Genomic DNA, 144,179 nt, shown 5'->3' with positions numbered 1-144,179 from the left:
AAACACACAAAGTACAGTCACTATCAAAGTCCTCAGGAAGACAGTCACTTGTCACTTATCTTTCTGATACCAGCATCAAACTGCCCTAAAATCACAGACCTGTAATAACTACACACATACAGAGAGAAATGAGAGACTTCCTACCTTACAGGTGTCATCAGAGATGCAACCATTCACAAGATTAGCGTTTTGAGCTCTATTCAGTTCCTGTGGCAGACTGTAGTTCTCAGCCTGAAAGAACTGCACTTCATGGGTGTTCAGCTGGATGTCTTGCAAACAGCCTTTAAAATAGCCTCCCCACTTATTAGTGCTGTTTGGGTTAGGATGTCCACCAATATACACTTCATAGCCAGCTAAAAGAGGGCTAGCTATGAGCTGTCCTAGCTCCACATATCTATCTGACTGGTGGACATGAACAACTCCGCCTTGGAAGGACAGAGCTACCAAATGTCTTCTCCCATCAATTACATTCTCTGGAAAAGTCACGGCATCTGCAGGCATCATCTCTACCTTCAGCTTGCCATTCTTCAAGTATATGGTGAGGCAAGGGTCAGTTTCATTGATGATTTGCAATAGCAGACCGTTAGGTTTCAGACTACGAATGAAAAAGGAGATGTTGAAATTTTCACCAAGGCTATCAGAAAGGGTAAAAGAGGCAAAGCTGGTGGAATTCTCCAGGCCAAATGTTGCTGCTGGGCGCTCTGGAAGAGAAAAGAAAGGCACATCAGTTCCGTAGCAAAGGGAAGGCAACTGACACAGGGATATTCAAAGATGCAACCCTTTATGAATAGGGTATGACCATTCTTCCCAACATTTTCAACATGTTTCAGAGTAATTATGCTCCCTCCTCACAAAGGTCTGGGAAATTAGGAAGCAGGTGAATGACCTTGCTTTCTTTGGAAGGCAAGAATTCAGAGCACACAAATAGCAGAAGGCAGAAAGCAGGTCTAATAGAACCCTTGCCACCCAACCGATTTATTCAGGGAATTTTAAACTACAAAGTTTCTTTTAAAATTTGTAAATCCCATAACAGAAGAGCAACTCTCTACTTACTATGTTTAGGGCAAAGGAATGAAAAAAAAAAACCAGTAACAATATTAACACAAGCCTTGCAGGAACACAAAAGTGCAAACAGCTACAATTTTATCTCAGAATTGTCAAAAAGCTTCCTTTAACATTTTGTATTTTATCTATAACACATTCCTTTTCACCCTCTAGGCAGAAGCTCAAGTAACAGCTTTTTGTAGTGAAACAGCTTCACTGCCCTCCTGTAATCACTTAGATCAGATACAAAGATGAGGTCAGAGCCTCTGGTTAAACAAGGACTAATGTCTGCACCACAAAAATGACAACCGTTCCTGCAGGAGCTGGTGACAGAAAGGAGATCAAGGAAAATTTTATTTACAGAGGATTCTGCTTTAGTTTTCTCATCCAGTCAAGCAGAAAATATTACTTCCAGAGTTAGCATTAATACTTATCTAATGTCTTTGGAGCATTGATTAGCAGATGTAAATCACTTGGCACTTACCATATGAGCAAGTTGGGCCTCCATATGGCCTAGAACAGTCACACCTGAAGGTTGACCAAAGGTCCATGCACAGCCCTCCATGAGAGCAAGGCTGGGAGAGGCACCACTCTGTCCTGTCACACCCCAGTGTCACCAGGGATGACTCGTTCACAGGGAGATCCAGCGGGAGCACAGCTTCCAAATCTACATGCAGGTCCTCCAGGCAGCCGACAAAGCCCTGCTGGCTGTGTGTGTTGCTGGCCATTGGATCAGGAGCACCTCCAACATATATGTTCTGGAAGGCATGTGGGAGCAAAGCAGTGCCATACCCGATAGGAGAGCTCTGCAGGCAGACACCTGCATCGCAAGAGTCATGCCAGAGCTTTAGCTGCACAGTGTACTGCAGAAGAACTTCAACTTTATGCCAGTGGCCATCGTCAACCCTCAGCCCCTCCAGGAGTAACAGGTACTCAGCATCCTCCCTCTTCAATCCTGCATGCAGAACACCATCAAAGAGCTCCAGGAACAAATATTCAGCTTCATGGCCTCGGTAAAAAAGGATGTTGCTGGGCAAGGTGGTTCGGAACCGGAGGGACACGCTGGCCAGCTGATCCCCTGTTACGTCCCTCCTGCTTTGATTGTTCATGGGCAGCTCAATGAGGAGATACCCTCTGGAAGCAAAGGAAAACGTTGTTGGTGTTGAGCAAGTGGCATCATAGAAACCAGGCTGGCACTGGCACAGGTGGCCATGGCTCTCAGCTAGGTAGGTTGGGATGCACAAGGCCTCATTTTGACAGTCATGCGTCTGGCACCCAGTGAGCTTGACAGAGCAGTTCTTCCCTCCCCATATAATGCCATCCTGGCTAGGGGCACAGTGGCAGGTATAGTCAGCAATGCCATCCTCACAAACAGCTCCATTCTTGCAGGGACCCTCCTCACACTCATTGATGTTAACAGCACATTCCACACCTGCGAAAGAGATTTAGAAATGGGATCTCACTGCAGGGGACTGTGGCTCCCTTCCCCAGAGCAAGCCTGCGAGGCAGACTGCTCTCCCCAGCACTGCCAACTCTCTAAGCCATCGTCTTCAGGGAACCAGCAAAAGTCCAACAGCAGCCAGCGAAAAGCCCATCACTCACCACAGAATGGCCTACCACTAATGCAAGAGCAAAAAAAAGATACTTCTGTGCTGTCCTCCCAGTTGCTGCAAAGAGAATGCTATTTACAAAGCTTTGGCCAGTCCACCTGCATCACTTGAGAGACTCTGCTGTCTCCTCCTAGAATCTCAAACACTTCGGGAAGTCAGCATGCAAGGAGAGCAAGTAGAGGAGTAGAGGATATTACAGAGACAAATCAGCACAGGCAAGGATTTTATATTTCACTTGTTCATAGATTCAGTACATTTAAATTCAGGTTAAGACTGTAGATCTGACTGGAGCATGTTCTGGGCATCATTGTTGCAGACAGCATCAAACTGGAACATTAGGCAGAGAAGATACTGGCAAGCCTCAACTAAGAGAATCCAAACTCTGTAGTCTGGAAAACAACTCAAACAACCTTCCAGTTCTAAAACACTCATGAAGCTCCGTTCATTACCAAACTACAAACACCACATATGCTCCACAGGCACTTTGCCATATTCACACTAAGCTGATTTCAGCTCCGTGCAGTCCTGCAGAAGTGAACTGGGTAAGAAGTATTGCACCACACTTAGTCTGTCTCCCCGGGGCATTTTTATCCCAACAGAGCTCAAGTAAGTTACAAGACATCACACTCCAATCTGGTTAATGAAAATCTGCTGTCATTTTCCTGAGCATTTCCAGACTGACAGAAGAAAGAGCCCTTCTGAATCAGTTCACTGTTCATCTAGCTCATAACACTGGTTTTCACTAATCTTCAGAGACAGTTGCACAGATAAGCCAAGCATGGATTATCCCAATCTAATAGCATTACATACAGAACCTAGCTAGCAAGCACAACTGGGACAGCAGAAAGAAAAAGAAGAAATCCTCACACAAAGGAGGGGAATCAAAATATAAAAGACATTTGTAAAGAAAGGCCACTAAACAGAAAGAGCATGTCAATGAGATTAGAGAATTGCCTGAGGGAAAGAGTTGAGGGGAGATGCTGCATTATCAGTACTGGAGCTGGACTTGATGAAGTGTGATAAGAAACTTAGCAAAGATAGGAGGCTTCTTGAATTTGTATGCTGATCAAGGGACCCCCTTGGGTCCCAGCAAAGCCTCACAGTCAGTCTTGCACAAACATCTAGTGCTCCACTGTCTAACCAAGTTGCTTTACTCTTTTCAGAGCAAGTGCTTACGTGTTGTCACCGGTGTTTCCTCTGCGGAGAGGTGGGGACCCAGCACTAGCTTCCACCCCAAAACATCCTTTTCCGTCAGTGTAGGGACATACCATGTATGCTGCTCTGGGAATCACTAAGGGAGAAATGCGTAGCTCTGGTAATTGTGCTCTTTTAGCTAAGCTAGTGCTGTGCTGTGGGTATTATCTCAGATCCCTCTGGGAGGTAGCTGTAGCTCTCAACTTTCTTAAACCAGAAGAGAAATGTGTAGTTATCTGTGGAAAAGTATTGAATTCAGCCACTAACTTCTGCCTTGAAGAAGAGCTTTGCTGATGGACAGATTCAGTATTGCTAAAACTACCTCAGCACCGCCTTTTTTCTCCAATGACCAGTGCAGGGCTTGTTCAGCATACAGAACCTGGGGTCTGATCTTGTCTGTTGAAGAAACAGAGGCAGTAATGAAAGAAGCAAGGGCAGAATTAAGATATTAGCACAAAGCTATGGCCATATCTGAAGGGAATGTATTGGCATAACTAGAGCATAATGGACATCTCTGGGCCTGGAGAATCCTAGTCTGGGAGAAGATGGGAAGACTTCAGCTGGAATTAAGAAAAATCAGTAGAGCTATGTGGAGGCTCAGGCGCAGGTTTTCTGAGTTATCAGTGGATTAGAGGGTTCTCAAAACTGTCAGAGGCAAGCTGGAGTCATATTTGAGAGGAGAGGCTTTTGAATGGCTTTGGGAATATAGTTAGGTTCAGTATAGTTGCAAATCCTTTAGATGTTGCCCATTTGAAATCAGAGATTACACTATAAAAAGCGCACAAATCATGCCTGTTCACCAGAAATGGCTGTTCATATTTATCAGGGCAATGAGGAGCAGATACCAATGGTTCAGAAAACAAAAGCAGAGATGCAGTGAATTTTTGACTTTCTGGGAAGACAGAGGAGTGCTGAGGAAGCAGGGTCCCAGCTGGCTGGGAGAAAAGAGCCCCATTTTTCCGTATCACACTCCCAACCCGCCCAGCATCCCCTCTGGCCAGCAGGCTCTCGCCGCTGAACGGCAGCAGGACACCTGCCTACGCTGCTTCCCAGGCTCCCAGCTGACACCTGTGGGGTGAGTGCTCCATACCAGGTGGCAAATTAGTCCCTGTGGGGAGTGCACAACCCCAAGCTGGTGCCTAATTAAACACCAAGCTCTCCCCTGGGACACAGCTGGTTTGATTTCTAGATTACTTGTTTGAAAAAGGTGAAAAGAATAAGTTGACACTTCAGATCTTTACACACTGCTGTCTAACCTCACAGTTTACACGGAGGAAAGGGAGATGTTCTGCAGCACAAAGAGGGACAGCTCTTCCTACAGGAACCAGAAACAGAAGCATCATCTTTATCACTGTCACTGCTTCTGCCAGCAAACAGCCAGCCTTCACAGGGGTAAAGCAGGAAAAGGAAAAGGCCTACTAAAATTACATCTGATGTATTCTTGCCCTCCTAGAAGCCAGCACTACATCAGAGTCAAGTTTGGGGCACTTTTGAAAACATACTGGAAGCACAGGAGACAGTGCCAGAGCTCTAAAAATCTGGCTGACAGCAATTTTTTCCTGGAAGCCAATGTCACCTCTTGCTTACCCCAGTGCAACACCACTAACTCATATACCCTATGATGATCACACCATACCCTTCATCAACCAGCTGTCCTTCCTGCTGCCCCCCTATTGCCACCAAGGATTTTTGTTCTTTTCATTTGAAAATCTCCACTTCGTCAAATTCTTCAGTTACACCAAAATAAGACATAGGAAAGAAATTTCTGTTGCATATTGCACCATAGATGCTAATTTCAGATCAGCAGCAGGGTCTGTAATTTTGGGTTTTGACAGAAAATGATGGAATATAAATGAAGAAGGGGATGCCAACAAAATGAAAGAACTTTTCCCTGCTCCAGAAATAACAAGATCTTTGCTTTAGGCCATTACCGCATGAAGAAATGCAGATCATTTCTTGGATTGTTTCCATGATTCCAATCTTTCCCAAAACATGGACAGTTGTATCTTTGCAAACCCATTGGAAATGAAGTATTAAAAAGATGACTAAAACTAATTTGTTTCACTCTTAGGCATCCCTTTTCAGGAATTAACAAAGGAGACTCCATATTATGTAAGAAGTTACTAAGAGTCTTCTCTGCTCCCCCTATATCTTTTAGCTCAAATTTTTATTAATATTTGAACTATCAACAGTAAAAGCAACATTACCAATCTAACTCACTACATCATTAGGTGACTAAAAAGTTTAACGAGTTTCTTATCTAGTTAAAGACTAACAAATGCAAATCAGTGGAAGTTATCTGAAAAACAGACAAATGTTATCGAAAAAGTTGCTATCTGCAGACAATTATTTTCAGATGTTCCAGTTAATTTAGTACTGTTTGAGCTAACAGTCCCAGCAACTGCTAGAGCTGGGTCACAAACAGGCAGTCAAGAACTTGCTGAGCTTTAACAGCCTCCAGTATTCGGAAATTACTAAGGTGACTCTTACAGCCATGTTACATAGATCTACTCACAGAAGTACTTCTGAAGTGTTATCAAAGTGGTAAGAACAGTCTTATTCCATAGATGCAAGTTTTATTAAAATCCATATACTATTCCCTGAATGAAGGTAATGATTTGCTGACAGCTATTAATAAGCAAAGATTAATTATGCATACTATAGGAATCATACTTCAACAGATACGTATGTCAAACAAACAAACAAAACACAACACAAAGAAAGAGATTCTAATTTAGCTGTCCCATGCCAAAAAAGCTTGAAACATGAGGTACATTCCCGGGCTCTTCCCATTAATTCTTGAAACATGTGAGTTCAGTGGGGCTTCCCAACAACCTTTCTCTGGTGCATCCTAATTAGGGTTTCTATTGTTATTACCAAAGAAAAAAAGGGGGAGGGAGAAAAAGAGGGGAAGAGCGAGAAAGACAGAGAATTAGCAGCAACAAACAGACCCGACACAATTATATTTGCACCATTGCTGCCATTCCCATGGCAACCCACTGCTCTGACCTCTCTCCCACCGCGCACTCAAGGAGGCACTGGGGGAGGGAGGTGGAGAAGTGCATAGGCCAGCACAGGGTTTGTCCTCCCAGCTAAAACAAAAACTGCTTTTCAATAAAGGAGTTTTAAATCACTAAAGGAAAATGGAAAAACGCCAAAATGTTCCATAAAAAGCAAAACTAATGTTTCACAGAACTAACCTGAGACATGTCTGTGCTTACAAAGTACACCTGAGTATGAAATAAGGACGCATGCCTTGGAAGAACACCCCAAACGTGACCGCTGCACAGAACAGACCAGAGTTTTCAAGCACGGCAGAATTGCAGCAAAGATGCATATGGGACACGCTGATTGCTCAGCATTCACCTTGCAGCAACAAAGAAATTCCTGGGCCCTAAGGTTTCCAAAACAAAACTTTAGGTCTCCTCAAAATAAAAACATTCTTCCTTTCTGCTGAATTCTTGTTCTTCTCCACATGCCTCTAGCTACCACTAATCGCACCACCAGCTCCCTGCCCTGTGCAGGCACACAAACATTCAGGACACATTGCAATTACTGCATAGATCTCATTACCTGCTAGTAGAAAAATTCCATTCAGGATCACGCCAATCAGCACAGGTTTCATGGCCGACTCCTTGTGGACATTTGTGACAGTAATGGGGAAAAAATGGGGGAGAACGAGGGGGAATAACAAAACGGCTGGACTGAAACAGAGGAATGTGTGCAAGCGTTCCCTGATGCCAGTCAGGCAAAAAGGGATTGGAGATGAAACTAGCCAATATAAAAGAGACCTGCGCTGCAGTGAGATCTAATCCAGCCCTGCTCTAAACCTCCCCAGCTGGCTCCTGTCAGTGCTGACATGAAGAATGTGTATTCGCAGTGTATTCTCACTCAGTGCAAGACAGTAATGCCCTGCAATACCCATAGCATTAGCTCCAACAGTGGAAAGTCAAGGGGCAATCTCTTGCCCTTGCCACCTCCCAGGTGACTCTATCAAGGTCCATGACTGAAGCTAACAAGCAGTAGGGCCAAAACAGGATTTTTCTTATTATAGGTTAAGACAAAAAGCTGCATTTCCACCACTGTGAAGAAGGAGAGTTCCAAATGCAGAGGGCAGCACTGGCCTCGCTGTACACTCGAGGCTGATGTAACAGGGACCAGGACCTCACAGTCTCATTCCTCCCTATTCTGCAAATTGGTGTCCACAAGCATTTCCACAGTGCAACAGTCACAAACAAAAGTCTCAAGTTTCAACTACCATGACCTGTTTCTCTGAAATCTAACTGAACAGAAATTGTCTCTTTGATAAAGAGACAACAAGCATTGAGGAGAACCATAAAGCTGCCAAATGCCAAAAAACAGCAGCTCACCAGTTTTCCCCTCTGAAGGGTAATCATAATCCAAAAGTCCTCAATAAAAATCCCTGTTTGCCAGTATTTTCACATCAGCTTTCAATTAGTGCTCTGTTAACTATCTATCAGAGCAGCAAGGAAATGCCCTGCATTATGCTGACAGCACTAGTTCAAATATGGGACTTCAGAATGAAAGATCTCTCTCCTTAAAAATAGCTTAATTCCTTAAAATTAATTGTTGTAATCTCCCTTTTCTCTGTGAATCTGATTTTGGAAGAAAATATGGCTATACTCATAGTGTACTGGAGAGGGTTCTTTTTTTCTGCAAAGAAGTGTTTTTGCATCCAGCAGCTTTCCTCCAAGCCTCTAGTCCAGTATTAGTATCAATGTCAACAAAAACTCCCACAAGTCAGAGCTGAGAATCTGCATTAGCAGTTTCACTTTAAGATATTAAAAGAAAGCATTCCAGCAACTCTTGTAGCTAGTTTACTTTCTTCACTTCACTCAATCCAAACATACTAGACCATTTCACAGATATCTGACGTGGGAGGGATATGGTGAGCATTCATTTAGAATCAAAACTTCTCAGAGTCACAGATTTTAAATGCTGTATTAATTAATATGACCTTTCTGCTGTTGTGGTGGGTGTGGGTGTGCACGTGTGTTTGCGCAAGTCTGTGTAATTGATCAAGACAAAACAAGTGGGTAGTTTGTGCCCATTCCACTTCCTACTGGAACAATACAATATAACAACATCTGCAAAGACTGGAGAACATTAGATCCCTTTAGAAGGATCTGTATTTTTATTTACATACATACACACACACACACAAAGTCTATTCGCACACAACTGATTGGTGATAATGAACCCAAATCCATCTACCATAAGTCAGCACAGATTCTGATCCCCTAGTTGTCCTTACATCTTTTCAAATTCATTGCATGAAATAGTGTTAATTAGAAACTGCAATTGCTTCTTTTGTTTAAGGATATATATAAAGTAGTGTTTTATTAGAGACACAGAATGAGGTTGGGGAAATGCACTGTCATGAAAGTTATAAATTGAATACACACATGCAAGATGAAATACTTAAGTAAGATTTCTTCCAAGACAGAATGGTTGATTCCCTGTTTCAAACTACACACAAGTGAGGGGTCACCGCTTAGGTTCTTCTTTGAAACTGGATGATTCCAAAGAATTTAGAAGGATCAGATGATTCATCTTCTAGAGGTTTTAATTCCTAGTTCTTACTGGCAAACATACAAGTTATAAAACTGAATCACAGGATTTAAGTTTAGAGAATTATTTTGTTCCTAATCATTTGTAAAATTTCTCGGATGAGCACAAGATAAAGATTACTAAATATCTCAGAGGGTCCTTAGCAGAAAAATGTTAGAAAATGGAGAGTGAACTTTGGATAGAAGTGTCCAAATTTTATACATGTTCCTTACACAGGGATTAGCAATTTCCTCACCGTTGTTGGTAAATGAATCTCAGAAATTTAGAAATTTCTTTCCGTGTTCTAGAGTCACCCATTTTTGTCTCAAAAGCCAGCTTTCCCGTAAAGAAAGGAATGAAATATTTGGTCTGTCTTTAGTGTACAAACAGGTCATATACTGTAAGGACAGGGCTAACTGCTAATTGGCAAGCAAGTCCATTTTAATGGAAAAAAAATGCTGATGAGCGTTTTGGGTGAAATCAATACAATGAATCTAGTCTAACATCTGCCATCTTGATGTCACCTCTTTTGGTAAGACAGAAATCTTGCCATATCCATGCATACTTCTATCATTGTGGGATATTACTCTGCCTATGTATTTGTCTGGCCCGATTCTAAAGAGGACATTAAGCTGGGCTTCACCCATTTTCATTAGTAAAAGAAGTCAAATTTAATTCATCAGAGTTGCTCCACCTTTATTAATCCTCTCAAAAGCCTTTAACCACAGGGAGCGGGTGTATCTCAGGCTGTCTGCTACTCAGAAAATTGATGCAAAGAACTCGTTCAAAACAGACTCAAGTGCAGTTACAAGGATCAGAATCTCAGAGGCCACTTCTGATCAAAACACACCTGAGGGTCTAAACTGAAGCCTATATTCTGGCAGCATTCTGCAGATGACAGCAAGTTTAAAAGGTCTAATTAACTACGGAGCTATGAAGGGAGGTGCAGAGTGGAGGGTATCATACAAAGATCTCATGTCTATCTTAAGACAAAACCTCTTAAACTCTTCTAAAAATGGCTTAGACTTTTTTACTAAATATCTGAGAACCAAACCTTATTGCTGCTACCTACAGTACATACACAGAAGTAATCAATCTCCCAGAAAGACAGGAGGGAGGACAGGGGTCTCATGAAGTATTGCCTAGCTCTCCCCTGAGCTGTATTTACTAAAAGGGATTCTGTTCAAAGGCTAACAGTCTTCTAATCTTTATACTATCTTAACCTTTTAGCTGCCTTTCTGTAGAGACCCCATCTCTAATGCAAATCTGATATCAGGAAATATCTGCACAAAAAAAATTTAAATCTATCCGAAGATGTTTAGAAGCAAGAAGTCTCTCCCACTTGTTTCATGGGATTTTATGCTTAACCATTACCAAGAAATCCAAGCCCATCTGAGCCTGGCCAGAACTCTTGCAGTGCAACCAAGTAACAGAGAAAGTATCATGCTTCTTTCAAGACAACTGACAAAGACATAACAGCTGAACAAAAACTGATAAACACCTTGGTTACTACTGAAAAAAATTCACAATTATAATCCTTCCCAACTTCACTGACGCATCACCTTCTGATTTCTCATGAGGGTAGAAGAGTTCCTAAGCCATCTGTAAAAAAGCTCAGAATTTTACCCAGACCACAAGGTGCTGCTGCCAAGGGATGTTCGTGATTGAAAGGATAGTGCTCTTCCCCTCTCCTTCAGGCTGGCCGATGCCACAGCACTGTGTTAGAGGACACGGCCTTTCTAGAAATAATTTTAGCAGGAGTGGAAATCTAAGTGGGATTTCTCAGGCCATGTAGAGTTTTTTAAAGAAAGAACCAGCCAAATTCCACATTAGTGATTACATTCTTCCAGGTTAAAAGTCACTTCCCATTCCAACTGGAGGTACAAGTCTTTTTTACTTCCTGGCCTAAATCATTGTGTAGTACATACATGATGGATCAAAACCATTCCTATGAATAAATAATTCATTTCCCCCCCGAACAGACTAGCTTTTCTTAATATGTCTTTTCTCTTTACCACAGTAGTCCTCATTTCAAAGACCACCTAAGATTCATTCTCCTCATTTAGCAGCTATACCATATTCTCCTTCATACTTCTTACATCCTCACAGGCCACATCCTCCACTTAAGCGCAGGCTGATGCACGGGCCTGCGATGTAGTTCTCTCAGGAATGAGACACCACATTGTTTTTGTGATAACTGCATTTCAGGAAAAAAGTCATCTCATCTCCCTGCAACGCCGAGACAGCACTGAGACAGTTAATTTGCAAAGAAAGACTTTCTCCTGACTCACACTGTTATAACACTCCCCAAATTCCTCAGACTGAAAGAAATACAGAAAGAACCTCCTGCCGCCCCAAGAAAGCATTCTTCAGAGTAGCAAGTTCACTTTAATCAGCGGAGGCAGCTTAAGCCTAAGTTCATGGCAGATCTAAGTTGCCAGAGAAATGCGTTTTGAACAGAAACATCATGGGAAGCTTCACAAACTTGTTCTGTGATCCTAATATGAAGTAATAAGCTGTTTACCCAGCATGACTATACTGGGATTAATTGACAAAGGAGGGGAGATTAATTGCTATTATTTCCCCGTCAGCTTCACTCCTCCACATGCCCTCACTGATCTCACGGAGACTGCTCCCAGCCTTTCACCGTGTTAATGTGTCAGAACTACCTTGGCCGAGACAAACTCCTTTACCAGAAGCAATATCCAGAAGAGCAACCAGCCTCTAATCCCCTTCAAGTACTAATGAACCCAAAATTGATGCAAGAGAATGAACTCCAGCTCGCCTTTGCCTACCATCCTGTGCGTCTGTCAGCTTTTCTGCCCATGAGCAAACTAAGTCTTAGAAAGGATTAAACAGACCTGCAGTTTGGAAAAACAAAATGAAATCCTAAACTCTGTGAGGGGTGCTGGGGCACCGAAGGAGGAAAAGCAAAATGGCCACAGAGGTGAGAGGGAATTTTGACAAGTAGGATAAACTTCAAACCATCTAATTTGGACAATATTTCACTTCAGGAGTATAGCACTCTAACTACCCAAGAAGCAGTGATCTAGAGCTTAGAAAAAATCCTCACCTACAAAAGCAAGTTTTTCTAGACCTAACCTAAATTAGGTAGTAAGTGAACAAGATATACCACAAACCCCGAAGGAACTCACCCTAGTACTGGAATGTGTCTGAGACTCAGGGCGTGAAAGTACCTCTGTATTGGGTCTTCACAGGAAAGAGCTGCATGGACTGAGACCAGCAGAGCTCGATCAATATGACCACAGAAGGTAAACAGAAAACCTTCCCATTCAATCAAGCCCTAAGACAGTCTAATGAATGCCACTACCTACTGTTCCAAGAAGGTAAAGGATAAAGTTTTCTTCTGGCTTCAAGTTTTTCTTTTTCCCACAAGATGGCAGCCTAGAAACACTGCAGAAATGTTACATCTGCCTCAAAACTACACAAGATTGTGCTGGGGACCACCTTTCTTATAAACTACTTTTTGGTACAAAATTGCTCAAAACAGAGTACGCATGCAATTAGAAGATGTAGAAGACAGAGTACAAGCACTTTAAACTGAGATGAGGTTTAGCATCAGTCAAGCATGGAAAGAGAGGAAAATCTGTCCCAGTGATCACGGCTCTAAAGGAGAAGCGCTCTCACAGGCCAATACCAAAATAACCTCTGCCAGTCAGAGAGAAGGCACACCATGGCGCAAAGGTTATTTGTAAAAGATATTCCTCTCAGTGTTCATGCTGAGCAGATGAACATAGCAATAATAAAAAATAAATCATTTACATATTTGTGAGTAAACATCAGAAACATATAATTAACAAAATTTCCCATAGTACAGACAAAAGAAAAAAACAGCTTGCTCTGCTATTTAGGACCTATCTATTGGAATACATAGTTTCTAACGTACTATAAACACCTTGGGAAGGTGTGAAACAGTCTTATGTTCACCTTACCTTCCGACCACAGGTACAACACTTACACTGTTGAACATTCAAGATGCAACAGCCATCTCCACCTTCCATGCAAACAGCCAGGTACCTTCCCAACAGAGCTGACGTGCAAGACTCACTACTTCCTTGTTTCACAGCTAGGAAACCGAAACCTGTGAGGGTCAGGCAGGGCATTCTGGAAGAATCCAGACTCCCCAGTCCCTTGTAAACAGAGAAGCCTTCATTTGCTCACATCAGAGACCTTTTGACCTCTTACCATAGCAGATTACTGCCTTCAGCCAAAAATCCCTGGCAGTTATCATCCAGGAGTGTTAGGGAATAGAGATGTTTTACAGATGTTTTATGTACTGGTAATCCAATCTGCTATAGTCAGTAGCCGGTGACAGCTAGAAAGTTAAGCACTCCTTTTTCTGCATTTATATACTTTTATTTGAAGGCTGGTTTTGCTCATCTTCATAGCATGTATATAATATACATAGTTCTCCCAGTGAACTTTCACTCCAGGATACAGGTCCTTTAGCTATTCTGGTCTTAGGCTCTTCTACATAGCTGATTCTGTGTCAAAACCTATTTCATTGCCTATCACGTACTTCAGCAAAACCACGTAGCTTTGCCATGCCACTTGAGTCCTGAACTGAAGAACTCCCACTGCAGCACTTCTGAGCTCCACATAGTTCATCTCGATTCTGTTCAGCTGCTCGTGCCAAACAATGCTAAAATCCATTCACGCAGCTGAGCAATCACACAGGCACCCAGTCAGCATTACCCAGACTGACCTGATCCCAGCCACCCTCTTTCGCCAACATTACCTGAATATCCTGGACGGCAATGACAAAGGAAGCCATTAATGAGGTCCACACAGCGCCCTCCATTCTGACACGGCTGGGATTCACACTCATCAATGTTAGTAGAGCAGGTCTCCCCTTTTAAAGTGAAAATACAAATAACTATCTTGAGGGCATCAGTGGAGGAGAGAATCTAAATGACAACTGCATTCATAGTTTTTTGTTCTTATCTGTCATTTAAGCATGCAAAAGGATTCCTTGAACTATCACTTGTCTCTCCAGACTCTCTGGCAAATAGATAGTATCACGGAAAAAAAAAAAAAAAAGGCAAAATGAAATAAGTAAAGGCCAAATGATTTGCCAGTGTCATGAAAGAGAGCAGGGGCAGGATCAGAACCTCTGAACCATTCCAGCTGTACAATAGTGGCCTGAACTCTCACCTCTCTCAAAAAGGAATAAAGTATTATTAACTCCTCCTTCCAGAGAGCTTCTCCTGGTTGTTAAAACCATGCTATTATAAATACTTGATAAACTAGAGGAAAAGCAGTATTTCGGTAGAACATCCACAAAGCTTCGAACTCCAGGAGCAAGATATCAAGAACCCCCTCTTCTCCTACCCACTCAGATTAAACAGCTGCTGTCATGACAGTAGTCTCATCGAAGGAACACCTAGGACAGTTAGTTATCTGGGACTCCAGGGGATTAGCTGCTTCTGATGAGGAATGTTTCACAGTTATCTTGTAGGAATGAATTCTGCCACATGCACGACAGACTGACAAAGAGAATCCACCCTGGCATTTTCATAGCCAGAGGGTATTCAGAGTACTTGGAAAGGGCACAGGCTATTTCCACAGCTAGTGAAAGGGGCTGTTAAGAGAGGCTTGCTGCATGAAGAATGACATTCAGACAGCTGTCTGCAACATACCAATACAGTACATGAACAGAAACATGCTCCTGACATATCAGGCTGTCACCCCCTCACAATACCAGTCATTAAATAGCTTCTGCTGTACAGATAACACTGCTCCACTCTGACCTCCTCAAACTATGCAATCTCCATCAGGTGCAGACAAGATAGAACACTTAATGTATAACTCACCTGCAAAGCCTGGCTGGCATGAACAGAGGAAACCAGCTGCTTGGCTATAGCTGAAATCACTGGGGAAGTCAGGTCGTGTTCCATAATAGGCTTGGTTGGATCGCTCAAAGCATACACCCCCGTTGTGACAGGGATCTGCAGCACACTCATCCACATCCTCCTCACAGCGCTGCCCCAAGTAACCTGCCATGAAATATCAGTGTAAGCATCATACACAACTTCACTGACACTAGTCACCCAAATATTGTGGCTGTCTTAAAGATGAAAATAAAAGCCAGAAACATTGTTTCTTAGCTAGTAGGGAGTCCTAAGGTCCTATTTACTTCAGTATGTCAAAGGCAGGAGCCAGATAACCAATTTCCAGGCTGGAAAAGAGCATGATGGCAAAAGGCAGGGGAGAGGAAAAGGGAAACTTCACGGCTGACAGTCACGATGTATTTCCCAGCAACAAGGTCAGTTGGCTCCTGGGACACCCTCTAAAGTGGAGCAGTGGCAGCCTCACTGTTTGGAATAATGAAAATCATACTGGACCATGCAGCATGATCACTGACTCTTCATTCTCCAATGAGGAGATTTAGTATGTGCTTTCCACCAGTGTGCTTAGATGACAATGTAGCAAAACAGATTTCTAATCTACCTGGCCAGCAGGCACAGCTGTAGTTCTTGATTCCCTCCACACATGTGGCACTGTTCAGACAGGGTTCAGAGGCACACTCCAGAATATCCAGCTCACAGTGGTCCCCTTCGAAGCCTGTGTCACTGCAGTCACAATAGTAGCTGAGGGGAAGCAGAAAAGAGCAATGAAGAAGCTCTTAATTTGATTGTTCAGCCCCTTATGAGGAAAGGGCAAACACAGTTAAGCTGTTGATCCTCACATCCACTTGTGGGGCAGAGGGAAAAGACAGTTCCATTTGTGCAAACAGGGCACACTAGCAATAAGGCAGATCAATCCCAGCAGAGTCTCTGAACTCACACCTTACTTGTTAAAAGGCAGATTCAACCCAGACAGGTATGTTCGCAGCATGGACAGACAGTTGCTTTTGCTGACCATGCTCTTCAATTAGCTCCCCTTTGTACCTTGTATGTCAGCTGGAAGCAATAAAAGGAATCTTGTCCTACCTTTCTTTGAGCACCCTAGGAGTTCTGCTACTGGGAGGGGCATATTGCCATAAATCATTCTCTGAATTATTGCCACTGAGACCACAGGAATATAGAGAACACTAAATCCAGTTTACCCCATGGATTTTTACTCTAATTTTGACAGATTACACTAAGCACACCTGCACGTCATTCCTGGTATCTAACTGTCAAAACACCACTGATCTCTCACCTGTTAACGAGGTCGTGACATGTTCCGTTGTGCTCACAGGGTTGGCTCACACATTCATCGATGTCCACCTCACACTGGATTCCTTGGTAGCCTGGTGCACAGGTACAGGTGTAGAACCCAACATGATCACTGCACAGGGCCCCATTCTGGCAAGGCTCTGAATCACATTCATCTATTTCAGCATCACAGTTTATACCTTGATTACAAAAGAAAGAAATATCTGTGTTATGAATCCAGTAAAATATAACTGCGCTGTCTGGAATTCTGAGCTGGAATCACAAAAGCCATGTTATCAACTTAACTGGCTAGCATAGCTATCTTTTATAAATATTGCCATAAAAGCACTGGAAACTCATGGATAAACAGTGTGCAATGCTTACAAATTAGAGACCTTTAATTTTTATTTGCAAACAAAATTATTTTGGGTAGACTTTTGGATTTTAGTTATGTAACTAAATAGTTTACATTATTTATGAAGCTTTAGTTTCTTTCATACAGGTTTGTTGCAGTAGCCAACACATTAGCATGTCACAAATGTCACAAATGACATCTATTTTCTGAATGAGCCATAAAATTTTGACCTTACTCACACGCATTCCATAAAAATCTGATGACAACTGTTTTGGTTTGAGATTCTTTGAGTGCAGGGGGAGATAGGGATGAGAATATAAAAATCAAACTGCTAGTCACAGAGTTATTTACATTCAATCTATGATACAGCTCTTATAGTTTTAGTTAGATATGATATTCTTCACTTGTCTTATGCTGTTACTAGTCCAGTGTTCTACATCAGAGGCAGCTGCATTTTGGATATGGAAAGTGATCTCTACCTGTCTCTCCAAAATATTGTTGCACTTGTTTAAATAGTATTTATAACTTGGCTTTGAGATCCCTAGAAAAAAAAGCATTAAAGCAGTGCAAAATGCTAAATACTGTGGTACTACGTATTAGTAAGTTATTATATTAGGAAATACTATTAAAAGTTAGGCATTAGCTCCAATATTACTAGCCAAGAGTAACAGAAAGTCATGCATTTTTGGTCCAAAGCCACAACTTTCACTGACCGAATAAGAACTCCTATGCAACTATCCTACTATATTCTACCTCTCTGAGTTGCCCATGGCCTGACATCACCTCCAAACCTTAGTCACTACAGTGGCACCTGTCAATCCATTTAATCCCCCCTTCTTGGCAAAGGCTCACCATGTAGTGGACATGGCCATCCTAATCCTGAAGGAATGTGGGCCCCCTAATCTGCTGGTTCTAACTCGTCAATACCTATGCAAAACTTCCTTCACCCAAATTCCAGCTGCATGCACCAGGAAACAATGCACCCTTGCTAACTGATGGTGCTAGAATCTCTCAGATCAGATGAAGCACTAGATCACAAAGCAAAGCCTTATATTTGACATCAAAATAACTCGGAGCATGGCAACCTCCAGCTGCCTAGGCCATTTTATCCCTTCTTTGGCAGGGGAATTCCACAATCCTGAACTGAGGATTCAGCAGAAAGAGGGAAAAAAAAACCAACCAAATTGATTTGTATAGATAGTATTATGTTTGATACTCAAAATCAGTAGTTATTTTAAGGTCTACACAGAAAGTTTGTGGTTTTCTTCCCTCATCTCTGTTCTATTTTCTTTCTTTCCCTTTTTTTTTTTTTTAAAAAATCAGTGAGTGAGTGATTCAGCATCAGTGACTGCATTCCTGATGTTGTAACTTCTCTTCATTCCACTGGTAATCAGCAGCATTCCTTCACAGCAACCTAACTCTTGAAACACTTCAGTTAGTGACAAGGAGGAAGGCTGAGAAAGTTCATGTGCTAAGTGGTACCAGGCAGACACGAGCACAGCACAACTGCATTCCACTCTGATAAGCAGAAGGGAGAACCTCCTGCTGCCTCCCTCGCAGATAACTCTGAGTCACTATTAGCCCACACGCACAAACCCCAGCTACTTACATCAGATGGGAAAAAAAAAAAAATCTCTGGATCTGAAAGAGTTGGAAAAGAAATGCCTAGCTAAAAGCTACTGTATTCCAGAAAGACTACTTTCTCAGAGAAATCCTGCAGGATGAGAAAAAAGACTGCAAGCCAGATAGAGATTTGTCATATCTGTAAACACCAAGCTTACTCTTCCTGATGATAGATCTCTCTTCTTATACATCTCCCTTAATTTCACCCTGAGAGCTAATCACATCTACATTACATCCAGTATTCCAAGCCTCAGGCAGTTCCCACTTTCACTCTTGGATCTGTATCTCTCAACAGCTACATCATCCATGGGAATCAAAGCTCAACTATTGCCCGGAAGCCACAACAGCAAGCCCCATACCATTAGTCACACAGCACTGAACATTCCAGAAATTTGAGTTATGCAGAGTTATGCAGTCTCATTGCTGTAAGGCAACAGCTCCTCAGGACAGCTACTAGCAATTTTTCTAGACATGTCACCAGCAGGTGCACTGTGAAACTATATGAACGACGAGATGTAACCCAACCACCCGGCTAGTACATGAGCATGAAAGGTACCTGTGTAGCCGGGGACGCACTTGCACAAATAGTGATCCATCTCATTCAGGCAGGTGCCATTGTTTTTACAGGGCCGGGACGCACACTCGTTGATGTCTATTTCACAGTTGTATCCTTGGAACCCAGGCACACAGAAACAGCTATACTCATTCACCCTGTCTCGGCAGATGGCTCCATTCTGGCACGGGCTGGAAGCGCACTCATCAATGTTGTCTTTGCAGTGGGCCCCGGTGAAGCCAGGTTGGCAGATGCAGGTATAGTCCCCAGGACCCTCGACACAGGTCCCGTTATTTAGGCAGGGGTGGCTAGAGCATACAGAGCTTTCTGTTTGGCATCCTTCTCCATTCAGTCCTGTTTGACATTTACAGGTGTATCCATTTACACTATCTACACATTCAAAATGAGGATCTTTACAAGGGTTGCTCTCACACTCATTAATATTAATGTTACAATCAATACCTGTGAAGCCAGGCCTACAGATGCATTCATATTCCAGGAGTCCTGGAGTTCCACGGCAAATCCTATGGGCAGGGCATTCATGGCTAACGCAAGCATCATAGAGGACTTCACAGTTTATGCCTGTGTATGCTACTGGCTGCATGGGGCAGGTGCACTGGTAACCCACTTCTAAATCTGTACAGCTCCCACCATTTTCACATGGGGATGATGAACAGCTGCCACCGTTTTCAGAGCATGAAGTGCCTGTTGAGAAAAGAGACTTTTTGTTAGTCTGAGTTAGCAGCCCTGAACAAGTGAGCTCTTCCACCAATCACTAGGTACATTTCAGACGTCACCCATCTAAATTCCACACCAAAAGGGGCTGATCTAGCCATTAATGCAGAAGGATACAAGGAATCGAACATTTATCATAGACAAGACAATATAACAGGCCTTTTTATGACAGCAGTCAGGAATTTTTTTTACTAAGACAGGTGACTAGATACCAAGTTTTCAGGAGGTGCTTGCATTTCAGAACTGAATGGTTTGCCTCGTTTCCCATCCATACCTGTCCAGGACTTGTGATCTTTTCTCTCAGCCACAGATTTTGCTTCTGCTTATTCATGCCTGCATCACTTATGGGTCACCTTAAATCCATTCACAAGATGGATGAAGTTTGTTAAAATTCTCTGACCCTCTTGCTGGTAGGGCACAACACTTGTGCTTTGAAATCCACAAAGCCAGTCAGTAAGTTTCTAGTTATATTTTAAGGCATTGAGTGTGGCTTTTAATATCCAGTTGCTCCTTCCAGAATTTAGATTTTTTCTGAGCTAGTCCACTAGTGTTCTAAAGATGCTGCCATAAACAGTTCAACCCAAACTCCAAACTGGGATATTTCACACATGATCTCTGATTACATGGGGCAGCCCAAGGTTTGATAATCACTGGCCAGACACCCTCTCCCTAAGGGATAGATATGCAAATTTACATAGCAGTAGATTTTATGCAAGGAATAGCAGAGTCTCAAGAGATTCACAGTGCTGATGGCATTTTAGGTCCAAACTTTTAGTATTTGCAGAGCCAAAACATCAACCTAATATCTACACACCAGTAACCAGTGTAAAGTCCAGATTCCCCTGCATCTGGGAGCACTTATACATCTAGTCACAATACCATTAACAGCAGTATTCAAAAGGCTCTTTCCTAGTCAAGTAATTCCACCCTCCAGAAATGTGATGGGATACGCCCATAGGACTGTGAATTTAATTCATATAAATGAGATTACATAGGATACATGATCTAGGAGAACAAAAAAGTGTTCAGTTCAGAGATGTCAATCACGAAGGGTGGAAGAGTAGGGGGAATCCTCATTTCTTTTCCATCAAATTTACTTTATGAAACAATCTGACTGATCAAAGGAGAGGATAGCCTTGTCTTGATATTAGAAAGATATATACCCTGGATTCAGTGACAAAATTACATGCTTTCAAAAGCAGTAAAATAAAAATAATAAATAGTAAAAAGGCAAAGCAAATACAAAGGCAGCAGACATCAGCTTTTCACCTCATTGCAATTTTCTGATATCATAGTTTTTCACCTGCTGTGTTTCCCATTCCAGGATACACAGGAGAGAAACCACAACATACAGATACCGCAGACTGATTCATGCGTAAGTGCTAACATCCAAACTTGCAGGTAACTGCAAATAATTATACAGCAGATGTTTTGGGAACATCTACAGAAAAAGAAAAAAAAAGCCACAAAGCAGGGGTAAAGCCTAAGAAATAGCAAATAGTATCTGAGAAACAGCCACTATTCCTGATGAGATGATCCTGACTTTGCCTAGCACTGCATACCTAGGAGTCACTAGCATTTAACCTTTCCTTTAGATGCCACTGGGTAATCAGCCCTTTGCCCTATTCACTGCCTCTATATATAACTGTGGGCCAGCTAGTGAAAAGTGTTAGTCTTGGAAAATTCCACAACTCCAGATGGAGAGCAGCCAGTTACTCAAATGGCCAGAGGCCTGCAAAGTTCTGACACTACGCACAGCTCACTCCCCTTGGCCCTCACTGCATTACTGCTGGTTGAGGAAAGTGTTTTAATGTGCCATGCTCCTTGCTAGGGATTTGCCAGGAACACACAGCACAGCATCACTTCTCAGCTGACCTTACACATTCTCTCATTCATGCCATCACTATTCCAGTCCATTTTTGGTCATGTTTGTCTTGCTCTGGTGCATCTTCTAAACATCTACTAGTTAATCTGTGTCAGTGGTTTTCTATCAACTTGCTACCCATCGGCTCCTCCGCCTCTTTGTGCTTCAAGGTGAAGGCATCCGGCTTGAGGGCCTAAAAGGGATTTATAGGAGACTTTGGTTTACAAAAGCCTGCCCCTGCCCTGACCTCCCCCTAATTCCTCTCACCAAAAGACTGCAGTGTTTCTAAGTCTTCTTTTAAGAGGCAGTGTTGATGGGGGGGTGGAGGGTGTTCAGGGATTTAGACAGACCTTTCTCTTTCCAGCATCATCTCCATTGCCCACCCCTCCCTCCCTCTCTCATGTGATGCTGGGCAGAGTTGCTGTGCATTGCACTGTCCAGCAATCTCATTATTCTGCCATCAACCCTTTTATTCTCAGATTCCCAGTCAGGCAGAAAACAAGGATGACGGAATCTGCCTGGAATCTCTTCAGCAATTAGTGAGGGGAGCCCAGGAAACTATTCTGCAAAAGAGTTTTACTAGGCAGGAGATATGAGCCTTTGTATATTTAATGAGTAACCAGCCTCAGCATGCACTTTCCAGGGACCAGGAGCACAGTCTGTGATAAAAGAGAGACCAACTCCACTACATGTTCAGAATGATTGTGCTGATTTGCAGCAAACTCCATCCACAAAGAAACTCGCATTCCACCACAGTCAACAAGCATTGCTAGTGCAGACAGCCTACAGTCATTTCAAAGGCTACATGCATAATTTTCTGTTCCCATTACAAGTAGACACTTTAAATGCTACTTACCAATAGAGCTAAATATCAAATCCCTTCGCTGCTCCTTGTCTTTTCCAAATTATTTCACAAGAGATATACCTTTAATATGTTCTCAGTTTTAGTTCATATGTGACTACAATGCACAGTAATCTCTATTATTCATTAATGCTTGCAGATAACAAAAACATTAAGTGACAAATATATGGCCCCACAGTTGCACACAAAACTTGTAGACACAGAATAGGTTCTAACTAAAGAAAGATAACAAGACAAGAAAACATGAAGCTTCATTAAAAATCCAAAAAACAGCTTAGCTTAGGAAGGTAGTAAAGTAGTAAGTTGACTACGGTTATGAACAACAGCACCACTTGTTAATTATGTTAAGTTATGTCATATTTTGTGTTGAATAATTAGTTATGTATAGGGATATATAGGGAAAAGTTGAGTTCCTGCATTGTTACACTACTAGTTTTAGCTAATAGTCTGCTGCTAACCAACCATTCTGATTCCATCTATCATAAGCTAAACAAAAAGCATTTGTTCTTGCTTACTGGATTTATCTTCTAATTGTGAATGCTAAAACATTCACAGCCTCAGGCAGAAAAGGCAGCTGGGGGCACTGAAGGCTGAGCCAACTTAAAAGAAACAACCTTCTTCACTCCTTGGTCTTCCTAACTAGTCTCAGCTGTTGGTAAACATGGCAGTGGCCATTAAAAGATCTCTAGTATATCTAGGAATTTAAAATCAAATAGATTATTAATAACAGTTCCTTTCCACTCCACTTTCATCTCTGTCAGAACTTTGCCATTGGAGATGGTTCACAACCAGATGTGTTCCGGGCACAAACCCAGAACCTTCCTGCATCACAAGATAAGCCTTACCTGTGGGCATCTATAACCTCTCCACTTAGCACACTGATGCTGCTCAAGGAGACAGGTGATTACTAAAAGGAGCAAATTTCTCAAAACAAAGAAACCACCACTCTATTTCTGTCTCTCTTGAAGCCTTAAAAGGCCAGCCCAGCTAAGCAGTTGGCCTCTGACGGACGCTCAGCCAATGCAAGCAAAGAACCTGAAGTAACACAGCACTGCTCAAGGCATGTATGGAGCAGCTAGCAGAAAATTATCTGTGTGCGTTTGCCTACTCAGTACAGGCTACAAGCATATTAGCAACACTGACTCCAAGATTATCTCCCCTGTATGCAACGTGCCCATACTAATGATGAAATAGTTTCCAAGGACAAAACATGCCCTTGTATGAATAAGGTATAATCCCAATATTCATTCAGTGCCATCGTTAATGTTTTGGCTATACAATTCACCACAGACACACACAGACACACTAACACACCACAGAATTCATTACAAATTGATCTCAAAAGGGGGATTTTCAACAGCACAGAACTGAGTATAGCATTTCTGACCTCACCAGAGTTACGCACAGTCTGCACGAATTCAGTGCAACACAGGGGTACTAAAGACTTACGCTATCACTTAGCTTGAGAAAGACCATGTATGATCTTTTTAGCCCTGCTTTTGATATTTTCATCAATCAGTCCTCGGTCTTAGAGTAATTATTCTCAATTTGGTACAAATTATCACATGAATGATAACAGCACACGAATATGCATCAAATGCTAGCAACTATAATGAATAAATTAGCTTTTTGTGCTGGGCAATGTATCAACTACAAAAACATGTCATTCAAACTACTCTGTTTTATGAGAACGGCAAAGATTATGTCAAAGAAGTCACTGAATGACAGGAGTTTATTATTTTTCACAAAAGTAGTTGTTGCTGGATTAACAACAACATCCTGGATTTTACCTCTACATTTTACAAGTGGAATACTAATCTGTAATGTTCAGTAAGTGAAAAAAACAAAAAATATACTGCAGTCATACAGGCCTGCAACCCTGCTCTGAAATGAAACTGGAGAGGACTACAGTTTCTTTGAAGAATACGTTCCAGGCATTTAGGGGTGGATTAGGGGGGACTTCAAAGGCTAACAGAGTCAGATATAAAGCATTCATTGAGCTCTGTCAGGGCAGGTCTGGTTTTACACTTTAAAGGTAGCTGACAAAGGATTTTCCTAAAAGATGGGGTTTATGACCTTTTGTATCACTTTAAGGCAAACAAAGAGCTATGACAAACTCCACTGCCAGGTTCTGTCTTAATAATTGCCTTTAGTAGATATTTTTTACTCAAATACTAAGAATGTTACAGTAGAATGGATTGGAGAATCTTTGGGGTCTTTATGCACGCACTGGGGACTCCTGCACTCGATTATAGTGAGGTAGGCAAGAGGATGATGTAGTCTTTAACACAAAGTCTTCATTTGTCATTGGAATTAAAAGTTGTAATTAAAAATCTCTTCACTTTTGTTTTTCAACAGTAAATCTTTTGTTGCTAGGGATATTGTGATTTCATTAGTTGAATAGTTCCTACAGCACTTTCCAGGCTAGATCGAACATCAGTTTCTAATATTTAACATTCAGACACTTACTATCCAGGCAAAACAAAGAGAAAAATGAAGATACATCATATTTTTCACCTTCATCCTTTCAAAAGTTTTAATAAAATGCAGCATACCTGATAAGTCTCTTGACTCTTATGAATACGTACGTGTTTAATAGAAAATGCTACCTCTCTTCCTTGGTCTCTCAGACACAAGCCCCACACATTAAATTACGCTACTTATAGTAAATTCCAAGCGAACTAGAGAGCACACAGGAGATTTATGCTTTTATTAAATGATCTTATCACAGAGCAGTTGCAGCAGCCAGTTTTCTATCCATACAATAAGAAATCAGAAATGAATGAGAGATGTTCAGCAATCTGAGATTCCACTGGCAGTAGTTCGCTGTCTCTCTCCCACACAGCACAGAGCAGTATCTTACTTCAGTAAGCCAGGACAAGATGCTGTTGCATTGAGCTGGTGATGAGAGTTGTGGTAACTGGCAAAGACAGGGGAGGAGGAGGAGGAGGAGGTTCTCAAAGAACTGAAGCATGATTTCTGTCTTTTCCTTTAAAAAAGCAACCAAAACCCCTTAACCTTGTTTATTCGCCACTATCTCACATATGTCCTGAAATCTCAATGGTTTGAAAATAAGCAAATCGCTTAAGCTCCATTTAAGCAAACAGTAATTACCCCTTAACATGAACTGCGTAGCAGTAACTTCTTTCACAGGTTCTACTCTCCATTCTGATACTCTGTTAGCACTATTGGCAAGAGAAGGTTTTACTAGAGGCTGCCACGGGGAGTTGCTAAGACAGCACAGGTGACAAGAGGGTTAGGTCATTTTATTATTTCACTGCTTGTGAAGGCCTTATTCACTGGCTTATATTTTTTGCCTTTTGCTTTTCATGAGGTTGGTTTTTCAAAGCCTTGGGAAACTATGACAGATGATGGATGCCCTCAAGCTGAGGATACAGCTGACCTCGTAGAAGATGCTCAGTATAACACCTTCATCAACTCAAGGAACATTTTCATCCTGTCACTCTCTCCTGGGTACAGTCTCTCAGACTATTGCTTATAACCACAGATACAAGTGGAATGGGATGATGCCAGAAAATTATTTCCAAGCCTGGCAAAAACTTAATGTGAGCGTAAAGCAAGCTACTTCAACTTTGTGTATCAGTTTGTCCAACTTACAAAATAGATACAAGTATACATTCTCATAAGTATCTTGTGAGATTAAAATATTCAAAGCCTTAAATACTTTACATTAGTGGTACTATAGAATTTAAGAGTTAGATATTTTTCACTCTGTATGACAAGGAGTGAGATGATTTCTGCACAGAATCTGCACAGAATATTTTAAGTGTCTAGCAAAAGGAGAGAGTATCAAAGAAAAGGGGGTATTTTGTTTGCTTGTTTCGATACTCACACTGACAACAGGTTCCAGGCTCTCTGAAAACTTGTCCAATTCTATACTTAGCACTTTTATTGATACTAAACAAATTGCAGCACACAAGACTTAATCATATTCCGCTCTATTTTTTAATCATATATTTTCAGAAAAGATGCTTACAAGCATCTATTCATATTTCCAAAATTATGACCCATACATCATGCAGTAAATACCTTTTATGCATGGATCAACCCTGTTGAGTTCCTCAACTTCCACACCATTTTAAATCTTGCTCCATATGATCATCATTGTTCATGAAAGGCACTGCCAACTTGTGGAGAAAAGGGTTCCTTCATTTTTACTGCACCTCCCCTGCTCACTACAGCAATTGAAAAAAAGTCAAGCTACAACCAGGAGGTAAGAGTAAGAGCCTTCCCAGCAGCAACCCCCAACTGCATTGCAACAGCAGTTGAGCTAGAGGAACTCTGAAGTGCCTAAACTGTGAACGATCAAAATCCCAGCTTGATGCAATTTTTACAAGCAGGACCACAACCTGACTGATCATCCCAGCAGATTTCCTGCTAGAGAAAGATACTGAGGCTGAGGGTAAAAAGGGAACCCTTCCACCCCAAGTATCAGAGTAACACAACTACTAAAGAAATGCTGAATAAAGGAACGGAAAGAGTTGTTTCCATGACAACAGGAAGGCATGTGCTTATATTAGTAAATCCCTGCTGACCTCTGCTGATCTGTCCCTATCCTGGTCAGTGTAAAGGATTAACAAGAGGGTACACACACCACGGCCTGTTCCCAGGGTCCACACAACAAGGAGGAGGACAGGGCAGGCCTGAGAACAGCTGAAAACACCTTTTATCCTCTCTCTCCCACCCCTGCTAGCTTTAGAAGGATAGCACATCTGCTATGAAAAGCAATGGCAGAATGAAATCAAATCCTTCTGTAGAAAAGTCTCTTCTGTGTGCTTGTCTAGGGAGTGTAACAGGCCTTTGTAGGAACCATTTTATGCATCATAGGGCCCTCTAAGCCCCATGTCCTTCTTGGCATGGATTAAGATACACAGCAGAATGTTGCTGTCTTCAATACAAACTAAATTTTGTGGGGTTCAGCATAGAGTAAAAGAGTCTAAATGCTTTCTCTCCAGATCATGAGCAGGTCTGTAGCACATCACCAACTCCACCAGCAGTCAGGAGAAGCTCTGCTTCTCTTGCTTTCACCTACCACTCTCCTAACCATCACTAAAATCACTTCCCATCAGCTTTGTTTGAATTTCCTCATCTCATGTACATCATTTAAGGTCAAGTATATTCATTTACGCTCCAGACCCTGCTGCCTAGTTAGTCTTCCATAACTTGGACAACTTCCTTATTGGAAGCTTACAGACCTCTCGGCAAACATGGGATATCAGGAACAAGATTTGAGGGAAAAATTACAATGAATGATGTAAAATCTTTCTCTTCATTTTTCCATGACAATTACTTAAACTTTTGTACTCCTGTGCAAATGGAATATAAGGGAGAAATGATACTTCAGTGAAACGGAAAACTCAGACTGAGATACCATCCACTGAATCTAAACGTTATTGTTATCACCCAGGGCTATCAGCTTGTCAGATCTGACAAGCTTTGAGAAGACATGGCACTATGTCAAAAAGAAAAAAATCTCAAAATAATCCAAAAGCAGCACTGGCAACCAGCACCCAGTACCTCTAAGGAAGTACTGAATAAACAGCTCAGCAATATTCTAGGGATCCCAGCAATGTCTCCAGCATCTTTCAGAAGAGTCATTTTTAAAAGAGCCTTGTTATTCTTTGCCTTAATATATCTTGTAAGGTTTTGGTAGATTAAAGATGCAAATCCAGTTTCTTAGTCAACCTCCAGTTTGGAAACTAATTGTAAAACCTCAGTTGAAGTCTCTGCACATAGTTCAGATTGAAGTCTTTCCTGTCTGAAGTTTTAGATGGATATTGGGTTCATCCCCTCAACCTGCTGGCACTGTTTGTGTGCTACTGGAGATCAACAGGTTCTAGGCCACAACATTGGAAAGTTAAGTTACTGCTGTAACAGACCCTTTTCACGACAGAAATAGGTACACAATCTACCAGTGTAAAATATCTGTAAAGGTAAAAGAACACCAGACTTCCATTAAGACAGATCTAAGATGATGTGCCTCGGTTTCCCCTAGTGAAGTAAGCATAATATAACCCCCCCCTCAAAGGAGGAGAATGCTGATTCCTGGCTTCATCTCACCCAGCTTTTCCAGTGAATCATTACAACTGTGCCAAATGGTGGGCAGCAATCTACAGGGCAGAGTGGTGCCAATGTTACAGCCAGAGACATTATCAGCATTAATCAGAAATACCACTTCAGGGAATTAAACTTTCTCTTAACACAGAAAAAATGGCCAGAGAAATTTTTTTCATTATCTGTTCATTGTTTTGACACACATTTGAAGATGTAACTCCTATTATCTTGCTTTTAGGACCTGGAGAAAGACACATGAGCTGTAAATCCATGTTTTATGTTAGTATTGCATATACTGCCACAGTAACTCTTTGATCTTCTGTTCTTATGACAGCCCAGTATTTCCCCTTAATAAACGCTCCTTCAAGGCGACCTTCATGGTTTACACATTCTCTGATCTCTCAGCCATTTCCACAGATCAAACACTGAAACAGGGGGTTTCCTGCGTATTCAGTTAACCATACTGATTCATAACCTTTAATTTCTAATTCTTATGTAAATATACTGACAATCAACAAAAACAATGGTAAGACAGTTGAAAAGATTGTATTTCTTTGCTTCCATGCTTTGAAAAGAGTGTAAGATTTAAATTGTGTGAGTGTCAGAGCTAATCTCAAAAGCTTGCATTAGAGCAGACAGCAAACTGCGAGGACAAAGGTCTGTCTTCACGTGTTCTCTCTCAGAAAGCATCCACAGTATTTTACAAGACAAAGCTATGTGAACTACAGTGCTCACTGCTGGCTAGAGTTGTGGGAACAGAAATGAGTAGATACAATGTTCTGTTCTCCAGAATCTACTTTAGGATTCTGGAGAACAAATAAATTAAGCTGAGAAATATTCTGCCTATTACACAGACAGCAGTAGAACGGCAGTCATATGCAGGTTAAGTACTACTGTCACTGCGAAGTTTATCTTAAACAATTGGAGCTCCTGTACTCAGGCTGCAGGACTGTCCAATGGTCAGAGCTTGCAGCAGGCCATCTGGATAATCAGAATTTTCTCAGCAAATTCTACACAAATAACTTTGTCTCTCTGTGCTTCAATGACACTTCAACTCAGTCAATTAGAAATAACAAAAAAATAGTCATATAACTCACTATGGTAAAAAATGGCATTTCCTTACAGCCTTAAAAATTCTACAGGTGGTACATAAATAACACCATTTCACTGCAGTTAAACTCTGGCAGAATTCTTGCAGCAAAATAGGAGCAGGTGGAAAGACTGTGGAAATTGCAGCTTTTCTTGAACCTTGCTAGCTATACCAAGATCTATCATCTACCCGCACTCTAAAATAAAAAGATGTTCTCAGGAAATTTTTGTTCTAGAAAAGAGCTTTACCGAAGAGTGAAAAGCTATCAGTACAATAGCAAAACAGCCCAAATCCCCAGAAGCATGCCAGCTCCTTCACAGCCACATACTGAGCAATACCCTATATGCAATGGGCCTTCCTTCTGCACAACACAAAGCCACCGTAATTGCTTCACACTTCAAACCAGTAGCTATGGTTACGAGATACAAAAGACAATCCTGCTGCTTCCCTGTGGCCTGAGGAATTCGAGGCACTTGGAGCCAATGAACCAGACAAAGGAGCTAGTACACAGAAAATAATAATAATAAAAAAAAAAAAAAAAAAAAAAAAAAAAAAAAAAAAAAAACAGGCAAAAAGCAAAACACAGTTCAACTTTCACATTCATGGTGATCAGAGCAAAGTAAATTTAGGGAGGCTTCAGAGGGGAAGGAAAAAAATGTTGGGGAATAAAAAGAAAAGTCCAAAAACTTCTCCAACTCTCAAAAAGACAGAAACATTATCACCCACTGACGTGAGAAAATCCTAAAGGATACCAACACAGAAAAGGCATGCTGAATACATTTTATACATGTTCCCTGTATTTGATCTTCACTTCTCATGCTGCCCTACATGAGTGGGAACCAAACAGGACTTATACACTAGCCTGGCAATACTGAGGAGCAGATAAGGAGGCTGGTTCAATCCCAATCATACCTTCCAGTAAAAGGTTGGACATGTTCCTGATATGACCTTATAATCCAAGGATGACTAAAACAGATGTCTAGGCCCAGCAGATCTCCAGACACCCACTCCAGAAGAAACACAGAGATACCTATATTTTAGGGAGCATAAGAAATTGTACATAGGGTGAAATTTTGCAGCCCTAGAGAGATTCGTGTGAACATGCAGAATACTAGCATACTCAAGTATATACTTTGGCTATTAAGTAAGTTTCCAATGTTGTAAAAATGCTGCCCTCCCCCCTCAAACAGTATGATAGACTCTTGTTGCCTCATCATTTCCCGCACTTTCAGGAAGGATCTATTTTCTTCAAAATTTCTAAGTGAGACTATTCAATTACTGCCTCCTTCCTCCACATTTTGTACCAGAGATACCTGACAATTAAACATATTAGTATACTCCCCTTGATACACTCCGCTCTTCCCTAGAGACATTCCTAAACGGATTAGGGTTGAAATAGATCTATGCATTTCTTCTGTACAGGCATAGCTGTGAAATTCAGAATGCTTCACTGGAGAAAACAGTTACTATAATAGCTAAATACTTAATTACATAGAAGTGCGCATACTCCTATCTCTTGTGAATAAACACATGTACACATGTGCACAGGGAGAAAGGGAAAGAAAGAAAGAGAGAAAGATATATCTAGAATGAAATGGCTTTTTATCTTCCAGAGAAGACGTTTTCAAGTTCTAAATGTGACTGTGAGAGTGACCTTTTGTTCATTTACCTTTGCAATGCACGGACAGATCACAGTCTTGATTCAAAGCTACTGCATGTTAGTTGGATAAGAATCAGGCACAGAAGACATAAACTTACCCCGAAGTAAGAGGAAAAGTGGCAGCAGGAGAGCAGCATTGTACACCCTGGATGTAGTTTTCTTTAATTCCATGACAGGTCTAAGAGTGGCTGTTCTAAAAACCTCAAGGGATAAACAGTAGTTGCAAGCTAGTGAATAGCAGCTCTCCCCACATCACGGACTTTGGAGAATTTTCCTTACTGCTGGCCCTCGCTCCATGCTCTGCCGGTTCAGGACTAGCACTAACACAGTGGACAGAGTCGCTGTCCACTTTGAAATGCTTTACTCATGCTCCTGGAACAAAGAGAAAATGCTGCCTGGATCACATGGATTGAACTGCACAGGGCAAAACAAGCTGGAGCCACAGGTACAACAGCTAAAGCACCAGCATTTTGAGGAAAAGTTAAAGATGGCAATACAGTGAAGAAATGCGAGATTCACAGCACAAGGCAGAAAGGATCCTGTGGGGTTTTGTTTGGTTGGTTGTTGCTGTTTTAACTCCCCCTACCACTTTGTTAAGAAGCTGAACCTTGTACTTCCCCCACAGCTCTGATGGCAGCTCAGAACCTGCCTGACTGACATACTCAGGGTTCAATTCTAGGATGCACGTTTCTGTATTACTTACTATTTACAAACAAAGTCCAGATGATTAATCACAATTTTCTGACAGAGGCTGCTTTGTTCAAAGAGAAAACAAGACAACAGACACAAAAAGTCTACTATTATACCCTAAGAGCAGAGATCTACACCAGTCTGCTGTTCTCATATCATTAAAGATACGAACCCACAAAACATACAAAGCCGTAAGATGTACATGAACTACCCTCTTCCCATTAAGAAACAGCTATGGAGATCAGCAGAAGAATCTGTATAACACGAGCACCAAATCACTCTTACAGTGCATGTGTTTAGAATTTTGGAAGTGGAAAAAATTTCCAATGTTCATGGCATGGTTTCACAAGAGTAACTGGAAACAGAGCTTACATTCAACTGCGACCTGCTAAGTACCTGCAAATCCACATCACAATTGGATTAAATCAACCCTAGTAAGAATTAGGTATACTACCTCACCCTTCCACTGACAACTAAAAATAGAAGGCAGCCAAGATGCCATACATATTCCTAATTTAAACGTGAATCATGCAAGGGAGAGCAAGGGCTCAAAGCAGATAGAACTACACTGTACAACTACTCCAATGTGTCACTGGTTTCCTTCCTTTCCAAACTCTTTGCAATAATTACGCCAAACTTCAAGAACAAGCAAATCTGGTAAAAATACAGTTCCCATTTGGGGCAAGATATGAACTAAAACACAGGTATTCTGCCATCTAAATAGAGATTTACAATACTAGAAATAGCTATCAGCTATTAGGTGCTAAGTAGCAAGAGGTAAAGAATTCATCAACTAAAGGAGGAGCTCAGATTCACGCAAATCTTCCAAAGTTTTAACCTGCAAATGCAGGGTAATACACAACAGAATGGAGACATTTCCAAGCTGGAGTCAGCACTCCATAAATTCTAAAATGAAAGGTAAAGCTGAAACAAGATAAAAATAAAAAGCAAGACCAGGAGTGCAATGGTGTACTACAAGTATTAGAGCAGCACAGGTCTCTTATGGTCTTACATGACATGGCCTGTGCACCGAAGGGTATGTGAAATTACAGCAGTGCTTCAAATAAAGCTATGAGACTTCCAAGTTGCTTTTGCCACTACTAGTATATCTGTCAACTGTGAAATATTTTAACAGCAAAGAAAAAAGGCAAAAACTCCTGAGAATCTGATGAAAGTAAAAGCAATCCTGCAATGAGTATTTTATATTGTCTCAGCCTCCTTGCAGAATGGACAGAGGCAGACAGGATCCCTAAAGGGAAAGGGATACGTACAGCATTGTTTTTACCTTAAGTGTAGAAGGCAGATATGTAGTCGCAGCAAGAGTATTTTCACCACTAAAATACCCACAATTCAGGAACAAATGGTTCATCTCACTATACTGCCTTGAAATGCTCCAAAGATGATATATCATGTGTTATTAACCTTATCTAGACCACCCTGCCCCCACCTTCATCTCTGGTGACTTCCGTCTGTTTTCTCAAGATCAGCCTCAGTATTAGTTTCTTGCCAGTTATCACAGCCATCTGGAACTCATTTCTCTCTTTAAAAGAGAGAAACACCATTTTGCTGTCAGGAGACTTAACCAAGCTCCAACATGCACAGAATCTTTTTGCTCAGGCATGTTTTGCCTCACCTGTGTGAATTACTCTGGAAACAACTCACCTTTTCCATATCGAAGCAAACAAACACGAATTCATCTTTCATTTAACACTGCAAGAAACCACCACTCTTTCTCCACTGAAATACAATCAGTTCTGCAACTCAAATGCAGCAATACTTCAAAACACTCAGGAAATAAAACTATCCACATTACTATATCCAGTGATCACTGTGAGGTGAATGTACAGTTGCCTTCATTACTCCATGCAGTAACAGGGTTCTTTACATGAGAAGGCCGGACTTTTGCCTTTCTCTATGCAGTGCAGCTTTATACAATATCCAGCTAGTGGCCTGGCAGGTCAGGACACCAGAAGAACTTTGCTTATACCCATCAGGGGCGTCAAATGATATAGATAAGGGACAGTGTGTCACAGCTCTATTTCCCAAACACACGTAAATCAAAATCTGTTGGATTTCTGGGAATTCAAGTGCTCAGATCATGGACTTGAACGCTAGCATAAGCGGATAATACGCCATCACCGCAAAACATACATACATGCATAACTGCAATTTGTTGGAGATTTTCACATGTCCCAGAAGGTGAAAAAAACCAACAGAGGTCTTATCCAAACATATCCAGTGCTATCTTCCTGTCTTTCTCTATCTGTGTGGCAGAGGCTTCTGAAGGAATCATTAGCCTTCTGCTCTTCGCCAGAGTCTAGAATCCCTGGGGACAGCTGCACTTCCTATACCCTAGCGTGGGCATCTTCTACAGTTGCCTTCCTTTCTGCACGGCTCACACATCCAAGACTTCCTCAGACCCCAATCGGTCTGCCCTACAATGTGGAAGGGCACCGATATGGATGGTCCCAAATGTGCTGACTCCATTTCCACAAAGGCTGAGCAAACATTAAGGTTGAGCCCACTCTTTTGTCCTAAAAAGTCTGAAAAAGCAAAAGGAGAAGGTAGCAAAGAGCCGGCAGATCCTGTTGTGCCATAAGTGGAAAGATATTGCTTAAGAAAGCTGAGAGCTTTATATCTGAAGTTAACCGCAGGATAAATCCTTGCTGGACTATTTCTGCATTAACCTAAGAGAACATGGCCCACACACTTTCCACTCGAGCATAATCGAACACACCAGCAGGCTGCAAACATTTCAGTTCTTTGATAATTCCAAAAGAGAGTGTTACAGGAGCCATCTCAGAAAAGGCTACATGGAAAAGGGAAACATCTCTATAGCAGTTACTTCCAAGCTAGTGGTTTCTCCTAGCTCAAATTCAAAACCTGTTGTGACAAATGCATGAAATGCTACCACTGAAAATGTTGCAGCATTCCTGCATGTATAATATTACTAACAAACTGGCTGTGCAAGCAAGAGTTCAGCTGGCAACCATCAACATTAACCTGACATAAAAATCAAATGAAGGCCCATGTATAAGACTCAGTCACTAGCACAAGATGCTACTGCTTAAGACATTCAGTCCTGAATGTCCTGAGAGACATCAAGAACATTTTTCCCTGCAGCTTTTCAATTGTTCAGCCTCTATAAAACTGTTTTGCTCTTTTCAGTCTAGGTGGTATGTAACTGAGATATTTTATACTTAATTCCTCTGTCAGGGCAGGAGGTGCCGCAAGGCCAGACAGCACAGCAGTAGCAGGACTTGGCTCACCATCCTGACATTTGCAGCATTCAGTTTCTTGCACTGACAAAAAAGCCACAGTGCTCTAACTGCAATTTATCCATCATCAATCATTAGATAATAAAGAAGAAGCCTCCAACATGAAAGTAAGAGAACACCAGCAATGACTTGCCAGTTAGACACCTCTAGTCAGTGTATCCTTCCATATGCAGGGCAAGAGAAGGAATCTTTATGCAGAGAGTTTTGGTGCTGAGATACAATGATGCCTAGACTAAAAAGAATTTTGAGCAAGAGAGTCATTAAATCTTTTGTGGTTTTCATTCAAATGGAGGCTGTAAGTTCTGCAGATGGTGAGGACTTTATTCTAACAGAGATATTAAATAATCAGCTACAGTCACCTGCAGAGTGACTTCCTTGTTCCCACCTGCTAATTTTCTACTGCACTTACTCCATTTCCTTCAGTAAGGGGAATTTATCAGAAAAGTCCCAAATTGCATGAGACCTAAGTGGGAGCATCTCCACTTTCTTACGTGTGAGGATTTGTTACACCTATTCCATTTTATGAAAACTGAACGTGTTCTTCAAGTAGACTCAATAGCCACAAGTTACCATTAAAAGCTTTACCCAGAAAACAGTAGTACACGGCTCTCAGCCAAAAGCTTCCAGAGAGAGAGGTGAAACTCATATGCCTGCCTGTGCTGCTGTCAGGCCACACATGTTGCGATTTCTCAGGTGTGAAGTAGTTTAGGAAAAATGTTCCTCCTGAAAAAGGGTTAATTTGTTCTCTAAGACAGCTCTTAGCACATACAAGAGGTCTGCTGAGACTTAAGGCTCATTTAGTGTCACTCCAAGCCCAAGCTAATGAAGCCGACATAGGTCAAGACATCTGCCTTCATTACAGTAATCAAAATACCTTAGTCTAGTGTCTACCTATGAGGATATTAGAAATTAATTTTCCAATATTCACGGTTGCATTTGTAATGGATTTTGCCAGCATAAACTGCAGACCATTTCTGTACTGGGTCCTTCAGCATACAAAAAACAGTGTGGGTATTAACCAGCTTAGTCCAATTAAAGGACCTTAATGCAAGTCTGCTAACGCCCTGATTTGTTAGGCTTGACTACATTTCCAAAGAAGGAATACAATTGGGTGGATTTGTTAGCTAAAGCATAAGCTCCAAGTCCTTAGTCATCCTTGCTAAAGCCTTCCCCAAACTGGTCATGGTTTGTGCTACCTCCACATCACTGCAGCCCAATGTCAGTATAATCTGCTCTTTAACATAGTATTAAAATTAAAGCCAAAGGACACAGCTGCTTTCGTCTGTGTAACACTCATTACAAGAGACTTAAGGACAGCATAATAGCAAGGCTTCTATTCTCAGCTAGCAAGCAGGAACCTTTGCAAGCCGGAAATGCATGCCATGAAAATGGGGCAGCAGTAGGCAAAATGGATTAGCAGAAAAGAGAAGGAGTAAGTCTGGGGTACTCAACAGAACCTTTCTCTTTTCTTATTCTATACCTTTTTCTACACTACTCATTAAAAGATTCTATGTATTTTTCTATAAACAGTTTGGAATGAACTCCACAGCAATGTACCTAACTAAAACACTCAGCACTTTCAATTCAAAGAATACTGTATGCTTATATAAATTTCACAATCTTTCCTCACACAGGGCTTACCATAATTGTAATACTGCAGACTGAATACTAGAACCTAAAGGGGTGACATCATGGCCAATACCACAGGCAGAAGCTGATTAGAATACAGTGCTCCTACCTCCACTGCTGTGTGCAAATCATGCCTGCTTCAGAGGACAGAATCTCACCTTTCCCCCTCTGAAACCTAACTGCTAAATACAAATATTCTGCTCTTTTAAACTAAACAATGTAAGCTAACAGGACCAAAATCTCCAGATTTTTTTTCCCCAGTTTCATCACCTAGGTGTTACTAGCCACAACCACCCACAAAGGAGTCCATACTAACAGTGACAGAGGACTTGGAACTGGGAAAGAAGAGCTAGTCAGGTAAAAGAACAAACTTGCAGTTTCACTCAAAATTAGTGAGGAAAATTACTGCTCTAGCATGCTTTTCTGCCCTCAGTCACAGCTGAAAAATGCCAGTCACATTTAAAAAGCCCTCAAGTTTTGGTATTCCAAGCCTAGAGACTTCTACAAACTGAAAAGTTCATACATGGTTTGGCGTTGTAATGTTTGAGGGTTCTCCAGGGTCAAATATGACTGGACATTTCTTTTTTCTAAAATGACCAAAGTTATTGCCCTTAAAACACATTGCCACCACTTTTCTATTGGGCCACTAGATGTCCCTTCTGCACTGCACAAATTCAAGCAAAGGACATCGTGTGAAAACAGATTTGGAAAGAAATTCATACATCTGTAGTGCTGCAAAACTAATGCAACTAAACACAGCCTGAAATGTGCCAAGCAGCATACTGAATGCTTCATGAGACCCACTCCAGCATGCACACAGAGTAGCTACTGCGACCAGGCAAATCGCACAAAAATTACAATCTCAAAACTCTAAACATTCCAATTACACTTTCTGGGGACAATAAATTTAGTTTCCCATCACTGCTCATCAGAACCACTAGGAAGTAAATCATGCTGCTCGCTACCCAGACTTGATGAACTACAGAGTATCCAGCACCTGACACCGGTCAATCTTGGATAATGGCAAAGAAACAATCAACAGGAAAGATATAGCAGAAGGGCCGCTATTTCTCACTACACAGAAACTCAGCGGAGAAACGCAATGGATAGTCAGAGTCCTTGACCCAGCTGCACTTCCCTAGAGCAATGACAGATTTCAGATAAAACTGCAGTATTCAGGAAGCAGAGTGATTGGCAGCTCTGTAGCACCACGGCAGAATTAACACCTATTTATGAGAATTTCATAGGAAACAGCTGTCTGGGTTAAGAGTTAACATAGGATAGATACTGCATATAGGTTTGGAGTCTAACTCTTCCATAGATGCAGCACTAAAAGACTGGCTATTAAGCGCCATCCTGTGGCAAGAGACTCCAGCTTCTGCAATGCACCAGGTACAGAGATCAAAAAGCAAAAAAGGTTTCACATCAGTCATACAGCTACCAATGGGGAAAAAAGCCCCTATGAAATTCTGCTTGACCTGAGAAATGGGGGGGGGGACAAGAGGGGAGAGAAAAGGTCCTTTAGAGGAATATCACTTTTACAGAGAAAAGAGATCTTCCGCAAAACTTCTAATCAAATAACAACAGCAAATTCAGAGAAGACTGCTGTATTTGTCTGCAAATTACAGAAGGTTTGGAGTTAGGATCTGAGGGACCACAGATGAACCAGACTTGCCTGAAGTCTGGAAACATCTATCCTGCCTTGCAGTAGCGGCCTCAGCGCAGAGATTTCCATAATGTGCCTCATTCCCAGTAAGAGCAAGTGGTAAGGCTGTAACGAGGATATCCAACGCATGCATGATATCTATAGCTGTTTCTGCAATTTATGAAGCAGTTCACAAGACATGCAGGCCATGCTGTAGTAAAGATGGGGATATGCTTCAGCCAAGTCATCTCCAAGGAAAGTCACAGAAGGCAGGTTCTAACCATGTATGTACCTTTTGATCTATGCAAGACCCCGCTGGAGGACTGTAGGTCAACTCTAAGCCCCTTTGATCCTCTTCCATTGCTTACAGCTATCTCAGTGTAGGCAAATCCCTTCTAAAGGGCCCCCCTTGGCAGATGGGAGGATGAGAATGCTGATCAGCTAACAGGAAGCAGCTAACTGAGCATAAGAAAGGTCTCAAGGAGGATTTTCCATTGCAAAATGTTATAGCAGGAAGAAAGATGTGTCCAATATGTTGCTTGGATCTATGAGGTTTTGAAGCTATTCTGAGTATCGAAGGGGCCTTTTTGGTGCTGTTTATGTCAAAAAGATTCAAAATGCTGATAAATCTCTTTTTACTATAATTGCTTAAAGGGAACACCCCCAAGCCACTGGAGGGCACTGTTGGGCAGTCTTCTGATCTACAAGCTAAACAACAGGTTTGAAAGGCAACCATCAAAATTGGAGTGTTTGTTTCAACAGCCTACATTGCAAAAAACCCTAGAATCATATTGATGCCTAGGGCACTTAGCAGGCTTCAGGGGAAAAGCTAAATGAACAGTCAGTACCAAAGGAACATGCAATCAGAGCCAAAGTATGGGAGCTATGCCGCAGCAGGGCAGGTAAGCAGCCTCTCGCTGAAAGGAACCTTGTAATGCAAGGGTTTGTGCTCTGTAAAGGCTGAAGAAGGGATGGCAGAATGAGAATTTTGGAAAAACCCCATATGGATCTGAAAAACAAACACATCTAGCTGCACTGTGTGAACACTCACAGCTAGTGTGTTCTCAAGCAGAGTGTATCCTCCAAGTCCTGCCACATGCTGTATATGACACCTACCTCTTTGCCAGGAAAATCACACCTTTGAACACTGCATAAATCAGCAAGCATTGCTTCATTTTCTTTTCAGTTGTAATCTCTGTACTCTCTCACAGCCTTAATGCATAGAGTCTGCTCTGTAATGAGACCTCTGGGAAAAATCAGGCATTGTTACTGTAGTTGGGAGCATGAAATAAAATGAATACAGACCAGGGAAGGGTCAAACGTTCAGGAATAAGATTTTCTCCAAAAAAGCAGATGGACTCATTTTTGTGCATTTGCACCTTAATGAACATTCCACTCAAGAAATACTTTATTATCTCCAAATATATTCCAGATAACTAAACAGACACACTTACCTTATTTACACTTAAAGACAGGGGAAAACTGTACAGAAACAGCCCCATGTAAAATTACCCAACTCACAAGCTGGGGAAGCCACACAGCTAGCTTTAGTATCTTAGGCTTACATACTCGTGATTTTCTAGGCCATATTTCACATCAGCATTAGCATAACCACTGACTGAGCCAAAGTGAACCACAGCAGCAACCACCTCCTAACTTAAGTTCTATCTTAAGAATATTTCACAGACTGAAACTCCCATTTCTGAGTCAATTATTTCTTCTTCCTGGATGCCCCAGACTAATGGCCTTACCTGCACTGTGTGTACAGAAGTAGCTGGGTCCAGTATCACTTGGGTAAGAGGGTCCAGAAGTCTTGCAATGCATACTGCGGCACTCACTGGCAGACGGAAACAGACATTTTGTGTTGTTGAGATGCTAAATCCTGGTATGTCTGTTGACATCCATTTGTCATGTTGCTTAACAAACCTTTAAAGACAAATACTGATCTTAACATATTTGCTAACACAAAAGCATTCAGATTTATTCTCATAGTCCTCAAACAGTGCTTCATTCCAGTGTAAGTAACATTGAATTTATTTTGTAATTAGGACTTGAATAAATATCTTGTCACTATAGTGGAAACACAGTTATGTGTCTAGACCTGTTCTCCATTTATAGAGTTCTCTTAAAGAAAATAAAAAATCATCTAAGTCGGCAGATATACAATGAAACAAAATAAGCACATATAAATGCACTCTTAGATGTTACTTTCTGACATAGAATGCTGATGATGACCAACTAAACTACTACACTAGCAGCTAATGCCAGATCTAAACAATCTGAGGTGAAGACAATCCCACTTTTACTTAATGTTCCAATTCTCTATCCGTACTGCTGCATTACTGAAAACTAAAAATGAAGGATTAGAGACCTATGCAATTATTTATGGAAATACACATTCCCTACTGAAGATAACTCAACATCATACGATAAATACAATAGATGATTCGCATAAAAATCCTAAATATGTTCTCAACTCCAAACCAGTGAAGGTTTATGAGTGACTGATCAGTTGCAGCTCTTGAAACATCTGTAATCTCTGCAAAAATACTACAAACTATCTCAAACTTTATTTCAAAGACAGAGTACAAAAAAAAAACAAATCAAGACACATGCCTACCTTAATTCTATGATGCCCGCACACTTAAATCAGGCTTATTCCCTCAAGTCCTTTTCTGAAATGTATCTGGTTTTGCTTCTAATTGCGTAACTACTGGACCAGAGATCAGGATAGGCTGAGATGTCTAGGGCTTCAGCACTTCCCTGTGCCCTGAGGGATGCTCTAGTTTGCACTGCTTCTCTTAGGAAGCATTGTCTGTGGATACGTTATCCTTTGTGTCTTAAAACAATAGGGAAGGCAAGCTTCTGCTGAAAGCTGATATTGATCTACAGCACAAGGGTTTAAATCTTTAGCGCTGCTAACTGGCATGCTGAATGTGCACAGGAGTTCAGTAATATGTCTGAAAATCTGCTTGATGGCTTCTGAAAAAACAAAAACAAGACTCCTGAAAAAAGAAAAATGAAGCTACTACAGCATGCTGAATTAAACCCCAGTCTACAATCTTGATACAAAATTAAGAAGCCCAGTTATGATATACACAAGGTTCATATGCACAGTACAATCCACTGCACACAGTCAGTATGGTTCTCTTGCTAAAACAGGCAAAAAGAGATGTGATACCCAAGTCTGGCTGTGCCTTACACCAACTGCAATAACACACTGCATGAGATGGAATGGTACAGTTCTAGGTGTTTCGCTGTGCATTATGTGCAGCTTTTTTTAAGCTGAGAGCCTCTGCTGCTCGTGGCCCAGCTGAAATTCAAGAGCAACCGGTCCTGTGGCTGCAGGATATCTTTTATCTTTAAATATATTTTCTATGCCAAGGCTAGTTTCTCAGCATCATTTATTATGCTTGAATACTTTATGAGACAGAGGTCACAAACCTGAAAATCATCATTTGCTTTGGCAGCAACTGAATATGCCAATGGGGCTATCCTATTTGAGCAAATGATGAATTTTTCTGTTTCCAACTCAATTTTAGCTCCTTTTCTGTCTACTAAAAGACATCACTTTAGAATTATTTCCTTTCCTGTATCTATGATCAGGAGGCAGTCTGAAGCATGTCTGGCTGAGCTTCCTATTAAAACAAAATAGTCGCTGAAATTTATTTTCCCTCCATGGTATGGATTGATCTCTGAATCTTTAAGCTTGGTTAACTACTATGCTCAGTGAAGGCTAGCAGTGCTTTTCAAATAAAGTCTTCGACTGGAGATTTGAACTCCAATTGATCCTAAAGCCTTTTTAATGCATGACTTTGGACCAGGGACTTCACATATTTCTGCTAGTCTCACTTCCTAGAAAGTCAGCAGGGCAACCACTCTGGAGAAAATGGGATCTGAAAAGCAATGAGAAAGCCTCTTCAGGTGCATGTGTTCTGAGATAGCGACTAAATCACTGTCATTTGGACTACATGAGATTAAATGTAAATTTCTTCAATTCTAGTTCTACCTCTCTCTATAAAGCTTGTTAAAACACAGGTTTCATTGGCTTCTGCATTTCCTTGGTTTCAAGACAGATAATGTAATGTGCAGATTAATCAGACAGCACTAGCATTTCTGAGATTTCACAGTTTCATTTGGTTTAGAAAGGCAAAGAGCCAACCTGCTATACTGCCAGCTGCAAGGATGCTTAGAACATTTCCTCTTGTAACCCAGGGAATCAAAGAGCTGCCTCCCCATAATCCTGAATCAGCTAATCATTACCTTGAATTTTTCTCTGTTAGTCAGGGTTGACCTTAGCCTTCAAGAGTACACGTTTACACAGCTCTTATTACAACAAATAATTTTCAGGAATATAGCAATGAGAAAACAAAAGCAATCTAAACGCACAGGAGAAAGCTAGGAAGGTGAATATCAATACATTGTTTTTGTATCCTGGAACAGATTTCTTCTCACTTACTAAGAGGTTATGTCCTTCAGACATAATTTTAAAATTGTGAATACATTCCTGGCTATCAAATTATATATTCACCTCACATCCCCTTGTTTACTTCCCCTCAGTCACTTAACCCTACTGGCAAGTTCTGTTAAAATCACCAATCTGATACCTTGTATTCCCAGCGTTAAATATGCACTGTAGTCATCATCAAAATCAAAGCCACAGTTCATCATTTTTCACTAACTTTAAAGCTCATAATCCTCCACGAAATTAGCCAAAAGAGACAAAGATTCACTGATTCTACCCAGCAGAGGACTTTGTCTCGTCTTTCGCTATCGCTTCACAGAACTGAGTCTTTAATTATGAGCACATCTGGCAGGCTGATAGAATGTTACTCTTAGGTCAGAACAGGTTCCAACAATTTAGGAACCAAAAGAACTTATTTGGGCATGAAACACATAAGAATTGTCACTAGAGCAAGTGATATAATGCTTCCCTATCCATTCATCCATGTTCAGCTGAAACTGAGCTTCTGAGGGGGACAGGTCAAAACAAACAAAAGAGCAATATGGAATCTGTAGTGTCATCTACAATAAGCCAGGTGTCAGATACTCAATCCACACAGCCTGACCAAGGACAAAATGGCCATTCTATATTGACATGCTGGGAATTTTGAGCAGGTGATAACAGGATGATCGCTGTGCACTGATGACTTGCATAGTCTCACTGCTTGCACAGTCTCAGAATGCTAATGCCTCTGAATTCCAAGAGCACACCAGTTTCCCACGCACAGTTAGATTACCTAGCAGCTCTGGAGAGTAGAGAAACCCCTCATAAGGGGAAAGGAAAAAAAAAAAAGCTTTAAACTAGAGAGTTGCATCTGTCATGTAGGCTTTGCGGCACATTACAATGCCACTGCATTTACAGATTTACAGACACATACTGAGGCGTACCAAGAATGCATACAAAAGCAGACTGGGCTACACTAACAAAACCATCTTTGTCACTGTAGGAGCATGCCATGACTCTGAGAATGCTGGTCCACAGTATTATATACCAACTAAACTCTCTAAGGGCATTAAGTAAGCACAGCAAAGAGATGAGAAAAGATTCCAGTTGTCCTGAGCCTCCTACACTCTGACCACAAAACCACACCCTCTCATCAAACAGGGAATAAAACTCAAGGGACTTTTTAATCCCACACCCCTGCTCTAATTAATAATCCTTCTTCATCTATGTTTGATGCAGCTGTTATTGTCTCCTCTGACCACTACACTTTCATATAACCCTCTTAATTAAACTACTCTGCAACGCTGTATCTCCTTCCAAGGTACACAGATAGAAAACATGGCATCTCCCTACCTAACAAGATGCCTTTTGGGAAGATCTGGCTTCAGAGCTAGCCTATGAGGTTGGCAGCTGTATTATATGGAATTCGGTAACAATTTATGCAAAAAAAATACACTGAGTCTGCCCTAAATTAACCTCCCCTTTTGTGGCCTACTTTGTGGCCCACCACCAACATATGGAATCAAAAAAAAATTCTTATCATGAAAACTGTCCTAGCACATAGATAATGCAAATGCAATAGAGAATAGTCATTGTGTTAACTGGAGAAATCACAATTAACACAGCAGAAAAACAATGAAGAACATAAAAACTTTCAGATTTTGGCAAATTAAATTGTCTGAGGAAAAGGTTGCAGGCTACCTTCTGCTAAACGTAATAGAAATGTCTCTCGTCTCCATCAAACATTCATTCATGTCACACATACTCACATAGGTGCGCGCATGATATTAGCTATACTCTTGTGGCTGCACTTCCACAAGGCTCAGAGGTTACTGTTGCCACTCAGACGCTCATCAGCACAGTTCTACAAGAGAACTTCCCCTTTGTTTTCCATGCACAACTGCAAATGCAATAACTCCCTAAATAGATGTTGTTACAATGATCAGCAATATTAACTCAGCAATTTCAAGTGCTTAAACTAATGTGAATTGCTTAGGCAGAAGGCAGCTCAAGAACAATTACATGCAGCTATACCAAGAATAAAGCATTCCACAATCCAGCTCCCACTGTTTAAAATGCAAGATTGTCTTAGGAAATCAGAATACACATTCAAAATTCTCCATCAATGCAGAATCGTTAAGATTAGTCCTTGCAGCTGAAGGATTGAGACACAGGGAAAAGCAGTACAAACTCATGAATACAGTGAATACAGTACTTTTTCAATACATTCTTCAGCCTCTCAGCTTCTGAGTTTTGCACCTTTCATCTGCAAGACAGCTTTGTTAAAATGAACAAACAGAAGGTGAAACAAACATTTAAGAGAAAAATAACCCATTGATGGAAGAAAAGTACTTACTCTGTATATTTTCTTGGTGCTACTCAGCTTATTCCTCTATCGCACAACTATTCTCAAAGCACATGTAGGACCCGAAGCAATGAGGACCAAAGCCCCTCACTGGGAGGTCTGGCCATTCTTGTCAGGTCACACATTTCCCCATTCTATGCTTTTACCGCATCATGCAATACTGACATCATAACATGCAAATATCAATTTGCAAAGAAATACAGTGAGGAAGCAGAGAGAGAGATTAATTCACCCAGTACAAAGGCTGAGCATTAGTGGCTTTGCTGTCTGAAGAGCACCACCACATTAACAGCTGTTTGTGGAAAAAACAACTTTGGTTCAGTAGAGATTAATCACCAGGCACAGCACCCCTCTTCTCTAGCTGCTTCACACAGTATCACAATAAAGACAAGAATTTTGTTTTCCTGTAAAGAGGAGTAAAGGGTAAGAAAGAAGTAGAGAGGAAGGAAAAAGAAACCAGTAAAAAACTTGGGACTCTTTCTATATGTATAAATACATACATGTTGGGAGGCCAGGTCAGGTCTTCAGTTCAAAACTGATGAACAAAAATTGGTGAACAAACCAGTCAGTTCAGCCCCTAGAAGAAAGCCCCCCCCCCCCAAATCCCAAGCTGAGACAGGATTCCCTGTGCTCATACTCAACACGGAGCCCAAAGGAGGCAGAATTTCTGTGTAGGGCAGGGAAGAGGGGTAGAGTGCACAGAAATCACATCAAAGGGGTTTTTGTAACTTTGTGGGAACATGAAGTACAGGCATTAACCTGGGAGAATTAAAAAGAAAAGTAATGAGTAAATTTTGAGATGTTCATGGGACAGCACGTAAAAGTCAAGGTATCAGCACAAGCCGGAGAGACTGCTAGTTGCTAACAGACTGTCTTCTACAGTCACCATGTGATGCACAGCCCAGTGAAGTAATTACAGATACCCAGTAATTACAGGAGGCTTTGGTTCAGGCCCACAGAGACCAGCTACTGGGAATCTCAATCCTGCCACATTCCAGCAGACTGTGATTATCATGAAATTACCAAGTGAAAAAATTACACAGAAAGGGAATAAGTTTTGAATAAAACCTGACAAATGGCATTATAAAACACTAGATGATGCAAGGTTTGAGGAAACTTGGAATGTAACATCCTGTCTTTAGAGAGAAAAGATGCGGTTGCATTTTATTTTTTCACAGCAATGATACAAGCATAGTGCAGCAGACAGATGGAAATGTCATAAGCAAAGTGTGAAAAAGAAGAAAAAAAGCGACAGTCCCACTGCTAGAGATTATCACGCCGAGAAATCCTGTTTGTAATGTTCTGTCAGAAGAATGTCTCAACTACCACAGGTTGAGATAAGCAATGGGATAAGCACACGCATATAACCTCAGGAACAGAAGATCCCCAAGGATGGGCTGATTAACCACACCTTAAGGCAAGACAGGTCACAGAAGCGAACAGGCCAGGCAAAACAGCTCTGAATATTTGATTGCACTGAAATGCTTGAAGAAATCTGAGGCTTATTTCTGTTCTTCGGTGTCTCTCAGGGCCAGAGTAGGTTGCAATAGCACGGAGATCAGTTCCTCCAAATAGTCTTTATCCAATCACTCCCCTTGATGGTGATTAAATATATAAAATGTTACATGTAGATATTTGAAATACAAAGGCCCTAGACACCAAAAAATGCTCCCCAAGTAGAGCACTGTTTCCAGGCCAGATGACTTAAAGAGTCCTAGTTATAATGTGATCCAGTCACAACCCATTGCTCTAAAGGAAAGAAATCCAGAGCAGAAATGAAAAGTAAAAGAAGTCCAACAGGTATATTCAGGTTTTATTTTCCTTTTTATTTCATGTGCAGTCCAGTCTTTTTTGCAGGCCTACATGAGATTGCAGGTTTATACACACTCAATCAATACAAAGAGGCCATTCTTTAGAAGCACACTAGTCTAGGCAATTTGATACAGAACTGTTTGTCATTACTGTGAGATAATGAATGCTTAAAAAAAAAAGTGGTAGGCCTTTTTTCCATTTAAAAATGCTGTATTTTGAAGTTATGTTGATGTTGCTAACAAACTAGAGGAAACAAATGTCTAGAGAACATTTTGCTATCTTCCAATGAAAAATACAAGTTCAAAATAATTATACTTGTTATATAGATGTACTTTATTCTAGTATAATACTAATCCTGACATGCAGTTATAAACAACCTGCATTTTGGTAGTGGTTCACAATTGCTGCCCAACTAATCAGACTTTTGCTCCCCACATTTTCAACAATCTGTAAGAAAAAGGAAGTAGAAAAACACAGACAAGGCAAACGCTATTTCTGCCTCACCCAGTTAATTTAAATATATGAAAGTAAGTGTGGCTTTATAGTTCTTTAATTATGTATCGCCTCTGAATTATGTACAGAGCAGAGGAATTCAGGTGGGAAAAGACAGCACTGTGCAATAATGTTTCTTGACTCAGGATAAGACATGAATGTGCCCCTACAAAAAGGTTCACTGTAGTTAAACAGAGTGCTACCATTTTTCAGAATCCCAGAAAAAACCTGTGTACCTATTCTCATTGTAAGAAACTGTCTCATGTGCCTAATAAATTCTCTGTAGCCCTGTTAGAAGAATAAGTTCACATTGCTAGTGGGCAAAAACTTCCTCCTATATTATATACTACTGTACCCTTAATGTATTATTACTGTTCAAAAATAATACTATACAGAGGTACTTCAAGTCTATTTTTCTAAGGCCTAACCTGTTCACTGCTCTAAGAACTGCCTTTCCGCTCTAGATATAAAATATTTACATATGGAACATAATTTTAGATTGTCTTCCACATCAATCAGTGGCTTTGTATTGTACGGCAATTCCCAGAATTGTTCAATTTTGGAACCATATCTAGTCAATAATTTTGCTGTTCTGTTGAAAAACATGATTATCTTTGCTACTCTAATTCAATATTTACACCTCATCTATTTTTATAAGGTATAGAAATGAATCAGCTATCATAATGTCATATAATCTAGCTGTAATTTCACTTGTAAACAAAGGGCATCTTTAAGTCTTGTCATGTTAGGATTACACACATCGTGATTACAATATCCACACAAATCATTATATCAAGTTCTGCCATTGCTACTTACAGTAGATCTATCATAAACATAGACATAAACAAGCATTCCATTAATATAAAAGGCTTCTGTGTTCTATCTTTAATTCCATCCCCTTCTTTCCATTTGCTTTTGTCTTTTTATATTCTCCTTCATTTTAAACACATAGTTGTTTATCATACACAAATAAATACAGACTTTTTAGGAATGAAGTAATGGATAAATGATTAAACCTCTGAGTTTTTTTAAGCTGCCTGTCCTTACCCATTTCAATATTCAGATGTAAACACAAAATATTCTCCCTACGCTGCCACTTCAGATTGGGTCTGTACGTTGCACTGGACAAGATATCAAGCAGTGTTCTCCCAAACTGTATCTGAAGTAGAAAAAAAAAAAAAAACAGCTGTCAACTCCAGATATGGAGCCATGCACACAGGCTGGTATTTGCTTTACTCTGGAAAAACTTCTGAAACTCCAATTCTTGTTTTGCAGGAAAAAAGAAACTTTCTGCATTTTTCTCCTCCTTAGCACAATGACTTTTTTCTCTTGAAACGGTGACGGAGTTGGCCTGCTGATCAACAGTGCAGCTTTGCTGCCAGACATCCTCCAGTTGGGGCCAATGATACGCAGTGATATCAAACTGCCACTTGGTGGCAGAGGTTAGATACCATAATGGTATTGCTAGTTCCCAAGAATGCATCATGCATGGTTACTCTCTGCTCAAGGTGACTCCAGATTATTTCTTGCCCCTCATTATTTACTATACATATTTATAGGTAAATTAAAGCTTCAAAATTAAATATTCACTCAATCATTTTGAGTTATAGTAGAATAAGCATTTTCTAATCAATTCCTTAGCTTGGGGGGAGGGGTTATGATGATTTAAAACATTCATTTTCTATTTCCTCTCTGTTGTATCAACTGTTTTATTCAAGAGTTAAAACACTAAACACCAGCACGTATCTTTCTAACAAACAGAGCTTAAGAAGGTCTGAATCAAACTATTTGCTTCAGCTTACAACCAACAGGAATAAACTTCTGCTATAACTAAGTTAGGCTTGCTTCTACACCCCTCCTCTGAAGACACTGGGTCTAATATTTAAGCCTTTAGCAGGTAATTCAATTATTACCTAGCTCATTGAGAGCAACTGTAAATACAGTATACAGTAAGTCACTCATTGTGATTTGTTTCACAATGTGAATAACTAATACTCTACAAAAACTGAAGCTTCTTTATGTCTACTTCCTCAGACCTTGCCTATCATTCCACTTCTCAAGAAGCAGCATATTTCATTCCTTAAAGATGTTACAATAGCTCTGCTTCTGTGGCCACATCCTACCATCCCATGAGAGGGACAACCCCATGATTTCAGCAGCTTTTCCCAGCACAGGAGCAAGATACAAGGTCTAGCCAAAACAAAAAGCTTTTGCTCAAGCCAAGGGAAGCTCTCCAAATATATATAATGTTCCCCTTTCTGCCTCTATCTTCTCCATTTTTAGTTTCAGAGTCTTTCTAAAACCTTCAGAACACTGCAAACATCATAAATGCATACTGCAATAACTATTCATTTGACCTATAAACAAGCGAAGGGGAACTGACAAGTTTCACGTCTGTAAGACTTTAACGGAAGGATTTATTTAAACACTATGAGCTGAGTTTATGCCTAAGGTTGGGCACAGGGGCAGTTTCTCCTTCCTATGGATTTGGTGCCTCCCCCTTTCATTCCTCTCTAGGCATGTCTCCAAAGCTGTAATGCCATTCATAGCAAGTTACTCACGAAGTTGCAGAACATCACTGCTGCAATGTTTCAAGCCAGATTGCTTCCAGTTGGACAATAGTTAGTAAAGCAGAATTAGAATAAAGGCTCTTTAAGGGCAAGCAACTTTTATCAGCTATTTTTTTCTGACAGGAAGCTCTGGACAGTCTGTACAAGTTCAAGTTCAGGGTAGAGTTTATAAACCATAGGCATTTAATCTCAGAAATAAGTATCTCAACCCCTTGAATAAAGACTTCCCCTAGTATTAGCTCTTAGTGTTTGTTTAGTCCACATAAGAAAAATCTAAGCTAGAAACACTGACATAATTAAAGATCATCTTTATATAAACCATTCCATAAAACTTCAATTAACTGAACTTCATCTAGCCAATTTACCAGGTTAGCCAAGCTGGCTCTACGTACACCAGCTGCACTTCATCAAACAGGAGCGCTCTATTTACAAAGTACTCATTTATCCAGATATTCTGGGCCTCTTCTGACACTCTACATTATCATGGAGAGAGAAGCATAAGTACACCGAGATGTTTTCTCAGTGTATTTATTCGCAGGGGTATTTTTTAGTCTCTAGAATATTGCTACTGGAAATTAACTTCCACAAAGAACTAAATATGAGTTAAAAATTGAACCAACAGTAACTGCATATAGGTAAGAGAGAAAGAGAGACCAACTATTTCACATACCTTTACAAATTCGCAACAGCAGAAGTAGTTACTGCAGAGACTGAATACGTAACCTACCAAACTTTCCTTAATTCAGAACTACGACATTAGGCATATTATTTTTTCATTCATTACATGAGTATTTTCCAAATTCAAGACACAGATGTCAAAACACAGAAGCAAAGCAACTATACATTAAGAGAAATCACCTTTGCAGAAATCTCCGTTTGCCCATTATTTAGCATAGGTGGGGAGTTACCATGATTGGTATCCCTATATTACAGCTAGCCCCACTTGTATTTCATTTCCACATTCTATACTTTTACTCCACGACTCTTCTGAAAAGTGTTTAAGTGTAGAATCAATGATTGCAACTTCGGAGTTTGAAAAAAATACAAATGTATGAATCCAATATGAAAAACCTTGGATTTTCAGAATTGCTGCAAATCCTTCTTTTGGAAGAACCCAAGTAAGAACAAAAATTTACATAGAGGATTTCAAAGCAAATAAATGTTTTGCTAACTATTTTGATGGCTCTTAACATCACGATATCCAAGTTCTTCAGTTATTATGACAGTAGCATTGGCTTCAGCAGCCATCCAGAGATCCAGAAAAACTAGTCCTTCTTGCTTCTCCTTCAAAGTAATGTCATCAAAGTCAGTAGTCAACATTCTCCGAAACGTATATTCTTTTAGCAGGAAATCCAGCTGAAGCAGTTTTTGTCTATGTAACTTATTTCCTAACATTTCTGGAGTAAAGTAGCAAAAAATGCCTTTTGTAGTCATGGCATACTGAGCAACATAACTTCTTTCATTACTTCTCTGTTCAAATAGTAGTTTAACAGGATGAATTTACAGGATAGCAATACTGGGAGATGGTAGAAATATATTTCTACCTAGAATGTTAACTGATGACCAAGCATTTCTGATGTGTGGTGCTTGAATTGTTTGATTTTATTGTTGCTTTAATTGTTGCTTGTTTAATAAGAACAATTCCAAGAAACAGAATTGGCAATTAGAAATAGTAACTGATATTCTGGGGACTAATTATTGGTCCAGCATGATGAATTCCAGTACTGGGGTGCTTATCCATCATTTCACTTGCAGGAAGATGCAGAGAATACATTATTTCATAGATATATAAGAAAACTTATCACAGGCAGTAGGCAGTTTGCAAGTAGGCAGGCACAATCACAGGTGACATTCTAGGTGGGGGGTCCAACTGTTATGATCACAGAAAGGTAATATACATGGAAAACTGAAGGAGGAGAGATGCTACTAAAATCAGCAGCGTGTTGCTGCTGATTGAACAGGCGGAATACACGTGATATATTGTCTCAGAGTCCCAGGACACCAGTAGGACCTAGTTAGTGATTAGTTTACAGAAAAATCTACACAGTAGGACCTATTTAGTGATTAGTTTACAGGAAAATCTACATCCATGAAAGAATTACATTATTATCTGGAACATCCTGAAACTCTACTTAGCTGTAAGAGCTGGATTTTTATGAGTTTGGTGCTTTATTTCTTTACAGCAGCTTGCTATAGCTATGTTCTTTGTTGACAAGCAAAGGTTTCCTGAGCTGAGCATCCTGAACTCAATGACTCCCTATTCTGTCCCTCCTTGTGTCTCAGAATACTATTAAGTATATACATTTACAAAAAACAGCAATTGTGAGAAAAGACAGCTATAAGCAAAAGGTTACCGGCTGAAAGTTTCTACTCCTTCAGATATTCTGCAAGCTGTGATGGCTATCCTTAACCAAAAACACACGCAAGAGCTTCATGAACTGTTTTGAGTGTGGACTTTGCTTTGAAACTGAAGAGTTCTCTGTATCAGTTTTCACTCAGAGCAACAGAGCACCAGCACTTTGTTCCAAAATAAGACTAGTCACATCATAAGGAAAAAAACTTACATTACATCCCAGAGAAAATAGCTTAATAAGTAAAGAAATATAATGAGACGAAAAGCAGAATTGCAAAAGCAGTTCCACAAAATACCATCACTAGGTAACAATTCACAAAGTAAGCAGCTAACCACAAGAGAACTGTAGGGAGACAGTGGCAGTTTTATGGGAAAGAGGACTGACATCAGACATCAGTGCTGCAGCATCTTCTATTACTAGCAGTTTTTAGTAGTTAAATTACTTTCACCAAGCTCAATACTGTTGTTGACATCTAGCCTGAATTCCTGGAAACATACAGGAAAAGAAGAGCTCAAGAAATCACACGTACAGGGGCCAAGAGAGAAATTACTGCCATTTTTGAAGAACAGACATGTGTTTCATCGTCCATTTTACATATTCTGGTATGTTTCAGTTAAGGTTCTGAGTTGTCAGTGTTCAAGACATCTACCAGCAAGATCTTCCACAAACTGAGTTTCTATATACTCATTGGACTCCAGAGGCTTGTATCCTGCAAATGTTCTGAGCAAGTTTTATCTAGAGGCTAATACAAACGAGCAGTTAGTGAGTGCTCTTAGCATTCCCAGATTCTGATAGAGTGCACTGAGGCAAGTAAATAAAACTTGCCAGCTCAGCTGATGTGCTGCTCTCATAGATGGGCTGTAAATCTTAATCAGCAACAGGAAAAAACTTTCAGATCCTCAAAGATTTTATGGAAGTAAATAAATACTGTAAGAAATTAATGATGTCCTGATGCCCATAAACTCCTAAGCTTCAAATGACATTTCATTTCATTTGGCTACTCTCTTGGTCTATAAAGATTAAATTACATGCTAATGTAAGCTATTCCTTCAGGTTTAAAGCTTTTCAGAGACAGCACAATACAGAGAACAATGACAAGATTTTTTCTTATTGTACAACTTTGCTGGCACTTTTCTCAAGCCTCTCCTGCAGGCAAATTGACAGTCCAAATATTTCTTCATTCGATGTTCACTCTTTCCAATTGGCAGAGAAATAAGTTCAAAACCCAAGTATATAGAGGTTTCATATAAAAATAATGCAAAAAAAAAAAAAAAAAGAGAGAGAGAGAGAGAGTGTCTGGGGTTACTGTTACAACAAGGAGAATGCTTCTACATTTGTGTTTTCAAATTTCATTTGAAAGGCTAGTCCAAAGTTCTGCTGTTAGCTATGGCTTATATATAGTCCTACCACTGACAACATATTACAGATTTGACTTGTACAGCCAAAACAGCACAGAAAGCACTGGTCTAAAATATAACAGAGAAAATCCTAGCATCATTGCAGTTGGTTCAAGTTTCACAATACCTTTCACCGAATTAAGATTTTTATCTATACTCCTAAGAAGTTCAGTGTCGTATTCTTCTTCATGCCTCCTCTTTCATTCAACAGAATTCAGAGAAATCTGTTATACCAACACCAAAACATCCTGGAATCTTCACTCAGTTCAAAAGTCCAGATTAAATAAACTGGATCATTACACCTAAAACTCAGGACTAAATACAGATCACTTTGCACTTTTCTTTTTGTAGGTACTATTTTTGATAGTTTTCTCAGACTAATAGGTATCTAATAAGTAGTCATTAAAAATAAATGTCAATGTTAACTCACTTTCTCCATTGTAAGCAAGTAAAGAACCATCAGCTGGAGCATCTTTGCCTGTTCTTCTTATTTACTGAAGCAATCCACACATGCATGCTCATTCCCTCTGTACACCTGACACTTCCTGTATATTTCCTCTTGAGACAAAATAGCTACTATGAACACGGTTTGTGAAGAGGCATCCTGCTATTGTCACTGAAATGCCATGACTGCAAATAAATGATGCAGCAAAGCGAAAGACACTAATGTGGTGACCACTTTCCAGCCCAGAGTCTTGACTTTCTTGGTATAATATGTCACAGTAGTGATCAGAATTTTGCTCAATAGACTTTAGACACTCTGGAGGCACTTGCTGTTTTGGCCATCTGTCAAAGACTCTTTATGAGTTGTACCAGCTTCCTCCTATCACAGGTCTACATGTTCACAAGATTTTTCAGATCTCTTTTTATATTTAAGTTCACCAAGTCAACCACAGCCTTTTACTAGTCTCTGCTACATTGTTCATGAAACCTCTTGTAATATAGTACAACTTAATTCTGCCCTCAGCATACCAGTTTTGCATTCAGGCAGTTTGGACCATTTCTTTCATTCAAAGCCTACAGAATCTTCTGCTTTTCAAGTACTTAAACAACTAGCATGCTTTCTTAATGCACCTTGCTCTTTATTTGCAGTTCTTCCTTTTTTTTTTTTTTTTTTTTTTGGCTAGGACTGGACATATGCAGAATGCTACACAGCTTAAAAAAAAAAAGGCAGCATGTAAATATCCTTACAATGGCTCAACCAGAAAAGCATAACAGACGGCATGTGGCTCTGGACCACAAGCTATGCTCATTGTACTGCTGCCTGCTGAGCACAGCCACCAGCATTCAGAGCATTATAAAAAGGGCATTACTGTAACAACGACGAAGAGTGTGAACACTATTTGCATAGTGTTTAATGAGCAATACAGACTATGACATTTGGAGACTGGCAATTTATATATACATTTTTTTCAAACCCAAATTTCCATCAACTTTCAAATAATAAATGCCTGAGTTAGAGAGCCAGTTCTGAGAAGGCAGAATGTATGTTTTCACGCCTTTCACAAAAACACACCCGGGTGCCTTTCAAGGCCAGCATGGTGACAAGTCATCTGCAAAGAAAGAACTTTGAAAAGATCAAATTACACTTGCTTGGAAATCATTCTACCTTTACAGGATCTGAACTATAATTAGAATGCTGATGTCCTGTTAGAATGAAAAAAAAAGTAGCATCACACAAAGAGAACAGAACAGTTTTCAGAATAGGGCATTACTAAAAAACTGAAAAGAACGGGTTAAGATGGATAAACTTCTTACATCAGTTCTTTCCAAGTTTATGCTATTGTACAAATAAAATGAAAGATCCTATAAATAAGCATATTTTTAAATAAAAATAAAATAACAAAATAGCAATAATAACAACATAACCAACGCTGGATACTTCTGCTCTTTCCCTTTAAATTTTACAAAGGACAGTTTTTGTGGCTGCCAATTGTGTGACCTTGCTGGAAGTCACCAAGCCAGAGATCAATTAGTGAGTGTAGAATAGAGAAGTAGCGTTGACTGCATTCTGCCTGTCCCTAGGGAAGAGCAGCTGTGCTTCAGGGTACAAGCAGCATAAGCCTGGAAGATTGTTATCCTGTGGGAGCACCGATATGCAGGTTGGTTAGTAACTGCAAGATGCAAAATGCAGCAGAGCTGAAGGGAAACTGGAAAGTCTTTTTCCTTTGCCTTCCACATTTAAAATTTTTCAGTAATTTAAAAGTTTCATTTTGCATAGGATGAAACCTTACTACACTAAACGATGTACACAGCAAAATACACCATGCTGGTTTCAAACATATCAGTTACGAGACCCCTTGTTAGTGCTCTTGTGATTGACATGCCCCACAGGAAGTTATTCATTAAAAATACTGCTTGTTCTTCACAGATCCCATGTTATCCTTTATCAAACTGTTAGGAAAAGTTTGCCTGTAAATGTTAACTGTGAATATGTGAGAAGAAATTAGATAAAACCTTTGCTGAATCTTAGAGAAGCTTCCTGGGTTTTTATTGGCAAAGGAGCAGAAACACTGGCAGTCATATTTAAGCATGATCGAAACAGCTAGTATTTCCAACTAGGTGTTTTATCTCAGTAAAATATGAAACTTGAAAGGAAAATGCCTCGAAGAGGATGGAATTCCTTAAAAAGTAGTTTGCTCCAGCAGTACTGAAATCCTGAACCAAATAGATCATTAGTCCTCTCTAATGGTTATAGGGACTGGTTTGTAATCTTTTACTAAAAGAGGTACAGCAAGGATCTTTAAGCAAGCTGCATAAAACCTCAGCAGATCACCTATAGCCCCATGTCATAGAAAGGATGAATCAAAATCCAGAAGAATTAGCTGATTTTATTTGTGTGTGACAAAGTAGGAGAACAGTGCTAGTACTCTAACTTCCACTTGCATGCCCAAACTACCATACAAACTACCAGTGTTGGTTGTGTGCTTCCTTCCTGATGCCTTCAGAGAAGCAGCAATCTGTATCCCCCACACTGTCCTCATATATATTAGTTTTCTTTCATTTTAAATAGCATTTCCAATATACTATGTTATCCTGGAAAATTTATTAGGAAACAATTATAGCATAACGATACAACCAACATGACAATCACAATTTAAATCTCAATGCTACAACACCTACATACTAAATTTCGCACTTTGCTTCCTCCTCCTCCTTTGACTATAGTAGCATTCCACAAATAGAAGGCAAAGAACAACGACTCAGACCTCTGAGGTCCCTCACACAGGCCCTATCCACTGAACGGCTTTAGAACATAGTTGTGGGGCATTCCACTAAGATTCAACTGCTGACTGATATACAGCTGTATTCTCAGTCCTACATGAATTCCAGCTGTTTAGTATTTAAATCAGTATATAAATATTTCCCATAGAACTTAAACTAAGTCACCTGCCTGATTACTACAGTGTTACAGCAGTCTCTCTGCTTACCTTAATTTGCAAGCAACTGTAATGTTGTTTGTGTGACATGCTACTCCGTAAGGCCTCCTAGAAGAAACCTGAGAGATCAACAGTCCTTAAATAAGTAATTAGAAAAGCTAAATCTTTTAGGTCATCAAATAGCAAGTGGCATAAATAAAAAGTCACAGCTATCCAAACATCTGCATTTAATACACTTTTTATATGTATCTGTTGAGTTAAATGATAGAAAGTCTGCACACCACAGAAAAGGCCTAAGAGGTAGAAGTACTGAGAACCACCCATACCAGGCAGGAAAAAGTGAGGGGAGGGGGAAAGGCCCCCCCCCCCAACTTACTCCATTATAAAGACTGCTTATGGTCTTCCTTTAAAACTCTTTATCTTCTCAAGGAGGCCTCCAACCTGCAGCTCCCTAGACTCCTACTGATCACTACATCTTACACAATGGCTCTACTGCCACATTTGGAAAGGCTCTTGCTCCCTCAAAATTGGTCATGGGAATAAAGCTTGCTACTACCCTTCCCATATCTGGTTGGAAGATGCTCTAAATTACAGCCAATTACACTCTCCTGAAACTACCTACCTAGCCTGGCTATTTTGAGCTTGTACTTGGGCAGGTAAACCTTGTGAGTTTCTTTCCTGATGTACGGCCACCATGGTGGGAGCTATTCTATCAAACACTTTGGGTTGCCCAGGGGACCACCTTTTCAGATTGGGTTCAATTTTTCCTTAAAGAAGAAATGTATTCTCCCTGCACCTGACACAGTTCAAACTTGGTAGGTGGTTCAGCCTACATACTTCCCATGATACAGCCATCCAAATCTTCCACAATTTTCCAGCAGCACACACTGCTTATTTGCTAATAAAGTCTTACTGGTGCCTCCAGCTGCTGCATATCCCATGTTTAACCTCCTGGTGTATCAATCAAAATCCATGAAATTTTGAGGTACATGTGTAATGGTCGGAATACTACCTGTATCTGTTGCAGATCTGTTCCCCATTTATCACCTTCTATGTCAATATCAGTTAGTTAAGCAGCAACATACTAGCCACAAGGCATAAAGAGTCTCAAATACTGAGAGGTTATTCCTAGTCTATGCAATGCAAGAAACTCAGCACAAGATTGATGAAACATATTCAAAGAATTGTCTTCTGTAATGCTGGATAAAGAGGGATTTGTTAAAATACATTTGTCAGACCTAGGGTTTAAGTGCACTAGACCACATTAGTTTACGCTAGACTTTCACTTACCTGGAGACAAATAAGCATCAGAACAAACACTGCTCCACCCTCGTGTGTTGAGCTACTGGAGTTGGTTTACCATCACATTCAGGAAACACTCACACCAACTTCAACAAGGTCGGGATTTCACGTCTATGTCCAGCTTGTGAACATTTTCCAAATGCCACAGAATTTTGCTTGCAGTACTTTGTCACACAAGATTTTTATTAAAAGCCAGAAAACTACTGCATTGCTACCAAAATTCTCATTATAGCTATATTTTTAGACCAGATTTCTGACCATAGTTTAAACCTCATTATTGTTATCCAACAGTTATTACTATTCCTAGCAGTTTTCCACTTTCTGTTAATGAAAATGAATCTTGGCAAAAGCTTTTTTTTTTTTTTTTTTTTTTTTTTTTTTTTTTTTTTTTTAATTCTGACTGTATTTCCAACTGCCCCCACACAAACTGACTCAAGTTCTAGGCTTCAGGGTCACTGATGGACACTCTGCTACTGCTTTTATCAAAAAAAACACAGACTGCTATAGACAAAATGGGATATGAGAAGGAAAAAAACATGCAATTAAAAAACAAAAGAAAAAACCCATCACTGAAAACAAAAACTTTTTGTACTAGAAACAGATTGAAAACAGAAAGAAAATTAACATTTAAGAATGAAAAAGCCTATTCACTGTTGATGTTAAATACACCACCCGCAGAGATAGAAGCTGGGTTTATTTTTGATAGCAGCATAAACGTTAAAGATGAGCCAAAAGCATTTAGAATAATAAAACTGCAGTACAAAGGCTCATGTGATGAGAGAAATTTTGCTTTTAATCTTGACCTGGAAAACCTTTTCTATGACAAGACTTCTTTTCAGTGGAATCACAGTCCTGTCCAGTTATACTGCCTATTAGTGATAAAAAGGCCACCCAAGCTGTTTCTATTTTAGAATGATGGCAGGTTTCCAACCCTAAACTTCATATAGGGGCAGGGGGAGGGGAAGAATGTATCAACTTAAGGACCTACATTAAACTTGCATCTTCCATTATCTGGCCTAGTCACACACTTCCCTAAAATAATATCCGCTACAACTATATAATTATTCTTCTAGTAAGGACATAAATATTTCTGGAAATATTTGTCTACTTGTCACAGATACACACAAAAATCTTCATCATATATATACACACACCAGATCCTATTCATACGTTGGAATAAACAGCTTATTTCTAGTTTGCTTCATTATGTCTCCAGCCTGAGTAATATTTAGAGTGCTAACCACATTACCTAAATCATTGTGAGGAAAAAGGCATTGCTGGAACAAATCTCAAATGTACATTATAACATACTATGACTGAAAGGCATGGACACCTCTCTGAAAGCTGGTCATACTTTGGATGTCTGTTCATATACTCAAGGCTTCTCTAGATGTAGAGAATGGATTAATATCTCTACAGATATAGAGAGAAGAGAGTTGCAGACCAACAGTCAATCTTTGGACCTTAATGCCATCAAATCCTATACAAGATCCCGCCAACCCTACACATTCAGCTACAGCACTAGTGTAGAATCTTCCCTGTCACGTTCCCTGTACAGATTGTACAGGCAGAGATGCCCTGTAACAGCCAGCAGTCACCTCATATTCCTGTGCGACACATGATATGAACAGCAAGATCGAGGAGTTTCTGTCCACAAAAAAAGAAAAACGTTGAAGCTAAATCCACCTTAGTGGACGTAGTAGAATCTCTAATAATTGCTTTAGTCATAATCTGAAAGTTTCTCCCACTTACCGGGTTCCAGTTGTGCTTGCTTTTCAGGCTGATCCTCATCTCTAGCACTAAATAGATCTCTGGAATGTTACCCCACAGAGCCTGCTCTGGGACCTGAAGAGCACTGTAGTGCATTTCACGGTGTGATTCCTCCTCTTTTAGTGCCTAAGTTTCCCCCAATACCATTTAATTTCCTTTACTTCCAGTCTAAAGACAAACAATCACAACTAATATTAAAGATATTAGTAAGCATCCTGTGAAACGCTTAGTACTGAAAAGGGCATGCAGAGAACTGCCAGACTTGGGCCTGCCATATTTTGTTTTGCTGCACAGATTCTAGATTAAGCACCCTCTACCTTAGAGAATCAGCTGCTTGACACTCACCCCTTTCTGTCTAACCAAGCTGGTTTTTAAAACAATTATAGATCTTAAAAACTTTTTTCCGAATAAAGCTCTTGTTACATCATGCCACAGATAAACTAGCTAGTAGCTGCAGGACAAACAAAAACGAAGGCAAAATGTAATGAAGCTGGGATCAGGTATGTACAAACTAGAAGGTAGATTCTGACACCTAGGAAGAAAGTGGGATGCTCAAGAAAATCTGAGATGGCTTTTGAGAACTACCAAAACATAAGTCCACCTAATCAACTTTTGCAGTATTGTCACCAGAAAATAGATACATCAGAGCCCATGTTAAAGTAAAATCTAGTGATACTCACATCCCTAGCACTGTGGTGAGAACCCACACTTAAGTCACATAAGTCCCAGCACAAACAGTGTGTGAGAAGAGTTGCTTGGATATGCCTTCAGAAGATGAATAGCCATACATGGCCATACATAGTTACACCTACCACAAGCAATGCTTATCAACCCTTGTAAAGACTGTTCTAGGACTGATACAATCTGTATGTTTTTCATTCGTCACCCTGACTCCTCTCTCCACATCCTGCAGAAAAACATCCTGCAGAAAAACTCAATCTAAACTTGGCAAGTTTTCACTGTTGACTTCCCTCCTCCCAGTTCCCAGTACTCCCAACCCACTCCTTGCAAGTGACTACTCAGATATTTGGCCTTTGATTTAAATGCAGTTTTGCAGACATATTTTAGTGCCTCTGGGTTTTAATACTTGCACAATCACCCTGTAAAGTTAAAGGATTTTTCGTATTCATTTACCTTTGCTGAATGCAGCTTCAATCCCCTCTCCATCTATTTTTATGCTACTTATATATAAACTCATTAAATTTCACCTTCTGCATTTACGCTTTTTTCCACAGAAGCCAGATGACATCAGGACTTTCCACTTTTTTTCCTTATATCCTTTGGCATTCTACTCCCTACTTTGCTAGGGAATTTTCTCCAAAGTTAAAAATAACCAAACAAGCAAATGTAGCAAGCCAGAAGAGTGGCTCTAGACACTTTTTTTTTGGGGGGGGGGGGGAGGGGAGGGGAGAGAAGGGGAAGGGGAGGCATGGAATTGTTTCCAGCGTCACCCTTGTCGTTAAAGATGAGTTGGGTTCTCATACTTCAAGATTTTCTTCAAAATATTTTGCATTTGCAAATCATCATCATCTAGAGGGGCTTATCACCCCTCTAAATCCAAGCCTCCATTGTGGAAAGTACTCAAGTGCTTGTCAAACTTCAAAGCAATCAAACAGTCACATTAAATGTGATCTGTCCCACTGAAATTAAAGCACATAACATTATTTTTATAGGGCCTAGATTAAAAAGGTGTAAAGTTATCTTCTAGTATTGTAAAGTCAAATTCCTTTTCAAATTCTCTGAATTTTTGTTATTTTCTAGTTCTCACAAACACTACGAGACTAAATTCACATTTGAATACAGTTCTTTTGGGAAGATTTGTAAAATACATAAATACATGTCTTATTCAGTGTTTTCTTTTTTTTTTTTTTAAGTGCTCCTATTCAAAGTCTGTCCTCAGATAGCTTCGCACAAATCCCATTAACTTTAGTACATATGTCTAAAGGCAGAATTTGAAACCTGTAAGAACTGGGTCACTGTACAATGGTTACTTCTCAAACAGAGATTTCTTTTTTGAGTTATAACAGGAGGAAGATACCTCTTCCCTATAGCACTACATGAACATTCCCATTTGTCTGTAAACAATACTAAACACTTGAAATTTGATACCTTACATTTTATCTCTGCTCACTTAGGACTTCCCCTTTATTATAGCTAATAGCTATTTAGTCCTCACTGTAGTATTTGTGGCCGCTGCTATATCATCCCAGCATGCTGTCCTGTGGGGCTGCCTCACTGCAGATTTCAGTACCTGGTTCATTGCTCCCAGGCATAATACCAGTGATTATCAATAACTTTTTACTGTAAGGAGTTCCTCTGTTTTTCTGGGGTGTTTTTGGGTACACATGCAAACTCCTGTTGTATGTTGGCCATATACACGAGCTCCTGCCTTGTGGCTGTTTTTCACTTAATGTTAGCTGTAAGTTTTTTATTTTATTTTATTAAATCAGATGTACAGGATATGGCATAACCACGTATGAGATCTCCAAGTGGCAGAATCATTTCAGGTACAGACTTATCAGCTGTTCCCCTCCCCCCCAAACAATCTTTGTTATCTCAGTAAAAGTCAGTGAAATAGTTTCAGAAGACTTCAGTCACTTAGCACAAGTTTTCTTAGTACTAATGTCTTACATTACTGTCCTCATAAAATTGGTAAGGTCCCTGTTACGTACATGTCACAGTATAAGACCTACATAGTACTTAAAAATAGATCAGCCTAACTCTGAGAAACTGACCAGTCAGGAGACAGAAAGAGGCAGAAAAAAAAACACTAAGCAGCATTCAGAAGTTAACTATGACTTTCCTTCCCAAACTCGCCTTTCCTAGAAAGTTTAGGTTTACAGAGATATTCATTTAGATAAATTATCAATGTCTTTCCAGAACAAATCCAGATTACATGGTAACAACGTATACTTTACATTTTGAAAGCTACTCCCACCATTCATACTTGCTTGTGCTCCTGACAACATTTATACTTAGAGGACAGCCTTCTGCACTGAGCAAGGGCTTGGAATTCTAATCCAAACTATGCTACTTGTTGAGTGCATTACCTCAGGCAAAGTGTGTCACCTGATTTAGTTTCTGCTTCTTTGAAGTCTCTGCGATTTCCTCAGTTGTCTAGGCCATGCTGAGAAGATTCAAGAATACAGGACAAGGTCATAAACAGTTCTACATAAAAAAAATTGCTGTGAAATGTACATTATTTTCATGATATATTTTATACATTAATCTTTCTATGCTAGTATTTTGTCCTAAAAAAGAGCATAATTGCAGCTAATTACTTTTAGCCTGTATCAAAGCAACTATAATTCCAATTTCACAATTCAAGTCCCCACCACTTATTGAGTATATTTACAGCTATAAATTCAAATTTCCTCCTTTTTATTCCATAAAGTCTAAAGATAGACATTAACTTTTTCAAACCTCAGATGTTCTTGTTAAATTTATATCCTTGTACTGCAGCACCAAAACTTTTCCATTCTCCTATATTCTAAACTAATCCATCAATCCCCTTTCCTCTGTGTTTTTGCCCTTGGCAAATTATTAGCCCAAGGGAAAATTCAACAGAAAAAGGTAAGATTTCATAAAACACATAGCCCAGACCACAGCTGAGAACACCTTTCTTCTGCCTCTGCAAAAGCTTCATTGTCTGAGATGCTGTCTGCTGCAGACTTTTTTTTTCCCTCCCTGCTACATTTCCAGCTCCACTGCATAGCCACTACTCTTTCACAGTTGCCAGTTGCCCCTTCCCATTCCACTATCTCCTCCAGCAGCTCTCCTCTGGGCCACATTTCTATTACATCTTTATTTGCTATAATCAATCCCCCCTTCAAATGTTCTCTCTTCACACTATGCCCTTGGACCAGTCCTTGATTCTCCAGCAAGTATTTTCTTGTCCCGTCTCAAAAAAAGGGGCTATATTTTTAAGGGAACACACGGATATGAGGTAAGCTCTTCACTGTTTTGAAAAATCTTGATTCTGCATTTGACAGAAATAATTTAGATTTCTTAGATTCGTCTCTCCTTTTAATCCATTTTTGACATCCCTCCTTAAACATCATGAGCATAAGTTTGTTATAAAAGTAGAGCTTTATGTGACAGTTCAGAACTACAGTCACATTTTAGCCATAGCCTTGTAAAAAAGCATACAAACTGCAAGCCGTTCAATCTGAACAAGCCGGACCTCTCATTACACAAAGTTAAACATGCATATGTGTTTTTTTGGTTCCACTCTAAACGTTGCAAATTGCTCTTTTGAATGAAAGTTACTGCTTTACTTCAGCACTGCAGATCTCCCGGTCCTATTGCTTTATGCCAAAGTTCCCTCACAGTCCCCCTTAGCCCAACATAACGTGCACTGATTATTTTGGCATGGAGCTCCCCAGTCAATTGTCTCTCATCTTTACAGCTTATATAAAGTTATTTTTTAAAGTGTGAAAAACTATAAGAGATTGCCATCTCTTATGGCATAAGAGATTGCCATGGATTGATACGTTGAGAGTTTGAAAAGGGCCTTAAACTAGAGAATTTGGCAGAAATTTTGAAGCAGTCATGCAACCAGCTCTGCGAGGCTTAATCACTTACATTGATCCTTGCGTATCAAGTCTTAAGGGGGGAGGGGAAATCTTATTTTTACACAAGTTGTAAGTCAAATACCCTCAAACGAGTCACTCAAATCTCAGAATATTGGCCACTGGATGTTGAGGCAAAAATCATAAAGGTTCTATAGAATAGATATATAAATTAAATAAATAAATAGGCAGACTCAACCCTCCCCCCCCATACTTAAAAGGTTTCGGCATGCCTGCACTTCCCAGCAGAGTTTTGAGAACAGCATTACCCCAGGCTCTCCCTCCCGCCTCGCAGCAGTGCCCACGGCAGATGCGGCTCCAGAACAGTCAGATGCCTGGGATTAGGGAGCATTACCGCCGGGCGGCTGAAAGCTAAGCGGAGCCCAAGAACACGAGGCTTTGTCTCGATTTCTGTGCGAGAAAAACGGAGCTCGCTGAGCCCCGCACTGCTGGCGAAGCCCCGACGGCCTAACGACACCGCAGACAAGCCTGGATTTCACCTCGTTTCACACAGCCGCTGAGGAATCCACGTGGAAGAAGCCAACTATCCACCCGGAAATGCTGCTCCTAGGTAACCGCTCGCTGACGCCCTGCTCTGTACCTCGACGCGGGGCTGCAGCAGCGTGCGCGCGCCCCGCGGGCAGCGGCGGCAGAGCCCCGTCCCCAGCCCCGTCCCCCCGCGGCCCTGTGGCGGCCCCCGGGGAGGGCAGGGCCCGGCGGCGACGTGTCTGTCTGTGCTGAGTGCTGAGAGCGGCGGCCCGGGGCCCTTGCGAGTGGGGTCGCACCCCACGCCCGGGCCCCTCAGGGGCGCCTCGGCCGGGGGGGGGGGCGGGGCGGGGCGGGCGGCGGCTGCCGCCTCCGCTGAGGGAAGGCGGCGCGGCAGCGAGCCTACCCCCCCCCCCGCACCACCACCACACTCACACACACACACCTGCCTCTCGCCGCGCCGCCGGGCCCGCACCCTGCCGCGCCGCTCGCGTACTCTGCGCCCGGCACGCTGGCACCTACGCTGGCGGCTACGGCATTTGCGCAAAGCAAGCCCTCTCAGGTGCAGCGCCCGCGTGACGACATTACGGAGAATCCGTAAGGCAGACTAACCTCTGCGAGGGGCTTTACGTAAGTGACGTTCATAGGTAGGGGCTTGGCCTCTTAACCCACGCGGAGGCAGGCGCTCTCTCAACTGCAGGAAGCCCTCTCGCGCGGGTGGGACCGCGCAGTTTACGCGAGGCGTCGTGACCCCAGGTAGGAAATCTGTCAGGCAGAGCCGAGAAGCTTTACGTCAATTCCGTAAGGCTGCGTTGGCCTGCCGCGAGGAGGGAGGAAACGGCCGGTTCCGCGCCGCTCCGGAATTGGCGCAGCGGCCCGGCATCTCCCTACGCAGTTGGCGTAAGGCTCCCTCTCAGGTGCAGGGAGGGGGCGGGCTCACGTTGCCCGGCAGCCCCAGCCTATGGGGGCGCCGGGCGCTGTCACGTGCCGCAGCCCCGCTCGCCGCTGCGGAGCCGGAGGAGCTGGCCGGGGCCACGGAGCCAGGACGGGGCCGGGGACTGCGCCGGGGCCGGCGGCGAGAGGGGTAAGGCGGGCCGGGCGGCGGGGAGCGCTCTCCGCGCGCCCCTTTGGTGGCGGCGGCGGGCGGGGGGCGGGCAGCGGGTTCCGCTCCTCCCACTGCACCGGGCACTGCGGGCAGGAGGCAAGGGCAGGACGCCGGGGGGGGGGGGAAGGGGGATGGGAGGCGGTGCGTGAGGCGGGGGGGGGGGGGCGCCGCCGCGCGCGCTGAGGGGGTCGCCGCGCGGGGACCGTTGGGGGCGGCCGTTACAGCCGTTGGGGCGGCGGCAAGGGCTGCCCGCGCCCTGAGGGCCCGGAGCCCGCGCGGGGGGCGGGGGGGGGGGGCAGAGATGAGGGGCTCGGGGCCGTTGCGGGCAGCGGGTCCCTTCCTCCCTGCCTCCTTGCCTCCCCTTTCCTTCCTTCCCCCCTCGGCCGGCGGGGTCCGGCGCGCAGGCGGCCGCCCTTGCGCAGGAGCCGGCTGCACGGCGCGCGTACCTGTCAGCGGGCGCGCAGGTGCTTGCCGGAGCCGCTGGTCCGGGCCCGACGGTTAGAGCGTCTCGGTCCGGCCGCAGGGCAAACTTCTCCGCTTTGCGGCGAGCGGTCACCTGGCCGGAAGGGTCCCCTGCCGGGAGGAGCGAGAGGTCCCGTCCCTGACAGAAGGAGGGAGCTTCTTTTTCCCCGAGAGGTGCTGTGGGTCGGGGAGGCATTTGCGTGGAGCGGGTGCTTTTTCAGCCAGGTTGGCTAAACACTACCAATCAAAATCGTAGTTGTAATCAAAAGTTTGCTATAAGCTCAGTCATCGCAGTGCACCACAGCGTCCGCTCTTCTGACCTGCTTTTTGAAATAGCCATGTCCGCGATTCTCAGTAACTCGTCAGAGTTCTGCATGGTACCAAGGAGGCCCAGATTCCTCTGATAGCTTTATAGCCTTCCTGATTTTGAAGAAAACATCTTCAGTATTTAGATTTTTTTTTATTTGCTTTGTACTGGATTTTGTTAATCATTAAACCTCTAATTTCTGTGGAAGTGAGATCCTCAAAGAGGCAGTTGAGGAGGCAGGAGAAGGACACTGAGTAGAGCAAAACTTGAGTTTTGAATAAAAATAGAAATATGCATTATGTAGCTAAATGTCTTATTATTTATTTACATGGCCCTGAAAATGGTGCCGTGTGATTTACAGAAAGTAAGAGGAAAATGTCCTGCTCCAAAGAGCCTGCATTCCAAATAATTCAAGCACAGAATACAGCATTAGAAAAATCTGTAAACTGATGAAGTCCTGAACATGTCTGATTTTTTTTCAGTAACTATATACTAAGTTCATTAACACTTCTTAAAAGGTTAAGGATGCTTTTTCTGGAAGTGTTAGAATTTCTACATGTGTTTAAAGTAAAAAGAGACTGAAGTGGACATTGTTTTCAGGCTATTTCAAATCCACAGTCCCCAAAAAGATTTACACAACTTTAAATTAAAATGACTATGCTAACATAACTCTGTGTTCTAGTAAGCTTTTACAGTATAAAGACAGAAAATCAAACTCATTTCCTTCATTCCTGTAGAATAATTTAACATCCTTGAAAAGAAAGGGGAAGGAAGGACTGCTTGCAAATTTTGATTTTATTTTGTTTGGTTTCTTTTAAGATGTGATAACCATTTAAGAAAGACCCAAAGGAAGCAATTGTGGAGACAGGGGGCCTAATGTTTGCTAAGAGGAAAGAAGGAGGATGAAAAGTGCTGTCTATATTTGGGGAGGGAGAGAAGCCTTAAAAACATGAAATATAAAAGCCGTTTGGAAGGCGGAGGGAAAGAGGCCTGTCAGTCTCTATACTGATTATATTGCTCTGTTGGTTTGTTTTCTGTGCAAGGTGGTTGCTTCTAGGCTCTAAAAAGCTTCCAAGCATTTAAATAGTCTAGGTCTTAGATGGACTATCAAAAATTTGTAAGAGATGGTTGTTGTTACTTCACTGCTACAGTGGAAAAGAAAGCATACAGAGGAAAAGAAAAGCCATGTCAGCAGCCTGGGGCTGGCTCTAGATTCTACTGATTTCTTGATCAATTTAAAAAGTTGGACTTGCCTTTGAAAGTTCTTGGCAAGTGTGATTTGTTTCTATCCAAAACTTTCCAGTGTTTTTCCTCTGCTTTGTGTTGGTATTGAATGAAAGGAAAGATAGGAAAAAGAATGGGAAAAGATTGCTAATACTAAGATTGTAATATTTTCAGTTTTCTGTTCCCAATAGTCATATCATTGATAGTGAAGGCCTAGTGCTATTTTGGCATTGTTGGCAGAATCTTTGGTTCTTGCTGATTTCCTTACTCCCCTTTTTCTAAAGGGATTATATTTGCATAGGCTATTTATCCATACAAATCATTATTATTTATTTCAATTGAACTGTTATTGACAATATTGTCATCCCTTCACAAAAAAAGATGCTGATAAAACACTGGTTCTTGCTCCGAGGAGTTGACAGGCTAAATTTGAGATACAAAATCTAGGACCTAATTCATTGGGGGAACTGGAGAAAGATTCTGTCTAGAAATACTTGGGAGGATAAGAAGAGCCTCAAGTGATAACTGGTATGAAGGTTGCTGAAGAAGTGACCTAATGCAGCTGTATGGATTTGGTTAGAAAAAGGAATTCCAGATATGACTGGTGTCATAACACGATTTAGGAACAAATGGGAAGAAAGAGTATGCAAATAAAAAGATAAAATAGGAGAGGTGCAGAGAGGGTCACAGGTGGGCAGATCCTTAAAGCAGAGAGTCTTGACCTAGCTAAGCAAAGGATAGAAAGCCATTGGGGAGAATAGTGTGATGAAAGCAGAGGGCAAAAGGCATGCCTTTCCTAAACAATAGAGAAATGTTTAAACTTTGGATATGCAGATTTCAGGGAGCCTTGGTTCTGGCTCTTGAGCAGAATCTGTTTCTGTGAATTTTCATTCAATAATGTGACACTTAAGGTTGCAAAGCTCTTTTGTTTTGAAGCCCCTCAGTTTATGTTCCTCTAAGGTTTATGGTAGGATGGGACTTCTTTTTCTTTTTCCTTTTCTCTGTACTTTCTCTCATCTGAAAAGCAAATCCAGTTTGGAAATTTGGGGGGAGGTAGGGAAAAAGGAAACTAGTCCAAGCTGCTTCATGTTGTGAAAAAGCTTTACTGTATAATCGTAAAAGCTGCACTTTTTCCACAGAATGGAAGTTCAGCTGGAAGCAGCTGAACTTTGAAACTTGGCATGTAAATAGAGCTCTTTAAAGAGCATGTCCGTGGCTGGAAAGAGGGGAGAGGGAAATAACCCTGGCTGGTTAACAAGCTTATGAGCATGTAAAAAGCCACTATGAGCGTGCTCATTGAAGTATCTGTTAAAACATTCAACAGAGGTTTGCAGAGTCTTGCGCTTGATTGTGGTGATGTACATACACCTGAAAGTGGCAAGGGTGTCTTAAGTGTAAATATGAAACTGAAAGAAGGTGACGCTTTAGAGTATTTCTGTACACTGTGATGGATAAGGAGGAGTAGCCCGGATAATTGAGATGAAGGTATTTTGAAATGTATTGCACATCTGTGGGACATGCAAGAAGGCTGAGGTTTGGTATACGTCTTTACTAGCTACATAACTTGTAGCTTTTGGTGAGACAGGATTTGTGATGAGTGTAGCCGTGCCAACAGAAGCATGCCACTTTAGCATAGTGTTTTGATTTCTTTATTTTATTTTGAGGTGGCAGAGGGAGGGCTTTTTTGTTACAACAATGTGCACATGAGGAACACTTGGCTGATAGTGGCCTGGATTAGCTATAAACTGAGCAATATGTCTGTAATTCAGGGCTGTGTATGAAGCAGTGATGAAATTAAAGGGAAAAGCAATGTGAAAATTGCAGTTACAGATTTAAAATAGCAGTAACATTCAAATCTTAAAAATTCTTCTAGAAATTATAGTTTACATTTTAGTATGTTTGTTGTACTTACAGTGTGCTTTTGACAAATAGAAACTTTATATTTCATATTTAAGGAAACAGAAGCTTAAGCTGCTCTACCTGAAGTATTCACTTATTTCTTTGTTAAAAGCAATGATTAATACTAACTACAAGACTAGAAACATTTTTTTTTCAGTAGTAGTTGTGCATTTTTTGGTTCTTCTGTAGTTTTTCTTTCTTTTGTGCAATTCTTTCAGTGAGTAATGATGACAGAAATTGATGTCCCCTTAAGAAAAAGTAGGCACAGGAATCTTATGAATGAACTGGGCCAGTTAACATAAACTACTTGCACTTTGGATTTTTGGACTATATTTTGTAGCTAAATTACCTTGTGTCTCTATTTGTCTTATTCTAAACATCATGGAATGAAAGAGAACTGGGAGAATTCTTGGACCCCACTTCATCTTGATATGTTGCCTTGTATTCATAGTTTTGCTTTACAACACATATACTGACCTTTCTTTTAATTTCCTATGCAGTATAGGAATGTAGACAAGGTGCTGGTTATAGGAGAAACCTAAGAAAAAATTCCAAGTATGTCATTTGTTCTGCTGTTACTGAGAGGTATGTAAAGCATGGTACTGGGCTGTTCTTTCCCTTATTTTCTGCTAGCTAAAGCCATGAATTCTGAGACTAATCTTGTATGTGGATTTTCCATGCAGCTGAGTGGGGCTGCTGGACCATCTGTACATTTGCTGATTGGTTTCTCAAGTAATAAAGGCCATGGATTATTAAAACTCATGCCCTCATTGTTTTATTCCATCGATTTTTCTATAACTATGCAAAATTTCATTTCTCTTTTGTAGTAAAATGTTTTTATAACTTGCTGAGAAATTGAAGCTGTGAATGAATGTTGGAGAGAATTAGTCTTATGAAATCCAGTTGCTAACTCATTTTGGGAGATCTCTTGGATTATGGAAACTTAAGTGATCCTAGTGAATGGGATGGTTTAAAGCAGTTCTTTTATGTTGTGGTTTGGTATACTATTTAAGAGCCTCAAGATGCTACTTGTGATTGACATAACAAAATGTAAATTATATGCTGTTTTACTAGGCTCTAATTTATCTGTCGTAAGGCTTATGTACCAATAGTACTCAGCTCTTCTTACAGCAGTGTTTCTCTTTCATGTAATATCTACGTAGGGAAATAAAATTACTCTTAATTGTATGCTTAAAAAATAAAATGGAATTGGGGCATGTCTGGCTATTACAGTAAATTAAATTTTGCTTTTTCACATTCTTCTTGTGCATTTACTTTAAATTGACTATTGAAAAATTAAATGCTTGAATATCTGATTGGGAAGAACACTCTCTTGTTATTGAGTAATTATTGGTGGACAACAAATTGAACATGAGCCAGCAATGCACCCTTGTGGTGAAAAAGGCCATCAGAATCCCAGGCTGCATTAGGCACAGTTTTGGTGGCAGGTCAAAGTTGGTGATAGTTCCCCTCTACTCAGTACTGGATACAACACTTGGCCACATCTGGAACACTGTGTCCAGTTTTGGGCTCTCCAGTACAAGAAAGACTTGGATCTACTGGAGTGAGTCCTGTGAAGGGCCATGAAGATAGTAAGGGACTGGAGCATCTTCATATGGGGAGAAGGTGAAAGGGCTGGGAGTGTTTAACTGGGAAAAGAGAAGGCTCTTATCAGTATGTATAAATATGTGATGGGAGGATGTAAAGAAGATGGGGCCAGACTCTTCTCTGCAGTGCCCAGTTATAGGATGGGAGGCAATGGGCACGATTTGAAGCCCAGGAAGTTCTAAACATAATAAACTTCTTCACTGTGAGGGTGATCAGACACTGGAACAGGTTGCCCAGAGAGGTTGTGGAGTCTCTATCCTTTGAGATAGTCAACATCCGACTGGACAAAGCCCTTGACAACCTGCTGTAGCTGACCCTGCTCAAACAGGGTGGGTTGGACCAGATGATCTCCAGAGGTCCCTTCCAACCTCAACTGTTTGATGATGATTCTGTAATCATTGAAGAAATCTTAGAGAACATAGTCCATTAAGATTTTAGACTTTAAACTTCCTGATATCATTAGTGCTGCAAGAAGTGAAATAATGATTCAAGATGAACTTGACATTTGACTTAGCAGTAAATTAACTTAACAGCAAGAAACTGACATTGCCTCTTAGAAACTGTCCTGCAGTAAGAGCAGAAATGAGCAAGTTGATTTGTGAGGGCTTTACTTCTGTTTCCATTGATTCTTGCGGGGCGACACTTTCACTTGTTTTCCTTGTAATACAGCAAATTTGAGTGTTAACTTAATGATGCAAGTATTGGGCCCCGAGGTATCTTTAATACTCTGAGGCACAAGTTTGGTAATATGTGCAGAAATGTTTCTCAAGCTATTGAATTAATTCAATTCATTATACAAGTAAAAAGGATCTTCCCCTAATGGTATGCTCAGCTGACAGTGTCTTCCTTAATGGAAAAACATAAACTGCAGGTGAGAGGGAAGTCCAGACACCTAAGCTCTATGGAGCTGTTTTGGAAACATGCGCTCCACACTTCTAGAAATGAGTTTTGACAGTGCAGTCATAGAGGATAGAGGTTGAGAAGGCAATGGCAGCCTTGAGTCTTGGGAACAAAGATCTTCTTGGAAACATAACACTGCTGATTCCCTCTGGTGAGACTTGACCACAAAACTGTTTATCCCAGTGCCAATGATACTGTGAAATTGATACGCCATTTTTAATTACTTATTTACTTATTTTGGAAGGTGGGGTGTCAGTGATGGTGGGTTGTGATAAATCCCAGAGTTGATCTGGGTAGAGGAGGCATAAAAAAAATTATTACTTGTTGCAGGACTTTTAGTGGCTCTGTTTTTCGTTGTTTTTAGCAGCTAAAACCTTGTTGCCCTTGTACCTTATTTAACCCTTTTCATAATCATAACCTCTCTCTCAAATGCCTTCATCTTTGTTGAGAGTATACAAAAGTCACCAAGGAAACAAAGGCCAATATGCTGCACATCAATGACTTTAGTTGCCATTGTTGAGATGGGTAATGCTCTTAAATTTGCTGACTGATTCATACTTGAAAAAATAGATATTAATTTAAATGGTCCTTTTACTGTCTGCTTAGCATGGCATTGAATAGTTGCACCAAACATACCACCTGGACATTGGATGAAAGCATACAGTTAAAACAGCGCAAATCAGTCAAAAGGAAAGGTTTTGTTCTATTTCAAAAAGAAATTAAAGCTTTTTTTTTTTAAGTAGGAATCAGTTGCATTTATTGTCTTATGAGAGTCAGCTATCAAAGGTAAAGCTGGTGCCATGTTTTTATTATAGTATGCAGTATGACGATAAAGGGTCCAACTCTGTAATTATGCATAGATAAGCTGAATGAAATTGGGTTACAATGTTTTTGTCAATCCTAGAAAAAAATGACATTATCGGTAGATCTCAAAGTGCTGACTAATGTGTGTTAAATTTTAATTACTTTTGGAGTTGTATTTAAATAACAGCTATTTATGTGTTGTTATCTGGTTTTAAGCATGGCAAGGAGCTGGTGAGAAGTGCTACAAAATACAAGTGCTTCTGCAGCTCTGTGCGAGAGGGAAGAGGAAGTAGTCAGCACAACTTGCATAGCTGGTTTTTCCAGCTGTGCTGCAAGGAAGGTAGTGATGTTCTGCTAGGTGTATAATTGATGCTGAATCTGGATGAAGACATCCATTTTACAGTATGAAGATAAGACAAGATGAAAAATGAGTCATTTATTCCTACTCTGATATTTCTGTGCTGTTGAAGTGGCAGTTCTTCGTGAATGAACATCTTACTTTTTCTCTGAAAATGGAGTGCTGTAGTTTGTTCTCTGATGCTCTATAAGTTTAGTACTTTGCTATTTTCCCCGTGTGTAATGTGATCATTTTTACTTAAATGCAAATGACTGTAATAGAGTGGTGTTGGAGTTGTACAGAGTCTGTCTTCAGGGAGTGAAATAGTGGAGAGTACAAGAATATACACAGCTATACTGGTATGGTCAGCAGAATCGGGGGCTGTGGTATGAGAGGAGATAGGTAGGGGAACATGGAGCTCCAAGTAAGAGATTTGGGAGGCAAAGGCAGAGGATGTGGAGGAGTGTAGGGAGCTTGCAGAGAAATTTGAGAGTTGCAAGGTACGCATGAAAAGCTAAGAAGTGCTTAGCCCCATAATATTGTGTGCTGTGGTAGATTTACACCCATGGTCTACCCAGACTAGACTGACTGTAGAGTACATTAGTAAGAGGTAGGATTGTACTTCACTGCGGAGAATTGCAGAAACCTAACTGAGTGGTTTGGTGTTTGTTGGCAGGGGGCGTTGCCTTTCTTTCTATTTATTTTTTTTTTATTTTTTATTTCCATGTGAAAACATGAGAAGCGTGCCCAGGTGGGGTCCTCTGCTGTTACTGTAAATTAAGAATACTCTAGATGAATGTCAACTATGTAACTCCTCACTCTGAAACTCAAAAATGGAGAAAGAAAAATTTCTGTGGCCTTCATTCTTGGCTTCTGTGATCCTGTCCCTGAACAACAGGTACAGTGAGAACTGCAGATCCTTTTCTTTTATATATTTATTTTTAGCTTAAGTTAATGGGACTGAATTTCTGCCTGAGAACCTGTTGGAGTTAGTGGCTGGACTCTGACTAAATTGAAGAAGCTTGGATTCACCATGGTTGCATCACAGAGGCTTCTGACTTGGCTAGACTGATAATGAGATCTCAAATATAATCTGAGATATCTGCTGGAGTTGTTTTATAAACATTTGTTGTGCGATACTTAGAAAACTTGGACTTCTACTCATCCACATTCAGTTCTAATCTCTTTTACTTTACTCTGTTAGCTGGTTTAGCTCAACAGAACATGAAGGGAAAACATAAATGCCCAAGAACTTATTTTTTCCTCCTCTTCCTTCCCACTTTGAAGAACATATTTTCAGTGTCATGGATTCTTGGAATGACTGTAGTCTTTTCAGAGAGCTAAAACTGAGTAAGCAGCCATTCAGTATCTTATTGCTTCATGATCTCTTGACTTGATGTCTAGATAATTAGACTTAAGAAATAGATTAGTTTTTTTTTTTCTTTTTTGATTATACAGTTATGTGTAACCAGGTGTTTGATCATACAGAGACTTAATTTATTTCTTGAGAGAAATCAGCTATGCCACTTGGATAACCTTATAGAAGGGTGAGTGTATCACTTTGCCTCTGTACACTTGAAAGATATGTGAAGTGTATGTGTTTACTTATAATACATATAAAATGTATATTATACACTTGAAATGTATAAGAAAATACATGGCAACCAGCATATTATGTTTTGTGTGTGACACTTAAGCCTGAAATAATTGTGAGCATTCCTTCTAAAACAGAAAACAATGGTAGAAAGCATAGTGCTTGAGCTCTTCCAGACCAGGCACATACCAACATTGTCACCAAGTGAAGATCTGATGATTAAACAGAAAATGTTGATTATGGGGAGCATTTGGCCCTTTTTCAGGTTTTGCCACTGATTTACCATGACTTTATTTCTTTGCGTCTTAAGTTCTTCTGTGAAGACCCTAAATATTTCCCTGTGTCACTAAAGCTATTCGTTTAAAACGAGTAACATATAACAATATGTTGCTAGGGTAAATACAGTGACAAGTGTTCTAGAAAAGCCAGGAAGCAAAGCAAGTATCAGTAGGAGATAATGTTGATAACTTTTTTGCTTCTGGTGGATGAGCTGAAATTGATATCTGCCAAAAATATGAGCTCAGAAAAGTAGCTTGATCTGCTCTGAGCCCACATCTGTACACACCTCCTCATCTCTACAGATGGCCAGAAGGCTGAAGAGAGAACACAGTTGTCTAAATTTGTGTAAGAGAAAAGAATCATGACTCCCACCTTGAAGGCAAGTAAACCTCCTGTAACTGGGATATTTTCATCAAAGAATTTGGTTTAATTTTCAGCCTGAGCAGATTATGTAAAACCTGACACTGTTCTTGGTTGCTAAATACTTTTTTTTTTTTTTTAATATATATATTGCTTTGTATTTAAAAGTGGGTGTTTGGAACAGGACTCTTTATTCCCTTTAAAAATACTCTACGAAGGAATAAAATTGATTTAGAACTTTTCTTTGCATGTTTATCCTGTAGCTACATATCAATACAATACTTTTCCATTTTTGATTTCACAGTACTTTATATTTTAGAAAAGAACTATTACTGTCTAAGCAGTAACAGTGCTATTTGAATCAGTCATGATAAGAGGCACAAAAATAAAATATGTTTTCTTCTTTATGTTTGTTTTCTGCTATTACTACTCTGTGAATAAGATTGTTATATTTTATAGGTTGATTATTTCCCTGCAGTCTGCCTTGCATCTTTTGGGGGAGTTTAGTCATTTTCCTCTGTCCTACCATAAGATATACGATACAGTTAAAACAAGTAGCTGGAAGTCAGAATTACAAAAGCAGTGAAGTCTTGACCAGAACTCTGTTTTTGTGGATGTGGCATCATGTAATAAAACAAAATAGGAACAGTTCACGAAGTGCATCTTTGGCACTTCTCTGATTAACTTTGATTGCAGATAGTGATTAACATTTAAGATTTACCTGTGCTTTAGACTGTGCTTCTGGATCTCTGATTATAGAGCCATTCTGAATGCCTCTGAAGTTCAGATGTATATATTGCTGTTCCCCTCCCTTCCCCAGAAGGATCTGAAGCTGGAGGCATCCAGCCCCTTTCAGAAACAAATGAGCAAAGTTATGTTGTTTAACTTCTTGCTATGGGTCAGGAGCCTGAGCTTCATGCCAAGTTTCAGCATGAAACAAAGCAAGGCTGCAGAGCCAGGGGAAAAACCCTTAAAAAGACAGTTTGTAATGAAGCACTGATAAAGCTACAGCTGTTGAGCTACTGTGACTTATTAAAGCAGATTCTTAAGAGGGAAATGAGATATGGCTTGCCTTAAACAGTATGCAGTAAATTATAGTTCTTAGTTGAAAAATGTACGAAGTGCATAAATGCAATATTTTATGCCCCTTAGTATGGATTCCACAATAATGTTAGAAAAGCTATATGTTTCAAATGGATCTGCTTTTTTGTGTAGTTGGGTAGTGGTATGCCTCTGTTTTGGTTCCCGCTGAGAAGCTTCCAAGTGTACATTTAGTAATGCAACATAAGTATAGTGTCAGTGTCATAACAGCATTCCGCTCTCAGTGAGAAGTTGCAGTGGCACCATACAAAGGTGCAGTTGGTCCTTCTGTAAAAGATGATGTCAATCATCCTTGCAACAGCACGTCCACAAAACTTTGTATGATGGCTGCATAGAATTCCATGAAATTTTGGAGGGAAACAAGCAGACTGAAGAAATATGAACAGTGAGGAGGTTTCAGAAGAGTTTGTAGAGAAATGGACAAAGGTAGAGTTAAGCTAAGCTGATTTGAATCACTGAGTTGCCCACAGGCAGAGAAAGTGCAGGTGAAAGTGTCAAAAATTCCTTCAGTATTTTGAGTACTCCTCTATTGATGTTTTTGCAGTTAATGCAGTGTTTGAATATCCGTGTAGTAATGCTTCTGCAGTTGCTTAGAAACTGTTGGCTTAAGCTGTCTGCTTGTAGTTCTTCCTAAGATCTGCTTTAGGAGAGCTTATCTGGGCACAGGACATAGTGGTACATTTATTGTTTTCTTTCACACTGCAATCTGTAATCTTTATTTTCATATAAACTCCTTGGCTAGCTTCTTCCTTAACACTTCCCTTCCCCCATTCATAAATGTTTAATCTGTGTGGTGTTCTCAATGAAGGAGTTTTCTTTTGCCAGAAGAATAAAGAGTTGCTTTCTGTTTGAGCTGGGCACTACTGAATCTCAAGAGCTGACTGGGTTTACTGCCAGTTTAAGCAGGTGCAATTTGCTTCAAAAAGTACCCTTTACTTCCCACCACACAGTAGCAAGTCTCAGGCACAATACATAGAAGATTAAATATTGGCTAAGAACTGAGGAGTACAGGGATTTGCTGTACTTCCCCTGTCTCTCCTTTTCCCTGCTGTCTCCATTTCTGCTGCTCTTGTATTAAGAATGTTTGGATTATCTCCTGTACAGACTTTTTCTGTGTGTACAGCATTTGTTTTGGGAGATTGGATAGTAATTGGATAGCATGCTTGCACAAAAAATAGTAGTAGGTTTTCTTCATAGTTCAGAATCCTGGAACACATAAGAAAACTGGCAGCCTTCGTACTGCAGAAGGACTCTGTAGCATTCACTTAGAGTTGTGTAGATAGAAGATTGTTGGTGTCGGAAAGATGGGAGAGGAAAAGGTATTTAGTGCATTTAGCTACTTCTGTTGAGAAGGAAAAAATCTCTTCCAAGTTTGTCATGAAGTTGCAAAAACCTACTTCTGTCTTCCTCATACATAAAGAATGGGAAGTTGGAGGGAAGAGGAAGAGCAGGCAAAACTCACCCAGAGCTGGTTGATATGGCCTGTGCTGTGCTTCTACATTGCAGTGCTTCCAGTCTGCAGTAGCATGAAATTATTTGACTTTCTTCTTCTGATCTCACTGTAGCCATTCAGCACGGCAGCACAAGAACAGTTTGTAGATACAAACTGTAGATACTGCATCACTGAAGTAATGAAATAGGGTAGTTTTAAAGACTACCATGGTAGGTAAAAGGAGAATAGCCAGTAGCTCTTACCTCTGTGTTCTCTGCTGTACAGAAGACAGTTTCTTGCCCAGAGAGCCCAGTGTGGAGAATACATGGAGTTCTAAGGAAGCAATAGTTTTTTGTTGCATGCGTGCATCTGCTTTTCTTTTGCTTGTTTCTTAAGAGCCGAAGAGAAGATGTAGAAGGCGGAAAAAGTAGCCTAATAAGGAAGAACAAAAAGCAACATTTTAGTAGAGTTGCGCTTGTTGTAGGGATTACAGAAAATGACTTGGTTCACTGCTTGACCCTCATGTTGATACACATGTAGTCTACTTATCATCAGATCTAGGATTGAATTAACTATACTGAATGAACTCACAGAAATGATGAACTGCTATTAGCCAGCTGGAATTTAGTGTGGAGGAGATGGAAGAGATACTATTTGAGGTGTGTGAATTAGATACAGGTAGGGGAAGAGATGACGTCCTCCTGGTCATCCAGGAGTTTCTTTTTCAATTTGTAAGAGATAATGATGATTCAGGGCCTCTTTTGAGATGGCCACCTAACACCTGCTGTGGTGGATACAATCTTTTTTGGAGAGAAGTGTGAACTCATCTATCATTCATGGCCTGCTCCTCTGCCATGTAGAGCTTTAGTAACACCAGGTGGCAAAGGCAACTACCTGCTCCCTTAGCAGCATGTTCTGCAGTGACCATATGTTGCTGCAATCTAGGGTCTGCACTGGTCTTCTGGCCTTTCATCTGTTGATGCATGTAGTTCATTATATGAATTCTTGACTGTCCTACCTTTTTTTTTTCTTTTTTCTTTTTTTTTTTTTTTTTTTTTTTTTGAATCTTGAGTGCTTCAGGGTGGACTGACTCTAGCTGTGGTCTGAAAACAATGGGCTGGCATTCTAATGTGTCGGGACTTGTGCCTTTGCACATGCATGTGGCCAAAGGCTTTTAGGGCTCAGAATTCTTTGAGGCCTATATTAGTATCATGATTTTGGTAATGTGAAGAATTAGTTTCTCTACATACACATTGTCTGTAGTCAGCTGTTTGTATGTATGTTTTTTCCAGTCCTAAAAATAAGCAAGAAATAAATTCATGGTGATGGGGTAAGCAGCAACATTATGTATTCTATTTTTATTCTGTATCTCAGAAATCCACTTCAGGTTTTTTTTACATCTTTGCACTGAAATTTGGACCTTCTGCTCACCTTATCAAAGTGATGAGATTATAAAGCCAGCAGTGGCTGTTCAGTGATCATATATTAAAGAGAGGGCTCTCTTCCACTTAGAAATAGCAGGAAGCAAAACTTATTTCTTTCTAAAATTCTCTGCATGGCCAAGGTTTTGTGCCATGTTGACTTCAACAAATCAATCACTTTTGATATTGAAATTTTGCTGGATATTCTCAGATCGTATGATGGTAGCAGCTAAACTGGTCTCATTAGCAATGTTGGGAGCTTCAGTACCCAATGTTGGGTACTTTTTCAAGTACCACTACTGTTGAGCTTACAGGGGGACTTTCATGCACATGATGCTAGTTCATGAAGTGCTTTTGCAGGAAAAGAGGAATTGGGGATGTTGCTGTTTTTAAAGGGGAAAGGGCGCGGGGGCTGTAGTCCTGGAAATGGTTAGGTTGTTTAGAGAAAGCTTTGCAGCATCACTCTATCTTCACGAATCAAAGAGGAGGCAGAAATAGCTTTCTTTTGTGTTGCTGAAAGATTGAACTAGAGAGCACCGATTTTTCATAACTTGAGGTCGTTAAATGATTGGGAAGGCTATCCCTTCTGTTTCCTGCTTCTCCTCCTCTGCCCCCCCCCACCACAAAGAAAAGAAAAAGAAAAGAAAAGAGGAGAGACTAATTGGAAATAATGCTGACTTTAGACATCTCATTTTATAAGTAGGTGAACTTCTTTCAGATCAGGCTTTGAATTTCTGTATTGTGTATAACAAGCAGTTCTTAACCCAAACAACAATGGTGTTGCGGGACCTCGTGGGCTAGTCCTCTCTATGTTGTCCTTGCCCTTAGTGTAGGAATGGAACTTGCTATCTTCTGAGAAATTTTGAAATGTTTTCATATGAAAATTAGGTGGCCTTTTGATTTGCACTTCTCCTCTGGTAATAGACACCTGAATATATGTCTCTTATCGTTGTTAGAGGCAGGGTTAGAACATCCCTGAAGCACCTTATGAGTTATTGATTGCTAGGCTGTAGAATATCTTTGTCAAATTATGCGGTTTTGTGTGTGCATGTTTTAGCAAGATTCGAACATCTAACCTCAGACTACCTTGCAGAATTCTAACTTGTCACATCTAGCCTCTGCGCCTTGCCTTTCTTTGAGGACTTTATAAGCATGTAAAGTGGATTTCTTCTAGAGGAGAATCTGCATGTACTGTGAGGCAGAACTTTCTTTCACTAAGTGTGATAAAGTTGCCTACTCTCCTGACAGAAAACTCCATTTTAGTTCATAGAACTACAACGTGGAGTATTGTCTGTCTAGAGCATTCACTTCCAAAAGTTTAATTTTAATGTTGCTTTATAGTAAAAAGTAATTTGCTAGTCTTTATACGCAATTTTACATTTCTGAGTAAATAAGATAGCCAAAACTTACTTTTAAGGAACCATTGTGGTGTATGATACACGCTTGAAAAAAATACGTATTTCTTCTGGAATCAACTGCTATTTAATAAGCTATTTCTAACAAACCCCTCTCTACCCATTGAGTAGTTGGTGATTTTGTAGCTTTGTAACTGTGGGGTTTTGCTTGCAATATCATTCTGGAATATAGCCTGCACATTAGTTATCAGAACTAATGGCTAGCTGGGTATTTGGAACTGTTTTTCAGGTAACCCATGGTGCCTGAATACAGTGCTCTTTGAGAAATCACTTGTTTTCTTCTATGTCTTACAGGTCTCCGTTTGATTTTTTTGATCATTAAATGAGCTTGACATAAGGGAGCAGAGAGGATAGGGCCTTCTTATAAAGGAAGACTACACTTAAGAGTGCTGCTGTAAGCATAAAGATCTTTTTCTTCCCACATATCTGCTGGGATATGGGACTACTTTATCAGAAGTACCAGTCCCAGGTGGTCTTGGGGTGTCACCCATTGCTACTTTGAATGTAATTTGGTACCAAAAATACTTTGCTATGCCAGGCTATTCTGAAGAAAAATCTCAAGGGTTGAATGCTTCCATCTGTTGAAAGGCAATTGCCTGTCAGTGTATCAACTTCCCATGTGCTTTTGCTAGGTAACAAAAAACTGGCAAAATCCTGACAAAAGGAGCAGTTGCTTCTTCTTTCCCCCAACAGTGGTGCTAGAAAATAATTTTGGAGAGCCTGCAAAGGCAGTGATCAATAGTACAAAGCTTCTCAGGATGTGTGCTGTTCTTCCCTGTAACAAAAAAACTCTGCCAGAGACTACAAATTGCTAACAGACCTGAGCGGTGAGCATGACATACTAGTAGGTTGCTATGGCTGACTTTGAAGTTATTGTTGGAAAGCTTATGCAGTGAAGCCCTAAATGTGTGTCGTTGATTACAAGAAGCAGCATTTATAACATTAAAATTTGTGCCGATTTTTCTGTGGCATTGGTCAAGTCACTTAAGTCTTTCGAGGTTGAGGTTTTTTCTAAACGCAAACCATGTAAAATTTGCATCTACCTCAGATTGGAGATATAATGTTTCTAAAGTGTTGCAAAGTTCTTACACACACACACACACACACACACACACACACACACGTATATGTACACATACATGTGTGTATGTATGTATAGCTTTGCTCAGATGGTATTTTTTTCCTCCATATAAAAGCACATTGCAGTTTGATACCGCAATCAAAATGGAGGTTACTAAGTAGTATGTTCTAGTCCCTGCTATTAAATCCAACCTGAAAATTACTACCTCTTAGAGGTTAAAAATGGAGCATTGAGTAGTACTGTCTGTTTACCGGCAGATGGAGGAGTTGATTTCTTTGGTTTGTAACCTCTGAGCAGTTTCATTCAACTTACTGTTTGTGGTATTGCAAGAAACCTTTTGAGTGGCTGTAGAGACAGTGCTAGTGGACTTGCACCAGTTGCCAGCTGCTTCCACAAAACAGCTTGGGTGATACTTGCATGCTTCAAGTATCTAGTTGCAGTATTAAGAACGAGATCAGAGAGTCTAGAAATGTCGTATATTCTGCCCATGGTAAATGGAAAATACTTACCATGGCCACTTTGAAAATGAGCTGGCCTGGTGAATTAATGTAGTCACGTAAATAGTCTTATTCAGAAAACTATGCTGATCCTCCCATGGAGATAATCTTGATTCCTTTACTAGCTTTTAGTTTTTATGATGATATTCCAAGAAGAAAAACCACTATACTTAAGTTTTGTTCTCAGCACAGAGATAAGTGGAATGTTTCTGTCACTTGTCTGAAACCATGTGTTGAAATACATTATTTTTTTCCTGACAGATTTGCAGAGTAATAGGACACAATATGATTTGGTTTACAGAAGGCACATGCTGGGTCAGTTTACAACCTGCCAAGTTATAATTTGCAGTTTCTAAAAAATTTAAAGCAAACACTTGAGTGCCTGCAGAAATCATTATTCTAAATTTAACTTGCAAATATTGTCTCAGTAAAACGTGGAACTGTCTGTTAGCATTTGTCCTTTGAATTCCAGGAACTAGATTTTCTTGTGTTAGGGTTCTACTCTGGTTCTGGCATTCTGTTCCTGGTTGTGCAGTATATGAGTTGCAAATGCTTCTGAGGAAAACTCTAAATGAAAAAGTGTTAGTTAAGTTTAATTATTTCATTTTTATTTCTCTTAAACAAAAAGCCTTTGGAAAAATATTCTTTTTCCTTGTTATTTTCTTTAGTATATTCCAGGAATTAATTAAGATGAACTAACTTTTAAAAATAGTTCTAGTTGGCTTCTAAATGTTCTGTTGCATTTAAGTTGAGAACTTTCCAAATATTACTGAGAAGGCTCAATCATCAATATAGTGATGTTTGTTTCCACAATAAAGGTGACATGCAAAGTGCACAGAAGAACTCAGAACAGCAGAAGCAAGTACCACTTCAGTGCACAAAACATTCTGTACTTAAAAAGTATATAGATGTTTTATTAACACAGAACTTTCAAATGTTTAGAGTTGAATGTCTTTAGAACTGTGGAAGAAGCTAGACTGACAGCATTAGAAGTTGGCATCACTAACAAAGTACATTTTAGGCATTAAAAAACAAGCTGGTTGGGCAGGGGGTTTGTTATTGTTACTTTTGTTTCTTGTGTGCTCAAGAAGAGTCTGGTGCCTATATCCCTTTAGTCCTTGTTCTGTTTTCTGTGGTATCTTGTATTAATGATGGTGTTGTGATATGGGCACAAATTTATATCAATGGCTGAGCAGGTCATTGAACACACAAAGATTCTCATCTCAATTTGGTCATAACTTCTCACTGAGGGATGGAAGGCTTCATACCATATTGCCCATCTTAGGATGATACTATGAATTTATAGAGTAGCTGCTTTTTTATTCTGGTTTTGAACCTGCCCTCAATGTCTTGGTCTGTCCACTCCCACTTTAAAGTTATGCACTTTCCAAGCATACCTTCTTTAAATAAATAATAATTTAATAAAATAAATAATTCTTTCTCATTTGCTTTGAGAAACAACAGGTTCCCTGTTATCAGAGGAAACTGAAGTGGCTAGACACAAAATGTAGTAAATGGCCCAAAGTAAACAAACTTGAATTGTTTTTCTCCAGTCTTTCGCTTGATAGTAATTTCAAGTGTTACTTTTAGCAGCTATAGTGTATGGGGGGAGCTTTGGTGGAAAAGTGAGGTTTTTTAGCTGTAAATTGATCTCTTTGCAAAGCTGAGAGCATTTTGAATGCTGCTATTGATTGTACAAAGTCTATTTATTTCCCTCAAAAATGAGTATGCGTTTTCTTTTAGACTGTAGTTGCAACAGCTTGCTGTCATTTTCTGCTCCCTAACCTGGAGGTCATCTTATTATTATGTCTTATCTTCACAAACTCATTAAAAGTACTTGTTACTGTGGCTTTTGGGGGAGCCTTTTGCCTCCAAGATACTGGTGTTGATCCACAACCTTATATTTTGCAGGTTAGAGATGAGTTACTTAATGTTGACAGGGAGAACAAGGTATGAGGTTGATTTAGTTGATCTAACTCACAGAGGCAACCGTGGTGGGTGGCAAAGATTGAGGGAGCCTTCAATTAACAAATAAAGAACAAAAAGTGTTTTCATGCTCTTCTGAGTAAAGTTGCACACTAGAGATTACATGATTATTCATGAAAAGAGAGTGAAGAAATTCATAGCTCTTTATGTAATTTAAAGAGACCAAAGTGAAAAAGCTTTGTGTTCTTAAAAGGATATCTGGGTATTGGCATACCTTATTGACAGCTTCTTGGAGGGTTTTTTTTTTTTTTTTTTTTTTTTTTTTTTTTTTAAATTCAAAAGGTAAAAATAGATTGAATGTAACTTCTTAAGTTCAAAGTCAATTAATTAGCACAGTTTTATTTTCCAAAGACATTAGAGAATATAGTGTTACAGTCACCTAAACATAATTGCATTAACTTTTTTTTTTTTTTTTTTTTTTTTTTTTTAGTACTTCAATATCCCATTAAAAATGAAAAAGACTGTGGAATTCAGTGTTCATCTTGGGCAGTGCGTAAAGATGAGACTGACAGATAACTTACACTATGAAATTCGTCCTGTGAACTAGCATGTGGTCTTCAATCTAAACATTGCCACCAATGTTGGCACTTGCAAAAGTCATCTTTTTCCTTTTTACGCAGAGGTACTGTGCTGTGCTAACTGGAGAGAAGAGATGAATTTTGTGTCTGAAGCCACTCAGCAGATCTGATAGCACTTGTATGCGGAGTGGTTATGCTGAGGCAAGAAGATGCAGGACTAAGCCAATTTAAAATATTTTTAAGACTGTTACGGCTGTTCGGCGAACTAGGACAGTATTTTATATTGGTTTGCAGATCTCCAAATTTGTTTGCATTTTTTCCCCTCTTCTTAGCCATACTAGGACTTGTTACTGCAAAGCCTTGTTCACTGCATGAATAGTGGGGCTTAGTTGCTAATGCAAGACTGGTAATTCCTTAGCTCTGCCCTCTGTCATATTGGTGTGGCATTGTGTTTTTTACCCTGATTATGGAAATTTGTTTTCAATTTGTTATTGAAATTTTGGGAATGTTGTTGCTTTTCATGCCTAAATAAAAAATCAAGTTTGATAGAGTTCTCGTGCATTTGAAGTAAATAATCATATTCTGAGGTTGAAAATAGATGACAGGGTAGTCTTTCCTGGAGAGACATCCCCCTCACTTTCTGTTGCAGGGGTTCTCGCACTGATCTCTGAATCAAATTTGGTAGCTACTGCCTAGCAGGTGATATTTTTTCTGATGTATTTGCTCTGAATTCTTCCAGTACTAACACTGATTCTTTGGTTTTGATTACTGTTTTTGAAAGATGTACAATTTAGAAACAGTGATATTAAAAAAATCTTTTCCCTCTTTCTGTGAATAACTTACCAAATCAACCTCAGGTCAGTCCTATTAGAGAAATGATTTATGTCCAGCTCTATTCTGTTGTAACTGAGGGTGCTGTGCCTTCTGAGGGCTAGCAGTGAGTTTTTGCAGGTGTGTCAGAGGGAGGAGATTGGGAGTAGGGCAGTAGCTAATGCGAGTAGACAGGATTCTGCTTCTCTGGGTTGATGAGATTGTATTGGTTGTATCTGCAGTACTGTGAAGGAAGAGTATCTCAAAAAGAGGAGGCTTCTATTTCTGAAGAAGCCTAGGATCATAGTTGCAGTGTTTCAGTTATAGACACTTTTGTGGCATTATCTGCTGAGATACTGAGCTTCAGACTTAGATAAGATGCAATGGATTACTGAGACAAGGCAGAGTAATAGAGAAACAAGCTGAAAATAACTGGATTGGATGGATGAGAGATGGCAAGAAAAAGAGATGAGGAAAGGAGCTGGAACAAGAAACTAAAAATGAAGAGGAAGAATGTGAAAAATACAGGCAAAGAATAAAGGTAATATTGATTTGGAATGAAGGGCCTTACTATTCCTGCATTACCTGAGTGACTGCAAACACGCAGATAAGCTGACTTTTTATGGTTAGCTTACATTATGAAGTTGCTTCCTTGGAAAAGGATGTTCTTGGGGAGCAAAGCACATTCTTACTTTGGAAAGCAGTCAGTGGAAAGAATGAATGAAATTTTAAAAAGTACATGTTGCTAAAGCTGTCAGCAAGTTGCTGGTTAGTCCTGTGACTGATGTGCTTTTTCTTCAAGCAAGTATACCATTACAGAGGAAATTCACTTTTGAACATACTGAAAGTAATGTCTTGCAGTAGAGTGGCTGAGAAAATTCTTCATGGCAGTGCTACTAAGATACAAGTAAGAGTTTATGTGACTCCAGATCTCCAGGTCCTCTTTTCAAAAACTTGGGCATATGCTTTGGTACAGGTGTATTCATAGAGGCAGACTTTGTTTTTCTGTTGTCTTTGTCCACATTTTAAAAAGATATATAGAAGCTTTGATCTTTTCTTTCTTCAGGTTGCTGACATATTTTGTGTTCTTCCCTGCCCCCATGACAGCTCGACAACCTCAACTGACTTTCTTTGAAACTCTTGACTCAATCTTCTAAAGGAGATGGGCCTTGGAAGAATTGTCCTCTGCAAATACAGCCCACCATAAGATTTCAAACTTTAAAAATCTTACTCCTTTTGCAGTGGTTTTGCATTGCTTCTTTCTTTGGAATACCTTACAGTATATTAACATATTTGGTAGGGGAAGAGGCATCCACCTCCTATTCCCAAACCCTTGTTCTGAATTTTTCTGTCTTTATTGCCTGTCACTTTCAGGCAATTTTCCTCCTTTAGAAATTAGTCTGGCTTATTTCCTCCAGTACACTTGATCGATCACATCCTGGTATTTTTCTAAAAATTGCAAGAACAAGGTCTGCTACCGTGATCTTTGGCGCACTGCTCCTCAGCTGAAAAAGTGCATTTCTTTTTCTTCCTATAAATTTACTTCTGTAGTGCAAAATTTCTTTCTTCTCATGGTGTTTCTCTTGAAGTCCTTCAACTGTATTTTTTTTTTACACCCCATTGAGATTTGATCCCCCTTCAACTCACCTGTTTTAATAACATTTTATATTTTTCTTATATCATACTTTGTGTTTATTGACAATGTCTTTGAATTTCTTAGTCTAAGGGAGATGCTACTATAAGGACACTGTTCTATCCTGCAACATGATGTTCTTGATCTGTTCATGCTGCTCAGAATCTACAATTATGTTTTCTATTGGAACACATTCCAGCCAAACTAATATTCTCACTTGTAGGAAACTTTCAGCTGAGTGTCTTCTAGTTTCACATATACAAACAGGATTATTTCTGTAATTTTCTTGCATTTTGTGGTGTGGGAGGTGAATAATTGGGAAAAGAATCAAGTTTGGAGTAGCACTTCTCATCTTTGAGCAGAAGTTCTTGCAGCCCTCTCTACTTTGTTTGTTGTTCCTTGCAGAATCTCTTCTGGCATTACTCCCTCAAAGGCTTGTTCCCAGGACCAGGGTTTTTGTTTTGTTTTTAATTTCAACTTACACAAGTAGCTTTTTGTATTCCCCCCTCCCCACCATTATAGGCTTTGCCTCTCCATTCTGTGGCTTTATGAATGATTTATATCCCCTGTGCCCTTTTCTAGGTCATCCAGAGTAACGAAAATAATTTGAAAAGTCATATGTAAGTATCCCTGTCAATGGTCATGGAATCTTAGCCTAGATTGACATTATTTTTTTGTGTTGCAGTATTTGTATTTAGGTTAGGAGAGTAGAGGATTTCTGACTCTGGTTTCTTGCTATTTATTTAAATGTCTTAGAATGAATACTTCCATGATTCATGCCTAGACTTAATTCATGATTATCCTGAAGCTTAGTCTCCTATTTGCTCAGAGTAAAGCATGTCTGAATAAACTTGCTCTATGCACACAACTTCTAAGAGCCATCAGGCCAGCATTGTCCATAGGATAGAAAGTGCTCATCTGCAGGATGCTCAGAAGACACAGGGGTCCAGTGTACTAAGCTAAAAGCTTCCCCAAACTTAGAGGAACTTTTAGTAACTTAAAGCCTTTGGCAAGGTGTTCTTTGACAAAGTATCTGATTATAGAGGAAGTTTAAAAAAAAAAAAACTGTGTTCAGCAGTCACAGTGCAACTAAAACATCAAGTTTGCACAATAGCACAAGAGCTTTTTGCACAATCCTTGAAGAATGTAGTGGTCTTATCTTCCAAAACCTTTTAAATTTTACCTCCCTCTAAAAAAAATAAAATAAAAAGTCTCTGAGGCAGCATACATAGAAATGAATTTAAGTGGAATTTAAGTGAAGGCTCATCAATGTTTAAATTGACTGAAAGGCAAAAGTGCAAAGTAGCCAGTGTGGTTTAGCAATATCAAAAATACCAGCTTCAAATGTCAACAGAAGTATCACGGAAAAAAAATGATTACAGAATCATCATCAAACAGTTGAGGTTGGAAGGGACCTCTGGAGATCATGTGGTCCAACCCACCCTGTTTGAGCAGGGTCAGCTACAGCAGGTTGTCAAGGGCTTTGTCCAGTCGGATGTTGAATATCTCAAAGGATAGAGACTCCACAACCTCTGTGGGCAAATCTTAGAGGAGAAACAGTTGCTTAAATTTTTCTATTAATGGTCACTGGGACTTCAATCACAAGAATAGCATTTGTTTTTAAAAACTTTTTAATCATTTGAAATTTAAACTTCATTTAAACATTAAATGAAATTTGTCTTTTTTGCATTATTTGCAGGAAAAGAATTGTTAAACTTGTGAATCTACAGCACAGAGCTAGAGCATTCATGTTACTTTTCTCTTGCATCTTACTAATCGTTGAGGCATATATTGCTTGAGAGGGAGAGAGGAGACAGCTAGTAGGGCATATATGTTTTTCTGTTGGATGGTTTTACCAGTACTTCTGAAGAATTGATATGATTGGGAATACTGAACACTTTAATCAAATAAAGGTTTTGTGGAAACTCACAGCTCTATACTTTGTACAATGAGAGACTTGTAACTTTGGTGGATTTGAATGGTGTTTGGCTTGAGGAAGCAACCCCTAACACTGATTATATTTAACAACTAAAACCCCCCTCTTGATCTGTGATGCTATATATTTGGCGTTGGTCTTCTAGCCATGCCAGCTGGAGCTGACTTACACCTCAAGCTATTTGTAGCACTGCTTCTGCTCAGCAGAACGGTTTTGATTGGATACAAATGGAAAGCTATTGCAGAAACTGTTTAGGAACTTTGCAGTCTTACTAATTAGAGAGGCAGTGGCTGTATTCTAAGCTAGCTGTACGTGTTGGTGAGTTTGTAAATATATTACCCTGGCTGTACTTCTGCTGTGCAGGAATCAGTAATGCAGACAAGCTGCAGTAAGCAGGACATGGTGCATCAGAGAAAAATGCACGCACACAGTTTTTGTGTGGTTCTTAATGGAATTGCCCTGCCAATAGAGGAATTAGCTCATAACTTAAAGAAAGAATATCTGTATCTCCTATACGAGAATTCTTTAAATCTTTTCTAGTTCAGTGGTGGGTGGTCACAAAAGTCTAGTTCTTTGGAGAGTCTGTTAAGTATTTAGCTCTAGTGATGTTCTCTGGCAATGAGGCTACATGCTAATTGGTACCTACAGAGACTATATTCTAAGGACTCTAATTGATTAGGCATTTCATCTGGGATTTTGGTTACTTTTTGTGGAGATGGAGGGAAAAGTAAAATATGTCAGATATTAGATGCACCTGATGTATAGTCCTCTTTTATTTATTTATTATTTTTTTTAATCTTTTTTTACTGGCATGGGGACAGAATGCCATAATTTCCAGCTTGCAGGCTAGAGTGTATGCCATATTGTAGTATGCCTTTGACCATGCAGTCCTGTAGAAAGAATATTCTCCTCAGTAGTAGAGGGATCTGTTAATGACCTCTTCCCCATCTTGATCATGTGTGTCAAATGTAGGTAGTTGGTAGACTGCAGTTTAGGTCAACCTGCAGTCTGTGGCACATGAATCATAGCAGGAAAGAAACTAGGACACTGCAGCTATTTGAGGTATCTTGAAGGTTGCTAGGGAAGGAATGTCCTTGTTCTTAATCTCTTCAATATTGTGGCTGTTTCCCACTATGCTTCTGGAGCAAATAAAGCCTCACAGGTAAGGAAATGGACACAAATGATATGGAGATGGTAAGTGCCTAGGAATATAAAGACTTAAGTGTTGAGATGCAAGTGCAGAACAAGACTTGGGCAATAAGAAGTCCAGCATGGCACTAAGCTGCACTGTGTGGTTGAGGATGTAGAACAGTGATTCTCTTTTGGAGAATGTAATTTCATAGATCCAGCATTTTCCTTAAACTTGCTCTGTCAGTGAAAAATTATATTGCAGATAGTTTCATTTCAGTGTAATGTAATAATCCTTTTTGTTGATTTACAGCATTTACAGTGGAAGAATTAAGTAGCTGTGTTATGGATTTCAGATCATTTTGAATGTTGAATTATGACTGCATCACAAACAGGTGTGTACGCTTAAGTAGCTTCAGGTTTCCTTTGTAGTTTAGCCAGAAAAGCAGGAATGGCTATGTTAGGATCCTGGAAGTTAGAAGTCAGTTTAATATTTCACAGATGCATTCAGAATCTAGTGGTGATTTCTGTCTAATCATGAAACAAACAATATATCTTGCCATTAATTATTTATGTACTATTTATTATTTTATGTACTTTCTAATCTGTGATTTTTTGAAGATCATAATGAGACAAGACAGCTGACAAAATGTTCTCCTTTTAAATGTTTTTGGTTTCTGTAGTCCTCAGTTTTACAGGCAATTCTGTTTTGGATGTTTCTAACTGGTTAAACAAAGAGGAGGTGCATTAAAATATATTAGTCTTAATTTATCAACTTGTTATTTAAGTGTCAGCAGCCAGCTTTGAGTTTTTTTGCTGCACTTGGTCTGTCTCAGTTTCAAATGTGGACATCCATACCAAGACATGAGTAGATTTTCAGAATGATTTAACTGGAGAGCCTTTGCAGTGCTAACTGTGGTTGATGTGCTTGGTATTGCGCAGGTGCCAGAAAATGTGAGGCTATGTAAATTATGAGATATATATATAACATATATATATATAAAAATATATATATATATATATATATATATATATATAAAAGAACTTGAGAATTATCTGATGTTCTACTCTAATTACTACTTTTTGAGTTTGGTAGGTGTCTCCCTGTGCTCAGTATTGAAGAAAAGCTTAAATCCTAAAGGAGGAGGATCTATATCCCTTCAGAAACTATTATTCTTTGTTGTACATTATAATTTGATATCAACAGTTATTCCTTCTAAGGTTTGTTTCCTTCTGTGATTTGATGATGTGACTCTTCAGAACATAGCTTTGGTCTTTCTTCAAATGATTATATACGTTCACATCGTGTTTCTGTGTTTGCCTATTTGTTCGAAGACTAAGTTCTCTTTTTTAACCTTCCTAGTAGGTAGTTATGGTCTCCCCTTAGACTATCTTTTTTTACCCTCTTTCCTTAGCCTCTTTCCATGAGATAAAAATATACTCTGCACATCACTGTTTCCTTTTACCTTAATCAATTAATCTAGATTTAATTGCTTGTTTGGTTTTAATTCTTTAACTTCTTTGGTACCTTTACCAGTATGATTTGGATTTTTTTTTTCCATTTTCTATTCCTTGCTGTGCCACCTGGAGGAATCCATATGTGGTCACCCCTTTTCTATTGCATATGCTGTGTTGCATCTTTTGCAACTAAGGTTCCCCAAGTTTACTTTCTCTCTGTGACTTCCTTGTTCCAGCTAAATTCTCTCTAGGAGCCCTTTCAGTAGATTCCTCACAGCCTGGCCTGAACATCGACAGGTGGGCTGCAGCTTTCTTTATACTGTGGCATAATCACAGCTCTAGACAGCAGAAGACAACTTTGATTCCTCTATTTTGGTGACCACGAGTGCCCTGATTCCAGATCTGTTTATTAAGCATGTGCCTGCCTCATCCTTGGCATTTATGAGAGCTGAGTGTTGCGGCTACCTGACAGAGGCTATTCTTAAGAAATTTCTGAGCACAGGAAGAATTTTCTGTTGTTGTTTTGGCTTCTACCTCGGATTCCTTTTTCTTTTTCCTTTCTTTTTCTGCTCCCCCCCCAATACTAAAACAAAAGTGGCTTAGTTGTATACTTCTATATTATTTACGTAGCTGCACAGCTCACCTTTGAGACTGTATTTCATCCTTCTGCAGGATGCTGGAAACTTATAAAAGTTGTATCAATTTTGTTAAGCTCTGAATGTTGGCTGTAGAAAAATTCTTATTCTAATTCTTCTCAGATTTGTAATACTTCTGCATCATGCCAGTGGAAAAGAGGATGCTTTCATAGTGAGACATTTGACTGATATCCAGGAAATGTAAGCAAGAATATTGTTTTCTGTAGGATATTTTGTAGGTGAGCTGAACTGGGAAACCTACCTGCAAGTTTTGAGAAAAAGATAGTCTTCACTGTGGGGAATTTCCTCATTGAATTCTTTAAAATGTAGTTTCTGACACTATGAAAGAACATTGAAACACATAGTTCCTAGGTATAATCAGGGCTGTGTGAGACTCTGATAAGCAGTGTAATATTTAGCTGTTGGAGCATGCAGTCTTTCATAAGAAAAGATGACTTATATATGTACTGTATATGTTAAACTTGTAACTTTAAGAAGTTTTTACCTTGAGACTTTTTCCCAGGTTGGCATAAGGCCTTGTTTTATATGAGTTGAGGAAAATGAGATTTAGCTTCTTTTCTGGGGAACTGTCATGGGAACTGAGAGAGCAGGGGTAGTACTGGGCTCAAGTATTTATTATATAAAATGTAAGAATTTGACAGAGGAAGTACCTTAACTCTAGTGTTGCTCTGTGATTATTCATTTAACTGAAAAATTACAGGCTTCTAAAGGCTAACTCTGATGCAATGTTGCCAGGAATTTCATTACTTGAAAAATAGTAAAACTCGTATGACTATACCTTCTCCAGGTGAAATGGAATGCTAAGCATATTGTTGGAAGTAGTCTGAGTTTTGTTAAATATGTATCCCAGTGTTGCAATTGCATTCCTTTACAGAATGCTTATGTGATTCTGAGTGGCAAGGATTTTCCTCTGCATGGTGGTGAGGAATGGGGAAAGCAGAGTTCATACAGCATACAACAGGGAGTTTGGATTTAAAATAGTAAACATCTGCACAAGTAAAATGTCAGTCCTACTTTGTAGATTTTTCTATTCCATATTCCTCACTGAATCCATGTGAATTGCATTTCTTAAACTGTTCCGCTCCATTTGTTGATAGTTTTCCCTTGTGTTAAAAGTATTTTGCTATTTCTCTGTCAGTTATTTTGACACTAATCAACATTGCAGATCTTGTTTTGTTTGGTGTCTGGGTACATCATAAAAAGAGTTGCTGAAAGAGTTCAATTATAATATCAGCGTCTCTGCCAAATGTATTGAGCTGTTCTGAAAAGAGACTTGTCTTTTCTGACCCAGATACACAGTTTCCAACTGTGGTAGATGCTGCCAGAAACATGTTTGGCAGAAGGCCAGCAATAAAATTATATTGCAGAAAAACACAACATATTTTCAGCAGTACTTTGTATGGTGCAACAAAAAATTACCTGTCTTCTGAATGCAAAGCAGAAGTTAAAATAAGCTTGCAATTTAAAGTTGGAAGCCTCTTATTCTGACTTTTCTAAAAAAACAAAGAAGATATAAATCCCACCTTTTCTCACCTATTCTCTATAATTTGCAGTTCTTCTCTGTTACTATGTCTTATACACTTCAGTCTGTTAGATATTCACTATTGCTATTAGCAACCTTAGTTGTCCCTCCTGATCTGTTAACATCAGCTTTGGGTAATTTTAGGGTGGTATATGCTATAAACTGTAGTTCTCGTGAGCAGATCAGACGGGTTGAAGCTGTTTCTAATGTTTCAGCTAAATACTACTAGCGTGTGCCTTCCTGATGTAGCATTCAAAAAAAATTTTCATGGTCTTATATAGTTGGCCTCACCAGGTGCCTAAACAGCAGTTCATTAAAATGAAGATTTAGAGGACTAGAGTCTAGTGTACTGTGACTCTGCTCCTCTTCCCTCTTGTACTAGCAGTGTTTCTGTGCAAGGTACTGCTTCAAGCTCCTGAATGGTCCCAGGGGTATCAAGCAGTTCATGTCTCCTTTCTAGAAATGTATAGCTCCCTTACTTGGATGTTAAATTGCAGTCCATACAGAGTACAAGTACTTGTTCCTCCTGCTTTTTGTTATTCTGTTCACAAGGACACAAAGCTGGCTAAGCATATTCATTACTTCTGGCTATTTAAATATCTGTCTCCTGGGAATACAACTGACAGATGCAGGAATAAACCCTACTACAAAAGCCTCATCTGAAATTTTTTTTGCCTTGTTTGTCTTGTGCCAAAACATAAACTTCCTCTGTGAAGAATGGGATGTTTAATGGAAACACTGTTAGAATGTCAGGGTGTTTTAGTAACATATCTAATGTGTCAAATTCCCAGTGACTTAAAATCACTTTCTAGAATCTTCTCAGCTCCTCTGTGACCTGATTTGGAGACAGCAAGTATTTACAGTTTAGGGCCACATGATACAGAGGCAAAGTGACTTTCTCAGGATCACCAATGGTCCTGTTAGTGCTAGGAGCTTTTCTTAGAAATTTTGATAGAAGTGTGGGTGGCAGGCCTTGCATAAGTCAACTATGCATTTTACTATTGCGTTTCTTAGTTTGGGCATCAGTTGTTATTCAATGAGGACACAGAGGCAAGTTTCCTGCTATAACTTGGTAGCAAAAAGAGGCTGCTGGATTTACAGAATTGCTACTCATTTTGCATAATGCATTTTGTGTCTGGTGCTGAACTGTCTTCTACTGCCTTAGTCCAGATCGTTGTAGCAGATCTGATTTTTAGTTTTCCTTGATTTAGTTCTGCATGCTGTCAAGTATGCTTTGTTCTCTATATTATATTTACATTTTTTGTAAGAAACTCTTTCTGGCCTGTCATTTTTTTAATTGAAAATTTTCTCTCAAAATCTGAACTATATTAGGCTTTATTCCTATATACATTTTTGTGAAATATTCTTAGGATGGTAATGACTCAAAAGGAATCATACCAGCTTCAACTCAACTTCCAGGATTTTATTTTCTTTCCGTATTATTGTAAAAAAGGTGTTAATGGAAATGAAAGTCCCTTTATAATCCAGCTGCATATGCCCAGATCTCAGCCATTCAACGATGAGAAAAGGGCAAGCAGAATTGGTCTAATGACTATCTTTTGTTCAACTCCTTTTGCTTGTTACTGAAGCTTGAAGCCTCTCTTAAAGCAATGTAGTTACTATCCATTTAAGGTAGAGTATTGAAAGATAGTGGTGTTCTCGCTTTTGTGCGGTAAAAGATTAACACCAATCATAGCTGTAAAACATTCTGTTTTTTCAGTCTGTTTCAGATTTTCAAAGAGTACTGAAAAGGACTCAGTTCATCCACAGTTGTACCCTGAGGTATGTCTGTTTTCAGACTACGCGAGGTAGATTGCAGATTTGCCTTATAGACAACAGTCTGCTCAGCAATTCACTGAAGCACCAGAATTTGCTCAGCCAGCCATCTTTGTCCACCTGCCTTCAATACACTTTACAAGCTGATAAGCAATAGCTTGCAATAGTCTTCAGAGGGAATTCAGACTGGAGTGTTGCTTGCAGTCTGGAGACATTGTATTGGCCATCTGCTGAAGTCAGCAACACATTCCAGTGCCTGCTCTGTCCCTGGGGTGGAATTGCCAAGTTATAATTATGAGAGATGATAGCAAACTGAAAATGTGAAATGCAGGAGTTGCAGGGAAGAACAAGTATGTGGAGAGATTTAATTTGAAGAGGTAGCTGGTTTGAAATAGATGGTCTGAAAGCATGTATAGTCTCTCTAGTTCGTTATACACTTACTCAAAATCATATTATTATTACAGAAAAACAAACCAAAAAGACCCCATAAAGACTCTGGTCATTTTTAGGGATGGTGAAACACTGTTAAGTTTGGAGGAGCTTATGACTAGAACATAGGATAATAGTGCCAAAGCATAAATTTTTGCTTAATTTTCCACCCAGCTGTCTCTGCTTGGCTTTCAGAAACTCTGAAGGAAGGGATCTGATCCTGTTAAAGAATATCGCCTTCCTTGATTGCTTCTGGGAAACTATTCGGTAGAGTGTGAGTATACCTGGGTAGGGTATATAGTCTTTGTTGTAAGAAATGAATTCCTTCAAGGCTATTTTACCAGCTTGTTTTTCATAGGCATTTTTAGTATGACCACGTTTAAGTCTTTTGGGGTTTCTTGCCTGCCAACCTTTAGTTGGAGCAGACAGACCTCTGCAGATTATTCTTGCCTTGCTTCTCTTCATTTTACTCTCTCCTATATCCTAAATTCCATCATGTGAGATACAAAGAAATAGCTTTGGCAGCTAGTATCTAATAGTTATCAGTCCTGTATAAACTTGCTTTATTTCTTCTTATGTGGGGAAATAGTGAAGAAGAATTCGTGGTTGTCTTTCTCATAGCATGCTCAAATCTCTATGGGATGCAGCATTTTAATTATTCTGTCACACCCCTGAGGTTGAAGCATCTACTCAGCTTTCAAATCCTCTCTCCTATCTCTGTGCTGTTGCCGAACATGCTTTTAATCCCTAACAATGTCAGTATTCTTTGATAGACAATATGCAATGTATTGTTGGAGGAGAAAGACTGATATATAGAAGAAAAGCAAAACACTTGAGTTTGTGTGTCAGTCTGCAGAAATTTACTGACTTGGTCTCCAACTGCTGCAGAATGTCACTGATAAAGTTATGCAACAATACGTGCAATGAAAGAAACCAGGAGTTTTCTGCAAGGACTTGGGTGTTGTGCTATGCAGTGAGCTTATACTTTCCTCTCACTCTTAGGTTACCTGCTCTATCATTCTGCACTTTTGTAGTCTCACAAAGCGTTTATTTGCAGTTCTCTGTGCTGTGTTCCATTTCCTAGTTTAGTGCAAGAGGGGCTGCTCTTGCATGATCTTTTAACTGTTGTGCTCTGTGAAAAGGATACAGAGACAGAAAAGGTAGTATGAATTATTTCAGCCAAATGTTCTCACAGGTCTTTTGCCTTCTGGTTTTTGTTGTTGTTGGATTTGTTATAATCTACTTGCTTTTTTTAAAAAATATCAGCTTACAGCTGTTGCCACCTGAAGTCTTGTTTCTTATTGTATAATATCTGACATTCAGGATCCAGGTTTGCACTGGGTATTCCAGCTGATAATTACTTTTTGATACTTAAATATAGTGTATTTGATTCCGAATGAGCTGTCAGTTAAAAATAAAGACTTCTTCCCCAGCTAAATATGGAGCATATTTAATGCTTTGGATTTCTAGTCATCTTGGTGTCAGAGCTTTATATTGTCAATTGGCTGACAAATCACACTGAGATAAGTGGCATGAGAAAGTGGTTACATACATGTGGGCATGCTACAAGACAGTTCCTTTCTGTAGCGGTATCTGCATTTTGTTCGTGAATAAACCGTGCAGTGAGTTCCTCTCAATCTTGAAGCGTGTTAGCTTTAATCAGTGGTTTGGCTAAATGTGCTACATTGAGCAGTTATTGGAACTAACATGCTGTTTCTTCTGTTTTCAAGTTGTTTTTCTCTTTTTTTGCAGGTGAATTAGAAAGTGACTCCCAGAGCATCTTTGGCTGTATGAACTCTTGAGCTGTCAAGGGATTGAGAGGCTTATGAAGAGGTTCTGTCAGGCAAAACAGTGCCTATCAAAGACACCAAGGAGGAGAGAAAAGGAGAAAGGGAGGGGGAGAGCTGAAACACTAACAAACCATGGTAGGTATCTGTCTGTTTTTATAGGGTGGCATTAAAAATATTCTCTGTTCTCAGCCTTGCATGGGGTACAGTAAAACAATGGTAAAGGGATTTTCTGACCTTGCACTGAATTAGAGATGGTGCTGCATGCTTTGAGGAAAGCAAATGAGGTTTGATATATTGTCAGCCTTTTTAAACCAGAGAGTTGTCTTCTGAGTCTGCATTACATGAATTATTAAATAAGAATGGAGGGGATGCTTGTAAGGTTTTCTAATAAAATTCACATTAGCACACTGTAGCAAGTGACCTTGAACTGCAGATAACATAACCAAATGCTGATATTCCTCTTCCACACTTTTCTCACAAAAACAAATTTTGATTATTCATATTTGCATGTGTGTGTGTGAAAAACTTATTGAATGTGGTTCTGTGCACGTTTTTAAAGTGTAGACAATATGCACCATGTATATTTGATGACCAAGTGGGGAATCATTTCTCATCTGCCTAGTATCAGCTGCAAATTGGGAATGTCTGAGATGTTGAATTTGTGGGAAGAATTATGACGATAAGATTCTGAAGATGTGTTCACAGAAGGGGAATAAACCCACCCAATTCCTGAAAAATAGTTGTGGAGAGTAGTTTATTTATATATATTTAAGTCCTCTAAGTGTTGTTATGGAGTGAAAAGAGATGAGAATAAATATAATAAATTTTAAATACAGTCCTCTAATATTTGTGTAACTGATTGCTAATGATAGATAGCCAGGGTTTGTTTAAAAAATAAAAGACTTGAGCCAATATTTGCCGTGGATACAGAGTACAAAGGAAGAAAAACGTTTGACACAGCAAAGTTCTCAATATTTTAAGTAAAAATTGTCCTGGCTGCTGTGATTTTTTTTTTTCTTTCTACACCCCCCCCCCACACACACACAGCCTAAATTCTCATAAAGAATTGATCTTACCAGTCCCTGCCTACTAGAAAAGAAAAGTATCTTCCAATTTATGAGTTACTAATTTGTTACTATTTGATTGGATTTTTTTTTCCTAATTTCACAAGATAGAGATGGACGGGTGTGAATTAATAAATCCAGCTCATCAGTTTTCATTGCTGATCTTCAGCTTTCTTCATTTATTCTTCTCTGTGTATCCAAGTTGTGTCTGGCACATGGGAGGGACCCTCTGGAAGTGTTTTGCAGTCTATGAAAGCACTGGGGGATACATTAGACCCTTGACTGAGTTTCCTGTACTATCTGAATTGTCCACATAGGTAGAAGCACAAAAATTAGGGAAGAAATTAATGTGACATTTATGTTTGATAGAAGGGACCTAATGAAGGCAGTGACCAAGAAATCATGACCAGTTCCGTAGTAAGAAATCAACCCAGAGGTCTTTCTTGTCCCTAAGTGTGTGTACTGTTACAAGCCTATGAGGCAGGGGGAAAAAATGAAAGCTACTTAGGCTATTAATATTCAGGTGGAACAGGGTTTTGGTTGATGATTCTGAATTCTGGTACTGTCAGCAGTTATCCAAATGTGTCTAGAGATTATTTAGATATTTAGAGCTCCTCCTGACAGAGGTTTGTACTGAGAGAGAGCTGGTCCAAGTCACTCTTGAGATCGGATAGGTCTCATCTGGACAGGGTAACAAATCACAAGCTTCCTACACAAGTCACCCAACCAGTTAGGTTTACCTTGTTCAGCAATATCACTCAGGTCCTTGAGTCTCACTGCAAACTGTCTTTACTAATCCCTTCCTATTCATTCATTTTCCACAAAATTATTTCAGTCTTTCTTTACCAGTTCATCTTCATTCATGCTTTTGTAAGTCTGTACAGTTTGCTAGTACTCTCTTGGAAACAGCATTGCCTGTGACTTCATCTGAGGCAGCACCAAGACCATAAGGAAACAGCTATTTAGTTGACTTGTTCTACGATGAGTTGCCATTGTCTCTAGCATAAATTGAGGAGAGAAATCTGCTCTCAGCATTTCCAGAATAGACAAAGTTGTATTTGGAAGGTGTCATTACCTTTTTCAAAATTGGAATCTCCTCCCCATTCTCCTTGTCTGCCCTCCTTTCCACTTGCTTTACCCAGTCTGTTTTCACCCTAGGATACTTATATCTGATACTTGACTCTATTTTGTGTTCAATGTAACTGTACATGAGAGTAAAGATATTCATAGACCAAAAGTTTTTCTGATTTGTGACTAGTGTGTACAATGTCACTGCCCCTGCTTACATGGAATTCAACTTGCCTAGTTTTCAGATGTCTGTAAGAGCTAAACTGCTCTAGTTGTCTAGACTTCTGCAGACACATGTAGGCATGGACCTATTAAGCACAATTCATCTTATCCTAAAGTAGACATCAACGTGAACTGTTGTGCCTGTTCCTCTTACCAGCCTATGAAGGAATTCCAGAAGAATCAGATGGTATCTAACATTAGGTGCTATAAATCCTACTCAACTCCTACTAGGCTTAATGCTGTTTGTGCTACAGTTTGGGAGGGGGATTTTCTTTGTTTTAGTTTGTTTTTGTTGTTGTTGTTGGTTTTTTTGTTTGTTTGTTTGTTTGTTAATACAAGGTTAAGAAATCACTCCTGCATGATGATAGGCAGTGGTCATCCTAAAGCACTTTTCTACATCTATCAGGAAGGATTTCCATTAAAACAGTGTTCTTCTATTGATAATCCAATAATTTTGTTCTTTTTCCCCCCCCTTTCCCACTGTTTCCCACTTCATAACAGAGATCTATCCGATCTTTTGCTAACGATGACCGCCATGTTATGGTGAAACATTCAACCATTTATCCATCTCCAGAGGAACTTGAAGCTGTCCAGAACATGGTATCAACAGTAGAATGTGCTCTTAAGCATGTCTCTGACTGGATGGATGAAAAGAACAAGTCTACAAAAAGTGAGGCTGATGTGGAGGTGAAGGAGGAAGCTACAGAGAGCAATGCCAAGTGAGTCACTTGAGCCTCAGAGTGTGTTTCCATATTGCCCTGAATGGGTTCTTTTCCTTCTAAATAAGAGTTGTAATGTTCTTTGATTCTCTTGCATATGAGTGTTCTTAGGAAGAAGTGGATCTGTCTGGACCTCTTGAGAAGAGAGCACATAAAGTGCATGTAATAGTAATAGCCCATAAGATGAGGGGATTAGTAATAAACCCAGCACGGGCAAAAGCTACTTTCTATTTCATTATTTTATTTTAATGAGTTGTTATGAAGTTGCACTTAACAGACAAACCTTTTAGTAACTTCAAGAAAATATATCTCTCAGTAACACTTGCATTCAAGTCTACCGCTGTGTAGCTTAGGGGCTCTTTCAGTTTAAGAAATAAAAACAGATTTTATAAACTTGTATTGTTTATCCAACAAATTAACTTGTCTACAGATCCATTATCATATATTATACGGTTCTATACTGTGTAAAACAGTTGTTGTTGTATGTCCCAGCCTGCTGTCTGATAGGATGACAAATTCTGTTGTTCTAGCGTAACTCCAGTAGTTTAGGAAGCTGAAACAACTAGCCTTTTTTTTTTTTTTTTTTTTAAAAGATTTCTTGGTATAAAACTTTAACTTGAGTACTGCAGACTCAGTGCCTTCTGGATTATCAGTTTCACATGCTCTCCAACTTATCTAAGTATTCTGTCTAGTTTGCAGATGAAAGGAGGTGAAGCACTAGCAGACCAACAGCATTTTTGTCATGACTTGAAACAGCAGACTTCCATTTCTTTGGCCTAATTAGACAGTACTTCTCCATTGAACTTCTTTGGACTTAATCTGATTGCATGCATAACAACCTGCACTAGAAATGTAATCAGAGAACTCAATTTCCTATGGCATGTGAAATGTTAGGAAAGTCTGCTGCTATATGGGCTTTGCCCAGTGAATTCTGTTCTTAAAACTGATGAAGAAAAGGTATTCTTTATTCATGTATAATTGCTATGTTTTCTGATACCTTTATGGTAGTGAAAGGTTTATTCTCAGTCCTTTTTAAATTTTTGTTTTTCTAGTAAATATATATTATTTACTAAATTATTACTGGTTAATAAGTTGTTTGCATTTTAGGGTTGGAGGAAGAATAAAATTCTTCAGCTGCTTTTAATTTTTATTTATTTACTTGTATAGCCAACTGTAGCAGTAATAGATGGAAATAGAGCAACATCCATTCTGTAGTAAGATACAATTCAGTGTGAGTAAAGGAGAAAGATCTGGTCCTGAATCAGGAAGATTGTATCTGGTTTTAAACTGAAAATACAGTTCACTACCTTGATATGAAAGAGTGAGTGATAACCAGTGTATTTATTAGTTAGTCCTAAATGCATAATGAGGTATGTCTGAAAATTCAAAAATGAAATATTGCTTCCTGCTTTATCATAATAATGTATTCTTGGTAATTTCCATGTCTCAAAATAATTGTGGGAGTAGCATTCAGGAATTAAGATATGAAGCACTGCTCTGCTTCACTATCCAGATGTACACGTTTAGAAACAAACATGTATTAACTGAGGGAAAAATCTGTATGAGCAGGAGGAGCAGAAAGCATCTATGACTTGGTCAAATCTCCCAACAGAGTTATGAATTCTACAGAAAATTCCTCAAGTCTCAGTAGTATTTTTCCAGGGGTTCCTTTTTTTAATATTTAAGCTTGTCTTTGATTTATCTCTAGTGCTAGGTTAACAGCTTAGGATTGGTGGGAAGCAATCTACTTATTCTGCATAAGGTTTAAATGGAGCACCATCTATTCAGTATATCCAGATACAAAATGTTCAGCAGTGTCAAAGCCATCATGTGATAGCCCTGAAAAATTAAATGTATAAATGGGCCTCAGTTTGCATGTGGTTTCCTATGTTCCCTTTTTTGACTGATAAAAATTTAGCGGACACTTCTGATCATTGTGGTGTTTCTGTGTTAGGCCAAGCTGTGATGTGTCACTTCTTTGGTGTGAAATGTACTCAAATAGAAATAGCAAAACATTTAAGTTCATGAATAGTTTTACATAAATTAATGTATAAGTTGGTTTAAGACAGCGTGATTGTATTGCCTTTGGAGAATAATTATACTGGATCGATAGACTGCTTCTCTACAGATGGACCATTAAGCATTGTCATCTTCTAGAGGAAGGTAATTAACTGCAGTGTTCTGCGGAGGAACATTCTTTCTTGACATGTAACTCTTGATGTGCAACGTGCTATATCTTTTGTTGGTGATTTCCTATAGCTGTTGGCAGCATTTTAACTTGTTTTCTGATGTGGATAAAATATGTCCAGAATGACTTCTCTTTTTTAAAACAAACAAACAAACAAAAGTGGTCCTGCATTACATACTATTGAGTCAGCCTCATTTTCACAGTTGTATGTGCAGGATATTTCATGCTTGTCGTCTAATACAAATTTAGAGTACAGTTTCTGTAAAAATACATGTTCTTCTCCTAATACAATTTGTCTGCAAATGGCTTTTCAGAAATCCAGCAGGCTGAAGAATAACGTACATGTCAGGTGCTGCCTGTCAGAGCTGTGATGGGACCCCCAACTGCAGTCTCTAACTGTTCTGGATGTTACAGAAACTGGCCCAGAACCTGATACGGGATGTGCAGTGTTAGTCTCTGAGCTCACTGGGGCATAGATCTTTGTCTGTTCCCACCAGCATCCTTCTTGTGTGTGTGGTGGTTGTCAGATCTTGACTCTAGTAAGTATTGCTAACAACATGTGTCTGATACAGTTTTTCCTTTACACTGTGTTCCTTTAAACACACCTATTAATTAGACCTGTTGATAGTGCTAATGCAGGCAGTATTGTTGTGGTGTGTGGAAGCCATGCTGACAGAGCTACCTAATGTTTCCCTTAAATCCAGAACCTGCTGCCACAACAGGCCTCTTCTGCCAGTAGTCTCATCTCAGAAATTCTAAAAGTCCTGGATCCATCCTTTAGCCAAGATTAAAGGAACCATGAGACATTACTGTATCCAAGGCTGGGCAAATCTTGGATACAGATTAACAGGGAAAGAAATTTAGATCTTCTGATAGATATATTTGGCTTTGGCAAAGATATGCTTGTCTGTCACTGTTGTAGTAGGACAGTAAAACATGGTATTTCTTTGCATTGCCTGTCTCCAGTTCACAGCTGGGCATCTTAGCGTGGACTGCCTTGGCAGTTTAGGCTGATCTGCTTTATTGGGAATTGAGATAGCTTATGAAATGGGAATATATATTCAGCCTTCTCTGCAACCACTCTGATAGCCGTGGTAACTTCCAACCAAGAGGATGGATGAGAAAGAATGGACTGCTGACAGTAGTAAAATCTTAAATTTTTATAGCTAAAACTTTCAAGGTCATTTGACAATTTTCCAAAATAGACAATTCATTTGTTCATTGTTAAGGCTTTACTTTGCAATTTGAATCTTCAGGACCAAGTACAAAATATTTTATATGTGAATCTCTCCATATTGTGAAAGAAAGGCAGTTACTGCTCCTACCACTGCACGTTGCTGGTTGGTCAGCTTAAGCTTTGAAAACAAGATTTGACAAAGCTTATCAGATGCTTACAAAAATCTTGATTTTTCAGGTATTTAGGGAGGTGTATGTATACATGCACCTTTTTTATACTTATAGCTTATATATTTATGTGTTTGGGGATGGATAATTTTACTAATCACTTTACAAGCTGAAAGGAGCTTAAGTTGTATATTACTCTACCACGTAAATTATATTTATGCTAATTAGACATTATTTCTAAAAGAGTTCTGCTTCACCCCCACCCCCCATGTCTGCATCCAGATACTGGCAAAGTAGTGTGGTTCCAGGGTCGAAGTTGGGGAATTTTTTTGTTTTGTTAGATTTTGTTTGTTTTGCTTCTAGCTATTCTAGGATAGCTACTAGTTTGGGGTGGTTGTTGGTTCTCTGGGTCCTGCCTTCTTTTCTTCTGTCTGTTCTCTGAGCATAGCTTGTTCCTGCCTTTCCATTTAAAATAATATATTAACATTAATAAATGAAGATATATTTGAGCAAAACTCAGGATCTGTTTTATGATCTTGGATCACAATGTGATTGATAGTTTTTATATACTTCCCCTTCCTCTGCATGGTAAGGATGAGCCAACAGGACTGCTGCTTTTTTGACTGAGGTGGTTTACTACCTTACTGGTTACGCGTTTTCTAGGGTTTTATAATGGTGATGTGCTAGTAGTTGGTGCCACAGTGTGAGTTGCATTGTGTAATAATAACTACTTTTGAACTCTCAACAGATAAATGTTTTTTGCACTCTTTGCTGTTTTTATGCAGTCTTAGCCTACTAAGTTGATCTTTGTTGCAGTTTTTCTCTCAATGCTTAAAACTAAAGTGTTTTTATGTTATTTTGAAAATTACTGTAGCTTTTAAATATTCTCTTGTACTTTCCCTAAAGAGTAGAACCCAGTTCTCGAAACTTTATGTAGGTTTCAGTGGTGAGACTTGTTGAAGGAATTGCACCAGGAAGACTATTTGAAATTAGAAGCTTTCCTGAAATGTCAAGTTTGTAGTATGTTCTAAAACATCAAAATTTGTCTTTAAAATTATATGATCACAGATTTGAAAATATGGGTCAATTAACAGAAGCACTGAAAAGGGTGTGCAGCTGTGTTAAGAGATTGAGTGTCAGTAAAAGACAAATAACTTCTGAAAACAGGAATCCTCTATGGGAGCCTCTCTAGATTAATTTTCATGCTGTTGGTAGATCTGCAGCTAGTGGGTTTGGAATTTGGGGGTTCTTTTGAGCTCTATGACTTGAGCTATGCTACTTTTGCGTTGATGTGAATTGCAAATCAGCGCTTCAATTAATTTTGTGGGTTTCTTTTTTATAGGAACTACTTGCATAAAAGGAGTCCATGCTTTTTATTTCTAATTAGCAATATAGTCCTTTAGCAATATAATCAGTCGATCAGTTTATGGCTCCTCACTGTGATAGGTTAGTACAAATATTTCTGATGCACAAAAATACCATTTTAATTATTTGGAATTGTTTCATTTCCAGGGATCAAGGTGGCCGGACCTTGTGTGGTGTTATGAGAATTGGCTTGGTTGCAAAGGGCCTGCTGATAAAAGATGATATGGATTTGGAACTGGTTCTTATGTGCAAAGAAAAGCCCACAAAGACCTTGTTATATATAGTCAAAGACAATCTCCCAGTTCAAATTCAGGTGAGTTACTTTAGGGTAGTCCTGTAATAGTGGCTGATAGCACTTCAAGGTATTTGTGTAAAGACTGAAATTAATTTATTTCAGGAAAAAATAGAAGTGGTATAGATAATATACTTTTAGTCTAGAACATCTAGAGTATGTGCAGATTTTTTTTATTACAGCTGAAGTAGCTATTCACAAAATTTAACATCTTATTCCTGATGTTGCCCAATCCCTATTTCTGATATCAGTTTTCCAGTGCTGACAGCTAAGCTTTCTATTTGGTAACTAACCAAGCCAACTTTTGTTTTTTGGTCTCACTTCTAACGTGGTCTAAGTTACAGTCTCAGAAATCATGCCTGCTCAAGCATGAACACATTTTTCAGTCTGTATTTCTTTTGGTTTGGTTTGGTTTTTACTTCAGAACCTGAAGTTCTACATAGCAGCAGTTTTGCTTTGCTTAGGCTTTTCCAGGAAAAATGTCTCTGTGCTTCTGAAGTAAAATCAGTTGGTTTAGGTGATCACTCATTTTAGCTCGTGATAATCATGAGCTTATGATTCTTTTTATTTGTGAGTAGTTGGTTCTAATGTTAGCACCCATTAGGTAGCTACCTACAATGAATATGGTATCCTTAAAGCAGTTAAGGATAATACCTTTTTGACAGAGTTCTGATCCTATATAAGCAGTCCAGCTTCCGGACTGTGACACACTATTGCCTAGAAACTGTGCTCAAAAATATTCTACTGCAAGTATCTCTGTCCAAACTAAGTGATATAATTTGATCTGCTTCACTCCAGAAATGCTTTGCTGCCTTGTGTTTATTTCCATATAGACAGTATATATTTTGCCATTCTTGACAGCTGTTTGTTCTCATTGTTCATTTGCCTGCATAAAGGGCCTTGGTTTTAGTGAGATAATGTGCCTGCAGATGAGGCCCTGTTCATAGCTGAAAATGATGGTGATTTATCAAGTAGTTAAGAATAAAACTTACTTGTTTGTAGTGAGATATGAGATGAGATGAGAAGGGTTGGAATCAGTAAGAAAAGATAATGTATGCTTCAGAGAAATGAGTGAGAACAGTATAATGGACATAATTAAAAGACTGTAAGACTGCGAATCTAGTGGACAGTAGGTGGGATCCTATGGAAAAGCATTCTGAGGGAAAGACAATTAGAAAAGCTCAAGGTTTCTCGAAGAAAATCATTACTTTTACTTCTCCAAAGCAAGTAATAGTAAGTCTAAGCATAGTAAAACCAGTGTGACTTAGGCAGGATCTCATTAAATAAATAGAACATCAAATAGGAATTGTTCAGATAAGACAAAGCTAACTCAGGAAACAAGCTACAACTATTGTGGGCATAAAAGGCAATAAGGAGAGGTTCTGTAGACATACCAGATGCAGGAGAGACAAGAAAGTGTAGGCCCATTAATGGTGAAGGATGGCAAATGATGTACAAATACATTATTAACCATTTGTGCTTTATTCTTCTTTGAAAGCTAGTTGTGAGCAGATGCTTAAATGATTTCATCCCAACAGCAAAAGAAGTTGGAGGAGCACAGATCAAACAGGGAAAGAAGTAGTTGAAACATGTTAGATACATTCTAAATTCACAGTATTGCTAAAACATACCCAGAAATTTGAGAAGCTACCTTTAGGACTCTGAAGCATCTGTTATCTCTGTGAACTTCTGGAAGCGAGAGAGCTTCCTAAGGGTTCCTTAAAGACCTTGCAGATATAGGTCAGTTGAGATAACTCTGATATTGTGAAAGTTGTTGGAAAAATATATTAAGAAGTTTGTGCTGTTATCTGCAAAACCAACAAAGTTACTTGAGAATAGATCAATTTAAAAAACACTCAACTGGTGCACCGTCAAGAAGATCAGCTTTTCCAGCCATTCTCAAGGGTCTCTCCTGGAGCTAGTAGTAATAAGTAAAGTGGGTGACAGTGGACCTTTGTATCCACTTTGAAGTGCTGTGTGAAGAGAGACAGTTTGGAGAAAAGCCGAAAGAGAATACTGAGAATGAATGTCTAGGAAACCATTGAGGAAGGACTGAAATTATCTTTGGAAAAAGTCAAGATTGAATAAAAGTGTAAGTTTTCAAAAAAAAAAACATTAATGGTTATTTATAAAGTGATAGTGAAGCAGTATTTCGTGTGGCTACCAAGGGTAGTATGAGAATTAATTGGACTTGTGGCAAGGGGCAAACTTGTTGCAAAACAGGTTGTATAAATTGTATCTCTGGCTGGAAGTTAGACTAGGCTGTTTGGAGAAGTTGTGAAATCCCTGTTGCTGGAGAATCTGGAGAGCAGCTTAGACTGTAAGGAACGGCCAGGGTCCATTTGGTTGGTACTTGCCTCATGGCAGGTAAATATACTAGGTGAGCCAGTGCAGCTCCTATACCAGAGCATGGCCCTGGGCTGACTTTGCCATCCATTTGCACTGCCAGTTACAGGTGTGCTTGTTACACTGCATATGAGGACTTTCACAGCTAGAGGCAGCACTGCCAGAGACGTATGTTCCTCAGAACAAAAGTGGCTAGCAGATTTTCACACCAAGCAACAATGAAAGTAAACTTCTGTCTTATTAAAAAGAAAAAAAAAAAGTGAAAAGATGCCTTTCTAATGAGACTACTTAGTATTGCTTAAAAAAAGAAGAAAGAAAAAAAGCAAAATTTAATAACAATGTGTTGCATTTTTCTGTTTGTTTTTAAAGAAGGAGGCAGCACCATATTTGTTACTGCAGTGTCTTATAGGCTTCTCATTAGTTCGAGGCATTTACATTTAAAAAGATTCTGCAGTTTCTCAATTGACTGGGAGATTCTTGAAATCTTTCTTGGTGACTTACAGAAACTTACAGAAGAGAAGTATCTTGTGGAGGAACATGTAAATGAGGCAGCTATTATAATTCATAACACAAAGGAGCCCAAGCTAACATTGAAGGTGATACTTACATCTCCTCTCATTCGAGATGAAGCAGAGAAGAAGGAAGGAGGTACACAGAGTTTTAACTTCTTAAGACTGTTCTATCTAAATGCTCTGACTGTGCAGCACAGGGTTAGTTAGGAATTAGGTTTTTAATTGTGTATCATGTGCTCAATAGATTGACTGTTGCCACAATACATTATATTGTTTGTGCCTTAAACAGACAAATTAATCTTCATGTAAATATGCTTAATTTTCATTTGCAAGTGTTATTGTTACAGTGTTAACTCTGACATACAAATAGATCTTAGTTCAACATTTTCAGGCTTATTAGTTGATCTTCAAGCACCCTAGCGCTGCACAGTCTTGTTTTCAAATTAAGTCAGTCAAGTGGGATTGGTTCATAGTATTTTGACAAACTCATAAAATTGTTTCTCTTTTTACACAAAATAACTCTCCTGCAAAGCTCGCAAGTATGTCCTTCTGGCCCTCAGTTTTTATTAATTATTGATACATACATGTATGTTTCTAGCTTTAAGAATCTCCTAACCAGGATACAGTTGAAGTTACAGTACTATAACACAGCACTTTTGCTTCTGAATTAAATATTTTACTTCATATTCTTAGTACAAAATAGATTTAGAAAATTATAACTTAGTTTCTTTCTATTCCTTTTCCCTAACTATGGTGACATCCAATATAGTGACAAACCTCTCTTAAGGAAATGCTGATTCTTAATATCACTGAGGCTGGAAACAAGGAGAAATAGAGAAGAGCAAATGTAGCCATATTTTGTTTTATTTTCAAAATCCTGTCAGTAATTTCTGCTTCCGCTTCCCAAACCTATCCCTGGAAACTTTGCCACTGGATGATGTCAGACCTTTGACCAACTGGCCACTCTCTGTCATGACAACTGAGGCAGCTGGGCCCGTGTGGGCTAGGGAACTCCCTGTTGCTCTTTTCCCATTTCTAGACTTGCCACAAGTCCTTTGCTTACTCCCCTCTCCCACATGAACCACCGATACAATGAGAAATGTTGGTCAGTTTCTCTTCATTTCGTTTTGAGGCAAGGGCAGAAAGTATCTGTTTTCAAATGAAATGTAGCACTTTGGCAGCAGTTGGAAGCAGAAAAATCTTACAAAACAGATGAATGGCAAAGATTCTCTAATCACAGTATCTGCCTATTCTCAAATTAGTAATCATGCTCTTTTGCAACAGCATTAAAAATAAATTGCACATTACTTCAGTTGCTCTTCAGCTTTCCATAAGATGCTGAGATCAGGCCTGTTTTTATCGCAGCTGATATGTGTTTGTGAGAGTACCAAATACAGAAGAAATTTTAAGAAGAAAGTGTCTGTAAGATTCCTGTAAGGGGATACAATTTTGCATAAAGGCTTCTGTCCAAGTATTTTCTTCTAACCTCCCCCCCCCCCCCCAAAAAAAAATGCCGTTGTGGCAGTAAAACTTTGGGACTCCATGAATTCACAGTACAAATTGAATGAGGATTTGATTTTTATGCTTTTCCATATTTAAAATGCGTTCAGTATGGTAAAATACTTCTCAAAATTTTGTACTCATTTTTTTAAAATTTTTTTACTAGTGCTTTTGGACAGCTGCTAGGCCATCTCTTCTGTAAAGCTGATGAGGACAGTTGATAGGGTAATGGAGCTTGTTTTAAAGCTCGTATTCTTTTGTATAGAGTTTAAATGTCTGTTTCATCATAAGTGAACAAAGAAATCTACCATATTCCTTTTCAAAGATGTGTGAAATGTTATATATATGCCACTAAATAATTAAATCCTCATTTAAGGGGAAAAAATACTGCTTTTCATAATTTTTGCAACCATTTAAGTCACTTTAAGATTCAGACCAAAAAACTTTTATATCTATTATCAAAGGAAAATAGTCAGAGAAAGTGTCCAGCAAAAATACCTTGATCTCTAGAGAAAGTACTGCCATATTCTTTTGATACTCCTGAAAAACACCAACAAAACCTAAGTGTATTTTCTGTGCGTTTAAAACTGTTATCAGTTTATGCTATACATCCTTTTGAATCAAGAAACTCAAGGTGTTTTAGAGCTCGCTTTTCATCTTACTTGTAAGATAGGCCACGGGGCCGCGGCGCCGCGGGTGCCAGCCAGCTCGCGGCAGTACGGGCTGCCCGAAACTGACCAAGGTTTCCAGCCGTTCGGTTAGGCACTAATCTGCCCTCTAACCAAATCAGCAAGGTTAGGTGCAACGGACTTCGTTATCAGTGCTCCCATTTGTTCTGTAGGAATGCTGTGTGTACCTTCATGCCCTGATGTCAGAATGTATTGAAAAACATTCCTGGATTTCTCTTCAGTCCCCACCTTTTTGGAAAAGTGTTCATGTTTAAAATGTGGTGTTTGTCCTATTTGTTTTTGCTGCTTGTTAGCAAAAATAAATAGTGGACTCGTGTGTGTGCGTGCGCATTTCAGTGTTTCTCACAAATGGCTATCCAAAAAGCTCTGCTTTTTCCTGTTGAGAGTTCAAACATCTAAAATATCTGCATTCTGTATCATCTTAAAATTTTAACTTTTTAGGAAACTGATTCTTACTCATAGCATCAAGTATAAATTGGACTTTGCAGACTAGAATGTTGCAGCTTGCAAATCAGTTGTTGTTACTGACCATATAGTAACAACAAGCATATGTAATAATAAGCAAGTTCAGTTATAAAAGTGGTGCTGAAATTAACCTCACTCTGTAACTGAGCAACTACTGCATAAACAATTTGCCCTTGCTGGACAGAGACAGTCGGTCTCTGACAAGCCACAGATTGGCCATGTCTCTACAGAGAAGACACTCTCCTCATAAGGCTGGCTGTATATGAATGAAGTTGGCAGCCACTATATGAAGAAAATAAATACAAGTGGGGAGAGAATTACTGAAGGATTAATTCTATGTTGCAGAGTCTAAACTACTGTCAGGACTTTATTATTAACTTTTTATTAAATAAAAATGTGTAAGAAATGTATCATTGCCCTTTCTAAAATCACAAGGAAAAAAAAAAAGCTTTGCAATTGTATTTGAAATTTTTGATTGGGTCTCACTTTCCTGACTGGCAGAGCATGAAGAAACATGCCATTCTACTGAAGATGTCGAAAGGGAGTCTGCTGCAAGCTGCTCACCCTCTTCACTGCCTGTTCTCATCATCTTTCTGTTTAATAGAATCTTGCACCCAAAAGTTGGCTGACTGCAGCATCTACAAAAGGTGCTCAAGACACTTGTACTGAGTTTGCAATTGACAGAATTCTCCAAGAGACTTGTAATTTAGACCTTTGGAAACAGCCATAATCCTACTGCAAAAGTAGGATTTTAGCCTATTGAAAACAAAAAATTAATGAGAGCAGAAAAGCCTTCTCATTCACGTGCATAACAGCTGATGCATATTCTTTTTGTAATTTAAAGGCAAAATTGGATTATTCCTCAATAACTGCAACATACTTTAGCAAATTCTTATGCAATAGTAAGCAAAAGTCCTTACAGATTTGATGATTCAGCTTCATTGCAAAAAAAGAATGATTTTGCAATCAGTCACCTTTGCCATTTCTAACGTTTTAAAATAAGATTCTGATCATTCATTGACAGTAGCTGTTTTATATAATACATGAGCTTTAAGCAGATGTTTATATTGTCATAATAAAAAGTTTTATTGTAGAACTACTTAAATAGATGTACATCTAGTAATTGTGTTCCACAAAATATTACTCCTGAAAATAATGAAACTGCAAAGAAAATTTAGAAGCAATCTTCTGTTCCAAAGTGACCTTTCATGCTCATAGAAATCCTTAAAACTTTGCAGCTTTTATTTGGAGAATAGGGACAAGGTGTGATTAATCTCAGTATTGTAATGCTGTTACAAGGGCAATAAAAAAAAAAACAATGCAAATATCTGCTGTGAAGTTCATCGGGGTCAGAAAATACGCTTATAGCACTTAAATACTCTGCTGACAGCAGAACCAGCAGAAGCAAGCTGCAGCTATGAACTGTCAGGCAAGATGCCTCTTTCTGTTCAATTTTACACTGTTTTTTATTCTGGGCTCTTTTATCCACCATAATATAATGTGCTTTTACCAAAATAACCTTCCTATTGAATGGCATAGGGGGTGAAGTAACTTCAACGCTGAAGATGTAATTATATTTGCAACCAATACTATCCAGAATAATTATGAAAATGTATTTTGAAATGTTACTAACAAATTGTATATTTGTACACAATGATCATACTTTTTTCTCCCTACTTGTCCTGCATATTTTTATGTTTTGCTGAGTACTGGATTTTGCTTATCTAGCATAATCTTCAATTTGGACTGACTACTATATTTCAGTCAGACCTGCATAGATCTCTGGAGAAATGTCTGTTATGAATAATGAAAACACTATTTTCCAAATTCTTTATTTTGAAATAAGAAGTAATTGTGTATCCTTAGGAGAGTAACTTCCTCAAGCTTTTAGATGAACCACAGATTCATTTAGTTCTTCAATCTGTTTGTCAGCTAAAATCTAAAGTCTTTTAAATCTGATCCTGGAGATATGCAAAATCTGTCATTTGTATAGTTTTCAGAGAATCTGGACACTAATCAGTTGTTATGATTCTCAAAAAAATATAAAGAATCAGAGAAGAGAGGACTGCTATATAACGTCCCTCAATATAGAATAGTTATTGTTAAAAGCAGTTTATTGCATGCTGGATAAAAAAAGAAAAAGAAAAAAAAAAAGAAAAAAAGTGTAAACCTCAACAGAAGACTTCAGTGTCTTGTCTCTCAAATCCTTCTTTGAATTTTTTCATCAATTTTTGTTGAGAAGAGCAGATTTTTACAAGAGGGGACTATACCACAAATATCTTAATACTTTGGAAGTTCTCAAACTTATTTTCTTCTTTCATATGTTCTGGTTATATGAAAAATTAATCAAACTGCTTATTGGCATTTTTTATATTTTTCTTTAATGTGGATACATTTGTTAATACTGTTGAAGAAAAATTATTTCAAATATACTCTGAGTACTTTCTCTATATAATTTTTTTTCACTCTCTCTCAGTAATATCTTTCCCTTTTTGAAAAGGTTTGAAATTCTATGGCATTTTTATGCACTTGGAATAAAAGTCACAAAGAAGGAAAAGAAGAGAAAAAAAACACAAATAAGTGCTATATAGCTATTTTCTGCCCTGAAATGTGTTCTGCATTTTTAATAAGATCCCAGATTGTCTGTAGCAGTGGCCATCTTTTTTTATTATTACTATTATTTTACAAGGATTGAATGCCTTTGCTTCTGTTGCACATGTGCACATTTACTACCTTTAATGGCTTGTTTAAATTAAATAACACAGTGCACTTAAATTCTGGGAGTCTTATTATCTCATTGAGATGCTGCCGCTCTTTATGTATTGTGACAGAAACCCCTTGGTCAAATTGTATCTGTCTCTTTTTATCCCATTTTTACCAGTAGATAATGTTGCGATGAAAGATCCTCCGGACTTATTGGACAGGCAGAAATGCCTGGAGGCCTTGGCGTCTCTGCGGCACGCCAAATGGTTTCAGGTTGGCTATTTGTTCTTACCTTGTTGTTATTGTAGCCTTATGAGGTTTAATATGAGACACTTAATTTTAATGCCTCTTTAATTTCTGATTAGTCCCTAATAGAGCAAGGGTCTAGAATTCTGAACTCAGTGCTATACTGTACAAGGAAAAACTTCATAGGTAGATAGCCAACTGGTCTAGAGTTTTCATGAGGCTACAAAAGCAATCTTGACATTTTGCTTCCTTTTCTGTATGTCCTTCTATAAAATGAAGTATTGTACTTTATATAACTGCCTTTATTTTGCATGAAGCTGATTAAGCATTAAGTAATAATCATAAAAAAGAATCTATCCATGGACTCTGTGCATTTAAAAAGAAAAGCAAATGAAGGCTAGGTATTTGCAGGTGTATTGGAACCATTTTGTTTGTTTTAGGCCAGGGCAAATGGACTAAAATCATGTGTAATTGTCCTTCGTATTCTACGGGATTTGTGCAACAGAGTCCCCACATGGGCACCACTCAAAGGATGGGTAAGTACAGAAAGAGTTGGAGGCAGCTTTGTCATACATCTCAGATCATCTGAGGATTGCAGCAGTGCCTGGACTAGGGCTAACAGTGCACTGTAAGAATCTGCCCTGTAAGTCTCCCTTTCCTTCTACTCTCCACTAATTTACCTGATTAGAAAACTGCTTGTAAGAAGTAAATACTATGAATGTTCATTCAGTCAGTCTGTGAGATGTACAAGTAGCATGAAAACAGACATAACGTTGTGGGGCTTGCAAATCCTCTTGGATTTGTAGTGGAATCCCAGGGAACAAGTGTAAGTGCCCTGAACTGTCCTCTGGGATCTCTATCTCTTAGACCTGTAGTGGATTAAAACTAAAGTAAGCTGATGTGAATATTCTTCCTCTGTACCCCACTGTATTTAACTGCAGTTTCATTATGCTTGTGTCCATACTAATCATATTTTAATGTTTTCTAGCCACTCGAGCTTATATGTGAAAAATCTATAGGTACTTGTAATAGACCTTTGGGTGCTGGGGAAGCATTACGACGAGTGATGGAGTGTTTGGCATCTGGAATTCTGCTTCCTGGTAAGGGACCGTATTAACTCTAGCATTACAAAAGATTGATCAGGCAGCCCAATTCTATTTAACATTTTGCTAATGTACGAGTAGATGAGAAATGCCTGCTGTAAGCACTCCAACCTGCAGCGGAGCTAAATGAATGGATACTTGTTTAAAGTTAAAAGAGAAAGGGAGTTGTAAGGTTGTAATTCCAATGCAGAAGTTAATAAGGAATGCTAGGTGAGCTTATAAATGATTCCCATCTCACTAGAAGGTTGCAAAGAAATAAATGGACCTAATGACTAGCTAGTTTCTATAGACTTGCTGAAATCAACGTGCCTATCCTTTTTTCCCCCTTTTTCTTTTTTTTTTTAAACCTACTGCTTTTAATTTATGCTGTTATATGCATGCAGTGTTGAGCTTAATGTGTTCTGTGGCCTCACTTCTAACGGGTAAAATCTTAAGAGTTAGTTTGCTTTGTATGTTTGAATCTTATTGAAAGAGGTGTTCTTTATACTCTGACGATGGAAATTAATTGTTGCAGTATCTGGCAATCCTTATAGTCATACTGCGTTTATTCTGAACAATATTTTTTGCCTCTTCCCCTCCCAGGAGGCCCTGGTCTGCATGATCCCTGTGAACGAGAGCCAACAGATGCTTTGTGTTATATGACAGTTCAGCAAAAAGAAGCCATTACACACAGCGCTCAGGTAGAAAACCTGTACTTCAAAGGAACTATATATTTTAACAGTGAAGATTTCACTCATTAACTCAGCTTATTCTCTGCCCTGAATGGCTTCTTTTAGTGACACTCATGACGGTTCATCCAGTCTCCTGCCTTGGAAAGATTAAGTGATAGTTTATGAGCACAAGAGTTAAAAATGGATGAAATGTAACTGTTGCAGAAGGCAACCTAATGTCTGAGCACCACCTGCATCCCACTTCAAGTGCTCGTGGCATATGGCCCTTGAACAGGCTTCCAGTCAGTGGGACCTGCACTTTGTATTACAGGAATTAATTTAAAATTTTTGGAAATTAACGCTTTCTATAGCTATCATTCCTCATAGAAGAAATGCTGGTTTTGTGTCTACAACCTTATTTATAAACTTAGACACCTGAGATAAATAGTGCTATGATGTAACTCTCACTTCTATTTCATTTTATAGCATGCACTCAGATTATCAGCCTTCGGTCAGATCTATAAAGTTTTGGAAATGGATCCCCTCCCATCAAATAAGTCATTTCAGAAATATTCCTGGTCAGTAACTGATAAAGAAGGTAGGTATTGTTTGCTCCAAGAAACACTAATTGGGAACTAAAGTAGGAATTAATTTGGAATTGGTGAAATTCCTTTCAGTTATGTGCTCTGTGTGTGTGTGTAAGATGAAGACTTTTCTCTGTGTTTGTTGTTGGTTTTAGTAAATTATTTCATTAAGGGAAAATTTAAAAGTTCTGTTCTAGAGAAAAACCAATGAGTAGCAGCAAGAAAAACTTAACTAGGGTGTAGTGTATGATTTTCTTTAAGCATAAAGTCCCTTAGGGCCTAAAGAATAAAAATAATATTTATAATTCTCATACTGGGGAGGAAGAGACGTTAGGCTGGTCAAAAAACATGTAACTAGATGAGTGTCCATCATAAGATCTAATCTAAAGAGTTCCTCTTAGAAACAGTATAAATCTAACAGAAATAACTTTCCATGTTTATTTTGTGAAAGAACAGTATTACTACAGTTCTGACCTTAGAGTAAATGTGAAAAACAATAAATCACACAATCTGAGCTGCAAACTTAAAATAAGCAATTCCAGAGAAAATAAGAGAAGATACAAGAATTTCATTTTAAATGATATTTGCAGAAATGGAACAAATATTAAATATATTATTAGTATGCTAAACATTCATTTAATGCCTTTAGCTATTGTGTTGTAGTCTTCTTTTTTCTCAAGTAACTTAATATGAAGGGAAGATCTTTTTTTTCTTTCATCTTTAAGAACAACAGATTTAAGGATGGGTTTTAATTTCAAAACACTTTTCTAGCAGTATGCTGGAGTATCTTCTTTCCAGCTCAATCTGTCTCGCCTGCTTGGAGATTTAGATATCAGAGATGTTCTAGACAGAGTTAGAGAAGTCAGAAATTTTTCTCCTGACATAAAGCCACCTAAGTTCAGAAGTATCTTTTTCTAAAGCATGACAAGAAATACTTTTGTAGTATTCACTACAAAGCCATGAATACTGGGTTAGCCGCACACTGGGTTAAAAGGGTCTGATGAAACCAGATTTAATTAAATTAATAAAGCCTATTCATCAGTATGTTCAGTTATTTCATAATTTAGAGATGATGTCTTTAGTGATAGAACACTGTCACAGAAATGTTATTTTTTGTTTGACCATGATGAGGCAAATTAAGCCTTTTATTTTAACTGAGATTATTAATCCAGTGACATTGACTGTTGCAAAGACTTTATTCTTGTTATGGCAAGTGATGGATACAGATGTTTTTTATCTGATGGATGCTGAGTATTATTGACCAAGTTTCTCAGACTTAAAAACCAGGCAGGTTGTGTACTTCAGTTTAAGTTAGCTTGTCAAGAACAGGTGAGATTGGATGAGAGGGATATTGTCAAGAGCAGGTGAGATTGGATGAGAGGGATATGTGGAATGTTTTGTTCACTAGTTTTTATCAATGACCTCATCAGCATCCTTATGTTTGTATGGACAGATACATATTAGACATAGAATAACAATATATACAATATTAAGGAAACTGGAACTGCACACTAATATTTACTAGCAAGGCCAAGCTATCCTTCATTCCAATACATCTTGACCTGCAGAAATACGAAGTCAACATTTGATGACTTCTGCGGATCTTTTGCTACTTCAAGTGGCATGCAGAGGTTGGGATGAAAATTAGTCCAACAGTTTTACTTAAATTCATTGACTTAATACCGATATTTCAACTATTTCTAATGATGTTCAGTGTATCAGTCACCTGTATCTAACATTATGAACTGGGTGGCCAACATTATTGCAAAGTTTACACTGCTTATATCATAAGTAATATTGGAACTGTGGACATATCGCATGGCTTTGTACTGTGACTAGGAAGCTAGTATTAACTTAGATATAACAATTTAAATGTTTAAATACAGATGATTGCTGGTTAAATACTTTTCATAGTTACAAACATGCAAGGAAGAGTAATAGGACAAACCAGACTCACACTATGGAATTTTGTTTTTCTAATGGCATATCCATATTATAAGGAAATTTATACCCTAGGTACAGGCTCATCTGCTCTCAAGAGACCATTTGAAGATGGTGTTGGGGATGATAAAGATCCAAATAAAAAGATGAAGCGTAATTTGAGGAAAAGTAAGTGCAACATTCTCCATTCTCTTTTCAAAGATCTGTTGTACACTGGGAACTGCTTTGAAACTTCTGTGTTGGTATGGAATAGCACGTGAAAAAGCCTTTGGAACAAAAAATGTTGTCTCTATCACCCTGTATTCAGAACATCAAATGCATCTCATTGTGCATCTGAATTTCCTCTGACATGTTTTGCTAACTGAATGATTTGCATTTTAAATGAGATTACCCAGCAGACCACCGTAAAATTTAGGTTGCCCTAACAGCTGAAGTATTTTATTGATGCCATCCCAGCAGTGCTTTTTCAAAATATTGCAATGACTTTGCTGAAAGAAGATTTTCCTTTTCATGCTCTTCTCCTCCTTAGGATAGCCATTGTTAGCTCAAGACTTCCCACAAGAAAATGAAGATGTTTAATCTACAAAACATTGACATTTAATATATGCACAGACTAGAAGTTTCTAAGTATCACTGGGTTCCAGTTAGTTCTGATGGCTGTTTTCATTATGTACTTAGGTGCCAATTCTGTATGAGGTTCCTCACAATCTATAAAACTTGTTATTTCTTTTGTAGTAGCCACGAAGAATATAACTAGTTGCAAAAGAATTCTGTTAGCAATATCAAAAGATGGGTAATTATAGCTTATTAAAAGGCTTATTAAAAGTTTATTGAATGGGTTATTAAAAACATAGTCAAATGTTATCATTATCTTCAACCTCTGAAGAGCTGAGGGGTTGTTTCATTATTTTATACAGATGGAAGGCACTTAAACACAAACTGTTTCATTTTTCTGTTCATCTCATTTTGTTCATTTCTCCTCTCTCCTCCCTCCCCCTCTCCTATCTTGTACCAGTACTAGACAGCAAAGCAATAGATCTTATGAATGCTCTGATGAGACTGAACCAAATCAGACCAGGGCTTCAGTATAAGCTGCTGTCACAGTCTGGTCCAGTCCACGCCCCAGTCTTCACAATGTCTGTAGATGTTGATGGTACGACATATGAAGCATCAGGACCTTCTAAGAAAACAGCCAAGCTCCATGTGGCAGTGAAGGTAAGGCAGCCTCAATGGCATGGAATATAAGCAATATTCGAACTCAAAAAAAAAAAAAAAATTTTTTTTGGATGAAGCAGAGCTACCAACTGCTGATTTAATACCTAGCTGGGCATTGTTCAATGATCATGACTGGATTTAGACAAGAGGAAGAGGATAGTGCAGAAATGTAGAAGAAAATTTTGCATGGCTCTGCAAGTCAATTCCTGTGACAATGGATGGAAGATGGTGTTAAGTTATATGATGGGGAGAGTGTCAGTTTTGTTCTGTTCCATTCCTTCTTTTTCTTGGTTAGAAAACACCATGATGGTGGCTCCCTCTTTTCTTATCCCTCTGTGTCTGTCCCTGTCCTGGGTTGCAAGTTTCTTGAAACAGTCTCTACAGAGTTTGGGAAGCACTATAGCACATTGAGGCCTATTGTAAATAAGTTACTTGTTTCCAGTCAAATCCTTCAGTAAGCAAATAGTTTTATTTAACTACTGGTCAATCCATGATTGCTTCTTGTAGGCATTCTACAGGACAGCGCTTACGTCTGTAAAGCAGTAATTGAATGTTTGACACAAACATCCTTGTACTGCATCAAGACAGTTCAAACTTTTGCAACAGATCTAGCCTGGTGGGTCTGGAAAAAATGGAAGGAGTCCTCTACAGACAATTCATGCAAAAAAGAGAGTCTCTTTTTAACAGAACTGCACTTGTGAGAGGAACAAACCCATCTGTCATTATATGCGCTTTGAGTGAGAATTTCCTTTTTACAAACTTCATTTGGCAACTTTCTGCTTTTGATTTCAGTTTTGAAAATCCCATTGTCCCATGTACTTTCAAGTTCAAGGTGTCCAGAAGTATTTGAGAGAATGTGCTGTTCCTCAGGAAGTGTAGATCTCTGCATGTATGTCCTTCCAGACAGTCTTTCCCATACTTTTTATTTTGCTTCTCCCTCACCCTTCCCTACCCCGAAGAATTACTTAAAAAATAATTCAAAACTTGCTGTGAAAAGCTGTAACTTTCCTGTCCTTGAACCCCCCTGCATCTACCAGATCTGTGCTGGTGCCTACCCAGCTATGTTTTCTCTAAATTTACATAGACATAAATCCTGGCCTGCACTTTAAAACATCCGTATTTCAAGCCAAGGACAAAAGAGCACCGTGGTAGAGACTAGCTGTTTTTGTTTTCTGGTAGGTCTGGGCCCTGCCTTTTTGCATTTCAAGAAGGATTAATGTGACTGTTTTAGATTCTGGATCTGACTTTTTTAAAAATTAGAGGCCTTGAAATTGCAGCCAGAAGTGCCACATGACTCTCTCCCAGCTGAGTCTGGAATTAGCTGCAAAGTTCTCAATTTTGTGTAGGAACAACATGGCAATTTCTGCAAATTTTGTTCGCGGAACTAAATTTTCATGGGAGCCTCAGCGTGGTTTCAGATTATTTTGGGCCTCTCTGCTACCTCTGTTACAGCTAAGCCAGGGAGTTGGCTACAGGAAAGGCTGAGCTTCCTTATTGAGGATGTTTTTGACATAACTGCTCAGTAGTGCCTTAATCAGAGTACACTTCTGTTTGCTATGAAGCTGGGTGTTGTAAGCATTGTGAAAAAAGTATGGAAGCTGTGACGTGCTTTGCTGAAAGGTAAGCTTAGCGCAGGTGAAGTGGTTTGTTACTCTGTTAGCTAGGCATTTCTACACCTTGACGTGGTACCAGTCAGATCTCAGCTCAGGATACCTGAATTTGCTCCCTGTATACCTTTGGAAGGATCTGTCCTCTGGTGTTTCTGAAAGATGCAAGCAAGAGAGAGACTGTCAACCTTATACTTCTTGGTTATGTTTTATATACTCTTTGGGTCCAGGCTGTCATTTGCATTTCCTTGGAAACTCTAGAGGTAGCTATCTTGTATACATGTTGTATAAGTGCAGTGCTTTAAAGCTCATGAGGTAGACTGTACTGTTTGCTCCATAGTCAATCTCTTAATCTGTCTATATACAGTGTTGGGGGGAGGAAGGAGGCAGGCAGAGGGAGAAAAAACTATGCAAAAGAATTTCTTTATCATACTGTTAAGCAGTGTCATGGAGTGGATGTGCTTTTGAATTTTAATCTATTATTTTTACATAGAATTTTCAGTATGGATAATGATGCTCATGAGTAATTACTAAAATTCCTGTTAATTCCACTTTTGGTGTTTTTCTCATTTTTCTCATGCTCTCAACACTGGAGAAGACAAAAGTTTAAGTTATTTGCCTTTATAAAGTGTAAGATAGCCATTCTTTTGTGTTATGGTCAGCCTTCTATTTGTTTCTATACTGTTACCTATTTTTCATTTCATTTCATGTTGTTTTGTTGTAGGTTCTGCAAGCAATGGGGTATCCAACTGGTTTTGATGCAGATGTCGAATGTGTGAGTTCTGATGAAAAATCAGATACTGAAGGCAAAAATGAAACAATGTCTTCAATCTCAAGCAATAATACTGGAAATTCCACAGCTGACACCTCCACTACCCTAGAGGTGAGCGTTACATTGAAAGCACAAGTGTTTTTGCTGGAAAAAGACGGCATTTGTAGTAAGTGGATGAGGAATTAAGACACCTGATTTCAAGTCCCAGATCTTCCATAGGCTTTGCGTCACTGTGGGCAAGTAACTTAATCTTTGTGCCTTCTTTCCTAAACTTGAAGACAGAGTAACTATCTCTTTCTCTTATGACCATAAGCTCTTCAACAAAAGTATCGTCTCTTCTACTTTTTCTACTTGCGTGTGCTGCTTAGGAGTGGGACAGCTTGATTTTTTTGGTGCCTCTAGTAATCTGAATTTGGTATTTGCTCTTTTATAACAAGAGTCTATTTGCAATGTCAAAAGGTTATAGTTATGTAGATAGTATTTTAAACTGATACACATGAAGACAAATGAAAACTCAGAAATTGATTAGGCAGCATTAAGGAATGTAAAACCTAATACTTCCATGTAATTGAGTGTTCTAGAAAAAGCTGCATGTAAAGTGCTCCAATTTCAATGTAATCTGCTTTAATTTTAGCACTTGTAGCTGAACTAAGGTGCTGTAAGGAGCATGCTGTGCTTGTTTTCTCACCAAATTTGTGGGAAATAAGAGTATTCCTTGAAATCACACTGCAGTAACTTGAGCAGTTTTGGTTGAATGTCCCCAGTAATCAAGCTATGAGGGTCTGTAGTACGTTAACTAAATGTTTTCTTACAGTGTTTCCGGTATTTATTCCTTTTCACAATTGAGAAACTGTGAGGTTTTAACCTAATACTTAGAGTTCATCATTTTCACCTTTTTCTTCCTGACTTCCTCGACTGATTTTCATAATTGGCACCAGGGATTTTAGAGAAGCATTCTGTGTAAGTACTGAAAAGAGCTCACTCTAATTTGTAAATTTGTCTGCCTGATAGCTCTGTGGCAAGCTCTCATGGGGTTGTACAGAAAAAATGATGTATATCCCTGGTTTATTTTTAGATACAATGCTTTTTTTCTAAATATAAGGGAGGTTTATACTGAAAATCTAAGTAATCATTCTGTTATTCAGATATTTCTCAATACATTAAACTATATATTTCTTTAGTTGGAAGGAACCTAATTACCAGACAGTTGCATAATCCCTGACAACTCACTTCATTTAGTGCACCAAGGCATTTCCAAGGGAAAGAGTGTATGGAGGTATTTTCTGCTCAACAAACTGACCCATTAATTTTCCACTAAAAGAAACATTTATAGACTCACAAAATTGGTTAAGAATTTAAGAAAACAAAGATTTTTTCAAGCTGTGTGATTTCAGGTTTCTGTGTTTATACTCTTATGGGACTTTACTTTCAAAGGGCAAGTCCTAGTACTAGTTATCCAAAAATCAGGAGTTGCTACTGAAAATTTCATTTTTATTTCCTTCCTCTATCTGTTAGTAAGCAGTCTTTCATGTCAGTGCTCAGTGCACTGTAATGCAGGCTGTTATATTGGTGCATGGGCATCTCAGCTCTACCTTCCTCACTTCCCAAATATTTCTAGATTCATCTGCCTTAAGACTTCTGCAGGTAGAGCTCAGTAGTGCCAGCATGTAATTGGATCAAGCAGCAAAGATGTGTACAAGGTTGGGAAAGCTAATCTCTCCTTTTAGCAATAAAGCGTTTGCTTTCAAGGAACTTGACACCATGGCATCAGTTTCTGCTTTGGATACCCTCTGGGTTGAAATTCCAAGTGCAGCCACTGTGATGTTCAGCGTTGTACAGACACTACACCAAGTCAAGAAGACACTGACATCTAACTAGCTCTCACTTATGAACAGAAATGAAGAGGGTGTGATTTCTGTTTTTTACAGTATTTGTTTGTTCCTCTGCCATTCTTCAGGAAAGAGACTTTCTATCTGCTATTCTAGTGCAGCCTGTTACACTGAAGCCAAGGCAGTGTTATCTCTGATACAGGTGTGTTCCAGGGAAGCCTGCTGAGGCCCACATACTGGGAAAAACAAGCTATTGCAGAGGCTTGAAACAAAGTGATAATGGTGGCATTCTCTAAGTGGCTGGCCATATGACGCTGTAAGCCATAAGACTAGATGCTTGTCTGCCATTTGAAGAGATAAAAGCTATAAAGCAACATCATAAATGTCTCTTTAGGTAAGAACTCAGGGCCCTATACTCACTGCAAGTGGCAAAAACCCAGTGATGGAGCTCAATGAAAAGAGAAGAGGTCTGAAGTATGAGCTCATCTCTGAGACAGGTGGAAGCCACGACAAGCGCTTTGTGATGGAGGTGAGTGAAGCAGAGTTGTGCAGTCAGTAGGTGCTTTACTGAGAATGCTTCAGTATTTAGTTACTGGCTCAAACACACTGGCTGTATTCCATTCCAAGTAAATGAAGCATTCCTCTTTTAATTGCATTTGTAGTTTCAAGTACATATATATTCCTAATCCTCTTACACAGTGTTACATATCATCACTTACATATTCTCTACCAGCTTCATAATCTTGAAGCAATAAAAACCACATGTAACACTGAGTAGTCTTACTACTGAAGTTCTTTTTTGATGGCTCATCACTGAGCAGTAAGTGCAGCATAGTATATTCAATAGGATAAATAGTAGACATAAACTTATGTCTTAATTTTCAGGTAGAAGTAGATGGGCAGAAGTTCAGAGGTGCAGGCCCAAATAAGAAAGTAGCAAAAGCAAGTGCTGCATTAGCAGCACTTGAGAAACTGTTTTCTGGGCCTAATGCCGCAAACAACAAGAAAAAGAAGATTCTTCCTCAGGTAAGTTGTTTTTTTGACTTAGAACAACCCTGGTTTAGCACAGGTCTGGGTTGTTTATGATAAAGGATCTTCTAGATGAAAAAAATGATTTGAGTCTCTTGTTTTATGCACACACTGTAACGTTTCTGTTTTTATTCCTCCATAATAATACTTGTTAATATAACAGTATAAGATTATAGTTGGGACCCTACTGTGCATGTACTAAGAACATAAAGGAAGCTTTCCTTAGTAAAGGAATTAACCTAGAGGAAATGTCATAAGGATAGGAGAGGGGGCACAAAAAAAGGAGGTGCTGATCTGCTGGAGGATACATAATCAGGTTCAATCAGTGACAAAGCAGAAGTCTCTTGTTTTCCAGAGCCCTACATAGTGTGTTCTTAATCTTGTAAGATAGGTAGATTTAGAGAATAAATGATTTATAGCCCAGTAAAAGGTATTAACTCTAGGTTCTAGAGTAAATTTAAATTTTGCACTGAAATTTTCAAATGAGGTATTTTATTTGGTGAGGAAGACTTGCATAATAAAAAGCTCACTCTTCATTAGATTTAACAGCCCTGATGATCTCTCAAGTCTATTAAGAGATAGATGTTGAACAGAGCAGAAACTAATCAAGTGTTCCTCCTCCAGACAACTACAGTCAGAAATAAGCCCTGAGGATTACAATTTGAATCTTTTGTGCAAATAAATTAGGATTTTCTTGCCTTTTCATAATGAAACAGAATGCATCAAAAAATACAGTCATAAAAATGAACAGCGAACTGTATTTTTGTCTTAGTTCTGTAGCTATCATTATCTCTGATTCACTGATCTTCAATTAGCAACACTTCAGCTTCTGTCAGAAGTGTAGTAGCTGTGAAAGACAGCCGCAGTACCTCATAGGGTAACATTCCATAGGCAGTTAAGATAACAAAAATGGTTTCTGATTCAGGCATTTAATAAATTATGATTTATTTATTTACTTATTAATTTTTGGTTCGCTTGTTCCCTTTTTGCAGTAGGTCATTGATGGCAGTAACAGCCAAATTTGCCTTTGAAAATCTGGATTTGCATGATTTACAGTGTTTCCAGGGGGCATGTTTTACAGAAAAGGTTTGCTCTGATGTAGTAAGCGATGCCAGCTTCTATAGCTCTTTGCTGTGGTCTCAGTTCTTTTGCTTGTAGGTGGTGACAAAGTGAAAAGGAAGTAGTGTTCCAGAAAAAATCAGGTTAAAGCAGTCCAGTGTTATCATGAGGTGATTATTATAACTGCAGTGTATTTTTTTAAAAAAGAGAGCAAAATGAAGATGCTTATAAGCTAAGCAGACGGAAGCTAAAGGTAATTAAGGAACAGTTATTAAAGTAGAAAAAGAAAATGCAGAAATCTGCTCAAAAGTGATGATACTGGGACTTAAGTAGTACGGGTGAGAACACCATCATTTTAAAAACTGGTGAGGACATTTATAATCTTCAAAACTTGCCAAAACTTGCCCTTTAGTAAGACTAAGAAGCCTAGTAACTTGAAAGAGTCAAAAAATAGAGTAGAAAAATAGCACACCTTCCCCCTTTCCCCCCCCAATCACAAAAGGTCTCCGAGGACAAAGGAAATCTATTGATTATAAAGCTGATACTAAACATAGCAGCCCAGATGAAAACCCTGAAAAACTGTAATTCCTATATTACAACCACCAATAATCTAACAAAGATGTTTTTCTATTTAAAAGTATATAGCGAGAATATGCAACATGTATAGCAGCTACTGCCAGCAAATCATGTATTTTCTGAGTATTTCCCTCCTCAGAAAACCTGGTGTCCTGGAAGGTGTGTAGATTTGGATTTCAAAGACTACTGTGTCAAGTCTGTCATCTTTCTGGAAAGTCTGATCTAGCTGTAAATATGCGTGTTTTGGTAGCCTGTGGTAGGATGTTTGGGTCAAATCCTGGCCCTGCTCAAGTTACACGGGTTCAGAGTGGTAGGACAGAAGGAAATGCAATGTGGATGAGGGGTGACGCATCTTATAAGGAAGTGGAAAGGCTCCTGGATGCAGTGTATGCTGCCTAGGCAATGCAGTCAGTGAACTGGGAAGACTCCTGTTTACTCGAGGGACTTGCTTGGCTTCTGTCAATCCTAAGTGCTTTAGGATAGTACTTCCCCATTCCATACTCTGCCTTTAACAAGACTTGTGCATTAAGCACGTTTGAAGAGAAATAAGAAAGATGGTGGTTTAATACATATGGACTTGTAGTTCCGAGAACACTTTCACATTCTGAATTGCTATTATTTTTATTACCTTGAGCAGACTAAAGGGGCTGTCAATACAGCTGTTTCTGCAGCAGTTCAGGCTGCTCGAGGCAGAGGACGAGGTGCTCTAACACGAGGGGCATTTGTTGGGGCAGCTGCTGCAACTGGCTACATAACACCAGGTAAGGCATGGCACAAAACAACTAGTGCTTTAATTGTGTGTAGGTATGTTCTGTTGCATGTGTGTCACTCATCTGTGCAAGTGATCTCTTCAGCTTTAATTATCCAAGATGAAACAGAAGGGCGAATTCGTGAGGCTCTGAATAGTGCACTGACCTGAAAAACTGGCAGTACACGTCCTTTTCAAGTGTGCAGCCTGAACCTCTATGTGCACAGACCATGAGCACAGTTAGCCCATGATGGCTTTCCTGGCTTTACAGTTCTGTTATCTGTCACTTTCGTAGCATTGCCATGGCATGATCAATTCTCCTCCTAGCTAAAGCACCTCCTTGGTGATGTCCCACTTAGCATTAGGAATGACTTTCCCATCAACCTCTTGCTCTCCTGTTTCAGTATGTTCTGGAGCTGTGCGGATTAAGTTGGCTGGCTCTGGAGTCACTGTGCTCCCTGAAACTTTCCACAAGAACTGGGGATGTTAGCAGCTGCTGTAGTGGCCAAAAAAACCAAAAGATCTGCCTGATGTTCTTTATCTCTGCTGCATTGTTCTGATTATCAGAATCATCGTTTAAAATCCAACAGCCTTATGGTTCCAACTTATGCTTAGTATTTGCTGTACAGAGCAGGTAAGCTGCTCATCAGGATATCTTGTTGCTCATTCCTCAGGGCAGATTTGTAGCCATCAGAAGCAAAACTCTTTCTGCTTGAAGAGGTGAAGTGCTCAGCTACTAGTGGCTAGTACAAAATAGTGATTTTTATCCAGCTGGTTGCAAGTAGATATGAAAGGCAGCTAGAGGGTAAGGTACTACAATCCACAAGAAAATTTTAATGAAGTATTCACTTCCTCACTCATTTTTCAAGGTCAGTTGTTCTTATGACAACAATTTCAAGGTGTCTGAGGTTTGCAGGTGTCATGTGGAGGTAGGCTAGACATTGTTTATACTTTGAATAAGGATCACAAATCTTTAAGAATGAGAAGTGTTGGAGATTCCTCCATCAAAGCAAATCCAATAGTCTCCAAAAAATAAAATTCATATTTTTCATGCTTGGGTTTTCAGATTACAGCATGAGCTCTAATTATATCCTTCAGCAATTCACTCATGCTAATAGTGCAGCCCTGTTGTTTGGTAGACTTGCCTCCTGGCACAGTCAACAGCATGATATCTTCATTGTTCCTGTATGTTGATGTAATTATAAATATTAAAAACAAGTAATTCATTTTTAATGGACGTTAACATTGTTTTTGGAACTTGTCTTTCTGCCTGAGGAATCATTTATGAGACACTTTAACCTACCAGGGGCATGCTCCTTGCCAGCATGGAGTTATTCCAGAAAGAGGTTTAATTTCCCAGTCATTGTAGTTGTTAAGCTTTATTGGTCTTGGCCTTCACAGGTTATCTCTTCGTCCCCTATCCTTCTCAAAATCTTTTTGTGCTGCACAAAAAGGATCTCACTAGGAAGAAAAACCAACCAACAAACAAACAACTGTAAAACTTTAATGAACCATCAAGATATAGTAACCAAGATTAGTGTTACTGCTGTTCCTTTTTGTCTCACTCCACAGCCATGTCTAGTGGTTTGCCTGTTGCCTGTTCGTCTCTGGGTGTTCAGATGTCCTTGTGAAATTTTCTTTTGGCTGTAGAAATGGCAGAGGCTATAGAAGTCACAGAAGCTTTACTGATGATGATGTGATTATCTGCCACAGGTTTCTAAGATCCCCTTTGTATAATGCATGTTGAGAAAATGATTGTTCTCTGCGTTAAACCATACATGTATTTTAGTCCAAATACTGGACTTCTAACTGACTCTTTCTAGCTCCTCGCCCTGACAGTATAGACTGCAGGGCTTCAACTAAGAGAAAATGCTGAGGAAATGAAATATTGAAATTCACTCTCTGATACTGAGATGTAAGAAGGGCGTTGAGTAGCTTGTTCTTCATGCCACTCTGCAAAAGATTTTTAGTATTTTCAACACTGTTTAGATGCAGTCGTGTGAGGTTTTTTTCCTATGTTCCTACCTCATGTACCAGAAATAGTCCTTGTGTGTTAGCGTGCAAACACTGATAGTCCTTGGATTACTGTAGGAAATGAAACCCATCCCTCATCTGTTTGTATTGCAGGCTATGGAGCACCATATGGGTACAGTACAGCTGCACCAGCTTACGGTATGTATAGCCCAATATTTAACAAATTAGAAATGATGTAGACTATTGTGGCAGTCCAAGTATAGAAGCTGGCTTAGGATTTGCAGGAGAAATTTAAAGAAATTAAAGCTCTTAAATCATGACAAGAACACGTTTATGCCATAACCTTGTGGTTCTTTTTTGGTTGGAGTAGCTTTTTTGCCTATGCTTCGCCTGATTTGTGGAAGGACTGCTTGTTTTAATTGCCTGTTCCCTTTCATACTGAAACTGAATTTAAATAGTTCTCTTACTTTTTACAGCCAATCTGTGCTCCATTCAAAGACTACCGAAGGGCCTATTCCAGCATCTCTGAGCAATATTTAGCTAAATGACATTACAGTAACATTGGCAAAATGTTTGTTCACAAGCTTAAACAGCTCGTGGACAAAGCTCCTTTAATGCTATCAACTGTATAGAATGTCCAGTACTATCAAGATCTATACATACATATATGTACACAAACACACACACACACACACACACATGTATGTATGTATATAACTGCAGGCTAAAACATTGCTCTTTGGGACAAGCAGAATGATTCTGTGCAGCTTGTTAGCAATCAGGTTGCAAGGAAGCTAGGATATGATAACTTGTTTCAAAGCTTTTCTTTGCTAAGAAACATGGTAAATTAGGCTGGCAAAGTAATGGTTTTGTGAAGAGTGTAAAATAAACTAATAATCACCGCACTTAGATGGAAAGGTTTTTCTTACCTCAGCTCCTCCCTACCCACCAGCTCTTTTTTTTTTTTTTTTTTTTTTTTTTTTAATTCTAGACTAACAAAGCGTATTTATCTCTAACTGGCCCTTTTGGTTACTTTGAATGAGGTTTATGTGGCAATGGGAGCAAAGCGGTTTGGAGTCAGTGATATGTTCTGGCACAAAAGAAAACAAGACTGTGTCTATCAGAACTAGTCCTACTGTTCTCCCCTGTCACAGGGAGAAAATCCTGCTACTCAAATGACAAACTGAGTACATTTCCAGGCCCGCAGTTTTTCATATGGAAAAAAGAACTTGCAAGCTGGCATTTGATTTGCAGCTTTTGTAGCATTCCTAATGTTTTTTCCTCTCAAATTTGCAGAGGCTGGGCAATACCAACTTCCCTGATGCTATTATAAAATATTTTGAAACACTGATTTCACTACTTTCTTTTATTTTAGAGGTATGTGCTATAAACAGTGGAAGAATGCTGCTGCTCTCTTCCTGAAAATGCCTATGTTGTTTGACTAATACTACCTGGTCCTATTCTGTATTTCTGCAGTGGAAAGGGGCAAGAGAATGGGCCAATGGATGTACTTACTCTGAGAAATTCCCTTCAAAATTAAAGCAAGCTTCTCTAGTTGTAAAAATCCTGCCCTATTGATTGGCTAAGTACTTGGACAGAACAGCAGCTCACAGTAATGCTTTCCCATGGAGCGTATTCTATATATTCCGTGTCTTTCGTGGGGCATTACTGTGAATAGAAGGAACAGCTGTTCCCCGAAGAGACAGTGGGGAGAAGGGGAAAGGAAATGTAGTTTAGAGCTTAATGGCACAGGTTTTTTTTTATAAAAAAAAAAACCCCAGTTGTTTTCAAACAATAGACATTGGCTGTAACGCCAAGATGAGTGGTGTCTGCATACAGGTATCTTTTACAAGCAGAGACACATAGTGACATAAGACAAATCCCTCTCCCCTGCTGAAGACAAGAGTACAATTGTTGTCAATTTTTTTTTTTTTTTTTGCTTTATTCATTCATTCTCTTATTGCCATTTTTTTTTCTCATGATGGTCTATTTTGGGGGCTGGATTTTAATCACTGAACTGTGTACGTGTGATATATCACTGACTTCAAAGCATTGTGAATTTGACTGCCCCCATTTTTCACATAAAGAGTTTCTGTTTTTACTGTCTTATGATTGTGATGCGAAGTACTGGGATAATGCTTTTTGGCTGTAAGGTAAACATGTCTCTGCCTTTGTAAGCTCTTGCATGTTGGGAAACTTCACTTTGATCATCTGGTGCTCTGGAATACCTGCTGTTGCTGCTTTGTGATTTCTAAATGGATACATAGGTTAAATATTAGAATTTAAATAGGAAACATTATAAAAAGTATTTAAGCGTGAAGAAGTTTGTGAGGCCACAAGAACGCTATAATAATCACAAAATAGGGCAGATATTAATCTTTCCAGATTTGCCACTTCAATACAATAGAGCAAATGCAGAATAATGAAGCAGATACAGAATTATGGGTTTTCTTTTTTTTTTGACTGATCCTACCTGATGTTTATCAAAACTGCTGCAAAGCTTCCCTATGAATTATCTACTATGCACAGCATTGTGTGTCTATATTTGCAATTGTGACTGACCTATGAAATTAACTTACAGTATAGAACAAAGTAGTGGAGATCAAGTATTGTAAAGATTGTGATATAGATATTCAAATCCAATCTCTCTTCAACAAAATACACTACTTTTGAAAATACTGCTCACTTTAATTTTATCAAACACCAGGACAAAAATAAAAACAAACTTTAAGCTAATTTTCTGTTTGAAATATTACAAAGTGTTTAAGTGTTTTTGTTTATGGGACTCTGCACCCTAAGATCACATTGACTGACTCATCTGGAAAAGGTTAATAAGAACACTACTGTAAGCTTTTATTTGACTTTCTTGGATCACTGAACTTATTTGGAGTCCTCTCCCTTTCTTCTCTCTGTAGGTTTACCCAAGAGAATGGTTCTGTTACCAGTTATGAAATTCCCAACATATCCTGTTCCCCACTACTCATTCTTTTAGCAAATGGCAGAAGCTAATTCCTATTGACTGAACAACACAGTACAGTACAGAATGTTAGAAGAAAAAAAGCCTTTTTATCCTGTTTTCTTTGAACACATACTTGAGCAAAGTCATTTGTAAAGAAACATCTTTTTCCTACTTTTTGATTTTAACAAAATGCAAATTTAGTTCTCTAAAACTTGAAAAAATGTTCTGTGAAATGTTACCTCATTTTCAAATAACTTATACCAGCCTTCTGTTATAGGGAAGAAGTAGAAGCTTAAATCTTACGTTTTAAATGAAGTATCCGATTATGTAAAATTAAATTTGTGAAGGATGTATAGACTATAAAACACTGATCACAAATAAACTGTTTTGTTGTAACACAAGAGTACTGCCTGTTTCCTAATGCAGTCACAGAGACCTGTACTTGTTGTAGGGCTACCTAATGCAGGGCCTAGTTATTTAAAAATAGAAGTACAAAACCACAATAGAAACTTTACAGTTAAATTTTAACTTGTAAATATTACTGTGTGTAATAAACTTACTTAGTATAACATGGGTTAAAATACTGTTTTATCTTATTCTTTTTATAGAGCTAAGCATCAGTACCTGAAATAGTATCCTTAGAACCTTTAAAATCAGCATACTGTAATTCTCAGTGATTTTCAGACACTGTCTTAATTATCCAGGAAGGCTTTTCACTTGTACACAAAAGACTGAAAAAAAAACCAAAAAACAAAACAAAGGGAATTAATGCCAGACTGTCTCTTTGTATTACATTTTGTGAAATATGTATAAAAACAAAGGCAATTTCCACGGAAAGACACTTGTTACGTAATTAAAGGTATACATAGTTAAGTCCGTATTGCCCAGAGAAAGGACAATAGTAATGCTACTATCAGATTCTTCAGAGCTCAAAAGCTGTTCATTTTTCTTTCCTATTTTTTTTTAAACCAAAAAAAAAATTGCATTTGTTCTTGTGGCCTTCTTCACTTTTAAGATTGTCTGCCCACCCTTGATTTTTTTCCATGCAGCATTCTTACAGAAAGCATTTTAGTTGACAATTTTTGTATTAAAGGGTTCTCCTTTTTCCCCTTTTATTTATAAGAATCTAAAGCAGCAACAAGGTCCCCATGAAAACTTGCTATTTAATTGTCCCAGTTCTTGTTGAGTGCTGCTGTGGAAAGTGACACACTTCAGCCATAGGCCAGTACTTTTCTTAAGAGTTGGTGCTCAAACTGAATCTTCTTTCAGATACGGAGTGTGTGCATCTGTCTGAAATTCCAAAGGACAGGTCTCAGCTCCATGCGGTCTCCACATATTTTAGACTTTTGCATAAAAAACTGCTGTGCTGTGGGCTCTCATGAGGGATTCAAGTAGTCTTTATTAAGGTATCACCCCCACAAAATTAGCAGCATTGTTGGTTGCACTCCTCTACTCAGACCTCACCAGTTGCTTTTCAGTAAGTCTGCTATAGTTCATGTGCTTTTGAAGATGTCTTTATATACTCTGTTCTCCAACAAGCTGCTGTTGAGGCAGGGGGAGCTTTATATATGAAGAGGGTGTAACAACAAGTCTTAAAGCAAAGTAAAAAGTTCCTCCTCCCCTCCACCACTCTTTCTAGGGAAAGAAATACTAGAACAATAATAATAAGGGGTGGCATATATACCAAGCTGCTTTTCTTGGAATTAACTGCAGCTGTTATTCTTAAGCTAAGTATTTGTGCTTAGGAATGTGTTTATATCTTTTAGATGATTTTTCTTCTGCTGTAGCTCTTTCATTTGGTGTTGGTGGTACTTTAATAAAATATGTAGCGCTTACTGACAAGTAGTGGTGAGCCTGCTGTTGCCATCCATGCATTGGTGTTGAAGTAAGGAGCAGGGTCTTGGGGATGTATTCAAATTGAATGGTGCTCATAAATCACTGACATATTTTGCTGGCCTATGGATGAAAGGAAGCCATCACGGAGCAGAAAAAGCATGGCTGATAAGAGCCCAATTTTGTTAATCAAATATTCATTAAAAGAGCCCTTCTTCTCCAGACATTTTTTTTCCTCCTTTGGCGCTCCCTTAATTGGCAACTGTTGGTAAAGCAGTTTTTCTTTTTTAAAATCCCTGAATTTAAGATGTTAAATTTGAAACAAAATATTGTCCGAACCAATTCTATACAATAAAAATCTGTATGCTAAATAATAACTTGTTCCTTCTTTAAAAAATAAAGGAGGGCGCTATGCTCTTTTCCAACATGATGGCAGTCATTTCAGATGATTTATATAAGTCATTTTTTTTTTTTTTTGTCATTTGTTGGGAGTTACTAACCACATTGTAAACTTGCCCCCTTGCTGCATATTTTACATTTCTCTGCTTTACTGAAAATATGAATGAGCTGTCAGTTCTTTGTTTAGAAAGCGGTAACCTTGAAAGTGTTAGATGTTTCAATACCTTCAAAGAATTAAAAGTGCCCATTTTACAATGAAAATTCCACTTGCAGCTGAAAGAGCAGAGAAATTTAAATGGAGCTTTAGCTTCAGCCAGTCTCTTTGAAATTAACTTGAAGTTTTTGCTTCTCTGCTCTTTTCCCACTGTAGGTGGTTTTTTCATTGACAGTCCCTATTGCCAGCCTCTCAGCATCGCACCTTTTATTATTCACTTGGGCCCTCAAGATTTCTTCTCTGACTTCTAGAACCATCAGGTTGTGTGGCTCGAAATGGCATTTATACATGTCTTAAGCAAGAACAAACGTGGCTCGTTTTGAGGGTTCTCAACTTCAGACATGGAATCTGAGCTTTTCCTTTTTTTAAAGTTTTTTTCCCCTTCCTTGAACTTCATTCCGTTTAATGAAAAGCAATACTTATTCAAAGCCACAGTCCCTTCTTTGGATACATAGCAATAGATGTGTATATATTTCTCCCAGTTATTTCTTTATACTAGAAGGGAAAGACTGTTTGTGTGCGTGTGTGCACGCATGTGTGTGGTGGGGAGAAGAAAAAACAACAAAACCCAGCAGGGTGCTTGCTTCAAGCAGTTAATCCTGCTTTGACTTTCATTGTTTAAATATTGCAGAATTTTAACAGTATGACTGTATTTGCATGTTTCCTATAAAAGTTGCTACAAAGATTTGCAGTGGTCACTCTTGAAGCAGTAACGCTTTGTACCATTGCCCATGTCAGCAGACATGAAATGTAGCAAAAAAGGTGGAAGAATATTTTTTTTCTAGAATATAACTAAATGATATTCTGTCTCTCTCTTCCCCGCCCCCCCCCCCCCAATATCATTTTTTAAAGGGCACAAAAAGAACAGGCCTGAACTTGACTCCCAAATGGGTTGCTTTTTTGTCTGTTAAAATTAACACCAAATGATAGGAAAACCTAGAATTCAGTAAACCTCCAATTCAAAAACAACTTTGCTGCTCTAAATTTACTGTTTTTCTTCTTTTAAACATTTGTATGATAGTATTTTAAAATTGTGAATTAATAATCAGCAATAATTGAAAGACTGGATGTTTGCGTGAATGTCCTTGTTTATTTAAATGGTATTGGAGCATCTTTATGTTGCAGCTTAAGACTTTTAAGCAGTTTTCAGCAGGTTAATGCCACTTTATTCTCATTTTCTCCGGACCTTCATAGCCATATGCACTTGTATAAAATAAGCAGAAATATAGTGACTGTAAGCTGAGATCGTGATGTTACAGGTAAGAGATTTTATTTTCAGCTTAAAGAATTTGTATTGCTTTTTCTAAAAGTCACATAAACCTGTAACAATCTTATATATGGCACATTTTTATTATGTCTTGTTGAACTTTGAATGTTTAAAAAATAATACATAGGTCTGAATTCCAACTTTGTATTTTTTTAAAGGCTACTTCAAATGTTTCAGTTAAAAAAGAAAAAAACTATTTAACACTTATAAGAAATTTTGGTTTTTATCAATAGACTGTTCTTCAAATATTTGATCCTGTGTAGCCTAAAAAGCTGTATTGATACTGCTGTGTTAGGCACTCCATTCCTTGCATACTTGTGGAAAACATTTGGGTAGGTATAAAAGCCATGACTATGATTTGTACTGAAAGCTATACCATGCTTATAGCTATATGGAATAAAAATGTGAAGTTGAATTTGTGATATTATCTAATTAATAAGAGATAAAATATTTCCTTAAACTATTAAAGCTAAACTCAAAAGGAAAAAGGAAAGGCTTTGATGATAATATATTTAAAATCTGCAGAGATCAAATTATATTAGGCCAAATTAATTCATGAAGCAGCCAGGTTTGCTTTCCTCTTGTGGGTGCAGTGAGAGGAGGGGAAGGCAGGCAGGCAGTGATTTAACTCTGCATGAATAAATTGCTTAGCTCCAGTTTTCTAAAGCTGGAAATTAGGATAGAGCCATCCATAAATAATTATTTTCAGTTCTGTAATGAATGTTTTTACAAATATTTTATTGGGATTAGAATAGTTTTGGATTACTGCCTATGTGATGCACATAATGTGTGTAGACTTAAAACCTTAGTGTTTTTTTTAATTTGCCTTTATATAATCTCATATTACGCAAAGTTGCATAGAACAGCCCTGTACAACTGCAATACTTATTTGAAGTTGCTGGGAACAACTTTTTATATAAAAATTGAAGAAAATAAAAAGTAGATCTTGTATTAGCATTTTAGTCTCTCAATTCATAGGTAAAAGCATAAAAAGTCCTGACTGATCAGTTAATACTGATGTAAAACAGGAAAATACTTAGTATATAACATGTAGTGGTAAACTAGGTCCAAAGCTTGTTGTTTTGCATCAAAATGTAACAGCAAAAATAAGCTGTTTCACTTCAATATGGAAAACATCAGTTTCAGTAAGTAACTGCACGTGTAGATTACCCATAACTCAGGATATGTCCGGATAGAATTCACAGGCTGATATAGAAAAACAGCTATTAAGTATTGTTAGCTTTGCTAATACAGGTGGAAACCTGATCTATATATTTGCACCTGGGGGAATAAACTTAAGGAAGTTTACCAGTGACTTGCCTATTAAAGCACATAACCATTTGATTACATTTGCAGGTGCAATTGATGAGCCATCAGCTTGCCCTTCCCATGTGAGGGTGCAGATTTTCATCTGCAGTTATTATCAAGGTGCAAACTAAGGGCTCAGTCTGAAGCTCACTTAAAATTCAATTCATTATTTCTGCCTGTCAGGCTAAGTAATCCTCTGATAGTGGAGCTGCAGGCTGCTCTGTTTATTTTGGAAGACATTATTTTATATACTTCAAGGTAATGTAAAGATGTGTTGTAATGAACTCCTCTTGAGTATTCCCTTCCCAGGCTTAACTGGTGACAGCTTGATGAGCACTGTCCAGCTAAAGGACTGATTAATAAGACATCTTGCTAACTCTTACATTATCTCCTTTTTGTGGCCTTTACTTGGCATCTTAATCCATTTGTATTGGCTTCCATATTTTGTATTGGCTTTCCATGTTTTTCTGTCATTAGCCTTTTGACTCTTCCAATTCTAAACATTCTGCCCTTCTGCTATTTTGAAAGTCTCAGTTTCTTGGATCACATCCTCCTTTTCACTGAAAGATACCCACTCTCTCTAATGCATTTATGGTCACAATGCAAGTACTTATGCCCAAAATTGTCCCTCTTGTCTTTGCTTCCCAGTAGGATGGGTACCTTTTGCTGATAGGGAATCAATCCCTAATACGAAATATATAGTGTACTTAAAACTCCTAAATCCTGTTCTTTGAAGCAACCTGGAATCGGTAATAAGCAACTAAGGTAGTAATGCTGCCTAGGAACGTGTGTCTCATTGACAGAGAGACTTAAGCAAAACACTCACACGTGCTGATGTGTCATGATGTAGGCCTTTTAAGTGCCTAATATGCTGATACTTGGCAAAACAGAGGCTGCATTCCAACAGTAGTTTTTAATGTAACTGAAATACCAGTCTATTGTTTGGTAAGTGATTTGGGTAACATCTGCCTTATCTGATGTTTCAATAAATACTGTTTTCTGCTAAGGCAGAATTAGGAACTGCTTTCTTTTGCATCATACCGTCAAGAATTCTTTTAAAAGCCATCTTACAGGAGAATGGTCCAAAGTGCCTATTCTGTGAGGTTAGAGGTTTGCAATTTTACTGCTCTTGAGCTCTGGATTTACCTTAATAGTCAAATACACAAACCTGGTTCTATGTTCTTTATGTAGCTGCTAAGATCTTTGCATATTTTGTAGTATTTTTTCTGTGAAGCAGAAATGTTATAGTTTGAATTTCCGTCTCAATTCTGAGAAAGTTCCTTTCAATTAGTACATATAAATAGGATGCTGGGTAAAGTCTGTGTCAATTCTCCTCCCACCTTAACTCTGTAGTTTTAGCTAAGCAGATGCTAGCGTGTATTTTGAGAGATTGTCTGGCACAAAAGGATTAAAAGAAACCAGTGCTCTCCCATAAAAAATTGAGCTGTTTAATGTATCTGGACTGAAGATGAATGGTATTAATACTGACTTTGAAAGGACAGATCTGAAATTGAGTGATCTGCTTGACTGACATCAAGGGAAATGATGCTATCCATAGAACTAATATTATACTATTATATATAGAACAGTCTATATTTTAATAGTATAACAGTATTTATCTCTTTCTGCTCTTCTGTCTAAAGCAACAATCATGAAGGTACTTGCTTTCCCTTGCTACCAGTTTGGGCTTCATGGGACCATGTGAGCGAGAAATGACAAATCAGCCTATTCTGTTGTCTGACTAGTGTTTTAACTGCCTATACAGGACAGCACTGTTCTCTGGCTCATCTCCCTTCAGGGAGTTTAATCCCAGTTGACTTTTTGTGCAGCTGTAGTATGGTTTCAAGAGCAGTTATGATGTGACCTTGCTGTGAGATCATATATTCCAGAAGTAGTGTTTTCCTTTATATTCCAAAACAGGTAAAAGATAAAACAGAAGCTATTAAAAAAAAATCTATCAGCACATGACCTTAGGAATCACCTGGTACATCAGCCACATGATACAAATCAGATATAGGCACCTTGGCTTCACCAACAGCAATAGTGAACTGAAGTTCTGAAGAACAGCCTTTCCAGATGGAAATCCCTAAGTACTATACACTGTTGATCATATCTCAGCCATTTTCCTTCCTGATAGGTAAGCCTCAGCTGGAATGCTTGTCACTTCCTAGAGCTGAAGCTGTGAACTTCAAAGGAATAAGTTACTTGATGAGGTAATTAAAGTCTTGCTTCTCCAGCCATGACAGATTTCTCCAGGCACGTCCTATAGTTTTAAGGAAACTGTGTTGGTTTGGAAGGACAGTGTTGTCTTTTAACTGTGATATAAATAACACACACAAAAAAGTCTTCCATACCTTTAGAGATTTAATTCCATCACTATTTGCTGCTTGAACCCTTGTGTTGCAGCATGAGCGCGAGTGACTGTGAAAGTGTTTGGCTAGCAGAAAGCATGGTAAATGATGCTTTTTGGCATTGTGTCACCTCTCTGCTAATGCTTGCTGTCTGCTGTATTCCTTAAACACACATTGAGGAGTCGGAATATGGTGACCTTATTCCTGGGCATTGTGCCACCCGGAGGGAGGCCAGCCTGTACCCATAAAGCGAATGTGTAACGTGCGGCCTCTGTTGCCCAAGCAATTTCTGCTGGAAACAGTGCACAAATCTAACACTCACAAAGGCAATTTAGTTCCTGGGTAGGTGGTTCCTAATCTGTCTAATTTGCTGTCATGTAGCCAATATGAGTTAATTAGATGATTCAGCAATTGTCATGGCTCCCACTTCATGTGCTGTAAGCCCTGACAGGATCTGCACTGGAGTTAAATGCCTTTGCTTCTGTAAATTTCTCCCTCCTCTTTGATCTCCTTCAAGCGTCCCAGTAAATAACTGATTCTTTCAAAATACAGTACTTCTACAACATACAGACATTTCTGGTATTTAGAACATTTCCCTGACCTTGCAAACTTCCTTGCATTATTAGAAAGTAGAAAATGAAGGAGCAGCAGCATGAAGATTTTTCAGTTGGTCTAGGAAATAATCTCTCATGTGGCTGTTCAACTATGGTACATCAATTTCTTGGCCTTTCTTCTAGGACTGCTGGCATTTATTGCTATCTTGGAGTTAATGTACCATCCCTGATCCAGTCCAGCATTGTCTTCAAAGCGCAAGTCTGGCAGTCACTATCTTTTCAGTCAATAATCCCCTGAAAAGAACGGTCCAAGAGCATATGGTCCTTCGATTCTATTTGTGATTCTGTATCTACCCTTCTGAGAGCCTGTAGATCACCACAGGCTAGAGGTCAGGTTCCTAAACATCTTCCCAGAACTATATAAATGAAGAGACAGTATTAGTAGTTCAGTGTTTAATCAGACATAATTGCAAGGTTCCCTCTACCTCCTTTGCTGGTTAGGTCAAGATACCATCATTCTGTATCAGAACTCATTGCCTTTAGTTAAGTTCTCTTAAAAAGCTGCCTGTTAATCAAGGGAAAAGGTATGTTCCCCAGCTTCAGGTGAGTTCCAAGTCACAGAAACAGCTCACAAAGGCTCCTACTTCCAGAGGCTCTAGGAAACAGCACAAGACCTCTGTCATCGCAGATTGTCTTCAAAACATGATGAAATATGTAAATATGAAGTTCAGATTGCTGTTCTCAGTCCTGAAGCAGACTGAGACCTCTCCTCGCTATCATTAAAAGAATGAAAATGAGTTCTTCTGGACTCATGGAAGAGTTCTCCCAAGTGCAGCTGTACTGTCTTAACTTCTCTCTAACTTAACCCTCTCTAAACTTCCTGTTGAATAACTCTCCAGAAAAATAGGATACTTTATAGACTTGTTTAAAGCAAAACAAAGGGACGTTTTAGTCCCTCCTTAACTTAATTTGTCTCATCTAAAGCCATCAATGTGCAGATTCTTTAGTGGCCCTGAAACATCATTCTTTTTTCCTCCTGCTCATTGGAACAGGAGTGATTCAGCATTTGGTTATTTGTTTGATGTTTAAGATAATATGAGAACATAAAAATGACAAATATGCCTCTTCCTTTAGCCTGGGGTCTTCTAGAAGAGGGGGTACCCTTTCTGCCAGGCCTGTCTGGTAATGTGTAGGCAATGTACTGTCCTGCAAAAATTTGCTGTGTTAGTTTAAGAGGTGAGGTCATCTCAGCATAAAGTTTAAATTCAGTAAAGTGATTTTTTCCCTCTCCCAGTTCCTGTGGCTGTGTGAAATATTCAGACCAAATATTTACCTTAATGTTTAACAGGAGTTGGATGATTATGATGCATGAAAATCTGCAGTTCTAAATATAATTTATTTTGCATACTTTTTTTTATCTTGTATTTGGTGCCTTAACTCTGCACAATATAATGATGTCATATATACTGTATGAAGGAAGTTTAATGGGTAAGTGTACTTTAAAAGAAGTCATCAAGCTAGTCTACAGAAACTGTAGCAAAGACTGAAGCCTTCTCAGTAGGGGAGCTCTCTTCTATGTTTCATTAATAATCAGTTGACAAGCATGAGTTGCAAGAATTTAAACAGCATATTAAATTTTTAACCACAAATTGAATTATCTGATTTTCAAAGGTTTGTGGCAATAGGATAATTAAAGGTACAGTCTCTTCTATGCTGTATCAAAATGTTTTATAGCTGGCCAGAAGTGGATGTTTGTGAAAACATGTGGACTGCTATCTCTATTAGAACAAATTCTACTACTTCTAAAAGGCATTAATGGTATGTAATCAGCTACCTTCTACCCACTGGTACAGGACAGCAAGAATGAGTCAGAGCTGCTATTAAATTTAAGTCCAAGACAGCATGCGGACTTAAGCCTCATTCCTGCCTCTTGCCTGGATCTAGAATCTCCTTATGCTGATTTGCAGTTTGCTTGGTGTAGTACAACATCTACTTTAACACGTTTGCTTCCTGCATGCATCTAGTCTAGCAGTAGAATAGACAGAAGTGAGAGACAGACAGACAGACAAGAAAAAATGAATCTAGAATGTTCTAATCCAGTCTTAAAGGCCAAGCAACATAAGTAGGAAGTCACAGGAAAAGTTACACGGCTCTTTCCAGGGCCGTAGATACAGTGTCTGGTAAAAACAGGATGTTTATTTCTACTAGGGCACTAAGCTGCTGGTTTACCACAAGTGTAGGTGGAGATGCTATATTTTTTAAAATATTTTATGAGAAATTAGCTAAGAAATTTAAGCTATCCATATAGCAGACTAAAAGCTGTTAGTTACATTACTGCAGTAGATTACGTTTTTCTTCTGCTTCAGTAACCAGGAACAGGATGGAAAGATTTCAAGAGGAAGAGGAGGAACAGGAGAAATCCAGTAAGCAAA

At 39.1% G+C, this 144,179-nt stretch overlaps 2 protein-coding genes across 6 annotated transcripts in view; one reads left to right on the top strand and one right to left on the bottom strand.

Annotated features, from left to right (window-relative positions):
- The window catches only part of CRB2 (crumbs cell polarity complex component 2), a 43,274-nt gene extending 9,517 nt beyond the window's left edge, over positions 1–33,757 (bottom strand). The window contains exons 1-9 of the mRNA XM_062591321.1: positions 33,749–33,757; positions 31,495–31,597; positions 19,114–19,815; positions 16,584–16,779; positions 15,891–16,030; positions 15,254–15,436; positions 14,179–14,292; positions 1,529–2,476; positions 145–701 (exon numbers count right to left, since the gene is read on the bottom strand). Coding sequence (XP_062447305.1) covers positions 145–701; positions 1,529–2,476; positions 14,179–14,292; positions 15,254–15,436; positions 15,891–16,030; positions 16,584–16,779; positions 19,114–19,815; positions 31,495–31,597; positions 33,749–33,757 — 2,952 coding nt within the window. The remainder of the gene's footprint in view (positions 1–144; positions 702–1,528; positions 2,477–14,178; positions 14,293–15,253; positions 15,437–15,890; positions 16,031–16,583; positions 16,780–19,113; positions 19,816–31,494; positions 31,598–33,748) is intronic.
- Positions 33,758–66,136: 32,379 nt separating this feature from the next.
- STRBP (spermatid perinuclear RNA binding protein) lies at positions 66,137–134,395 on the top strand. Of its 5 annotated transcripts, none has more exons than XM_062590666.1 (20): positions 66,599–66,668; positions 96,778–96,839; positions 97,458–97,536; positions 99,015–99,187; positions 101,908–102,125; positions 107,170–107,335; positions 110,164–110,308; positions 115,711–115,802; positions 116,216–116,311; positions 116,764–116,875; positions 117,461–117,558; positions 118,015–118,126; positions 120,129–120,221; positions 121,069–121,268; positions 123,600–123,758; positions 125,871–126,005; positions 126,362–126,502; positions 128,778–128,901; positions 131,016–131,060; positions 133,778–134,395. In XM_062590666.1, exons 4-20 carry the CDS (start codon positions 99,185–99,187, stop codon positions 133,852–133,854), a joined length of 2,016 nt encoding a protein of 671 aa, XP_062446650.1. In that variant the 5' UTR covers positions 66,599–66,668; positions 96,778–96,839; positions 97,458–97,536; positions 99,015–99,184; the 3' UTR covers positions 133,855–134,395. The 5 variants fall into 5 exon arrangements, with proteins under 5 accessions (XP_062446649.1, XP_062446650.1, XP_062446646.1 ...); XM_062590662.1 differs by having other exon boundaries at positions 115,708–115,802; XM_062590663.1 differs by lacking the exon at positions 97,458–97,536 and having other exon boundaries at positions 115,708–115,802.
- The last annotated feature ends 9,784 nt before the right edge of the window (positions 134,396–144,179 follow it).

The sequence above is a fragment of the Rhea pennata genome, chromosome 18 (genome assembly GCF_028389875.1).
Source record: "Rhea pennata isolate bPtePen1 chromosome 18, bPtePen1.pri, whole genome shotgun sequence".
In the NCBI taxonomy this organism is placed as follows: Eukaryota; Metazoa; Chordata; class Aves; order Rheiformes; family Rheidae; genus Rhea; species Rhea pennata.
This window is presented reverse-complemented; position numbering and strand designations above follow the sequence as displayed.

Coding starts and splice junctions, on each gene's coding strand:
- STRBP (XM_062590665.1), top strand. Junction 116,876..117,460: donor ATCTGGAATTCTGCTTCCTG/GTAAGGGACCGT, acceptor TTCCCCTCCCAG/GAGGCCCTGGTCTGCATGAT. Junction 121,269..123,599: donor AGCTCCATGTGGCAGTGAAG/GTAAGGCAGCCT, acceptor GTTTTGTTGTAG/GTTCTGCAAGCAATGGGGTA.